Genomic DNA, 133292 nt, shown 5'->3' with positions numbered 1-133292 from the left:
CAAAATTTTGATTTGATGTATTCGGGGGTATGATGGGCATGGGGGGTCTAGTTGCCCTCTAATCTTTTTCGAATATTAAAAAGGGCACTACAACTCTCAATTTCCCATCGAATGAGCCCTTTTTGAAGTTTTTATTACGACCCCTTCCATATGAAGTGCCCTGCTCTAAAGGAAAAAAAATAAATGATACATTGTGCAAACATCGTTCTTATACGCCCTCAGGGCACAACTTAAAACATTTGCCCCGAGGGTGTCCTCCTCAAAAAGATAGTTTCTATGTGGAAATCAACTACGCTGAAAAAAATGGCTATCTCAAAATTTTGATTGGATGTGTTTGGGGGAATTATGGGCGTGGGGCGGGGGACTAGTTGCCCTCAAATCACCTTCGACTATTAAAAAGGGCAGTAGAAATCTCAATTTCCAATCAAATGAGCCCCTTTTCAAGTTTCTACGACGACCCCTTCTATATAAAGTGCTCTGCTCTAAAGGAAAAACATAATACATAGTACATTGTGCCATTTACTATGTATTATGGAGGCTCGAAAGAGCCCTTTTTGAAGTTTCTACGACGACCCCTTCCATATGAAGTGCCCTGCTCTAAAGGAAAAAATAATACATAGTACAATGTGCCCACAACGCTCTTATATGCCCTCAGGGCGTAGCTTAGAACCCTTGCCCCGAGGGTTGTAGGGGAGTGTCCTCCTTAAATATATATTTTCAATCTGGAAATCAACTACGCAAAACAAAATGGCTATCTCAAAATTTTGATTGGATGTGTTTGGGGGAATGATGGGCGTGGGGAGCTAGTTGCCCTCAAATCACTTTCAACTATTAGAAAAGCACTAGCCACTCCAATTTCCAATCGAATGAGCCCTTTTAGAAGTTTCTACGACATTTCCTTCGATACAAAATGCCCGACTGAAGAAGAGGGAGAAAAAAACATTGTGCCCACAACGTTCTTTATTTAGGCAGCGCTAGCGCGCTGCCTATGATGTTAACATTATTATACCAGATTTTATTCGTAATTGGTTTTGTACCCGATGTTTTCTGTACTGTACGGGGCAACTTACGCCCATCCTGAAAAAGGGAGGCCAGCTCCCTTATGCTCCTCGTATCGTAACTTATGCTCCTAGTATCGTAAAATTGATGTGTCGCCAGCCTTATGCAAGATTCTAGAAATACTTATAATATACTGCCAAAAATTTGGTCACATTTCAGCAGCATGCTCTGCTCCCCAGATGTGTCCACGTTGCGATTGGCCACATAGTCATGATTCATTGCTCAACCGGTTAAGACCGTATTGCTTGCTATCGCCCACTCTATGAATCAAGTACTGAAATGAATGACGATGGATTATTGCTAAATTATCTGCTTGCTGTGATATAATGAAAACTTTGTACAATCTGATAAAAGACAATCTGAAAATACAAACCTTTCCCTAAATAGAACTCAACAACGGTAATCATTAGCTATTATTCCTCCAAGTGATTTAAGGCTCAAAGTATTCGTGATATGAGATTAAAGGAATAGTACAGTGGGGAAAAAGGACTGATTTAGGACTGGTGGCTTCTTCTTTTGCCAGTAAGTCAATTTTAGCTATTACTAAGTTAAGATGGAAAAGAAAAAAAAATAAAAGGAGTCGTCCAGATATTGATTCTAGCGAGGATATTGCCACAAGTACCCCAAATACGTCAGGAAATCCGGATATTCGGAAGCCAGTGACAACTCAGGTTTCGTTAATGACCCTATCAGAGGACTTTGCAAAGATGATGGACATTATGCGTGAAACTCATAGCTCAGTCCAATCAATTGAACAGCGATTCATTATAGTAGAAAATAGAATAAAAGCAATTGAATCAGAGCAAATAGCCTTAAGGTCTGAATTCTCCGGGATTAAGTCTTGTACAAATGCTGCAGAAAATGACATTTCTTTGTTGAAAAATGATAATTTTAATCTGCAGTCAGAAGTTAAATATTTTAAAGAAAAGACCCTATGTATGTCTGATAGGCTTGTGGCTGCAGAATATCAATCTAACGAAAACAATGTGGTTGTATGGAATGCAGTCTGTGAGGATGAAGATCAAGCCAAACATATGTTTACCGAGATATGTACGGATGGACTAAATTTACCAGTGATACCCCATTTTTCAGTTGTTGCAATAAAAAAGGATAAGAAATATTTTAAGGTTAATGTAAAAAACCGTGGAAACAAGATTGAAATCCTTAAAAATGGGAAGAAGCTTAAAGGAAGAAATATAGCAAACCAGGAAAAAATTTATGTGAGTGATGATGCCCCATTTTCTGTGAGAGAGGCAAGAAAAAAAACTACATGAAAAAAAATTGTATCTTAAAACGATGGGTATAATTTAATGGGTATCAAACACAGTTCCACCATATCTTCAGTTTGAACGTCCGGGTGGTACGAAAGTGAAGTTTACGTGTGATGAATGGATTGAGAAACTAGCACATAAGCCTCCTCCCTCCACAGCTTCCAGAGGTGTTAAAAAATGAGTGTTTTATTGAATGTGTTTAGTTTACTTATTGGTTAATTATCTTTTCTTTTTCGCTTGGTTTAATCAAATAGATATGGAAAATTTGATAGTGATGAATTTGAAATGTTTGGGTTAATGATAATTTTTACTTGTGAGTAGACAATTTAAAATTTTTGTTAATGTGAAATTATTTTGAGTGGGTGGTAGCGGGCTGATTTCTTTTTGAATGGTTTTGCTTTGTGTCATGAAGCTTTCAATAATGTGCTTTTTTAAATTGTATGTCCGCTATGCCGGAATATATTTTGTGAATTTTTTTGTATTTATCTAGGTCTAGATATATATTTAGTAGACAATGATTTTTTTTCGCCACCGCCACCCTCTACCATCGCATGCATTAACTTTTGTTGATGATGGTTAGAGATATCGTTTTTCCTCCTGGGAACAGCAATGTCATGCAACTTGAAAGTCGAAGGGTTGATTTTTTCAGCCAGTTTGATGAAATGATAAATAGAAATTTAGATATTAATGCCACTGAGGTTTTCACAAATGAACCATCAAGGTATTTTTTTTAAAGAAGGGGCACTACCCTTGTATTGTGATAGGGGCCATTTTGGCCTTAAAATTTTTCATTTGAATTGTCAGGGATTGAATCCTGCGCATAATTTTTTATCGGAATTAATAAATACTAATGTCTTTCAGGTGCTCGCTTTAACTGAAACGTGGTTAAATGATAATAACTCACAATTACTACATATCCCTGGGTATAATTTATATGTAAGGAATCACGAGTATTACCAACATGGAGGCCTAGCAGCTTACATTCAGGCTGATTATAAGGTTTCAATAAGAGAAGATCTTACAATATATAGAGAGAAAGTTTGCGAGTGTTTTGTTTTACATATAACTAGAGAGAATTTGAATTTTTGTATTGTTGTAGCATATAGACCTCCACAGAGCCTGCTCCAAGACTTTATGGACCTATTTGAAGAACAATTAATGAAACTCTTGATTAACTCTCTGCTATTTTTTATAATGGGAGATTATAATATTGGAATTATAGAACAGTCATCTTCTAACTCTGAGTACATGAATAGAAGATTATCTACTGGGTTTAAACTTTTTGTTAACGTCACTACAGGAATCAAAGGAACATCACCTAAGCTTCTGGATAACATCCTTTCTAATGCACCCTTGAGTCTTCCCAGGGTCCTTATCAACGATGTATCTGACCACTTTGGAGTTTCAGCTAGCTTTAGAACTGTCACGAAGGTGGTTAAAGGCAAAAAATCAAGGATTCCAGTTGTGAGAATGTGGAAAGGCCATCATAACCTGACTAAATTGTAAAAATAGCAAAGTATGACTTTTGAGTAATTATAAAGGAAACGAAGTATTAATTTTCTTTGTGTAGGGAAACAAAATTACATTTGAATAAGAATACCGTTGATCCATCAAGGGCCATAAAATGCAAATACCGGACCTCCGTTTCAAACTCAAGGGGTCAATGACAAAAAGCATTAGACAACTTGTATCACATGACAAAAACAGGATTTTTATAGAGAAAGCGGAAACTAATCTTTTGAACAAAGAACTATTATTGGGATGACATCAAACTGGTCGCTGACCAATGACAGGAAAGAAGAACAAAATAAGAGGAAACTTAAAATAGGGATTCAGGTACGAAAACAGGGTAGTCCTTTTTGGATCTAACAAAGAGTAAGTGTTTTACTTTGTAATTACGATAAGCTACAACTGCCTGTCTGAATTTCCCTTTGGGAATAAAAGTTTGAAGATATAAGGTAAAATAAGAAGAAAACATTTAAAACTTTCTGTCCCTTGGAAGTAACCTTAAAACGTATATAAGAGAAATTGATAACAACTAGTGCTGAAATCTAAGTTGATGAATTTGGGCTTATTGTTTCAGTAGTATTCCCACCTAGACAAGGCTTGAGCCATTTGGACAAAACCAAATTTTAAGGTTAGAATAAGCCAAATTAAATTTCTTCCCAGAAATTTAAGCCTTGAATAACTGAGGGTTTAAAGAGGAAAGGAAACCTTAACCAAGAAGAGAAAGTAAGGAGAGCCATTTGTGCTGCCCCTTGTCAGCCTAGAGTCCCTTGACGCTTAGCTTGACTTTATAAATACCTTATATCCAAAAATTGGAATTATCGGACAATAACATGAATTAACCCCCCCCCCTTTTGTGAAATCTTCAGACGTTTATACGAAGAGGAACATCGTTCCCTTTTTAATCATTCTTTCATTTCGTTAACCCGTTCTGCATGTTTGTACAAAGGTAACCTTAATGTTTATACAGGTAGGTTAGGGGAAAGGGGAACAATACTATAAGTGTAAGGATTTCAAAGCCTTTATATTCAGATTTTTTCAATTAAAATTTTCCTACTCAAACTGAAGGTTAATAAAGGTCCAAGAAATAAACGGCCCCTTTCAGGATATAATAAGAGAATACCTTGATGGCGTTTATTGAAAATTTGAATTGAAAGCAAGTACGGTTATTCTTATCTTAGCTCAAAAATATTTTGAACAAAAAGATTTTAATAACCCAGAAATCAAGCCTTGACTAGCTGTTCAAGTGTAACCCTTTTAAGTAGAAACAATCGTTGACCTAAGATTAACTTAATCTTTTCTTTTCGGTAAACATTGGTGGATTGAACAAGTAGATCATTAGATCTTAGACCTAGAAGAGGTTGGGAAGTATTCAACATAAACAGAATTAGAATATTTTTCTTTTTATCTTCTTTTGTAAATAAAATCAGTTGTCACTGATTTCTGAGTACCGATTTCTTACCTAACGCCTCAGTTTGTTTCACGCTACCAAATTTATTAGCCCTGTTAGTAGGGGCAACCTTACAACTGGTCGCAGCGGTACTCAAGTTCGGTGCAACTTTCGTTTAAGTAGGGAAGGATTCATTAAATTTATAAAATTTAGTACAATTTAGTCCTGTTCCTCACAAGAAAGTGTGTGTTCAGTTTTCCAAAGCTATCCAAGACAGAAAAGTTTGGAAAAATGTTCATTAAACGAAAATTTTAACCTAAAAGGGAAGCTCAGACAGACTTTTATCTTTTGTCTTCCTAAGATTCTTTCTGTCTTTTCCTTTTCTTTCTCTTTGCTACAAGTTCTAGTATCCACGTCTGTAATTTACCTAAATAGGGTCATAGGTTAATCATCCTCAAGAGTGTGTAACTATAATACTAAATTTGAGGGTAAATTTAAATCAAAGTACTGAGAAAATTCTCATACAATTTATAAATAGACCCAGATATACCTAATAAGTGTGTCAAACAATTCCCTTTACCATTGTTAATGACAGAATGCTTACAAAACACATAAACGAAATGGTGAGAGTTGGAATAATTGAAATAAGACGTTCTGAATATACAGCTCGTATATTTTACATAGGAAGACCAGGAAAGGATGGGAAAATTCCTCCAAAAAACTTGCTTGATGAAAGTAATAGCCGGTTCCTCATAAATTTAAGAGCAATAAATAAGGTGATAAAAGGCTCACAGGGGGGTATTCGAAGAATTTCAGAGGTCATCTCTGATCCATCTAATAAAACCAAATTCATTTCAACTATTGATATTAGAAATGAATTTAATCACTGTAACTTAGCTGAAGAAAGCCAAAAATATTTTAGTTTCTCAAATAAAGGGATTTCTTATGTATTTAAGCGCGTGCCACAAGGGTCAGTTTTCTCACCCCACGCTTTTGTTGAATTTTTAAATCAGGTTTATGGACCCGAACTTTCTTCATTTTTATCAAGTTATGTAGATGACTTGACAATACATACGTCAGGAAACTTTTAAGAACATTTGAAACATATTGAACTAACTTTAAAACAGGCTATAAAATTTAATCTAAGGCTTAATATTGATAGATCTCAATTTTTCTCGGAAGAATGTGACTTGTTAGGGTTTCGAGTCTCCACAAAAGGGGTTAAACCACAAGCACAAAAATTAGAAGCTATAAAGGAATTAGAACCACTAAGTGACGTCACAGGAATTAGGTCATTTCTAGGCTTAACAGGTTATTAGAGGGGATTCTATCATAATTACGCAAAATTAGCCGAACCTTTAATTCGACTAACCAGAAAAAACGTTCCTTTTATATTTGGCCCAGAACAAAGCGTAGTCTTTGAAAAATTAAAACCAGAATTAATAAATCCAAATAGTATTTTCTTAGAGTTTCCTGATAAAGAAAAAGAATTTTACCTTGTCACGGATGCCTCGAAAAAAAGTATTGCTTCGATTTTAATGCAACAATGCGAAACAACAGATAGATTTCGTATAGTGGCAACCTATTCAAAGGTTCTTAGTGGTGCAGCCTCAAGGTTTGATAACCAAAACAGGGAACTTTTTGCCTTAGTACAAAGTTTAAATCACTTCCAAAAAGGATATTTGTGGGCCGCGAGAACTCACATATTTGTAGACTGTGCTGCACTAACATATCTTAAAAGATCAAAGGATCTTCACTCAAAATTATATAGAATTGCGGTTCTATTAGACAACGATTTGTATACATATCACCACATTAGTACCAGTAGGAACCCTGCAGACTATTTGAGTCACCCTAGTTCACAATTTGTTAAGGAGAATAAGTCAATTAATCTTGATGAGTTAGAAGTAGAATATTTAGCCCTATTAGGAGACGAGGAACCGATTGATTTTTTTGGGATTGATAAAGAAGAGATGAGGGGATTTTCAATTAGAAGACCCTGAAATTAAGGAGGCAATTGATGAAATAATAAAATTAGGAAATACACTCTTAGGCTTAAAATCTCCCCAGGATATAGATAAAATAATGAAAAGTCTAAAGAGGGTAGAAATGAACAGTCGAGCCAGACTGGTTTGACCAGGCCCTGTGAGGGATGTGAGTCAAATACGGGTAGCTCAAACATTTCCGGAGCTATCAAACCATCGAAAGGGGATGAATTCAGTAGTAATACTGAAAGGGAGTTTCCTTTTATAAGAAGGAACAAGCCTGGGTACAGGGATAGATGCCTAACCTCTGGGACTATCCACGGCGTACTGAAAGAGGTAAAAGTAAAGGGCAGTACGCATGCGTGTGTTACTGACAGCAGGTCAATTTTAGAGGGGAGTGAAATTGAACCCTGTAAAGGACAAGTTCTGACGGCGGAATTTGCAAAGACCAGAACTACTGTAGAAGTTACTGGCACTAAGGATAATCGGGCCGAATCCCAAACGTCCAGGGAATCAGACTCGGAGAGGGACGAGCCTTTATGGATATGACAAGCTCGGGCGGTGGAGTTTGCAAAGACTAGGACTATAGAAAGGGTCACTAGCAGGGATAATTGGGCTGGGTCTGGGATACCCACAGACCTAGGCACCAAGAGGGGTAAGCCGCAGGAAGAATTTCCAAAATTTGACGTTTCGGGCAGAGCTCAAATAAAAAACAGACCAGAAACTTCAAATTTAGGGGAAGGGAATCATTTTTCTGTGAAATGGTTAAGAGATCTTCAGTTGATCCTAGTCGAAGGAATATTGTATGCAATAGACGACTCAGAAAAAAGGAAATAGATGCATCAATTTAAAATCATCCTACCAAAAAAACTAATTAGAGGAATCATTAATCTTATGCATATAAGCCTTTTCCTAGGAGCACACATGGGGACTGTAAAAACTTTGAATAAGTTAAAACAAAGTTGTGTTTTTGAAAATATGTACTGCCAAGTTGAGAAGGCAGTAAAGAATTGTGATCTATGTTTAAGGAGAAATAAAGTTAGCAATATATATCCTAAATTGAGAGAAAGTATTTTCCCTGACCACCCATTTCACATCTGGTCAATGGATACCACGGTAAAACTACAACTTTGCGCTAACGGTGCCCAATATATAATTATTGCGGTAGAGCATTTTACTAAGTACACAGTGATAGCACCAGCCAAAGACCTTAGGTCAAAATCAGTGATGGAATTTATAATAAAGAAAATCATATCCCATTTTGTAAATATGGATTTCTTACTGTCTGATAATGCCACATGCTTTACAAGTAAAACCTTTAATGAAATGGCCAAAGAAGTAGGATTCAAAATAATACATTCATCACCAAGAAACCCCCAATCTAATGGATTAGCAGAAAATAGAGTAAAATGTCTAAAAAGAATGCTAATTCACACCATGATTAGATAGATAGAGGAAATTGGAGTGAATTCTTACCATTCATACAATTAGCATTAAACACTAGTATAGGTGCTAGCAGAAAATATACAACCTTTTTTCTACTACATGGTTTCGAAGCGAAATCAGTATTTGACAACTTTGTTTCTAATCCGAGGGAGGGGTTCTGTTCAGAAGATGAATGGGTACCTAATCTCGTTCAAGAGGTATTTGTCAGCCAACAAATATGTGTGAATGAATTAAAAAGGGCCCGAAAAGGTCAAGCGGCACAATACAAAAAAAAAATATTGGAAATCAAAATCTTCCCTAATAATTTAGTGTATGTCATCCAAGAAAGTTCATCAAAAGATTATTCATACAGGGGACCTTATCTAGTGTTATCGGAATTATATAAAAACGTTTTTTGCTACAGGAGTTAAAAACTTGTAAGCGCAGGTTAGTAAATATAAGACAACTTAAAAAGATAAACGACCACAAAAGGTTTTTAGCCATGAACCCCAAGATAGCAAAACAAAGGTCAAAGGTAGATGACAAGCCCTTAGATCCTATACCAGACGAAATTGAAGGGGAGCAAATAAATAAAACACAGATGGAGGAAGACATCCCCCATAATATTTGGCAATGTAACTTAAAGGGAAGTTTATTAAACCAAATAAATGAAAACAATTTGGAAAGTGTAAACCAGCCTTACATTACGACTTCAAGTGAGGAGAATGGTCCTGGTAACGCAGGAACAGACACAGAATTGAGATTACCAGAGCCTCAATTACAACCCATGGACGAAATAACCAGTGAGGAAATGAATGACAATTCGGAAGGAAACACTTCGGTGCAAACAGTTGATAATTACGAACAAGGAAGATTTATTCATGAAAGAAAGGCTAAATCAAAACCACTAAATTATAAAGATCCTAGTTTAAAGGATTTTCTCGGCGGAAAAATATGAAACCTTAATAAATAACAAACATACCTTATTATAAATTTAAACTTTCAAAGGGCTGCTCCAAACCAGTATCCTCTGGAGAAATACAAAACCCTTCAAAATCTGCGACCTGAACAGAGTATAATTTAGTTTATATTCTTGCTAGATCGGTATGAAAGTGTTCAAGGGTAACTAATTAAATTCCAACGAAGACCAAAACCATACACCGATGATTAATAGGGCTTTGTCCACAGGATAAAATGTTCCAAATTCTTAAATTGTCGGTTAAATCCAAGGTAACACTATGGTGTGTATGTAGAATAATCTTTCCGTCACTTGTAAATAAGACAATACACTTTAGACTAGACATAACAAAAGAAAAATACTGTAAAATGAGAGGGGGGAAGCCTGGATATAAGCAAAGATCTCCTAAATCAAGATCTGCAACACTAAGAACAGAATGTCTTATTATATTTGAATTAAATTCGTTATGAAAATGCAAGCGTCTATCAAAGAATAAAAGCCTCATACCAACAGGGATATAATCTGGGAAGGGCTTTATAACCATATCAAAACACCGAGAGTAGGGAGGACAAAGTTCACAAGTATGGGAGTACCATAAAGTAAGACATTCAACTTTCTCACTGCAAATAGTGTCATGAGTATGTAAGATTATCGAACCTTCCAAAGTTTTAAATAAAATACACTTGTAGCCTGCTATATTAAAAGGTAACTCAAGGACATAAAACCATGTCAGCAAAATGGTTGGAACCCTGTTTGTTTGGCTGACCCTGTTTACAAGAGGGATATTGCTTAAGGAAACAGAAATACATAGCCAAAGAGTTTTCAAGGAGATTGGTCAGATCTTCCCAGTTAACGGAATACATCAGGTAACATGCTATGTTAATACGGAAAGCCTCAGATCTGATTTAGACGACCTGAATTTGATTATTTCAAATATCGAAAATATTAAAATTATGGAACAAATAGTCAATAAAGACTTAGAAAAGGGAAAAAAGAATTTCACAGAACTAAGAGAAATACATGACCTAAAGGAATATGTAATAGATAAGTGCAAACTATTACATTTAGAATTAAGTGAAGGAAATGGAATTCTCAAAATATTAGAATCATTAATAACGGATAATACAAATCGAAACAAACAAAGTCTATTACCACTTTTGGGACAAAATAGGGTGGGTCGCAGGACTAGCAACGGAAGAAAATGTAGAAAACATTCTTCATCAGGTAGATTACTTAACTGAAAAAAATGAAAGGTTACTACACATGTCGGACAGATCTATATTGTTAGTAAGTGACCTCGACAGAGAATTGAGAATGGAAAGGAACAAAAGCTTAGAAATTTTGGGAAGGACCTCCAAGAGAATTATCGAGTATATATCAAAGGAAATTAATGAGATAAATTTCCTAGAATTACAGATAAACAAAGAAATGACAAAAGGTTCAATCCAAATAAAAAAGCTAGTAAAGAAAATAGAAACAGTAATCTTTTCTACTCCTCAAGCACAAAATAAAAGTTTCCCATTCATTGTCACAGATCTGGCAGACATGCTTAGGACAATTTTCGAAATTGAAAATTCACTATCAATAGGTTATAGAATATCGGTAAATAACAGGCGTTACGGCTTACTGGAACTTTATAAATCGACTAGCTGCAATGTGGCGACACAACAATTGAAATTGTTGGTTATTTGTGATTTCTCTATATCAAATAAACAAGATGGGTTCATAATGTTCGAAATTTTCACCATTCCATTCCCAGTGTCAAACACTTCGTATTTCTTTCAAATAGAAAATGAGTTCAAATTTTTTGGGTTAAGTAAAGATCAAAAGAGATATTTCTTAGAAGATGACAATATAGAAAAAGGATGTAATTTAAAGAGTATACCACTATTGTGCAACGACCAATTTATTATTAGAAGCACACAAATGAACTCATGCAGTTTAGCAAACTATATGGAAAATAATGCATTAATTAATAAAGAGTGTCAAACCAAAATTATAAAAGAAAATAAAATCTTAATCCAAAGAATTGGAAGGGAAAAGTATATAATCACATCTCCTTTCAAAGAAGAAATAAGAATACATTTCGAATGTAAAACAGAAAAAAACAGTAAACTCACATATATAAAAGGCAGTTAGATAGTGAAATTGCCTGAAGAATGTTGTCTAACTGCAGAAAGATTAAAGATAAACAGTATGTATAGGGGACAGATTACAAGGGAAATGGCACCTTTAAATATATCGATAATTAGTCTAGAAGGAAACCTCTCCATAGCCGGTATAAAAAACGAATGGAGCAAAGAATTTGAGGATTTAATCTATATGTATTTCCAGAACAACTCCAAGACGCAGATTGGCATAGCTGAGCTAAGAAAAATGCACATTTCCTTAAAGGACGAAAAAGGAAGGAAAACGGCTAGCTATTGGACATTTTTTTTCAATACCTTTAGACCTTATATCCAAAAATTGGAATTTTCGTACAATAACGTTAATTACCCCCCCCCCCCCTTTTGTGCAATCTTCAGACGTTTATACGAAGAGGAACACCGTTCCCTTTTTAATCATTCTTTCATTTCGTTAACCCCGTACTGCATGTTTATACAAAGGTGACCTTAATGTTTATACAGGTAGGTTAGGGGAAAGGGGACAATATTATCAGAGTAAGAATTTCCAAACCTTTATGTCCAGATATTTTCAATTAAGCTTTCCCTGCTAAAGTTAAAGCTTGATAAAGGTCCAAACAATACACAACCCTTTCAAGAAATAATAAGAGAATCTCTTGGTTTGGGTTAATGAAATTTGAATTAAAAGCAAGTACGGTTATTCTTACCTTAGCTCAAAAATAGCTTGAACTAAAGGATTTAAATAACCCAGAACTCAAGCCTTGACTAGCTGTTCAAGTGTAATCTTTCAAGTAGAAACAATCGTTGGCTTAAGATTAACTTAATCTTTTCTTTTCGGTAAACATTGGTGGATTGAACAACTAGATCATTAGATCTTAGACCTAGATGAGGTTTGGAAGTATTCAACATAAACAGAATTAGAATATTTTTTTTTATCTTCTTTTGTAAATAAAATCAGTTGTCACTGAATTCTGAGTACCGATTTCTTACCTAACGCCTCAGTTTGTATCACGCTACCAAATTTATTAGCCCTGGTAGTAGGGGCAACCTTACACAGTGATCAGTAAAAGTGCAATGGTAATACTTAAAAATGATATAGAAAAGGTGGATTGGTACGATGTTCTAGGCGATGTTCAGGACGCAAATTCGAGGTTTGTTTTATTTTATGAAAAGTTGCAGAGTTTGATAAGTCAAGTAGTCATATTGAAATCGTTTAATAGAAAGCACTCAAGTAAAAAACCTTGGATTAGTCCTGTGATTTTGAAGCAAACAAATGTAAGAGATAAATTGTTTAGAGCTCAAATAATGAACCCGACACAAGAAAATAAGCAGTTATATAAAATTTATCGAAATAGGTTGAAAACAATTTTAAGAAATGAAAAAAAGAAATATTTTGAGAAAAAGTCTAAGGAGGTCAAAGGATGCCCTAAGAAAACCTGGGGACTAATAAAAGAAGTGATTGGATTAAAAATAAATAGTGTACCTGATGAATTAGTTAGTGTAAGGGGAAAGACTTTGAATTCTGAAAAGGACATATGCAATAAATTTCAGAGTTATTTTTCGAATAATGGTCTGAATTTAGCTATGTCAGTTGTACCTGATAGTGGTGATCCAACGTGTGAGTCCTTACTGAGGGACCCCATTGATGTTTATCTTCACCTTAGACTTCTAACAGTTGATGAAATTAAAAAAAATATTTATGGGTTGCGTAGTAATTCATCTGGTAGCGATCATATTACTCTAAAAACACTTAAATGTATTTTTCCTGTTATAGCTGAAGTTCTATGTGGGTTAATTAATGAGTGTTTTCGTCAAGAAAAATTCCCAGACTGTTTTAAAGTTGCCCGTATAACCCCAATTCATAAGGGTGGTATTCAAAATGACCCAGGAAACTATAGACCGATATCTGTTTTACCCATTATTTCCCGTGTTTTAGAGAAGTGTTTTAGTATTAGAATGAAGAGTTTTTTGGAGGATCATAAGTTACTGGTAGAGACACAATTTGGGTTCCGTAGAAAAAGGACAACGGAACAGGCGATGATTTATATGACAACTATTATTAATGATGTATTAGATAAAGGTTTCAAAATAGGTGCTATATTTTTAGATCTGATGAAAGCTTTCGACACTCTGGATCATAAACTTCTACTTAAGAAGCGTGAAGTGTATGGTTTGAGGGGTAAATCATTAAATTTTTTAAGAAGTTTTGTTAGTAATCGTTATCAGTATGTCCAACTAAATGATTCTTCTTCCGAAAAAAAGCGTATCGAAATAGGTGTTCCGCAAGGATCAGTTCTCGGTCCTATATTATTCTTGATATTTATTAATGATTTACCAAATTGTCTAAATAATTTTTGCTATAGAATAAATGAACTAACGGTAAACCCGACTAATGAAACAGTTTCACTTTTTGCTGATGAGACAACAGCCATTAGCACAGCTAAGACAGCGGAGCTGCTGCAGATTTCCATGAAATAGTCAGTTAATAGAATTACAGCATGGCTGAGGGTAAATAAATTAAGGATTAATATGGCTAAGTCTAACTTTATTATTTTTTTGCGATCATCAAACTTTTACCCATGGATCAAGGAATTAGATTTTCCCAATGGCGTTATAAAACGGACTGCGTCTTTTAAATACCTTGGGATTGCGATAGATGAAACTCTATCTTTTAAGGAACATGTTACGTTAACTAGCAAAATTCTGGCAAGAAATCTCGGTATAATGAAGAAACTCCAACATTGTTTTCCCAAGTCTGTCCTTCGCCATCTTTATTTCTCTTTAATACACCCGTATATACTTTATTGTTCAAGTATTTGGCTCTCTACTTTTTCTTCTACCCTAAAATCAATAAGAGTTCAACAAAATCATGCAGTAAGAATTTTAACCGGTATATCTCCGTGTATGTCTGTTCGAGAAATTTACCCAACTTTAAAAATTTTGCCGGCTGCAGGCCTTCGTGAATTCTATGTGGTGTGGTTTATTTTTGGACTGCAGCAGGATGTTCAGCCTCGTTGTTTTGGTGATTTATTGTCCATTAAGTCTACTGTTCATTCTCATGATACAAGGGGTAGCGCGGACTTTTGTGTACCTAGAAGTATATCTTCCTGTTCATGTTTTTCTGTTTTTTATAGAGGTACGCGGAAATGGAATAGTTTGAGTAGTGATATCAAGACTATTGGTGACCCCAATATTTTTAGAAAAATCATTAAGGAACTGCTTTTTGCTGAATATGAGTTTTGACTGATTAATTGATTTATTTATTGTGGGGGTTTTGTTGATATGATGTTCCCAGAGGAAGTATAATATATGATATTATTTTGTATTTATTGTTTAGTGTGATGGTATTAGTGGTGTCGGTGGCCAAATGTTCTTTGTTTTAAGGATTTTGTTATCTCTACCTCCCCCACGGACAAGCTTTGCTTTTTAGGGGAGGCAGAAACAATTTTTTGTTCATATGTTTTTTTTTCAATAAATCCTTCTTCTTCATTAAATGCTAGTAACCCATGCTCGGAACCAAATGGATGCGCAACTTGTAAGTAGACAAAACATCCATGTCAGTCATTCCAATAAGTCCATGCCTGGTGATCCGAAAGACTGGCGAGCTTACTTCACGATCTAATTTAGTGCCCCGAATCCCAGTGTAGCTAGACCTTACACCGAAGAACATGAATCTTTTCTATCAAACTCGAGTTTTCCGGAATTTACCGTATCTGTTTCGGATGTAACTGCAAATGCCTATAGGCTGAAAAAGAAAAAAATCACGTGGAGTTGACGGTTTGTGTGCACTTCACCTTGTGAATGGTACTCGTCTTTTGTATGGAATTAATTAAAAAAAGTTTTTCCACAAAATAAGTTTTTCAAAGAAAAGTAAAGAACTCCATTAAACAAAAAATGAGCAAAAATAAAATCAAATAATCTACCAAGCCTGGAACTACCACAAATCAGAATCGATAAATAAATGCAACCCAAAACGAACAGAAATTACAATAAATAACCGAGCCAAACTTAAAACGAGCAGAAATTAACATAAGTTGGGCGCAAAACCCCTATGCCTTCCCAAGGTCAGAACAAAATTTGCACTTTACTGAAAAAAAATTTAAATTTGTTTACTTTTATAACTTTAATAAATCAAATAACTTTAACATTTTGAGGGTTGTGGGGGAGTGTCCTCCTCAAAAATATATTTTTATTTGGAAATCAACTACGCTGAACAAAATAGCTATTTCAAAATTTTTATTGGATGTGTTTGGGAGAATGATCGGCGTGTAGGGTCTAGTTGCCCTCCAATCAATTTTGACTATTAACAAGGGCAATAGCCCTTTGAATTTCCAATCGAATGAGCTTTTTTTGAAGTTTCTATGGCGACGCCTTCTTTAGAACCTTATATGCCTCCAGAGCATAACTTAAAACCCTTGCCCTGAGGGCTGTCGGCGAGTGTCCTCCTCAAAAACATTTACTATCTGGGAATCAGCTACGCTGAACAAAATGGCTATCTCAAAATTTTGATTGGATGTGTTCGGGGAAATGATGGGCGTGGGGGGGGGCTAGTTGTCCTCCAAAAAATTTTGAAAATTAAAAAGGGCACTAGCCCTTTGAATTTCCATTCAAATGAGCCTTTTTTGAAGTTTTTACGACAATGCCTTCTATAAAAACCTTATATGCCCCCAGGGCATAACTTGTAACCCTTGCCCTGAGGATTGTGGGGGATTGTCCTCCTCAAAAACGTATTTTCTACCTGGAAATCAACTACGCTGAAAAAATGGCTATTTCAAAATTTTGATTGGATGTATTCGGGGGTATGATGGGCGTGGGGGGGGGGGTTTAGGTGCCCTCTAATCACTTTCAAATATAAAAAAGGACACTAGAACTCTCAATTTCCCATTGAATGAGCCCTTTTTGAAGTTTCTATGACGACCCCTTCCATATGAAGTGCCTTGCTCTACAGGAAAAATAATACATAGTATATTGTGCCAAAATCGTTCTTATATGCCCTCAGGGCATAGCTTAAAACCCTTGCACCAAGGATTATAGGGGAGTGTACTCCTCAAATATATATTTTCCATCTGGAAATCAACTACGCTAAACAAAATGGCTATCTCAAAATTTTGATTGAATGTGTTTGGGGGAATGATGGGAGTGGGGGAGCTAGTTGCCCTCAAATCACTTTCAACTATTATAAAGGGCACTAGCCACTCCAATTTCCAATCGAATGAGCCCTTTTCGAAGTTTCGACGACATTTCCTTCGATACAAAGTGCCCGACTGAAGAAGAAGGAGAAAAAAAACGTTGTGCCCACATCGTTCTTTATTTAGGAAGTGCTAGCGCGCTGCATATGATGTTAAAACTATTGTACCAGAAAATATTCGTAGTTGGTTTTGTACCCGGTGTTTTTTGTACTGTACACGGCAACTTACGCCCATCCTGAAAAAGGGAAGCCAGCTAACGTATGCTCCTCGTTTCGTCAAATTGATGTGTCGCCAGTCCTATGCAAGCTTCTAGAAATACTTATATTCTCAAATTTTAAACACTGTTGCCAAATTCCAAACCACCAGATTGGTTTTACGATGGGGCTCGGTTGTGCTGATTCTCTGTTCACCCAAGCTGCTCTTATGTCTGATTCTGAGGCAACGGGTGATCCACAAGTTATTGGCTCTTTTGATGTGAGCCGGGCTTTTGACTCGTAAGTGCACGCGCAGATCTTCTTAGAAACGGATAAACAAGGGCTAAATTTGTGCATTGTTAGTGTGTTATATTGTATGTACAGTAAACTTAAACTGCAAATCAAAATGCCCTCAAATATGGTCGAATGCGCTGTTGTACCAGTCCGTAAAGGAGTCAGACAAGGTTTGGTTGTATCTCCGAGTTTGTACAACAATAAAGTTCTGCCGGCACAAGGCCAAGTAGCTACTTCTTGTGTTTCAAAAAGAATAGATGTTTCATTGATGACGAATGCTGACCACTTGCTTAATTTGAATAGGTCCGCTGATCGACTATCGAAGAACTTTGATGTGTTGAATAGGGAATACACTAAAGTAGGTTTGTCATTTAATATGTCACAATCTGCCATCTTGTTTTTCAATGTGAAGCAGTGCGAAGAAGAAAAACATTTGGGTGATTCAGTAATGAAACCATTTGAAAGTATTACTTACCTTTGTTTACCAATCGGTGTAAGCCTCCAATCCACCGGGACGCTGCCTGTACGCCACGTAGACGGGAAAATCCGGATTGTGTACGGGTCAATTATTGGTAACATACATCGGTTCTGCCATAAATATCTTGGTCGCCGTATAATGCCATTGCCCTTCCACATGTGCTGTATATAGCACTTTTTTGGAAATACCTGTCGTCCGCCCAGTGTGCAAAAGTAAGAGTTCTGGTTTTTCGATTCGCGAACTTCCTTCTGTGACTTCCATCATGAACAAGTAACTCCTATATCATGCGTAATTATTGTGTATCCGATCCAACAGTCTGTGTTAACCGGGTCGCAGAGATTTTTTTGAAAAACCCTAAGGGAAGAGTAAACCCGTTGCTAGCCATCCTGTGCCAGTAGTTTTGCTAATGTACATCAAATATCCTTGGTGATGTTCCCTAGTTTGACTTTTCTTTTCTTTACGTTTTCCATTTTATGCTCCGTTTTAATTCCATGTGAATTCTCGGTAAATAAATTTACTTACTTACTTACTTACTAATTTTTTTTTTTTAGACAAGGGCAAATCGTATCGAAGGAGCTGTCGTAGAAACTTCGGGAAGGGCTCATTCGATAGAAAATTGGATTGGCTAGTGCCCTTTTTAATTGTCAAAAGTTATTGGAAAGCAACTAACACCCCTTCCACAATAACTATTTCCCCAAGCGCATCCAATCAAAATATTAAGATAGCCATTTTGTTCATCCTAGTTGATTTCCACATATAAATTATGTTTTTGAGGAGGATACTCCCCCTACAGACCTCAGGGTGGGTTGTAAGTTAAGCCCAGGGGCTATATAAGGATTTTATTGAAAGCTTTGCCGTAGTAAGTTAAATAGGGGCTCATTCGATTGGAAATTCAAAGAGCTAGAGCCCTTTTTAATAGTCGAAAGTGATTGGGGGGCAACTAACCCCCATGCTCACGCCCAAATTTTTCCCCAATTACATCCATTCAAAATTTTGAGATAATTATTTTGTTCAACGCAGTTGAGACTTCTGGAAACTAGGTCTTTAAGGATGAACCCCCCCCCCCAAAAAAAAAACCACAAGGCAAGGGTTATAAGTTATGCCCTGGGGGCATATAAGGTTTTTATAAAAATCGTTCTCGTAGAAACTTCAAAAAGGGCTCATTTGATTGGAAATTGAAATGGATAGTGCCCTTTTTAATAGTCAAAAGTGATTGGAAGACAACTAACACCCCTTCCAAACCCACCATTTCCCCAGACACATCCAATAAAAATTTGTGTTTAGCCATTTTGTTCAAACCAGTTTAAAGTTCTGAAAAATTACATATTTGAGCAGGACAATCCACGAACAGTCTTCAGGGCAAGGATTATAAGTTACGCCCTGGGAGTATATAAGGTTTTTACCCCCGCCCCCCCCCCCAAAAAAAAAAAAACCACAAGGCAAGGGTTATAAGTTATGCCCTGGGGGCATATAAGGTTTTTATAGAAAGCGTTGTCATAAAAACTTCAAAAAGTGCTCATTCGATTGGAAATTGAAAGGGATAGTGCCCTTTTTAATAGTCAAAAGTGATTGGAAGGCAACTAACACCCCTTCCATACCCACCATTTTCCCAGACACATCCAATCAAAATTTGTGTTTAGCCATTTTGTTCAAACCAGTTTAAAGTTCTAAAAAATTATATATTTGAGCAGGACAATCCACGAACAGTCTTCAGGGCAAGGTTTATAAGTTACGCCCTGGGAGTATATAAGGTTTTTAATTGCAAGATTTGTCGTAGAAACTTGAAAACGGCTCATAGGATTGGAAATTCAAAGGGCTAGTGCCCATTTTAATTGTCGAAAGTAATTGGAGGCCAACTAACCCCCCTCTCACGCCCACTATTTCCCCTAACACGTACAATCAAAGTTTTAAGATAGTCATATTGTTCAACGTAGTTGAAAGTTCTGGTAATTAAGTATTTGAGGATGAAAACCACCCCAAACCCCTCAGGGCAAGGGTTGCAAGTTATGCCCTGGGGGCATATAAGGATTTTATAGAAAGTGTTTTCACAGAAACTTAAAAAAGGACTTATTTAATCGGAAATTCAAAGGCCTAGTGGACTTTTTAATAGTCGAAAGTGATTGGGAGGGAAATAGCCCCCCTCCAACATCTACAATTTTCCCAAACAAAGCCAATCAAAATTTTGAGATAAACACTTTGTTCAACGTAGTTGAAAGTTCTGGAAGCTAGGTCTTTGAGGATGATAACCCCACCTCCATTCCCACAGCTCTCAAGACAAGGGCTGTATGTTATGCCCTGGGGGCATATAAGGCTTTTATAAAAAGTGTTGTCATAGAAACTTCAAAAAGGGCTCATTCGATTGGAAATTGAAATGGCTGGTGTCCTTTTTAATAGTCGAAAGGATTTGGAAGGCAACTAACACCCCTTTCAAGCCCACCATTTCCCCAAACACATCCAATTAAAATTTTGATATAGCCATTTTGTTCAAACCACTTCAAAGTTCTGGAAATTATATCTTTGAGCAGAACAATTCCCCTACAGTCTTCAGGGCAAGGGTTATAAGTTATCCCCTGGGGGCATATAATGTTTTTATTGAAAGCTTTGTCGTAGAAACTTGAAAAAGGGCTCATTCGATTGGAAATTGAAAGGGCTAGTGCCCATTTTAATAGTCGAAAGTGATTGGAGGGCACCTAACCCCCCTCTCACTTCCACCATGTCCTCTAACACATACAATCAAAATTTTGAGATAGCCATTTTGTTCAACGTAGTTGAAAGTTTTGGTAATTAGGCATTTGAGGATGAAAACCACCCCAAACCCCTCAGTGCAAGGGATGTAAGTTATGCCCTGGGGGCATATAAGGATTTTTTAGAAAGTGTTTTCACAGAAACTTCAAAAAGGACCTATTCGATTGGAAATTCAAAGGCTAGTGGCCTGTTTAATATTAGAAAGTGATAGGGAGGGAAATATCCCTCCTCTCACACCCCCTATTTTCCCAAACACATCCAATCAAAATTTTGAGATAGACATTTTATTCAACGTAGTTGAAGGTCTGAAAATTATGTCTTGAGGATAAACTCCCCCTAAAGCCCTCAAGGCACGGTTTGTAAGTTAGGTCTTGGGGACATATAAGGTTTATATAGAAAGTGCTGTCGAAAAACTTCAAAAAGGGATGATTCGATTGAAAGTTGAAAAGACTAGTGCCTTTTTCAATAGTTGAGGGCTGCCTTGACCCTTTTGGAATACATTCAAGACCGGGGACGCTGCGGTCAACTCTATTCCCACTTGAGGACTGACGCCCCTTGAGGAAATTATAGTCTAGTATACGACACAACTTTCTCACGGGATTATGACTAATGGAAAATTCTTCTGGGATTGGTACGTTTTTACGTTAGTTTTCAAGCTGAAAAACCTCTCCCTAACTAATTTATCTATTATTGGCTGTCTCCCGGTAGTAGCATAATATTTGTAGCCATGAATATATAATGAGTCGGAGGTAATAGGCTTGAGATTTTCTGTGCAGAATTTCGTCTCTTGTTGATAGAAGAGCATCGCCAAGTGCTGAAAACCATGTTGTGACCAAGATGGGCCCAGGATTGCACAAAGCTTCCATTCATGGAAGTCCCAGGGACTTCTTGCTGTCCGGTTCTAAGCCGCCTTAAGCATTTCGGTGTGGACTTGAGAGAAATGTGATCCCCGTCGTGCACTGGTATCGGGGATAATTGTTTTTCCTGAGGTGAAAATAATTTCAATGATTTAAAGAGCATGAAAATTGGAACTTGGAATGTTATGACGTAAGAAAATAACTATCGTATCGACATTTTGACTGATGAATTCAGATGATTCAAACTGGACTTATTAGGAGTTTCAGAAACTGATATCCTAGGGGTAGGAAGCATGAAATTAGGAGATATAGAATTTGTTTACTCAGGCGGGAATAATGGGGTACCTAGACAAGGAGTAGGGCTCATGATGAATAAAGAAGGTGTTATGACCTGTTTAGGCTGGGAAGGTATTAATAATAAAATACTAATTGCTCATTTTATAACTAAAAGTTCAGGGTATCAGTTATAGTAGTATACACCCCTGTACACAGTATATAAATTATAGGCAGTATGATTTTCCCTATCTCACCCATTATAAAAACCCAGACTGAGGTGCGAGGGCTCCAGAGAACCTAGAAACATAAGCGACATTAGATCTTTTCACGGGTAGACAAGTCAGATTTCTCTTGAACGCGAAACTTGGCTTCAACGTTGGAACACTAAATTTTGAAGAAACTAATTTTAAATTAATTCATTCCAATAGAATGGGTCCCAGGCAGAAATATGATGTTATTACTGGGAGATTTCAACACCTAAGTCGGTAGAAATAGAGATAGAAGGTATCCTAGCCTACGTAAATTGGGCGTAGGAAAAGAAAACTGTAACGGATACAGACTTTTGCAATTTTGTAGGTATAACAATCTAGTTATAACCAATACCGTGTTCGGTCACAAAATGGCTCATAAGTTAACATAATATTCCCGTTACGGTAAGACAGCAAACCTCATTGATTATGTTATAGTAAAGCGAAGACTGGCAGGATTAATACAAGATACTAGGGTACTTAGGAGCACCGTTATTGAAGTTAAAAGTAAAGATCACCCTCAAGTAGTATCAAGGGTAACTACCTTCCGGGAAGTTATGATGTTGGTAAACTCCAGGATGAGAATTTGAGAGAAACTTTCCAGGAACAGTTGAATACTAAACATGAGAATTTAAAATTCCAAAATGTGGAAGATGGTTGGAACAGTTTTAGAAAACTAATTTGTGAAGTTGCTGAAGGTGTCTCAGGGAAGAAAGCTTGAACCGCAGCTAAGAATAATAGTGAAAAAGCTTTATGTTTAATAGAAAGGTAAAAGAACTTGTACAATAATTATCTCAGTGATAGATCATATGAAAACAAAAGGAATTTAAAGAAAGTGGAAAGCATTAAAATATGAACTAAGGAGGTGTTAAAAGGAGGCCATGGATAAAATTGCCGAGGATCTGAAAGATGCAGCTAGACGGCATATTAGTGAAATATTGTACTTGCTAGTTAACCAATTGAGAGGGACTAGTCAATACAGACTAGGCCGAGTTAAAGATAGGAATGGAACGTAATTAGTGATAAGGAAAAAACTAAAGAGAGATGTGCTGAACATTTGAGAATTTGCTTAACCATGATAGTGTTGCATGAACAAATATAGAGGAAAATCAAAATTTTTTAGATACCTTGGATGTGAAGAAAGATTTGTTTTGTGAGGAGGAATGAAAACTATCTCATAAATGATGCTTACCGTGGAAGTTACAGGTAGCTCGGTATAAACTAATCGAGGTGCGAAATGGATCACACTTCTCCTCGCCATATTCATGCTTCTGATTGTGTCCGTGTCAATGGTGCCAGTCTCGCCATCGAGCTTTGTTTGCTTTTGACTTGATGTTTGAATATCAGAGTCCTGGAAATAAAAGTCAATTTCAGTCTTTTCTAGTCAAATGTTTACCGGGGTATTAAATAAGTACCGGTTTACACCTCCCTCAAAACTTAATTGCCCCTCCTAGCATTATTTTAACTAAATAATTTGCCCCCCAGTCCCTCACCAAACACAATTTTAAATACGATACATGAAAAAAAAATACAATTCAACTATTATCTACGTTTTAAATTTATTAATAATATTAATTTTGGGAATTGAACCCCACCCACCACCCCAAAGCCCACACCAAATACATTAACGATATTGTTTGTTTTTAAAGGAGGCTTATTGTTCAATTATAGTCTTGAAAACGTGATATTTCTGTAAGGTACATAAGAAACATTTAGAGCCAAATAGCCTATACCTGTATGGAATGCCAGTGCTCCAATGTGCAAAGGTTTTACACAGCCAACCCTGTCCACCCCCTAGCATCGAACCCAACCCCTTTATCCTCCCACTAACAGCGCATGTAAATATGTGTCTGTGAGTCTAATAGCTCCAAAGACTTCTTTTCCGTGGTTATCACCTATATAAATTATCAAATTAATTATGATATGAGGATATGGTTATCTCTTGTTTAAAGTTATTTTAGTTTATTTCAGTAGAAAATAGGGCATGTTTGATCCTACATCTTCTGGATGCACAGCTTTTTGTGTATAAATGCACTGAGATTCGTGAAAACAGTGCTCCAATGTAATGGTTTTACACATCCAACCCTGTTCACCCCCTAGCATTAAACCCGACCCCTTAATATCCTCCCACTAACAGCGCATGTAAATGTGTCTGTGAGTCTTATAGCTCTATAGACTTCTTGTCCATGGTTATCACTTAAATAAATTATCAAATTAATTATGATATCCTCCCATTTGCAGCGCAAATGGGAGGATATCGACCACTATCAAAGAGGTAATCGTATGAACTTTGAAAAAAGCCTCATTCGATTTAAATTGAAAGTTCTAGATCCGTTTTTTAAAGTCAAGAATCATTGGAGAGTAAGCAACCCCTCCCCCCCCCCCCCCATGGCATACAAAATTGAAACTTTTTGAAATCAAAAACGAACAAAAATTAATTAAAAAGACTTTCCAAAAAATAATTTCTTTCAAAGAAAAGTAAAGGCCATTTTAAACTTAAGCTCAGGAGATACAAATACCTGTTAAAATTCAAACTCGACCAGAAATTACTATTAAAGAATAAATGAAACCCAAAACGAACAGAAATTAATAAACAATCATAGCAAAAAACATACAAAAAGTAATAATATAAATGAATAAATAGATCTTAAAGCGAGTAATGCTTAGATTGAATATGAAAATCAAGCTTAAAACGAAAAAAACAGTTTGCTATTAAAGTATAAATGAAACTTAAAACGAACAGAAATTAAATAAACAATCAATGCGAACAAACATACAATATATATTAATGTAAACAAATAAATAAATCTTAAAACAAGTGAAACTTAAATTGAATATGTAAATCAAGATTGAATAGAATAAAAATAACTACAAACTAGAGTTTTGGTATCGCCTCACTGCAGAAGCCTAAAACCTACTGCGTCATTGGCGCTTTACTGAAAACGAATTATATTACAAAGTTTTTCTTTTGTACTTAATATTGAAAATAAATATTAAAATTGCAGTAAAATTTTGAACTGATGAGCCTTCAGCAATTAATATCATTATACATAAAATATTCAGTTTAACTTATTAGTTCTTTCCAAGTATGGTCAAGACAGATATAGTTTCACTACAAAAGAAATTGGATACTGCCCCTTTCTTTAACTGTAAAAACCTTAAGCCTTCTGCGTCATTGGCGCTTCACTGAAAACGAATTACTCGTATATTACAAATTTATTCTTTTCCAGTTCTTACAGCATTGAAAATGAAAGAAAAATTATAGCAAAAAAAAATCTTGAACTGATGGATCTTTCAACAATTAATATCATTATATATCTAATATTCAATTTGATTTTGTTTATACTTTCCAACACTGTTCAAGACTCGTATAGTTTTGAGTAAGGCGTCAATGACGCAGTAGGTTTTAGGCTTCTGCAGTGAGGCGATACCCAAACTCTTGTTTATAGTCATTTTTATTCGATTCAAACTTGATTTACATATTCAATTTAAGTTTCACTTGTTTTAAGATTTATTTATTCGTTTACATTAATATGTATTCTATGTTTGTTTGCATTGATTGTTTATTTAATTTCTGTTCATTTTAAGTTTCATTTATACTTTAATAGCAAACTATTTTTGTTGTTTTAAGCTTGATTTTCATATTCAATCTAAGCATTACTCGCTTTAAGATTTATTTATTCAATTATATTATTACTTTTTGTATGTTTTTTGCTGTGATTATTTATTTAATTTCTGTTCGTTTTGAGTTTCATTTATCCTTTAATAGTAATTTTTGGTCGTTTAGAGTTTGAATTTTAACAGGTATTCATATCTCCTGAGATTAAGTTTAAAAATGGCCTTTACTTTTCTTTGAAAAAATTATTTTTAGGAAAGTTTTTTTAATTAATTATTAGTAAAGATGGTGGGAGCAGTGAAGATGTTAAAAGTAGAATAGCCAAGGCTCAGTGTGTTTTTTCACAATTAAAAAAAAAATTGGAAGAATAAGTAGATAAGTCTGCAAACCAAGACTAGAATATTAGAAACTACAGTGATGACAGTGGTACAATATGGCTCTGAAGCATGGACGCTCCGAAAAGCGGATGAGGATTCACTAGATATTTTCCAGAGAAATTGCTCAAGAATAGTTCTGGGTACCTGGCTGACTGGCTGTATTTCAAACAATAGGCTATATGAAAAATGTGGTTCAATACCACTCTCTAAGGCTATAATGAAAGAAAGGCTAAGGTGGCTAGGGCACGTTGTACAGATAAAGGATGACAGATTGCCGAAGATTGTGCTTTTCGGCGAACCTTCTAGGGCTAAAAGGAAAGCAGGTTGTCCTCGTCTGGAATGAGAAGACGTCATAAAGAAAGCTTTAAAGAAAATTGGAACTTCATGGGCAGGTGTAAAAATGGAGGCTTTGAAGATTGGCGCGGAGGAAGAGCGTGCGTAGCTGTGTTGGGCTCACGCGGCTTGGTGCTACGGTGATTGGTTAGTAGTAGTAGTAGTAATTGGAGGGCAACTAGCCCCAATTTCACGCCCACCATTTCCCCAAATACACGCAATCAAAATTTTGAGATATTTATTTTGTTCAACGTAGTTAAAAGTTCTGGAAATTAGGTCTTTTATGAGGATAACCCCCTCAGACCTTTCAGGGCAAGGTTTGTAAGTTATACCGTAAAGGTTTTTATAGAAAGTGTTGTCGTAGAAACTTCAAAAAAGGTCATTTGATTGGAAATTGAAAGAGCCAGTGCCCTTTTTAATAGTTGAAAGTGATTGGAGAGCAACAAACCCCCCTCTCATGTCCACCATTTCCCAAGCACATCCAATTAAAATTTAGAGATAGGTATTTTCTTCAACATAGTTGAAAGTTCTGAGAATTATGATTTTGAGGATAATAGACCCACCAAACCCCTCAGGGCAAAGATTGTAAGTTATGCCCTGGGGGCATATAAGGCTTTTATAGAAAGTGTTGTCATTGAAACTTCAAAAACTTCGAAACTTTGAAGGGCTAGTGCCCTTTTTAATAGTAAAAATCGATAGACAGTGTTTTCTTAGAGACTTTAAAAAGGGTTCCTTCATTTGGAAATAAAAGAGCTAGTACCCTTTTTAATAGTCGAAAGTGATTGGAGGGTAGCTAACCCCCTCTCACGCCCATCGTTTCCCCAAACAAATACAATTAAAATTTTGAGATAGGTATTTTCTTCAACATAGTTGAAAGTTCTGAAAATTATGATTTTGAGGATGATAAACCCCCCAAACCCCTCAGGGCAAAGATTGTAAGTTATGCCCTGGGGGCATATAAGGCTTTTATAGAAAGTGTTGTCATTGAAACTTCAAAAACTTCGAAACTTTGAAGGGCTAGTGCCCTTTTTAATAGTAAAAATTGATAGAAAGTGTTTTCTTAGAGACTTTAAAAAGGACTCCTTCAATTGGAAATAAAAGGGCTAGTGCCCTTTTTAATAGTCGAAAGTGATTAGAGGGTAACTACTCCCCTCTCACGCCCATTTTTTCCACAAATACATCCAATAAAAATTTTGAGATGGCCATTTTGTTCAACGTAGTTGCATGTTTTGGAAAATAGGTCTTTGAGAATGACAACCCCCCCCCCCTACACAACCCTAAACGCAACGGTTGTAAGTTATACCCTGGGGGCATATAAGGTTCTTATAGAAAGCGTTGTCGTAGAAACTTCAAAAAGGGTTCATTCGATTTTCAAGTATTTTGCGAGAGAGGCCTTTTTCAAGTATTTACGACAAAGCTTTCAATAAAATCTTATATGCCCCCAGGGCATAACTTATAACCCTGGCCCTGAAGACTGTTGGGGAATTGTTCTGCTCAAAGATATAATTTCCAGAACTTTGAACTGGTTTGAAAAAATGGCTATATCAAAATTTGAATTGGATGTGTTTGGGGAAATGGTGGGCTTGAAAGGGGTGTTAGTTGCCTTCCAATTAATTTCGACTATTAAAAAGGGCACCAACCATTTCAATTTCCATTCGAATGAGCCATTTTTGAAGTTTCTACGACAATACTTTTTTATAAAAACCTTATATGCCCCCAGGGCATAACTTACAACCCTTGTCTTTAGGGGTGTGAGGATGGAGTGGGGGGGGGGTTGTCATCCTCAAAGACCTAGCTTCCGGAACTTTCAACTACGTTGAACAAAGTGTTTATATCAAAATTTTGATTGGCTTTGTTTGGGAAAATTGTGGGTGTGAGAGGGGGGCTATTCCCCTCCCAATAACTTTCGATAATTAAAAAGGCCACTAGCCCTTTGAATTTCCAATTGAATGAGTCCTTTTTGAAGTTTCTGTGAAAACACTTTCTATAAAATTCTTATATGCCCCCAGGGCATAACTTACAACCCTTGCACTGAGGGGTTTGGGGTGGTTTTCATCCTCTAATACCTAATTACCAGAACTTTCAACTACGTTGAATAAAATGACTATCTCAAAATTTTGATTGTATGTGTTAGGGGAAATGGTGGGCATGAGTGGGCGGTTAGTTGCCCTCCAATTACTTTCGACAATTAAAATGGGTACTAGCCCTTTGAATTTCCAATCCAATGAGCCCTTTTCAAGTTTTTATGACAAATCTTTCAATTAAAAACCTTATATACCCCAGGCCGGAACTTATAACCCTTGCCCTGAAGTTTGTTGGTGGATTGTCCTGCTCAAATATATAACTTTTCAGAACTTTGAACTGGTTTGAACAAAATGGCTAAATAAAAATGTTGATTGGATGTGTCTGGGGAAATGGTGGGCATGGAAGGGGTGTTAGTTGCCTTCCAATCACTTTTGACTATTGAAAAGGGCACTAGCCATTTCCATTTCCAATCAAATGAGCCCTTTTTAAAGTTTGTATGACAACCTTTTTCTATATAAACCTTTAATGAACCCAGGACAAAACTTATAACCCTTGCCTTGTGGGTTGGGGGTCATCCTCAAAGGCCTAGTTTCCAGAAGTTTCAAATGTGTGGAACAAAATAATTATCTCAAAATTTTGATTGGATGTAATTAGGGAAAATTTGGGCGTGAGCAGTAGGGGGTAGTTGCCCCCCAATCACTTTCGACTATTCGGCTCTTTGAATTTCCAATCGAATGAGCCCCTATTTAAGTTACTACGACAAATTTTTCTATAAAAACCTTATATAGCCACAGGGCTTAACTTACAACCCACCCTGAGGGCTGTGGAGGGAGTATCCTCCTCAAAACATAATTTCTATATGGAAATCAACTACGATGAACAAAATGGCTATCTAAATTTTTGATTGGATGCGCTTGGGGAAATAGTTATTGTAGAAGGGGTGTTAGTTGCTTTCCAATAACTTTTGATAATTAAAAAGGGCACTAGCTATCCAATTTTTAATCGAATAAGCCCTTTCCGTAGTTTCTACGACAGCTCCTTCGATACGATTTGCCCTTGTCTGGAAAAAAAAACAATAAGTAAGTAAGTAAGTAAGTAAATTTATTTCCCAAAAATTCATATGCAATTAAAACATAGTATAAAAAGGAAAAAGAAAAGAAAAGAAAATAAAAGTCACACTAGGGAATATCGCCAAAGACCTTTTAGGTGAATTATAAAAACTCCGCGACCATGAGGGCTCTCACCGACTGCACTCTTCACTTAGGTTGTTTAAAAAAATTCTCTACAACACGGTTAATACAGACTGTTGGATCGGATACGCCATAATTACGCATGATATAGGAGTTACTTGTCCATGGTGGAAGTCACAGAAGGAACTTCGTGAATCGAAAAAACAGAGCTCTTACTTTTCCACACTGGGCGGACGACAGGTATTTCCGAAAAGGTTTTATATACAGTACATGTGGAAGGAAAAAGGCATTATAAGGCGACACAAGATATTTATGGCAGAACCGATGTAAAGTACCAATAATTGACCCGTACACAATCCAGATTTTCCCGTCTACGTGGCGTAGAGGCAGCGTCCCGGTGGAGTGGAGGCTTACACCGACTCGTAAACCAAGGTAAGTAATACTTTCAGATGGTTTCACTACTGAATCACCCAAATGGGTTTCTTCTTCGCACTGCTCTACATTGAAAAACAAGATGGCAGATTTTGACCCATTAAATGACAAACCTACTTTAATGTATTCCCTATTCAACACATCAAAGTTCTTCTATAGTCGATCAGCGGACCTATTCAAATTAAGCAAGTGGTCAGCATGCGTCATCAATGAAACATCTATCCTTTTTGAAACACAAGAAGTAGCTACTTGGGCGTGCGCCGGCAGAACACTATTGTTGTAAAAACTCGGAGATACAATCGAACCTTGTCTGACTCCTTTACGGACTGGTACAACAGCGAACTCGACCATATTTGAGGGTATTTTAATTTGCGGTCTAAGGTTACTGTGCATACAATATAATACACTAACAATGCACAAATTTAGCCCTTTATCTTTTTCATCATAGACAGCGCAATAGCGCTACCTAAGCATGAACGATGCTGGCACAATGTATTGTGCCAACATCACCCAGTCTTTAACTTGCATTCAAAGTGTCAACATCAATATTGTATATTATGTGGACAGTAATAATTCAGTAAGTTGTAGTGAACAAAATAAAAAATTCGCAATAGGGATTAGTGACGTATAATTCTGACATATTTGTAACCTTTATTTGTGTCTACTGATCTACTGACCTAATTTCTGAACATTTATATATATATAGTGTGCCAGGCTGTTTTTTCTGTGACCCTAATTGACAAGCAGAAGAGGGGCAGTAAATCCGTGGCCAGTGCCGTTGTACCTGCCGGGAGAGTCTCGCTTAAATTGCGGGAATCAGGTTAAACGGGGGAGGGCACTTCCCTTGTTTTTTGGGGTTAAACCGGTTTCAAGCATGGGAGAGAGTATAATGATAAATGCTGTGTTGAACAATATATCTCGATCATTGGCTGTCCGAATAAAAAACTGTTTATAAAACGAGCTGTGAAATTTTTTGATAGAGACTCGATTTTAAAGGCAAAAGAACTGTTAACCAAGGAAGTAAAAACTGGTGATCGATTTACGAAATGCGTGCAAGGTGAGGATAATTTTGTGGATATTGCTAAGCTGCTTGCACGATGCGCTAAAGAAAGAATAAAACTTCCCAAGTTCGTTATAATTGATCCCCAAGAAGTACCGGCCAGTTGAGCAGAAGTAGGTGCATGTGATCTATCGTCGGTGAACGAAATGCAACGGCAGTTCTCGGGTTTTCTCGAGAGTTATAACCAAGTTCCACTCCCATGGCCACCCGGTAATTCTGTAAGTAACGGAAGCCAACCTAATCCCACCCCAGATAGACACTCTCTACTACCTTATTCCGTAGTTCTGAAGAATCCACCCCCCACTAACAAGCCAGAAGAACGAAAACAATTTCTTACGAAGATGTTCAGAGAAGATTTATCGGTCGATGATGTTGAATTGAAAAGAAACTGATCTGACTGGCGGCTTGTTGTTAAAACGAAGGACAAGGCAGACAGCATTGCTTATTCCATCAACCAGAAATCAAAAAGTGTAAAAGCTAAGTTGAAATCCCCAATTTTTATTGGCGTGATAAAAAACATCCCAACCACATATGATGCTGACACAGTGAAAAGGGCAGAGCCTTTGTTTCAGGTTGCGAAAGAGCAGAGCGGTGTTAAGCTAGTCCAATCTTTAAGCTGTACTTTTCCTCCCGTTATCAGCTAGATATGGCTATGAAAAGCCCAACAAAAATAGATTTTGAACGTTTTCCGATTAAAAAATTTGTGTACCTCCCAAAGTGGTGCTATAATTGCCAGAAATTTGGTCACGTTTGAGCGGCGTGCTCCGCTCCCCAGATTTGTCCACGTTGTGGTGTCCAAGGCCATAAGTCGAATGCTAGTAAACTATGCACAGAACCAATTGGATGCGCAACTTGTAAGTAGACAAAACATATATGACAGTCATTCCAATGCCCTGAGATGAAAAAGCAAATTGGAAAACAAAAAAGCTCCGATGATTGAACAGAATATTAGGATTGTGTCTTGGAGTATGAATGTAGGCGTGTCTCACAGAATCCCTGTAATTAAAGAACCATGTCAGCTTAGCGATATTCTGTGCATCCAAGAACGTTTACTGACAAATGATAGCCACAGCCTTCTCAAGTTTTCGGACAATCATGCATTTTATTTTGTACCAGTCCAGTCTCGTCAACGTGGGAGGGCCTCTGGTGGACTAGCGATCGTATGTGGTTCTACCGTTGATTCCGAGAGTCTTTAACCAGCTATGGCTATAAGGGTCGGGAACCTGGTGATTGTCAATGTTTACCTTCCTACAAACTACAGCGATGAATAATCGGATGATCAATTCTCGAAAGCAGTGCGAGCTCTTGCAAAGTGTCTCAAGTCTACTTTGTTGTCTAAAGTGGAATGCGTTTTAATCGGAGACTACAACTGTAATCTAGTCGACGAGTCGACTCCTTGGTCCCAGCTGATCCTAAGTGCACTTGAAAGTCGGTATCGTGTCCTCCCAAAAGACAAAGATTTCACATTTGTACATACTCGTGGTTCAGTCTCAAATATACACCATGTGGCATGCTCACCCCACCGAACGTGAGTGGCACAGTGAGAGTACTAATGGGAAGTAACTCCGCCGACCACATCCCAATTGAAGCATGTGTTAATGTGTGTATCCCAAAGGTCAGAAGTACTGCACAGTGGTATGAAATAAAAGATTGATCAAAGGACGACTTCCCGCTTTATCATACAGTGCTGGACACGACGCTTCAGAAGATCAGTGTGCTATTTAGTCTACTACAAGCCAACGTGCATAGGAATACCTAGGAAACTATAATACAGGTTAATACTTTATGTGCTGAAATCACATACGCACTACTAACCGCAGAAAATGCTGCATTTATTCCCATTAGAAAAATTCGTAAAGGAACTGAAATCCCGGGATTCACAAAGAAACAAGAGCTAGTGAAAGCAAGTCAGGATGCTCAGTTCTGGTTCTCAGTTTGGAAGGAAATGGCCGTCCTAAATGTGATGATCTGAATTCTCTTCGTGTACACACATAACGTAAATTCAAGAAAAACCTCAAGCAGCACCGCGTGAATGTGAAAATGATTATGCTGATAGTAATTAATGATCCAAGTCGTTTATGGAAAGACCTGATGAAAGATCACCCAAACAAGCCTAAGTCCATGCCTAGTGATCCAAAAGACTAGCGAGCTTACTTCACGAGCGAATTTAGTGCCCCGAATCCCAGTGTAGCTAAACCGTAAACCGAAGAACTTGAATCTGTGCTATCACACTCGAGTATTCCGGACTTTACCATATCTGTTTCAGATGGGACTGCAAATGCCTATAGGTTGAAAAAGAAAAATCAAGTGGAGTTGACGATTTGTGTGCACTTCACCTTGTGAATGGTACTCGTCTTTTGTATGAAATTAATTAAAAATACTTTTTCCACAAAATAAGTTTTTAAAATAAAATTAAAGAACTCCAATAAACAAAAAATGAGCAAAAATAAAATCCAATAATCTACCAAGCCTGAAACTACCACAAATCAGCATCAATAAATAAATGAAACCCAAAACAAACAGAAATTACAATAAATAACCGAGTCAAACTGAAAACGAGCAGAAATTAACATAAGTTGGGCGCAAAACCCCCTATGCCTTCCCAAGGCCAGAACAAAATTTGCACTTTACTGAAAAAAAATATAAATTTGTTTACTTTTATAACTTTAATAAATCAAATAACTTTAACATTTTGATTACTAAATATCAGTATATGTATATAAAACTGACCATGCACATTCATTTGTGATTTTTTAGTTAAGTGTAAATTTTTTTCTGGACTTGGGAAGGCATAGGGGTTAAAGAAAATATGTCAATAAAAACCTTGTATGCCCCCAGGGCATAACTTATTATCTTCACCCTAAGGGTTGTGGGGGAGTGTCCTCCTCAAAAAAATATTTTCTATCTGGAAATCAACTAGGTTGAACAAAATAGCTATTTCAAAATTTTTATTGGATGTGTTCGGGGGAATGATGGGCGTGAAGGGTATAGTTGCCCTCCAATCAATTTCGACTATTAAAAAGGGCAATAGCCCTTTGAATTTCCAATCTAATGAGCTTTTTTGAAGTTTCTACGTCAACACCTTCTTTAGAACCTTATATGCCCCCAGGGCATAACTTAAAACCCTTGCCCTGAGGGCTGTGGGGGAGTGTCCTCCTCAAAAACATTTACTATTTGGGAATCAGCTACGCTGAACAATCTCAAAATTTTGATTGGATGTGTTCGGGGAAATGATGGGCGTGGGGGGGCTAGTTGTCCTCCAATCAATTTCGACTATTAAAAAGGGCACTAGCCCTTTGAATTTCCATTCGAATGAGCCTTTTTGAAGTTTTTGCGACAAAGCCTTCTATATAAACCTTATATGCCCCCACGGCATAACTTAAAACACTTGCCCTGAGGATTGTGTGGGAATATCCTCCTCAAAAACGTATTTTCTATCTGGGAATCAACTACGCTGAAAAAAGATATCTCAAAATTTTGATTGAATGTATTCGGGGGTATGATGGGCGTGGGGGGGGTCTAGTTGCCCTCTAATCACTTTCGAATATTAAAAAGGGCACTACAACTCTCAATTTCCCATCGAATGAGCCCTTTTTGAAGTTTCTATGACGACCCCTTCCATATGAAGTGCCCTGCTCTAAAGGAAAAAAATAAATGATACATTGTGCAAACATCGCTCTTATACGCCCTCAGGGCACAATTTAAAACACTTGCCCTGAGGGTGTCCTCCTCAAAAATATATTTTCTAGGTGGAAAACAACTACGCTGAACAAAATGGCTATCTCAAAATTTTTATTGGATGTGTTTGGGGGAATTATGGGCGTGGGGCGGGGGACTAGTTGCCCTCAAATCACTTTCAACTATTAAAAAGGGCACTAGAAATCTCAATTTCCAATCAAATGAGCCCATTTTCAAGTTTCTACGACGATCCCTTCTATATAAAGTGCTCTGCTCTAAAGGAAAAACATAATACATAGTACATTGTGCCAGGTACTATGTATTATAGAGGCTCGAAAGAGCCCTTTTTGAAGTTTCTACGACGACCCCTTCCATGAAGTACCCTGCTCTAAAGGAAAAAATAATACATAGCACATTGTGCCCACAAAGCTCTTATATACCCTCAGGGCATAGCTTAGAACCCTTGCCCCGAGGGTTGTAGGGAAGTGTCCTCCTTAAATATATATTTTCAATCTGGAAATCAACTACGCTAACCAAAATGGCTATCTTAAAATTTTGATTGGATGTGTTTGGGGGAATGATGGGCGTGGGGAACTAGTTGCCCCCAAATCACTTTCAACTATTAAAAGGGCACTAGCCATTCCAATTTCCAATCGAATGAGCCCTTTTCGAAGTTTCTACGACATTTCCTTCGATACAAAGTGCTTGACTGAAGAAGAGGGAGAAAAAAAACATTGTCCCCACATCGTTCTTTATTTAGGCAGCGCTAGCGCGCTGCCTATGATGTTAACATTATTGTACCAGATAATATTCGTAGTCGGTTTTGTACCCGATGTTTTCTGTACTGTACAGGGCAACTTACGCCCATCCTGAAAAAGGAAAGCCAGCTAACCTATGCTCCTCGTATTGTCAAATTGATGTGTCGCCAGTTTTATGCAAACTTCTAGAAATACTTATATTCTCAAATTTTAAACACTGTTGCCAAATGCCAAACCTCCAGTTTGGTTTTACGGTGGGGCTCGGTTGTGCTGATTCTCTGTTCACCCTTGCTGCTCTTATGTCTTATTCTGAGGCAACGGGTGATCCACTAGTTATTGGCTCTTTTGATGTGAGCCGGGCTTTTGACTCGTCGGTGCACGCGCAGATCCTCTTAGAAACGGATAAAAAAGAATTAATTTGTGCATTGTTAGTGTATTATATTGTGTGTATAACCTTAGACCGCAAATCAAAATACCATCAAATATGGTCGAATGCGCTGTTGTACCAGTCCGTAAAGGAGTCAGACAAGGTTCAATTGTATCTCCGAGTTTGTACAACAATAGAGTTCTGCCGGCACAAGGCCAAGAAGCTACTTCTTGTGTTTCAAAAAGGATAGATGTTGCATTGATGACGCATGCTGACCACTTGCTTAATTTGAATAGGTCCGCTGATCGACTATCGAAGAACTTTGATGTGTTGAATAGGGATACATTAAAGTAGGTTTGTCATTTAATATATCAAAATCTGCCATCTTGTTTTTCAATGTGGAGCAGTGCGAAGAAGAAACCCATTTGGGTGATTCAGTAGTGAAACCATCTGAAGGTATTACTTACTTTGGTTTACCAATCTGTGTAAGCCTCTACTCCACCGGGACGCTGCCTGTACGCCACGTAGACGGGAAAATCCGGATTGTGTACGGGTCAAATATTGGTAATATACATCGGTTCTGCCATAAATATCTTGCGTCGCTGTATAATGCCATTGCCCTTCCACATGTATTGTATATAGCACCTTTTTGGAAATACCTGTCGTCCGCCCAGTGTGCAAAAGTAAGAGTTCTGTTTTTTTTATTCGCAAAATTCCTTCTGAGACTTCCACCATGAACAAGTAACTCCTATATCATGCGTAATTATTGTATTTAAGCTAAACAGGCTTTGACAGGTTTCTTACCATTCGAGCTGATCTATGGGCATCACGTCAGAGGACCACTAGATGTGCTGCGAGAGGAGTGGGAGGAGAAAAACAAAGGTGCGTCGGAATCGGTGGTAAGGTACCTGGTTAATATGCGGGAACGACTTAGCAAATGGACCGAGACCGCACATCAAAACTTATTGGAAAGTCAAGAACGACAGCACACCTGGTATGATCACAACCGGACACCCAGAGAGTTTGAAGTGGGAGAGGAAGTACTTGTCCTCTTACCGTGTAAAAATAGCAAACTTGAGGTACGGTGGCACGGCCCATACAAGATCATGAAGAAATACGGACGGGTGGATTACCTAGTGGAATTTCCCGAGGAGAAAAAGAAGTCAAAGCTTCTTCATGCTAACCTTCTTAGAAAGTACCACAGGGTAAATCCGAATGAAATCTTATTTATTCAAGTAAACAACTATGCGGACACAAGTCTGGAAGAGATGACGGACTACAAGGGTACAAGAAATGACGGAAACTATGAAGAAACCCTCCAGCCATCCATAGATGGAATTTTGAGTCATGGTCAGAGATAAAAATGCACCCTAATAGCATACACAAGACAGCATTTGTGACGCCAAATGGTCTATATGAGTTTCTGGTAATGCCATTCGGGATTCAAGGAGCAAGTGGAAGATTCCAAAAGCTCATGGATCGTGTTCTCAGAGATTTGAAATTCTGTCGCTGCTACATCGACAATATTGTGATCTTCAGTGACACTTTCCAGGACCACCTGCGACATATCGAAATTGTGCTACAGAGATTGCAGTCGGCAGTACTGACAGTCAATCCAAGGAAGTGCAGGTTTGGGGATACAGATGCGGAGGTTTTGGTACATATAGTAGGAGGTGGAATCGTTAATCTATCGACGAACAAGGTCCAGGGGTTTGTCAATTATCCAAGGCCCCTTTTGAAAAAGGATGTTCGATCAGTTATGGAACTAGTTGGATACTATGGTCGCTTTATCCCGAATTTCGTAGCTTTGGCCAACCGCTCAGCCAGATGACGACCAAAAAGGCCCCTGAGGTAGTCGAGTGCAAAACTGGCATTTGAGTCTCGAAGGAGGCGTTGTGTTCAGCTCTCGTTTTGAGAAATCCGAACTATAAGGAGTCCTTCATACTACAAAAAGACATGAGAGGCAAAGGACTGAGGGAAATCTTGACCCAGCAGACTGACGGGGAGGAACATCCTTTTGGCTTCATTAGCAGGAAACTGACATCCGCTGAGAGTCGATACTCCACCATCGAGAATGAGGCGCTAGCAATAAAATTGGCTATATCCAAGTTTCACCACTTCCTGGCAGGTCGGCATTTCTTCGTCGAAACTGACCATGATCCGTTATGGTGGTTTCATGTGATGTCAAATCTGAACGAAAAATTAGCTCAGTGGATTCTCGCCCTACAAGCATATGATTTCACCATTAGTAGCCATCCAGGGGTTGCGAACGCTAATGCTGCCGCCCTGTCAAGATATCAGGAATAGGCGACCCTTCCTCGTTTTTTAAATACTGTACATACATTTTTCGTTGCAAGATCTAAAACCAATCGTCGTCGCTGAGGATATAGATATACCGGAGCACCTGTATGGATTCACCTACGGCGAGGTAAGCCGGTTGCAAGTGGCAGCCCGCACACTACAGTATTACGTAGAACTGGCGGCGTTTGAAATGACGGATCCAAGTGACGCGAAATACGCATGGGATGAGCAAGGAATCTTAAGAAGGTTCTTCAACGATCAACTTCCCCAAATCGTCGTGCCCATGGGATTTTTCCGTGAGTGCCTAATCATGGAGTGGCACATCAGACAAAATGGTTTTCACAGGTCCGACAAAGAGGTGGCTGATCGTATTTTGCCAGAATATTTTTTGCCTGGGTTATTTACAGATATCAAAAATTAAAGAAAGAATTGTGACCATTGTCAGGCAGTCCAGTTGAAACAGGGTCAGTCTTTAGTCACACGTATGTCATAGGGTTAAGCCAAGGTGGCGCCTCTCTTGTAAATAGTGCTCAAAGTAGCCCCTCTACTAATACATAATGACTGGATCTTTCAACAATTCTCAATTCTGAACAAAACAGTTCTCTTAAAATTTTGATCAGATGTATTCAGGGGAATGATAAGCTTGGGGGAGGGGTGGTTGCCCTGTATTTACCCCTGACTTTTAAAAAGAGTACTAGAATGTAGTTCCTAGAACTTTTGATTTCCAATCAAATAAGCTCTCTCAGATCCTCGGTGTATATGACATCCCGTTCCGAAAAATCCTTATATACCCCGGATTATAACTTACTACCCTTGCCCCTGGGCTCTGTGTGAACCCTGAAGACAATGTTATATGGTCTATAGACTATTGTAAACAAAATGGTTATCTCATAATTTCGATCAAATGTGCTTGGTGAAAAGGTTGTCAATGAGGGGTGGGGGCTAGTTGACTTCCATCACTTTTGACTTTTAAAAGTGAAGTGAACTATGTATTTCCAATTAAATAAGCCTCTTCTAAAATTCACATGACCACTCCTTCCATAATAATTTTATATGCCTCAGGGGCATAACTTACGACCCTTGCCCCAAGACTCTGGGAGGTTGTGCAAACCCCACAGGTCTTGTCAAGTGATCTTCTGACTATATTTTAAACCAATGGCTATCTCAAAATTTCTATCACATGCCTTGAGGAAAATACAACGCTTGTTGGGGGGGCGGGGGGGTATATGCCCTCTGCTCACTTTGACTCTTAGGACTGGGGGGTTTATCCTCAAAGACATAATTTTTGGACCTTTCAACTACACTGAAAAAAACGGCCATCTAAAAAACGGCAAAAAACGGCACCTCAGACAAGATGGTTTTCACAGGTCCGACAAGGAGGTGGCTGATCGTATTTTGTCGGAATACTTTTTGCCTGGGTTATTTACATATACCAAAAATTACAGAAAGAGTTGTAACCATTGTCAGGCAGTCCAGTTGAAACGGGGTCAGTCTGTAGTCACACGTGTGTCATAGGGTTAAGCCAAAGTAGCGCCTCTCTTGTAAATAGTGCTCAAAGTAGTCCCTCCCCTTTTCTCGTCATAAATGAGGCCTCGAAGGGAGAACTCATGAAACCGTGCCTAAGGGGGAAGGGATGTGATGGTTTATCATTTTTCTTTTCTTATTTTCACATCGTGATATTTACTTCCTGAGATTGTAGTTCGTAATTGTGAGTGAATTGAAAAAGGCTAATTACCTGTTTTGGCGGAGAGCCGAGATATAAGCTAGTTTCATTTTGAATGAATTTTTGTTCATATGAAATGGTCAGACCTTTCCTGAACTTTGTAGGATAAAGACCTCTGTTTGAAAATTTTTACACTTTGTGAATCTAGACAGCGATAAGGGCTCCTGATTAAGACCAATTCTAGGAGTCAGGTTCTTTTATTGGTTGCTGTGGCAAAAGTTGCCACACTAACATCCCCAAATACATAATGACTGGATCTTTCAACAATTCTCAATTCTGAACAAAACACAGTTCTCTTACAATTTTGATCAGATGTATTCAGGGGAATGATAAGCTAGGGGGAGGGGTGGTTGCCCTTTATTTACCCCTGACTTTTAAAAATAGCACTAGAATGTAGTTCCTAGAACTTTTGACTTCCAATCAAATAAGCTCTCTCAGATCCGCAGTTTATATGACCACCCGTTCCGAAAAATCCTTATATACCCCGGAGTATAACTTACTACCCTTGCCCCTGGGCTTTGCGTGAACCCTGAAGACAATGTTATATGGTCTATGGACTATTGTAAACAAAATGGTTATCTCATAATTTCGATCGAATGTGCTAGGTGAAAAGAGGTTGTCACTGAGGGGGGGGGGGGGCTAGAGGACTTCCATCACTTTTGACTTTTAAAAGTGAACTGAACTATGTATTTCCAATTAAATAAGCCTCTTCTAAAGATCACATGACCACTCTTTCTATAATAATTTTATATACGCCCGGGGCATAACTTACGACCCTTGCCCCAAGTCTCTGGGAGGTTCTGCAAACCCCACAGGCCTCGTCAAGTGATCTTCTGACTATATATTAAACAAACGGCTATCTCAAAATTTCTATCACATGCGTTAAGGAAAATACAACACTTGTCGGAGGGGGGGTTAGATGCCCTCTGATCACTTTGACTCTTAGGGCTGGGGGATGTTATCCTCAAAGACATTATTTTTGGACCTTTCAACTACACTGAACAAAATGGCTATCTCAAAATTTTGATAGTTTGAGTGTTTGGGGAAAGGATGAGCGTGGGAGAGGGGGCTGGTTGCCCTCCAGTCACTTTTAATTATTATAAAGGGCACTATCCGGGAGAACACCAATTTCTGATTGTTAATATTATAAGGAATATTTAGAAATGAAAATAAGTGAATCTACACATCTACATGGTAAATTAAGATGCACAGAGAAGAGACTGCTTTTTTCATGGTTGCAATGTGAGGCGCCTAGAGGTTTTTTTTTACTACCTTTTCATAGTTCGCTCTCTAGATAGGGCATTGCAGCAGTCCCCTTTATATGGTTTCTTCATTTTCAATAATTTGCCCTTCTTTACTTTCAATTGAAAAAAAAAATTACTTTTATTTTAATCCGTAAGAGAATCTGATCAGACACAGCTGATGAGACTTTTGGAATTCAAAGGCTTTAAGGTTTGACGAATCCTTTGTTTTACCAGTCCATCCTAGGATAGACCAAAATATACGTCCGTTATATCCCAGGGCATAATTTCATTTGAAACTATATTTCTGACACCAATAAGTTATGTAAAAGACCAAATCGGTAGGAAAAAGTTTTTTCACTAAAATAAACTTTGTTTTATTATCTTATATTACTGAAACATTTTTTGTAAATTCTAAATTCAGGTTAAATTTAAAAGATAAACGAAATTGTCATTTGTATTTCATGTACAGCAAAAAAATAAAACCTGGAGACATTAAAAATAAGCAACGTTAGAAAAACCTTCTTTCGTATGTTAACCCCTCTCCAAGAACAATCCTCTAACCCTATAAATTCTCGAAAACCGGTAAATCCTTATTTTTACTGGTTACTTCTAGGATTGAACGAAATCTGAGATTTCATTCCTGACTGTCAAAAATTGTCTCAGAGGCCATATTTTTTTCAGATCTTGAGAAAGAAATTTATAAAAATGCAAAAATCAAACACAAAATTAGAGTAGATTAAACATACTTGTGAACGGGTTCCGAAGTACTTTTTTAACTCTTTGTCTACATTTAAGTTTATATTGATAGAGTTTCCAAATTTGGCACTCCAAAAATTAAAATATATGCTCGTGAGTGGCAGAGCGCCTCTGACCTAATATGGTTTTATTATACGACTTGTAACCAATGGACTCGATCACATCCATAGGAGGGAGCCGCAGGGCCTAGTCTCCAAATTTTCATAATTTTTGCGAGTTTTCCTGTGGTTCCAACACTTTTTTTAATTTATCGATAATCTAAGTAAAACATTTATTTAACTCAAGTAAAACATTTAAGTATATTAAATTATATTTAGTGCAGTAAATTATAGGATTTACTTTGTACACGTTTTTATAGACTTTTTGCAAGACGCCTTTGAAACAATTCACCCGCTGACGTAAATTTGAGTTAATGAAGAATTGTCGGATACTTTTGACTATGTAACTGCTTAAAATTTTGACTTACTTTTATTTGAAATTTATATCACTTATTATTTAAGGTTAGTTATCAATTATTTGTATTCAAAAAAAATTATTTTCTCAAATTGACTGACTGAATGATTAAAATAGCGATTAAAATTGAATAAAAAAGTAATCACAATTCTATAAAGTAATTAGCACACCCGTTCGTTTAAGAATTACTAACAGGTTTAATTAGATGTGTTTCATCAACTATAAGAGGCTGTCTCCTAAGAAAATCCAGCATAGGAAAAAGAAAGTACTTTTTGCCAAATTTCGATTCCCCCGCTCCCCCATGACCCTGACCTGTGTGGAATTACGTCTTCGCTTCACTTGTGAGATATAATCTTTGATTTCCTGTATGAGCCCGAATTCGTTTAAAAACCATTCAAATCCATTAAAGTTACTCATGTATTAATCTACATTTACGATATACAAAGCATCAAACACTTATTGGTTCTGAGGTGTAAAAACAGACCAGACAAAAACTTGGTTATTTTCGTCTTTCACCACATATGGGTTTGAATCATCGCCAACAATCATCTCCATTTCACCATTAGCATTTCCTGCTTCTGGGTTCCCTATTGCTAGCAGCAAATCCTCATTTTCATTATTTGTCAAAGAGGCGATTGCTTGGTCCTCCTGAAATGGAATAAGATTCTGAGAGAAAACTTAACTTGAATAAGTCAACATAACTTTACAGCATGCCCCTAAACCAGCGTTTCCACTTGACTCAAATTTGAAGTTTTAGCAAAACCTTCTGAATCTTCCAGAGGAATAATTTAGTACCAAAATAATAAGTAGTCCATAAAAGTACCATGGACAGTGAAAATAAAATTCTGAATTCGTTAAGTAGAAACTAACACAACCATAATGTTTGAAAACATTATAAAACGTCAGAAATTTAATTTTTAATGAAACAAGGCCTCCTCCCCCTGAAGCTATGCACTTTCTGGTAGAAATAGGCGACAAATTTAAAAAAAGAAATGAACCACTGGGGTGATTTCTTTAAAAGAGCAATAAATAAAATGGGTTACAAATCAGTAGAAGCCAAAGCAAATGCCACAGAACAGCTTAAGCGGGCGTAACTTTCCTCTGAAGATGTCAACACACAATTAATTTTTGAATTTTACGGAATAGTGCTGTCAAATTGAACTAATTAGTTTTGTTTATTTGATTCTACGTGGCAACACCGACGAAAATGTGATTATGCCCTAACGACTGTATAATTTTGAAAAAACACAAAGAAAAATCTTATGAAATAGCGTTTATCAGGTCTGGATAAGCCTAAGGTGAGTCCAGTGAGTATTCTTTTCTATTTTGATGCCCAAAAAGAGGATTTAAAAGGTATAGCTACCCTTTGACGGGGTAGTTGTCTTTGGGAATCAACAGATTGCCACTGTTTGAATTTCTGAAGAGGAGTAGGGTCATTATATCGCACTAATTATTTTTGCTTATTTATTTTAACGGTTCAGCGTGGAATGGAACACCGAGGAAAGTTTTTTACCCTAAAAATTTCATAACTTTGATAAATCTTAGAAAATTGTAGTTTTAAGGTATGAATAGACCTAGGATTTGTCCTGTTGTCTATGTCGTTGCGTATTTTTTATGTCGATATCATTTGTACTTTAAAATTATTATTATTACCCAAAAACAGAAAAACAAGAAAAAAAGCAATTTCATTTACACAATAAGTTTCAAAGCGAAAAAGCCTTGTAGTCTGGGACCCAACCGAAGGAATGTGCTCTATTTCAGTTTGTGAGTGGTCAGTGAAATGACCAAGATTTTTCTGTACCAAAGGACAGAGCATGACCTGATGATCCCGAGAAGGCCCGCTATACCTGTGTCAGACGCTGGCATCAGCAGCTATATCAGTTCAAAGTTGCCTTTTCGCTTCTTTTTTTCTCGGCTAGCAACGCCATCTTGAGAGTACAAGATACATGCCCTAAGTAGGAAACGTTATTGTCGAGGGAAAGTATCTGGATAGAATGATCCCACAAAAGCCAACAAGCTAATTTCATTATCTCATACATCCAGCATTTATCAGTATTTGCCAGCGTGTTTCAGGCTTCATCAGTGATTTATAAAGTGTAGTGTATATAGCAAGCATAGCCTAGTATTAGTAGGCTATAGCATAGTAGTAAGCTATAGCATAGTAGCCTAGTATTTCAGGGGTTGACAACCTTTTGCATCAGCTTCCTGTTCAGTTCCGAGCACAGTTTATAGAATTAGCAGTATGATCATTCCCTATCTCACCCGTTATAAAATTAGTGACTTACAAATAAAGTAAACATACTACTTGATGCCCTTTTTATGCTCTTAACCAATATAATAATCATTTTTGTCAAAACGAATTTTCTCCCCCCCCTAGGCTATATATACCAATTCAGGGTATATATTTGCACATTAGAGGGAGGGGGTAAGTTTTAAACCTACCTCTCATTTGTATCAGAAATAAACTTTACCCCCACTGCCCTAATGTGCAAATATATACCCTGAATTAGTATTAATAGGAGTGGGGGTAAAATTCCTTTCTGATAAAGAGGGGTAGAATATAGAAAATAGAGGGGTATTGTCTGGGTGACAACTATCATGATGAGAAAGTATAAATTCAGGAATCTAAAAGTTTCAGTTGCATTGACATGCTTCAGGATTTAGTTGTAATAGCACTATTTCTTACATTTAGAAACAGTAGGCTAACAAAGGGGGAATAATTGATAATTTTTTTTTTTTTTTAACCTTGTTTCCATCAGGGGCATAGCTCCAGTATTGATAATATTCTACTTAAGCTACTTTTGGCTATCTTGGATAGGGGATAAGTTAGGAAAATGAAACTTTCAGGGATGGGTCTACAGGCTAAAGTATGTCCTGGGAAGGTATTCTGAAGTACCCACCTCCACTCCTCCCTCTAGAGGGTCCTGGCCTTTGATTTTGAGTGAAACCTTGCAAAAAAGATCTTCTGCTTGAATTAATTAAAACAACAAAATTTTCAGCTTCACAACTTTGCTCAATCCCAAGCATTAAGGTTTTAAAGATATGCAAATACATTTCATATATTAAAAAAAAAATTAATATGGCTCAAAATTCTACTCAAATAACAGGAATTATATTTTCAGAACTAAAGCCAGAGAATAAGAAACCAGTAACTGAAAATTAAGGTAAAGAGTTGTTTTGTCAAATTTCAATAGGTTCTACCTGTCATGTAGGCAAATTTCAGGACCCTTTAGGGGGAGAAAGAGTGGAGGTAGGTACTTCAAAATACCATCCCAAGACAAACCTTAGCCTGTAGATCCATCTGTCTTTTTGGTAAAATTCTACTTTCGCTACTTTTGGCTATCTTGGATAGGGGTTAGGTTAGGAAAATGAAACTTTGAGGGATGGGTCTACAGGCTCAAATGTGTTATGGGACGGTATTCTGAAGTACCTACTTCCACTCCTCCTTCTAGAGGGCCCTGACCTTTGATAACTTTTAAACATCTGTGTGTTCTGAAAGTGAAACCTAATGTAAGTCTATCGGATCCAGCTATTTTGCGCCCCCCCCCCCTAAAAAATCCTGGATTCGCCCCTGAAACCATCCCACCTATTCCACCAGTTATTAGAAAAAAAAAATCCTTATTTTCACAAATTTCATCAACCACCCGCTCCCTTTTTTATAAAATCCTACATAGGCCAGTTGAGTCCACTGTATGTAAATAATAGATTAAGTCATAATTTGTATATAAATAGCCATCCCCCTAGTGATTTCGAAACAGTGGAAACGTACTCCCGAAGAATGTTGAAACAGTGGACGTATACTTTTTTGGATGTTCGAGAAATTCACGTTGTAGATGACAGATATGATGGTTTATTTGGGTATCGAGATGCCGCTGGAAATCATGTCAGCTTGAAAGACAGCAGCGGTTGCCACGAGCACAGAGGTGCGAACGCTAGAGCACAAATATTGCTGGGAAGGAATACAAAGCTGTTCAACTGGACCTCCATCTTGGCAAGTTCGAAGACAAAAAGTCAGCTCCTTGAGGTTCTCTTTGAGATTTGTGAAGGGTCTGTGGATCTCGTCAAGCAAGGTGTGACACTCTATCTCTCGGGAGGCTTTTCAGATCGGATGAAAGTTGCGAAATTGCCAGCAAATGTGAGTGCAGAAGATTACAAAGAGCGTCTCAGCTCAGACCACGAAGAAGCGGACACAAGGATAATTTTACATGTCCTTGATGCTCTAGGGAGAAACTTCAAGGAGATTGCTGTGCTAGCAAATGACACTGACATGGTTGTTGGACTTCTGTATCACTGCTGTCAGCTATATGAAAAGAAGGAGCTGGTTGATCATGCCATATATGTGAATTTTCAGAAGTATTCTGTGCCAATTCACCAGCTTTGTGAAGTCCTGCCGAACAGTCTGCTCAGTTGCCTGCCAGTGGTCCACTGTGTGACTGGGTGTGATGCCGTCAGCTATTTTTATGGCAAGGGCAAAAAGTCAGCTATGAAAGCAGTTGAAAGATGGAACCTCTATGAGGATGTACGGAACGTGATTGTGAGGCTAAGGTGCGACGATGCCCAAGCTGGCTTGGAAGAATTTATATCTGCCTGCTGAAGGGTAGTCGTAGCAATGTACGGCAAAGACCCTGTTGATTTCAGGTCTTTGAACGATTTGCGCATTCACCTGTACCCGAGAAAACGGTAACTGAAATACTTGCCTCCGACAGATGACGCTTTTTCTTTTCACACTATGCGTTCTTTGCTACAGGTCAAATTCCTTTTGGAAGCGAACTTGCCAAGGCCTTCGCCAGTTGACCCTACTCGATTCGGCTGGACTTTTTCGAAAGGCAAAATTTGTCCAGTTCCAATGGGGGGAGATCCTTTCCCACAAGGTACCAGTCCTGAATACTGCCTTTGTCGAACTTGCTCTAGAGCCTGCCCATGTGTTGACAAGAACAGAGTCTGTGATTTGTTGTGCCAGTGTGCGGGAAAATGTAACGAATCAGCAGATGAGTCCTCAGAAGACGAGTTTTGAAATTTGGACAATTCGTTCTTATATGTAATAGCCATTTGTTCTTTTAGTTGTTTCATTTTGAGTTAAAAGTTTCTTAGCTGTTCAGTTTCTCCTCTTCTCTGCTGCGAGGTGAATTTGCAACGTTTCCTGTATTAGGTTTCTAGAATAGATGCATTTCTGGCTTTACTTTGACACTTACACATTTTATTCGTAGCTAAAAGCTGAAGAAACCTAAAACTTTGATCTTACAACGACACGCCAACATTTCTCAACAATATAGCGGTCGTTTCCGTAATCAGCATGGTCAGTTACGTTGGGTCCAACCTCCGTTTCGCGGTCATCTCGCAGACCACACCGGTGTCAGTTTTCAGAGGCTGGGTCCTAGACTATTGTAAATACAAATAATCTAACCACATACTTTATGCTTTATATATTAATATAAAACATCGACTATTTAAAATATCTTAAAACAACAGAACTGTTTACCAAATCCAGAAGCTTCTAAGGTATCTCACAATGTAAATATAAACTATTGCTTTATACAGTAGATGTTGCTGTAAAACACAGATGTTAGCAAGTCTCAAGTTTGACCGGCTACTCCTATGACTCGCCAAAGTAAAGGGCTCACAGGTCGAAAAGTATGATTAATAGATAAAAACTTGAGACCTTGTCAAACTCACTCTTGTTTTTGTAAGCATTGTATTGAGACCCGGTAGAACTAGATCAGGGAAGAGCACAATTTTACCAGAAATATAACCTATCGCATTATGAGTTATCATTTCCTTATCAATAGACTAAAAAAAGCGAGCAACAACTCACTTCAACCCCTAACCACTCAGCGTTTCTACTTGCGCGGCGTTTTTAACTGCAATTTTCCTAACTTTTTGAGTCACTAGCCACAAATTTCAAAAAGGATTTCTGAGTCACTAATCGCAAATATTTACGATATAACCCTACTTAAATCTTGGTTAAACACCAAATCTGCAATTAACTTACTTCCTACCTTAACCGCTGCAATATTGTTCTCGTAAATAGTTCTAATCACTTTCACATGCTTATCTATAATACCCTAATAGGGTATAATAGGTTTATTATACCCAATGTGCAATCAAATTGTTGTTAACCTTCCAATATTCATGACATGACACGGCTAAAGATTTCTGAGCCAGTTGATTGAAGAGCGAATAACAAGATACGTACTAATGAGTGGTATGCCTTTAAATTAATTAGGTTTGACCATACGACTTGTAACCACAAGGCGGTCTCCAGAATTTCAAGATCACCAAGAGTTCCACCTTGGATTCTATGTTTTCTGGGGGATGAATTTATTGAACATTCCAGCAAGACAGACACAGCATATGTTTACAGCAGCCCAAGACAAGCAATGAGCAGTTGGTAAGTCACTTTTTGCAAGTCAAGGATCCGAAATATCAAAAATACGTTTATAAAGGTACTGATCACAAACAAGAACTTAAAATTGCAATACATGCCTCCTAAAACCGAATTATATAATCTAGCCTTGCTTTTTTTTCTTTTTAGTAAGGCTTTTAATTTCCATGCCATTGTATATGGAGTTTCTTGATTTTGCTCATTACAAGACGAATGTAAAAGATTTACTCATCACTCTCACAAGATTAAGCTTGGCTTTATGGAACTTTTGGACTAGCCCGTACGTACATGGAGGCCTTGGGACCCGATCTCCCAAATTATAAGATTCCCTAGAAATTTTGTAGACGAACTTATCACAGCAAATTATCGAATTTATCAAATTCATGGAATCCACAAGTAAAACACGCAACAAGCTATGAGCCGTATGTATACCTGGCCACTCAACATGTCTACTTACTTAAACTGTACCTTTCCAATTATTTGGACATCGCAAATATCACTGAGAGTTTTTGAAGACACTTATTATAAATTGCAATATGGGCACACTAAAAAAACGAGCATAGAGCCTACAAGGTAATTACTACTACTAACAACTCACCGCAGCACCAAGCCGCCTGAGGCCAAAACAGCTACGCACACTCCTCCTCCATCCCAATCTATTCAAAGCATCTCTCTTTACACCCTCCCAGGAAGTTCTCATTTTCCTTAAATCTTTCTTTATGACATCCTCCCACCCAAACCGCAGACGACCTGCTTTCCGTTCAGCCCTTGGCGGTTTTCGAGTCAAACTAAGCATAATTAGAGTTACAAATTGAGTGTCAAATATTTATACGATTTATGGTCATCACTGCTATGTACAACCTTTAAATAGCAGGGAAGAATGCTTATAAAATCATTAGTCGGTTGTCAAAATGTTATATCTCCACTCCGAAATTATAACTTATATGCTAAGTATTTTTTTTTAAACAACTCGGTCTTATTAAAAAGACTTTCCTCCAATATTGTTGGTTTTATGGCACATGAATTACAAAGGGCCAATTGGCAAAAGCGACAGATTATAAACACATACATTGATACACACTGAACCAACTCTTGGGCGAGGTCGAAGTTTCTTCTAGGAACAGTGGGTCAAAACACACAGAAGGTGTACTTTTGGCTACAATTATCTCTGGTCCTTTGGACTAATCTGTAGGGTTTCTTCTTAATATCCCTGCTGTGTACTGGTATGCAATCATTTCGTTTTTCTTTTTTTTTCTTTTTTTATTTTGAACAAAAAACAGTTACATATTTGAAATACTGGCTTCAAAAGTAAGCACGGTAAACAGCTTTTTTTCTTTTTTGACTTTGATAGGCTGTTATTTTAGTAAACATATTTTATGCCCAATTGCGTTAGTTCGGGGAGACTGGAGAATCCCCTTTGAATCATCTGAAGGAATTTCATGGATACTTCTTGATATACTCCATCGCCCAGAAGTTTCTTAAGCTAAAAAAAACCCTTCATTTAAAATTCATTTATTATTAGCCTGTACTTTTTTTGTTTGATCATGATTTTCTTGCAACTAAAAAATTTTAACATCGGGAATCAGTCTGTTGGTATTGTTTCCGAAACTGACCTGTGAAAGGAGTAAAATAATTAATAAATTTAATATAAGTAATATCGATTAATGATTAATAAATTTATTACCCGCACATACAGTCGCATAAAGGTAAAGGTAAAAGCTATAAGAAAAAACTTTAAAACATATACACAAATGACCAATACATTATCAACACAAAAAATTGGATAAGACAGTGGTAAAAGTACCAAGGACATCAAAATGAAAACAAAAAAAAACTCTCCATGGTTAACACAACCAAATCGTGAAAGAGGCAAGCGGAGTCTTGTTTACAAATAAGCTCAACCGACGTTTATACCAACTAAATCGTCTGGAGCTGATCGTCAAATAATACAATAGCCTGTAGAATGATACATCCATTGTGTTCAGTTTGGCTATTGAGAAAATATAGGCTAGTGGGAATGTGTAAAATTAAATAATAAAAGAAACAATTTCAAACATAAGAAAATAAGGATTCTATTTGTATGCCCATAGGCAGCTAAAGGGATATCTATAACAGAGTCGAACATCATAAATGGTCTTTCTGAAAAGATGTTTTTGCAGTTGAATCAAATTATTTGAAATTTTGATTGATGCTTAAAGAGATGAGAGCTGAATCCATGACCCACCTGTCCATGTCCATGTCCTGTCCATGACCCACCAAAGTATTGCCATGCCTCATGGCCTACGTTGAGAATCCCGGCTCTAGATGACGGGGCTTACTGCCATCTTGAACAGTGGCTGAGTCAAGAGAATCAGACGCTCAGGACTGGATTCAGAAGCTAAATTACTTAATAGTTGGGACATAAAACGAGAGAGAGAGAGAGAGGAGAGAGAGAGAGAGATAGAGAGAGATTCAAATTTTTTTTTAATAATTTATGAAGATTCTTTTTAAACTAACATTCTGAAGAATAATGAAAAACACGTAGAATAATGAACGTAATAAATGAGCGTCAATTCACGAAAATGCAGGGGGGGGGGGAGGGCGGAAGGGACAAAATTTTTTCTTTTTAAATTCCTTTAAGTTATCAAAAATTGTAATTTTTGGATCAAGAGGGTGGGGTATTTTTTTTTTTCAATGAAAATATTAAAAACGGTTGTTGTTTTTTCAAAACCTAGGGGGCAGGAATTTGACTTTTTTTTTATTTATTTTTCTTCAAGAACACTAATAAAGGTGTCTTAAAATCCCGAGGAGGGGAAGGGCTATTTCCTACCAACCCCCTCCTTCTAATTGGGATCCCTGACAGTGGTCACAAGGCGAAGTAAACTTTGGCAGGAATACATCTGGACTTTGGGAATTAGTTTCTCTTACTTAGCCTATTTACTTACTTCTGTATTCATGCTATCAATTTTCAGCTCTCCAATCTTTCCATTTTTTCCACCCCGGCTAAGAACAATATGAGTTTGTTTGGGGCCACGCTTTCTACCAGGGTTGCTCAGTTCATTATCAGTCACTGCAGCTAGAAGAACATTCCGATCAGCACCATCTCTTTCGTGCATGAGTAAGTGGCGTTTCATGTCTGAGCGCATTCGAAACGTCTTGAAACAGATGGCGCACATATGAGGGCGTTCACCTAAAATTATCATCAATAGAAAGAGATTGCTTTGGATCGTTTTGTGTTACAGCTAAAATTCAGGAATTTATTCGAGATTTGTTTAAATAAACACTAATGATGTCCTGACTAAGCATCGACACTGTTTCTGTATAACCTGATTCTGTTTTTCGAAAAAACAAAACAGAAACAGGTCATCTGTTTTTGTCAGGATGTTTCTGTTCTGATTTTATTAACCTGCTTTTCAGTTTCTGTTTCTTTACCTGTTTAAGTGTGGTCTAGTGAAGGAATAACAACGAATAAGGGTCCAGAGAGGTAAAAGGCTGAGCGTAACGTTAAAGGTTGAGCTAACTGATCTTTTCGACTTTTGGAGTCAGAATCACATCCCGGAGTTCACTGCATGTTTTTTCAATCATCTTGTCGTCCCTACCCCTACCTACCAAAAACTCAGCGCAGCACCAAGCCGCCTGAGGCCAACACAACTAAACACGCCCCTCCTTAATTCCAATCTATTCAAAGCCTCCCTCTATACATCCTCCCATGAAGTTCCCATTCCCCTTGAATCTTTCTTCATGACATCCTTCCATCCCAACGTCGGACGACCTGCTCTCCATTTAGCCCTAGAGGAATAGCATCCCTCTAGGAAATTATAGGCTAATAAACGACACACCATCCGCATTCTTGTAATCCCTGGTGCGAGTGTACCCAGTGAGCAGCCATTTAGCGTTGCTGGCTAATTTTTTTGCAAGCAATATGCGAGGGAACTGACTCAACCCTCAAAAATAGAATGCTTCTAAGTGAAAAGTTCAAACTTTGTAACGAATGAGCTAGTGGAACAGCAACTGTATAGTTTTCTTGGATACTTCTATCGTAGTAAAAAGACGTCAATATCCCTTTTTCTATGGAAGACAAGACAAGAACGGAAATATAACGTTAAAATTGTCGCTTTCTGCTTTTCAACTGACTAAACCCGAGGGTCGGTATGTCGCAAACTGGTTGAATAAATTATGAATTTCTAGTTTTTATCCATTTTATTCGGAGCTGTTGTGCTTTTGCATTCGAAAGAAAAGTTTGTTCCTTTTATTTCATACTCTGTTGTTCAACATCTTGGAGTTGCAAAAACGAAATTGTGCTGTGTCAAGGTTCTTTAATAGGTTTCAGAATCAGCGGTAAAGTCTAGGTCATATAGTATGTGCAGGAGGTTGATTAAAAAAGAGATGCATTAGTGGATGCGGGATTTTTTCAATGCGGTTTCTTTATACTAGCTTTGGAACGGCAGGGTATAATATCACCCAGTATAGATGACACGATGGGACGTCCTGAAAAAGAGAAAGATAAGCGAAAACATGTCACCTATTTTTGATGGGCCTGTTTCTATTCCGTTCTGTTTTTTTTTTGCCGAATTTAATTCTGAAATTATGAAAATGTTCTATTTCTCTTCTTCGATTATCCCTTCTCCATATTATGCAGTGGTATTTGAAGGGGATGCAGTTATGTTAAGTAATTTGTTAATAATTGGTAAATAAATAAAGTAAATAAATAAGAACATCATTTTTCGCAAAAATATAACCAAGTCTAATCATACTGTCTAAAGACAGTATCCCCTTATCCACGGATAAAGGTTATTTAATTATTATATTTTCTTTATTACTGTTATGTTAATTCCTTAATATTTAAATCTTCTATTTTGGCCGCAATGTTAGTCCATTTTATGCATTATTAGCATTTTGAGGGCTGAAGTTGTTTGTATCTGCCATCTTCAGCCCTACTGCCACCTTCAGCCTATAGTTGTGAACCTACTTTCAGGAGGTAAATTTCAGAAATTTTCACATATTGGGTCTGTCTTCACTTATAAGGTGAGTTTCAATTAAGTTTTACGGTTTATCGTAATTTTCGAAATCTAGGATGCACAGATTTATCATTTTTTCAATGAAAATTCCTCCCCGCCCCCAAACAATAAAGCTGTATTTATGGTTATTCATTTTTAAACAATAATGGGCTTCAGATGAAGCCTTTCAGTTAGCAGTTTCCTATACCCACAGTACTCAAGCCCGTAATTAACGGAACAATGACACTAGGGTTCCGTTTTGGGGAAAAAAAAAAACACGAAAAAATCAAGATATTGATCATTTTTAACTGGAAACACTAATTGGAAGATCAGGATTACGAATATAATGACCCCTCGATCGTTGGACGAATGCCAAAAAGCAGAACGCATTTCAGAGAAGAATGAGAATGAGTCTGAAGATTAGGAGAAGAATTTTCCTCTATTTTCGACCGCACAAACAAACCAGTAAATAACTCTATTACTGAAACCATGCAAAACTCAAATTACACTGGGGTAAGAAAGAACAATTTTCTGAAGAAACAAAGTTGAAAAAGGCAAGGATAAGTTTTGTCACCATTACACCATCTCCAAAGTAGAGATACACGCTTGCGATCAGACTTCAGGCATAGAAAAACCGTATATAGACTCCCCCTCCCCCATATGATTATCGAAAAGCCTCTTGAGAGTTAGACTTTCTAACTTGATCAATCACAGGCTAGTCTCTTCAGAGACACTAACAACCCATTGTATAACATCACATGATTGTTTCAAATTAGTGAGTGGCTGGAAGTTACCGATACTAACTATTATATAAAGTAAGATTACTATTCTATAGCAATGAAACTTACCTGTGTGAATCCGTCTGTGATTGGTCAAGTAGGTGGCGGCCCTGAATCTTTTGTGACAAAATTCACATTCATAATTCCTTTCTCCAGTGTGACATCTGATATGAACAACCAGGGAATATTTCCTTGCAAAGTCCTTGCCACAGTACTCACATTTGTAGTTTTTCTCGTTAGTATGAATTGAAGTGATGTGATAGTTGAGGTCACCCCATTGTCTGAAGCATCGATCGCAGTGAGGGCACTTATAGGGTTTTTCGCCCGTGTGTATCCTCATGTGAACCTGCAATAGCAAATTATTTTTGCAATTATATAATAATTACTTTACATCTTACTTTACAGTAAGATATTGTCTTAATATTACTCTTCTTATTTTACCCGAATACAAATATGTAAACAAAAAAGGGAAAAAATACATAGATAATATAAATAGAATATAAATATAAATAGAAAAAGACTGCTACCATCAGATTTTTTTTTTGAATTCAGATTTTATTTTGATTAAAAGGCAATCAATAATGAGAACTCGAATAAATCTAGCTATTTGTTTCACCCTTTAGTATCTCTATTTAGATCTACTTTGAAGGTTTTGTTTCACATTTCCCACTTATTTTATAGAAATTTGTAGAATCTTTGTTTAGCGCCCTAGTCCTTTTTTCTCCATGAGGACCAAATCTATCTGAGGATTCCTTCAACAGTTGCTTCAACAGACACGTAAAACTTAGAAACCCACTTAAACATCTTTAAAGAGGGATTTCATTCCTTTTATACGATAGGAGTGGAGTCAATATGATGACTGCTAAGACTAGTAGCACATCAGCAATTGCTGCCACGAAATATTGTAAAAAGAGAAAAGCCCTATCTTGACCTTAACCAACCAACTAATATCTTAAAAACTCGAAACAATTATTAGGGGTATTTTTAAGTTATATATTGAAATATTTATCAAATATTTCAAAGGACGGCAGTTGTTTTCTTCTTTTTTTTGTTTTTCTCTATAGGTTTTTTTTTCTTTAACCAAATAATTACCATTAGCACATTATATAGACCTTCATCTAGCAATCAGCAGCAACGTGGAAAAGATTTAATATAAGTAATCCCTAGAAAGCCATATCTGAAAATAGGTACCAAGGACATTAAAGTAAGCACATTTTTTACTTCAGCGACCCTCCTATACATGAAAACACTGGTTTTCTAAGATCTTCCCTTTTTCAAAATTATGAAGTTTACTGGGCAGTAAGACATTATATAGAGCGCTACCATGTTTGAGCTACGAAATAAATAAGCAAGGCTAATTACTTAAATTTGACTAAACTTTTTGTCAACAAAATATTCAAACTTTAAGAATTTGTTGATTCCTAAAGACATAATACACATACGAAGGAACGCTACAGCTTCTTATGTCCTACCATATGTCTCTTAGCCTATTTGGGCTGACTTTTCACCCGCGTCTTTAGTTTTAAATTTGACACCACTATTACCAACAACGGCATAACTACACACGGAAGCCTATTTGAAAATAGGCTCTTATTTAAAGCCTGTTTAAAAACAAAAACAAATGAAAAGCGAATTTTCCAATTTTTTTAAAAATAAATACGGTTGTGTAAACTTCCAGCTAATAAACTCAAACAATCAGATTCCATTTTCATCGTCCTTGGTACGTTGAGGTGTTTCGACCGTTTTATAGGGTTTAATTTACTACAGTCAAATCTCGATACCTCGAACCTCGAATTATTTTCAGTCCGCTACGAAAAGCTTGACCAAGTCCAAAAAAAAAGTATGCATAACTCGAAATAATTTTGTGGTTATGTTTTACCTCTGTAAGTCAAAGTGACCCAAAAATATCTCTAACTCGAAACTCAGTAGATCTGTCGTCACTTAATTTTCACTTTACCTCCAAAAATAAAAGTTTACCTCTGTATCTCGAAGTTTTTTTCAACGGACCTCTGTTAGTCGAAATCCCGGTATGCAGCCTACAACGTGTAAATTTTGATATGCATTAATTTTATTTAACATATTTTTGTATCAGATTCGGTTCATATTCAGGTATCGATTTCCTAAGTCAAGTTTTAATATTTGAAAGTCAAGTCTTGATATGTCAAGTCTATATACACTAATAAAGATATTATTAACTTTGTAGTGGCTGTAGGGATTAAATTTAGCAATTTTGTGCCTTTGTAGCTCAAATTTTCATTTGGCTTTCCTCTATAGGTCGTTACTTTTATAAGTCGAATTTTATTTAGAATAACCTCTGAAACTCGAACTATGCGTGACTCGAAGAAAAATCATGGTCCTGTGAATTGCGAGTTAGCTAGAGTCGACTGTATTATTCAACTATATACAGTACTTACAAATTACTGTTATTTTCATTCGGCAAGCAAATAGGAAAATAAAATTACCTTGAGGGCCCCAGTTGAGAAAAACTTCTTTCCACAAACTTCACAAACATGAGGTCTCTCGCCAGTATGGGTCCTCATGTGATAGTTAAAAGTTGTCTTATAGTCGAAATTACGATCACAAATCTGGCAGTAGTAATATTGCTTCGGCTTCTTCACTGAATGATTTCGACGCTTATGCGCATTAAGAGCCTCACGAGACTTGGCAACAATGCCACAGAGCTCACAAACTGCTTCTGTTTCGCTTACAATATCTCCTTCTTGAGTAGATATGGTTGTTCTAAATGCTGATGCTGAGGTAGATGGCAATAGGTGATCCATTTCCATATGCAGCCTCAAAGAAGCCAACTCTTCAAATTTCGCCTCACAACTTCCTACAAAATATAGTTGAAATAAACATAACATTGATTTTACCTCCCAAATAGAAAATAGCTGTAAATGGTGAAACCACAACAACAACAAAACAACAATAGATGACAATAATAGAAAAAAATAATAGTAAAAAGAAATAAAAAAATAGTAAACCACATTCCGAATAAGAATAAGATATTTTTCATAAGAATAAGAATAGTAAAAAGAAATAAAAAATAGTAAACCACATTCCGAATAATAGAATAAGATAATTTGAAACCTCCGAATCTAGACTCAAAAGTAAAAAAAAAAAAATATTCTTAAAATTCTGAACCTATGGACATCCGAGCTTATGACAAATAGCCTTGTTTCTTCATCAAATTTAGTAGCATATGGACACTAGTAGTAGAGAATAGAAAAACTATTCTAGTCCTCAGAATTTAGATTTGAAAGTAAAAAACAAGAAAACTTTCATTTTAAAATGTCATATTTAGAAAAAAATTGCTATCAAACTATTTTTCTAATCTGTTTCCAATCTTTTTCTAATTCATTTTTCTAAACTGTTTATTCGTAATTTGCAATATAATTCACCTTATTAGCGTAATTCGCAATATTCATAATTCACCTTAATTTCACAATTATAATACAAGCTAAATAAGGAATTAACTTATCAATATGAAGACACGCTTGAATCAGGTTTCAATTTAACTATATGGGCAATAGGGTCTGAAATACTTTATCTCTAATACCAATCCCAGTAGAATTTCTCATTTGAACATTTTCAACTCTAATAAGAATTATCTCTGCTTTATTTACTTATCTTTATTTAATCGAATAGTTTTTGTTTGGCGCGGGGAGAAGGGGGGGGGGTACGCGTGTCTCTTATTGTAGGTCATTGATTAATTTGTGCTATGCCAACAATTGTTTATATTTATTGATAGTTCTCCTTATCTAGAAGCTTTTATTATTTAAGAAATTGTTGTTAGCCCTGTGATAAACTTTGTGAATTATACCTTTTTGGCATAAGCACTCACTTAGTTTTGTATTTATATTTGATTTTTCACATACTAACTAATGTTACAAATGACATGCCACAAAAAGCGAGCTCCCCCTCACTTTCCATGTCCTTAGTTGCCACAAAAAAAAACCCTAAGATGAGTTTGGTATCTCACCCAAAGTATGCCAAGAACACCAGGCATTTCATAGTCCAAGAACAAGTTTCATAGTCCAGTCCAAGAACAATTTAAAAATTTGAAAGATCGCAAAAAAAAATAAAAAACTTAAATCAATAGATTAAGTATCGATAACGATTTAAAAATCGATAAAAATTAAAAAAATCGATAATATTTTCACGAAAATAGTTCAACCCCTAGCTATTTATAATTCAAAATTATATTTATAGATTTCTAATCGGAACAGTAGAACGGGGAAAGTATTCAGGGTTCTGATGACAATTTTGATTATTTAAATAAGGTGAATCGAATAGCAGACCTTAGATAAAAGAACCGCCTCAATAGGCTCTTATAGTACTACTATGATGAGACCCAAACGATATAGGAAAATGAAAAATCCCCCTTCACACGTGTGCTTTGGTAGACATTGATTTTTGGCTATTATAACTTTGGAGCAACTAGCCTTCCTTATAAAAGAAGAAGTAGATTATGATTTATAGGTAATGATTATTTCAAGACAAGTATAGCTACGCATGCATGCAGATTGGACTTACGAGAAATCTTTGCCACGGGGCTTGGTAGGAATTAAAGGATGAAGTCAGTCAACTGGGCGATTCAGAACTGGTTTATACAAGTCTAATGCTCAAACAATAACTATCCTTAACTATACACTTACGGTGCTATTATTGTACAAAAATTAAAGCTGAAAAAAAACATTAGACTTTAAAAGCTTGCAACTTTATCGGCTAGCACCTTTTGAGAAAGGCTCTAACAGGAAGATTTCTAATTTATCCTGATAAGATAAAATTTATTTTCAAATGTCTATCACAAGTTCTAATTGAGCCGAATTCCCTCCATATATCCATTAAGAGAGAAAAAAAATGAACAACCAATATAGCAAGACAAAAGTAAAAAGCATAAAAATGGTCAATAAAATTTTAACACATTAAGAAAAAAAAGCATCCACGTCCAAGAACTAAATTGAACTATATGCCGTTAATGGTAAAACAGAACAAAGGAGAAGGGGAGATAAAACGATAATAAATTATTACAAACAACTATCATAGGTTAAAAAAATAGCCGAATTTGTATTCCAAATAAAAAACAATCGAAATCAAAATTTCAATTAACTGTCAAAATGAAATATTTACAATTAAATAAAGGACTATGTAAACGACCACGTTAAAAAAGATATAGAGCTCAAATAAGTATAATAAATACACAAAATAAAAGTGGCCATAGAAAAAAGAGTGAGCATTATTACTGCAATCATCAACTAAAATAAGGGACGAGGGAGTTAATTTGGGTTCAGGACACACATCAGGAATTATTAAATTGTTCCAGAATAAAGTGGATAAAACTTTTCCGGAGCCTCTCAGTAACACCATGGATCGGAGAATAAGTTCGGATTGCTATGGGGGCTAAGCAGGGGAGTTGGGGTCTAAGAAGTTTTGAAAATCGGGGACCATATCCTCAGTACACGAATTAGAAATGGCGGATTTAGCAAAACTTGAAACAATTTTTTCCCTCCCTTCTTCTAATACGACAATGCGTGCGGCTTTAAGGAGGAATAAGCATGGGATTTTGCTCTCTTTGTAAATGATCCTGAGCGAACGCTTTTGGACCGACTCAACTTTGTCGCTGCACTTTAAGGTTACGCACGCTCGACCGGACATATTCCAATAACAACCTGACGAAGAATAAGTAGTCGACTTCGACCCCACCCTACACGGATGGAAGCGACCCAGAGGACGTCCCCCCACTAGGTGGAAAGACAAAGCCGATAATTCCTCACCCACGCCCACATCCCGGTGGAAGAAGCTGCGAGCCTGGAAAGCGATAGGTCAACCTGGAGGCGCCTAGTCTCATCGTTCTCTACGCCGAACCCTCGGTAGGAGCCTTAAGTCAAGTAAGTCAAGAAGGATAAGTAGACACAAAGAGAATGCATCTTAGGGCAATTAAATTTGTTTAACAGTTTAAACATAGATAGTGATACATTTGCTTGCTTAACTGTAACGCTTGTTTTATCTGTAATATGTGTCTCCAGCATAATGTTATTAGAAATTGTGACATCAAGGAGTTTAACATGTTTCAACATTTACTTTCATATTTAGATTCACAGCTTCATCCGAAATATGGATTAGGATTTCGAGGGGGTTACTATTAATATTCTTATGAAATACTTCAAGGATCGACCAGTCATCCACATATTTCCACCTCTGGGGGAATTCCATAACAATTTCATGAATCATAATTAGAAATAAGAGAGATCCCAATAAGGTTCCTTGAGGAATTCCTAAGTAAACAGGGAGGGGAAGATGGAGAAAATATTTTTGTATTTTACAACCTATGATCTATTAGAAAGGAACGATATCGTGGGCGCCCATAAAGGGGGGGGGGCAGGGGGCCCCCCTGGCTGAACGATGTTGCCTTATTTTTATATTTTTGTTCTGAGATTTCTATTATATATCATGAAAATTGCCAATTAGACGAGGTTTGCCCCCCCCCCCCTGGAATTCAGCTTACAGTTGCCCATGAACGATGTAACAATATTCATTAAGGGAGGATCAGGACCAAAGTTATCCAGTGATAATAGATAAACACACCAAGAATTTTCTATTTAGAAAAGAATAAATTGCAGCTTATTGACAATTAATTTTACCAGGTTTTAATAAGCGCTACTGATCGTAAGTAAATAATTGTAATTGCCCATGAACGCCAAAAATTAATTGCAATACACTTATTGAAGGCGGGGGAAAACTCATTCCGTTGATTCCCTATTAAGAGGTTGGGTTGAGAGCTCACAACTGATAAAAATATTTACGCTTATACACAAAAAAAGCTTTCATTTATTAATTGATAGATTGAAATAAAATATACACATAAATGGAAGAAGGAAGCCACGAAAAATATCAACCTATCCCTTTGTAATATTATAGATAAATAAAATATAGATCTATAGACAATAAAATACAAATCTGGGACAGAAACATCTATCAATAAACAACTGATGACGAGATTCTACTGATAAACGCACAATTAAAGTAAAATTGTTACTTATAAGTCATCGATAAAAGATAATAGGCTAGTTAAACAAGCATTTTTAATTGTGTCAGGATAGGAGGGATTCGTGGCAAAATTAGGTGAACAATATATTAGACCGAGCAGGGCTCGGTAAATGTTAGAGTGAAGGAAGGGGGATAGGAGGAATGGTAGGAACTGTATCTATGTTGGTTGCTACTAGGTTCCAGTGTCGAGAAGTTCAGGTTTGGCAAGCTGAGAAGGCCACCTCGCCGTCCCTGTGGCTATATGCGGAGGTCAAAAAGAACTGGGACGAAGAAATTTATCTAAAAATGGGATTAAGTCCAGAAGATATAAAATGGGTAATATCTGGAAGGGGAATTTTGTACCTATTGGAGAATGAAGGAAATATTTTGGGAGGGCTAGATTGAGGGATCGTTCTTACAGTTGCCCTTTGTGTGGAGAGATGGATGAGTCTGCATGATTTTTTAGGGGAATGTGAGGAATTAAGGGAATTACGGCTGGAAATATCTGGTAGGGAGGGGAGGGCGGTAGGGAGGGAGGCGTGAGGGATTTGATTTTGAAAAGTAGGTGTTATTTATATATAAATAATGCTGAAAGGTTCGTCTAGGTAGGCATGAGGCATCGTGACATTTTTCTTTGAATAATCAGTTTTAGTGTTTTGTCAGTTTACATTTTATATACTTTTTTTTATTTTTTCTTGCGTGTCACCATGGCCCAATAGGGCTTTCATGTGAATAAATCTATCGATCTATAAAAGGATCATGAGGCCAAAGAATTCAAAATTTGAGAAAAGATGAAGATCGATTCTTGACACAAGTTTGGGGACACACTACTAAGCTACAGCTTACACTAGCCTAATGGGCAAACAAGGCTTCGAAGAGAACAAGTTTTTAGCATTCAGAAAAAAACGTCAACTTCAGATATATCGGTGTCTACATTTTTGAATGCACTTACCGCATTGGTATTGAACCTGCTTATCTTGTTGCTGATTGTGCACTCGAACCATATGTGCCATACGTGATTTATTCGATCCAAACGACCTGGGGCAATTACTGCACCAGAATGCATTTGTCTCCCCATGTTCTTTCATCTCGACCTCCACTGGGGCTTCTTCATCACTCCATCCTGCAGAAGTTCCTTGTAGGGTGACAAAATCTCTACCAAATCAAAAGAATTCCGAATTAAATGCATTTAGAGCAGGGACGATTAATCAGAGCAAAAACTGGAAGAAACATCTATATTTTTTCGAAACTCGACAGCAGCATCAGAGTCATGATTAACTTATCGATCCCACAGTCAAAGATGTTCCTTGTGGGACAATTAAATAAAAAAAACAAGTTTTTTTAACTGAAAGTAAGGAGCAACATTAAAACTTAAAACGAACAGAAAATATTCTGTATATGAAAGGGACTGTCCTCTCCTCAACGCCTCGCTCTTTACGCTAAAGTTTTTAATTGTTTAAAAAAATAGAGTTGTGAGAAAGTCAAACTTTAGCGTAAAGAGCAAGGCGTTGAGGAGGGGACAGCCCCTTTCATATACGGAATAATTTCTGTTTGTTTTAAGTTTTAATGTCGCTCCTTACTTTCAGTTAAAAAAAACTTGTTTTTTTTATTTAATTTTTGAACGTTTTTGAAAAAATTCAGGTTTTGATTTTGGCTCACCGTACATGAATAATTAAAACAAAATTTTCACATTAATTTACTTTTATTTGGCTAAATGACTTTCTCAAAAGTTATTTAATTTTATTTATGAACGCTTTTATTAGAAATAAATATAGCCTATATAAATTATGAACTATCTTCTGTTATGAATTTCTATATTCATAGATTTTTAGTACGTATATTAGGGGGGTTCATCCCCCAGTCAATACCTTGCTGTTTAATAGAAAGTTAGAATTTTGTTCCAATTCTTTAAAAATGACCGCTTAAACACAAAGGCCGTCAATTAGAATAAATAGCTCTTATGAAAGTACTAAAAAATCTTTGGCTTAAAGAGCGAGGTATTGACTAGGGGGTGAACCCAATCATGTATGTAATATATTTTGTTCGTTTAAAGTTTTGATGTTGCAGTTGAAAAACTTGTTTTTTTATATTTAATTTCTGATATTTTTTAAAATAATGCTGGGAAGTCCGGCGTCCCCTTCATAGCAATGTCCCTTCACCCATGAAAACTCCTTCATGGAAAGATCCTCCCACATAACCCCCGACCCCCCCACTACCAGGAAAAATCTCCCCTGAAAACGTCTGTATACTTCCCAATAACCAATACTATATGTTAACATTGGGTAAAGTTCATAACTTTCAGCCCTCCCTCCGGGAACTTCGGAGGATTAAGTCATCCTAAAAGACATACTCAATATTTTTGAACATGATTAAGTCATCTCAAAACTTTGATCAGGTGACTTTGGGACAAAAATGAGCGTGGGAGGGGGCCTAGTTGCCCTCCATTTTTTGGTCACTTAAAAAGGGCACTAGAACTTTTAATTTCCATTCAAATGAGCCCTCCTACGATATTCTAGGACCACTGGGTCGATACGATCACCCCTGGGAAAAAAAACAACAACAAACAAATAAATAAACACGCACCCGTGATCTTTCTTCTGGCAAAAAATGCAAATTTCCACATTTTTGTAGATGGGAGCTTTAAACCTCTACAGTAGGGTTCTCTGATACATAGAATTTGATGTTGTGATTTTCCTGAAGGTTCTACAATTTTGACTAGGTGTTTTCTTTCTATACCGAAAATCAGCCAAATTTCCTCAGGCACGTAACTTTTGGTGAGAAAAATTGAACTTGATGTAATTTATATATTTGAAATCAGTATCAAAATCGGATTCTTTGATGTATCTATTTGTATCAAAATACCGTTTTCTAGAGTTTCGGTTACCATTGAGCCGGGTCGCTCCTTACTTACAGCTTGTTACCACGAACTGTTTGAAAAAATATCTATTGCATTAAAAGAATTTCAAATTAAATGTATTTAGTGCAGGGACGATTAATCAGAGCAAAGAATCGGGAAAAAACATGGTCATTTTTCGAAACTCCACATCAGCATCGAGAACATGAGAAACTTTCCAAGCCCAGAGTCAAAGATATTTCTTGTCGGGTGACAAAATCACTATCGCATTAAAAACATTCCAAGTTCCATCCTATTTGGAAAACCTGAAAAATATTAGTCGAAATCCCTTATTTCCGATTATGACCCTCCCCCTTCCTATTTAAAATTACTCTTATATGTTATATAGATTGTAAAATATTGCACAAACTAAGACCCATACCAATGCCACGGTCAAAAATATTCCTTGTCGGGTTGAAATCTATACCGAACCAAAAATATTTCATGTTTGTTATATTTAGGGATTGAACAATTAATTAAAAAAAAGAACAAGAAAAAATGGTGATGTTCTATGAATCACAATCGGTATCAAAATCGTGAAAAATTATATAATTCCCAAAACGATTCCACCATAAAAAATAATCTCATAGGGTGAACAAATCTAAAAAAAAAATCAAAGTAATTATAGCGTTGGGACGACTAAACAGAACCAAGAATCGGAGGAAATATTTTTTTTCAGCGCTTGCAATTGAGAATTGTACAAGCCTTTCCCAATTTCAACAAACTTAAACTAAATTGCATCCCTGTTTAACTACTATAAAGTTAAATAATGTGTAGTAACTGAGGCATGACTGGTCCTGATAGGGAATTGAAACTATTTGCATTAGAATTTAAAAGTTGCCACTGTCGCAATAAAAAGTCGTAAGTGACATTTTAACACTTATGAGATAAATGCCAAAAACCGTTTGCTATGGTGTCCTCAAGGAATGTCAATTTGATCTCAGAGGGAATATTAACACAGCAATATAAGAGGAGAATCGAAGCGTGATCCAACACACATTGACCTGTTGATACTCCTTTGAGAACAGCTTACCAAACTCCAACTGAATATTACCTCGAGAAGTAGAACATATCTGATATGACCTTGTCATGGCAACTGCGATAAGCAGGGTTTTACCAAAGGTAAAACGTATAAGATACGACCTTTTGTCAGCAACAACGGTAAGATGGGTTTTACCACAGGTAGAACGTACCAGATACGACCTTTAGTCATGATAACAATGATAAGCTGAGCTTTACTGAAGGAAATGCCGAAGAAAATATCAGATACGACCTTTAGCCATGGCAACACCGATAGACTGGATTTTACCTAATGTAGAACATATCAGATACAACCTATAGTCATGGCAACAGCGATAAGCTGGGTTTTACCAAAGGTAGGTACGATCTTTAGTCATGGCAACAACGATATGCTGGGTTTTATCAAAGGTTGAACATATTAGATACGACCTTTAGTCATGGCAACAACGATAAGCAGGGTATTACCAAAGGTAGGACATATCATAGACGACCTTTAGTCATAGAAACAATAATAAGCTGGGTTTATTTAGCAGCATTTTACTATGGAATCGGTCAAATTAAGTTTCGTGCCAGAATTTTATGTTTTTTTACTGCACGTTCATGTAATTTAACCACTTATGTTGAAATATTTTTACTGAGCCATCAAAAAACAATAGATTCTAAGAAATATTTTTTCAGTCATAAAAAAAAATATATTGGCTGATGATGAAAAAGCAGAAAGAAAATTTGATTTTTAAGAAGCTATCCTGTTTTCTATTGCAAAAAACATAATTGACTTTTTTAGAGGCTTTCTGAGGATCAATGAAAATTAAGTTTAGCAAAGTATTTAACTTTTCCAGCCTTTTTATTTGGATTAATCCAGCATCTTCCCCTTGATTTATCCTTTTTTTTTTTTTGTTTTTTTTTTTTATTGCTGATTCATCCAGACGTTTTCCATGGATTTCCAAACCCTATTTGAAAAGCAAAAAAGAGAAAGAAGAATAAGCCCAGAGTAATACTCACATCTCAGTGTTTTCTTGTTTAGTATATTCCATCTTTGGTTCATAGTGTTTCTTTAGATGTTCAAAGAATTCGGATTGATGATCTGAATCCATGTAGCAAATTTGACACTGATATTTCTTTGATATGACGTGCTGGGACTTGTGAGCTTTGAACTCTTTCTCATTTTCAAAGGCTGTATTACAAGGAAAACAATGGAAGTTGGGTGTTTCAAATTCCTAAAAAAGTAAAAGAAATTGCTTAGCCAAGTTCTAATTATAGCTATCAAGACCAGATTATAAGAAAATAAGGAGCATTTTGTAAAATTCAAACGATTTTGGGCTAAAGAAATTTGGGTTATAAATGCTTAGGCCCACGAGTACTTATGTACGAATGATACTTGACCAGATACATATGTATTTGTAGAAGATACATTATAAGAACTCTCTTCACAATACTTTTCTTATAGCCCTATAAATGTTTACATCACAGAAGTTTAACACCAGGGTTGCAAAAGACTCTTCACTTGACTTTTGCATCTGTAAGTATAGTGTGGATGATTCCTGCAAAAATTCCACAGATTTCTAAAAATCAACTTTTCGAAAAAAGATTAAATACGTTTACAGTATAATAAAATTACTGATATTTATTTTTCTACAAAAAGAAATGGCATACTTATTTTCAAGGCAAAAAAGGAGTGGTTACCTTAAATCGCACTTGCCAGTGAGTTAAGGTAGCTATAGCCTCCTGTAGTTCTTGCTGGGTTGGAAATAATCTTATCCGAATATCACAAGAGCATTACCGTGATATTTCCACTCGACACTTGCCCACTCACAATCAACAGGTTTTAAAAGAATTTATAGAGCAAGTTGAAACAGTAGAACCAGAAGGATTGTTCCAGGTTGACACTGCACGAATGGAAAAAATTTCCGTCTCTCTCGTCTTTTTATATGTTTCCTTTCCAACTTTAATCAATGACCCCTTGTTGAAGAATATAATGTAGAGCTGAATAACGGATCTATCATATTATAGTGAAAAACATTCTTAAATGCAATTACATCCTCCCTTTGGTGTCAGTAAACTAATGAGGGTAGATTAAGTTTCTTGAAGAGGTCAGGGTATGTCATATCTTTATGTGGAGCTGATAATTTAGTAAATCTCCTTTGAACTCCTTCTAATAATGCAGTGTCACTTTTATATGAAGAGTTGCTGACTGGGTAACCAAACTTCAGATGAGGGCAAACAAGAGCTGTGTACAATCTTTTAACTACCAATGGATGGCGAGAATAAATTACTCGTTTGATCAGACCAAGAGCTCGATTAGCCTTAGAGACCTGTGCTTTTGTGTGACAGTGGAATTTAAGCTGTTTATCAACAACTACATCCAGGTCTCTCTCATTATCTACTGAGTCCAAATTGATAACTTGACCTGAGGCATTTTGCATGTAATATGTCTGCATGGGATTATTTGGTCCCATATGGATAAAATTGCCACTTCAGTGGGTTATAGTCCAGTAGCTATGTATGAGCCCAGTGAGCAAGGTGATTAAGGTCTGCCTGAAGCCCGTCTCCCACTGGTCCAATGAGTTTGCAATCATCAGCATATAATATAATATTGCTTTGGACTGTACTGGAACAATCATTGATAAAAATATTAAGCAGAATTGGACCAAGTACACTTCCTTGAGGTGCTCCACTAATGACTGATGTCGGAGTCGAATACACTTGATTCCCATTTTCATCAGTTACAAAGACTCTCTGCAACCTTCCACTCAAAAAGGCGCCAATCCAATCTATTACATGGCTACGTATTTATGCAATAAGCCCGAAATTTAATCAACAAGTAATTATGGTCAACTTTATCGAATGCTTTTGCCATATCCAGCTGTACAACATCTATTGGGAGATCTTGATCTATGAGTTTAGTGGCAATATCGAATGATTGGAATAAGCTTGTCTGGATGAAGAAATTACGTCTGAAGCCATGCTGATTACTGGTAATTAGATCATTATCATCAAGATGTTTGACAACAGAGTCACTCAATATCCCCTCGATTATCTTGGCCAACACAGAAGTAAGGCTAATAGGACGGTAGTTTTTAGGCCTGGATTTATCTCCTTTTTTGAAAATGGGTATAACATTTGCCATACGCCAATCATCAGGTGTTATTTTTAATTTCAGTGATATATTGAAAATATCCCCTTGAGGCAAGGCAATGAAAGGGGCTATTTCTTTGAGAAGCCTAGGGTGAATACCACCAGGTCCTCTTGATTTGTTAGGATTTAGTTTAATCAGCTTATTTAGCACCAGTTGCTGATCTATTTCAATTTTGGTCATCTCTTTAGTAATAGATCTGGTCGGTAGGGAAGGGTGGCTCAAGGACGTGGCACTAGAGAAGTTATTTGCAAAAGTAGAATTGAAAGAATTAGCAATGTCTAGAGGGTTATTCAACATTAACCCGTTATCAGAAACGAGTTGATGGATTATGCGACTTCAAGGGTTTGATGACGACACATACCTCAAGAAAATCTTAGGATTCTTTTTTACTCCCACAGCCAATTTCTTTTCATGATCAGCTAGTAGCTGTCGAGTAATATTTCTAAGCTTATTACGAAATATTTTGAATGCTGTTGGATGACTCTCTTCCAGTGTCCTTTTATAAAGGTCCCATTTTTTTCCACTGCACCACTTAACCTGTCTTGTCATTACTGGTAAAGTTCTTGGCCTATACCTATAAGTGAATGTCGTACATTTTTTCTCAACTCTATGAGTTTCATCTTGAAATTTAACCATGATTATACGGGATCATTATTCTTTATTAAAGTTTTCCAGCACACTATTGACAACTCTTCTCTAATCATTGCATAATCAGTGAAGGTTCTTTTGATTTTATCATTTAGTATAGGAGGCACTGATAATGAAATATGCAAGGTTAAATGATCTGACAACTCAACAGCCGGTAAGTACTCAGTTGACTGGTAAAATAAAAATCCGATCTAAAAGTGTGGGGACTTGACCCTCTCTAAAACGACTAGGCTGAACAACCAGTTGAAACAGGTTAAGATCTGCTAAGGCATTTACTGTAGTTAGTGCCGGGTTATTATTACCAATAAAGCTGTATCCGTCAATCCAATTGACATCAGGCACATTGAAGTGGCCCATTAAAATAACTGAATTAGGTTGTTTATTACACACCATAAATAGTAAATCAGCAAGAATTCTATGCGAATCAATCTGATTGGGAGCCGAGGGACTCCGATATATGGATCCAATAATGAGCTTTCCGGTTGTTAAATGGCACTCAACGAAAACCCTCTCGACCCAAACATAGTCACTAAAAAACGAGGGAAATTTTATTTGTTGTACCTTGATAGCTTCTCTAATGTAAATGGCAACTCCACTTTTGCATCCATGAGGTTAGATATAACATTTTAGCCAAGGATTTGAATATGAGAAATATCCAAAGGGATGACATAATTTATGGGGCTAATCTTGGTAATACAGAAAATACCAATTTCATGGCTATCAAGGAGAATTTTATTTCAGGTAGTTTGCTAGCAATGCAGTCTACATTCGTGCTCGCTAGACTTAACGATTTATCCTTGCTTAAGTTGTGTTGTTAATTATTTAAGCTGCAAAAAACATGGATTGAATTCGATAGATTATTGGGATAAACAATAGACGAAGACAGGGAACAGTTAGTTGGGCTGACAGCCCCCTGTCTGTGGCCAGTATTTGGGATCTGAGCTGAACAGGATGGCTGGTACTTATTCATAATTTGGGTGAAGCGAGCTTCAGCCTGGGCAAGTATTTCTTTTGAGAGATAGGTTGAGGCTATCTCAATGGCAATATCTGACTTCTGTTGGGACGGCAGGGTGACTTTTTTCAGGGCTAACATGTTGAGCATAAATAGGTACATATCAGATAGGAGGTTTTCACTATTTGAGGATTGAGTTGATGCTCGTTGCCTATATTATTTTCTGGATGGGGGGTATTAATTAGGGATAATCCTTCTCATTGATGCAAAGGGGAGATATACCCTTTGTTTGGGTTTAGATTTTTCGTATTTTTGTTTTCCTCAAGGCTTGGTGAATGGGACGATGGAAAGTGTTGGCTGTTCGAAGGGTACTCGATTGATTGACACAAATGGAAATAGGTACTGGAGGTTGTGGACTATTTGGCATGTTTGAGACTTGACTATGTATTGCTCTAGCCTCCATAGCAGCAAAAGCATAAGGTAACCTTTCTTTGGTGATTTTTAGAGCAGCAGCTCTTTGTTTGTACAATGGACATTTAGACTTGTTATCCAATCTATGAGGGCCTTTGCAGTTAATACATTTGGGGCAGGTAGTATCCTCATTATATTGGTTATCCCACTTCACACAGGTTATAGTATTTGAAGAGCAAAATTTAGCTATATCCCCTAGCTTTGAATATTTTTGGCATTGGATTGATTTCAACTGGTAGGCTTTGAAGATTTCTCTTTGGCCAAGCAACAGCAGAGGTTGATTCAGATTTACCTCCTCCTTCAAACCAAATAGGAATGATTTGCTGATTATTTGGCCTGTAGTATCAGGTTTACCCAATCTAGAGACACTTGACACTCATATAGGTTACCCTTGGCTATTTGTTAGGCCAGTGGCCAGCTACTATAGCTCTATGTCTGTTGGGACATTGTAAATAACAATTTCGGACTCCTTTTTGGAAGGAGATCAATATATATATATATATATATATATATATATATATATATATATATATATATATATATATATATATATATATATATATATATATATATATATATATATATATATATATATATATATATATATATATATATATATATATATATATATATATATATACAGTGGCGTATCCAGGATTTTGTTTCGAGGGGGGGCGTCAGTCTACCTTTTTATAGCAGTCATGTGAGCAAGAAAATTATCTATCGTAGGGGGGGGGGTAGCTAGGTAAAGTCAGAATTAAAAAAAAGTTAGAAGCAGTGAGAGTTTCTATTTTGGGCGACTAGTTGTTTTGGAACTGCCACGAAGCGGCAGAATTTAGAAAATATAAAATAAAGAGTGCATTATTCCTTATATTTGTCTATGGGACCCTTGTTTTAGAGAACCAAATAAATAAAAAATAATATTATATCAAAGACAATTGCCCAGAATTTGGTTTCGGAGGGGTGTGGCCTCAGTCTACCTATTATAACAGCCATGAAAGCAAGAAATGTATTGATATTAACATTGTTTACAGAGGATAAAGCACAATTAAAATTTAAAAAAAAACAGAATCAACTGCACTTAGAGAAACGAGCAACGAAAGACGACCCAACCTCTCACAGTAATAGCCGCCGGTCTTTTTTGGCTGCAAATCGATCAAAAATTTGGTCAGCATCGACCCGGATATCGTGGTTCAAGGTCATGTGAGCTAGTCCGTTCAGACGCTCCTCGCCCGTGGAGCTCTGCAGACAGGTTTTTAATCACTTAAGACAGCTAAAGCTCCTCTCAGCAGAAGCGGTAGTCACTGGTAAAGTCTGAAAAATCGTCAAAAGCCTTCGAATGCATGGGAAAAATCTTGTATCGCATGACACAAGAATCAAAGCAACAGTTGATGGTTTCTCAGACTTTCCGAGCCACTTCTGTTTCCAAAGGACTAACTCACATTCGAGCGCACGTCTACCCCTGTGAAATCCCTCGTAAACAGCAAAAGCATTCACAAATTCATTAATATTTATTGACTCGCTTTTAGCTGGCAAAAGCCTTCCGATTTTGAAAGATGCCTCCTGATGGCGCAAAAATCTTTGATGAAGTCTTTCTTCAATAAGTGAAGCAAAGTAAGGTTCGAACAATGACTCGCGATAAAAAACCTTGATGGACTCATTATCGTTGATGGACGTTGGGCGGATAGACCTTGGAACAGCCGGAGCCACATTTACCTCTTGTGCAAGCTCAAAGGCTTTCTGAAAAATTATTTCAAAATCATTTTGTTTTGCCTGCAGTAAAGTATCAGAACATATTTTAATATGCCGACAGCCCTCAACTAAGTCTAAGTCTTCGGCTTGCAGTGCCTTAGAGACAGAGAGCATTATGGCACTAACAAACTCTAGCATAGCCAAGATGAACATAAAACTAAATTCGGTTGCTGCTGAAATCAACGCATTCGCTTTTGAAATAACTTCCGTATCGCACCGTATGCTACCAACTATTTCCTCAAGTACAGAAATAATCGCACAATACAAAGACATAAAAACTGAAGCCGCAAAGAAAGCCACAACAGCGTGGATCTTTTTATTGGTGTTATGGAGCCGTCAGAAGTCTTGACAAGACAAAACCTAGAATTCTTCATGTTCGTCACAGGCTCACTAACCCAATTTTTCTCAACTTGGTGTTTCACACAGTGAGCAATCACTGGCAAATCTTCAAAGATGCCATCACTTTCCGAGCCTGATTCAGTGTCAGTCGCGGAAGCCTTTTCCTGCTTATCGGACAGAGTATTTTCCTCTGGGTCATCGTCTGAGTCACTGTCGTGAAGTACAGAAAGACGAACATTCGGTACTTGGTGACCGAAAGCAGAAAGTACGTCGTCGTGTATCAAGGCTTTCATTATTTGCTGGATTTCAATACGAGCTCGCCCTAGCTCGAGCTTGATTTCATCGTCCCCGGGCAAAGAAAAATTGGAACTGACAGACACAACACCAGCGGATCTAAGTCGCATGGCCTGGGGCAAGGAAAACTGTTCATTAGAAGATTAAGCTTCAAAATCCGTTATACTTTCATTCCGACGAATTCGATGTAGAAGTTGGAGGAACGAAAAGTTTATTACAGTACTGTAAGTGCTGGTTTGAGACCACATCTTACTATAAAAATCTTCACATGGTTGGCTATTCATGTTGGAGAGTTTGAAAAGACATTCGAACCCAAGCCGTTTGAATCCACGAATGAGAAGCACTAGGGAATGCATACTTATCTCTAGGCAATGGTAAAGGTTTGTGGTAATAAAATTCTCGTTCAAAGCATAATGTCTACTTTTTAGGACCCAGGATCTCCAATGTCGAACGCAGTAAACAACACGACCAAGTAAAGATAACCTCTCAAGAGGAGAAAGTTTGCCGTCGTAAAAAACGCGCCTTACGCTTTCCATAAGCCAAAGATAAAACCGTGTTCCTTCGCTTCCAGTAACACGCTGTTTCAGGTGTGCTGGAGGCACGGAGGCACAGCCGGAGGCACGAAGGAAGGGACACCTGCGACGGTCAGTTATTAGCCCCTCGGTTGGAGTATCATGTAGTGTGACCTTAACAGTAAAGTACCAAGAAAATGCTCTCTACCCGACTGTTCCAAGGCTTCAAAGATTGCCCTTGAATCGTTAAATTACTCATTTTATTACTTATCTCGCTGTTACTGGACAAACATCAATTTTGGCAATTAAATCATAATCGGAACATTTTTTCTCCCGATTTTACTAATGGTCGCAAAAACTCGTTTTCCTCGTAAAACTCGTAAAAACTGAAAACAATTAGCTTTTGTTAATTAAATTCTTTGCGTACATGACTTGTTTGGTAGGTCAAAGTTTGCTTACCCCCCCCCCCCTCAAAAGTATTGAATTTTAGAGACACGGCTAAAAATTCTGAAACGGCTCTAAATGATCAATTCACACGGTAAAATTACCATTTTTGCGGGATTCTACTTTTTGTTTCTGGAAATACAGGAATATGAAGGTATTCCAACATCAACCATGCTCAGTTACACAAAAAATAGAATATAAAATGAATGAACTATTAATAGTCCCATTTTGGGCTCTAGAAAAAGATTAATTTTCAAAAAAGTTTGATCCCACCCAAATAATGATAATTTTTACTGTTTCCTTTAATTGGTCATAGCTAAGAAAAATTCTTACGAGAAGATCTCCAAACTTAGATTTGGTCGTCTTCAATTTAAATTGGGAATTGCATTTAATTACAAGTAACACATGCGTGCTTCAAAACCCATTAAATACAAACTATTGTCAGAAGATTAGTAAACTCCTGACCGTTATTGCTGGTTTTTGCAAGCTTTAAGAAATGCTTAATGCTGGGCTGGCGTCGCTTCATTTTATTTGTTTCCTCTCACGCGACCGTTCCGTTTCAATGCTTAGCTTACACTGGAATTATACCACCGTTTGAATGAACTATCACCTCCTAGTCTGATTCCTTATCGCAATTCCTTCATCGCAGAGAAGCTAGTGCTTATAGCTGCGAGGGTTAAATAGTGAGAAAAATTTCTTGACATCTTGTTTGATTACAGGAGGCGATTGCACGTTTTATGATAAAATAATTATATAAGTTTGCCAGAGAAATGGATAGCCATTTAACAAGAAATGAAAAAAAGAACGGGTGTTGCAAATAACTTAAAAGCGTGAATATTTCGGAACTTACTATATTAGCACTTTAAAAAAAGAACAAAAGAAATTTCGGGGGGAGGGGGGCCTCTGCCCCCCCTGGATACGCTACTGTATATATATATATATATATATATATATATATATATATATATATATATATATATATATATATATATATATATATATATATATATATACACAGATAGCTTCTTTTCCTTGACAGAATTTTGCAGACTGAGAAAATTCACTCTGTCTGATCAGCTAGTTTAGCTTTGATAACATTCAAAATCCGAAGTGTTCATTATAACATCATTTGTTTTGAACTTTTCATTCTCAGTTAGTAAGAATTCACACATATCTGACTTGGGAGCTGGAAGTGAATTCTTGCGAAAAAGATGCTAAGGTAAGATGTAAGATATGAATGAATAAAATCAATTATAGAAGAAAGAATTCAAACCTGCAAAGAATCTTGAAGATGTATGCTGAAAATTTGCAGAATTTTCATGTGGTTGGTTTCCTGTGGGGAATATAGGGGGTTAGAGACCCCTAAAAAATATCGGTTTTGATAATACGTTTCAACATTCCATATCGATATTTGGTCCGACATATCAGTATATCAATATGGATATCAAATATCGCCCAACACTATGAAAAACCTCAATATGCAGTTTTTGGTGGTAGGAGACACCAAATTAGAAAAAAAAACATAGGTAAAAAAAGAGCAAAAATGTGACACTAAACAGGTTAAGAAAGTCTATCTTTCTTTTGAAGGTGTATATGTCTTGAGGAATAAACATACACCAATATTGCTTGATTTCACAGAGAAAAAGCATTGTTAAATATACTGAATTAGTTCTACTTCTTTATTTTTGGTTCAAGATTGCAACACTGACAAAAATGTGTTTCTTCCATAAAAAACCCTTGTATTTTTCTGATACAAGGATCTGAGCAGTCAAAAAAATCTTAAAAAATTATGGTTTTCATTCAAAGCTAGACCTGTGATGGGTTCAAGAGGCACGAGATATTTTGATACCCTTTTAAAATGATTAATCTTCAAAAATTTGAATTGAAGAACCATTAAGACTGGTCACCCCCTCTCCCCCTTCCCCCTGTGTTCATGTCTGATTCATTTCATCAAATATACTGATAAACATCTTTTAACTCGATATAGATACAGAACAAAACAGCAACATAAATTTTCAATATTACCTCTTGGAAAATATGTTCCTCTTTTGGTTTTGAAAGTTGTTTTAGATTTGTTTTAGACCCTGTTTTTCTTGATGTTTGTGAACTAGCTGACAACTTCTCAATGACAATATTTCCAATAGTCCTGGTTTTAAGCTGGTTTTTTCCAGAGACATTTACTGATTGTTTTGCCTGTTTTGAAGCCACCAAAGTTAATAGCTTATCCTTCTCTGAGTAGGTGCTGGCATCTGAGTCCTCATTTCCTTCTGAGTCATTAGTTTTAATAAGAACCATGGTTTCCTCTTCATCATCATCACTGTTAGAATTATCTAAGGCAGCAATATTGTAATCTTCACTGTCAATCAAACTGTTTCCAAAAGCTGGAGATGAAGCCATGAAAAGTTAATTTTAATGATGGTCAAACAACCTGTAAGTAAATTCACATTTTAGATTTAAGTACACACATATCAAATCCTTGGGGGTAGGAGATCAAAGTTATGTTTAGGGATAAATTAAGCAAGAAAAACGGGTTTTAGTTTTAATAAAGCAGTGAATAAATACAATAAAATAAAAATTTAATCAAACAAACACACTCCAAATTCGGCCCCACGTCCAGGAGCCTTTCTCAACAGAAAAAAAGAGAAAAAATGAAACAAAAAATGTTCTTTTTTATTTTGTTTTATTTATCCACTGCTTTATTAAAACTAAAACCCGTTTTTCTTGCTCAATTTTTCGTAAATGGAAAAGCAGTGTGGTCTAAGAAATTATTTATGTCTAGGGATAGGGGATCAAAAATCCATAGAGTGAATCTTAGACCACTATTTTTCTGTGAAGCAGAGGAGGGGCGAACTGGTACATGTATAAGGCTGTTATGAATGAATGAATGATTTTTATTACCAATCTTTAGCAATCCAAAACATTAAAAATGGATTAAATAGAAAATTAAAAGAAAAAAACAAAACAAATCTAACAAACAAACAACTTAATTTAATGCTAAAATAACTAAAAAAAAAAACAAACAACAAAACCAATGGCGAGACTATTTACAAAAAAAGACAACCATTAAAAATTGCTGAATATAGCTTCAAACATACTATGCGTTGGGTCTAAAGATTTCAGGAACTTTCCTCTCCTGGTCGCGATCACGACGAAGGGGTCATCGAGTCCGTAACGTGCTGATATTGGCGGTTTCTTCGCCAGAGGGGAAGGCTAAGCAGATATTTTACAAACTTATAGAACACTGTACGGATTGTTTTTTTATCATCAAAAGTAAACAAAGACCAGAAAGGTGACAAAGCTAAGATATGAGGGATGGCAAAGGAATTGAGAATCCGTACTAGAATGCGGCGGTTATATAGGCGTTTGCATGACAATATCATCCCATACGCTTTTCGGACTTTCTGTTTGAGATCATTTATTAGACAGGACCAGGTAGCTTTAAGATTAGACCCAATTAGCAAACCAAGGCAATTCATTGATGCTGCTGCAGTAACAGTATTATTACCTAGTCCAAATATGACAGGCACAATCTCTTTCTTACAACAATTAAAGACGACCACCTTGCTTTAGCTGGAGTTGAATTTTAGGCCTTTGTTAGCATAATCGTTAGACTAAACTCTGAAATTACTCTCTATGCCACTGACGGATCTACTCAGATTTAAAATGTCGTTGGCTTAATTAACGAGAAACAAATCAATTCTACGAAAAATAAAACACGTTTTCACCGTCTTCTGAGCCTCGATGATACTGTTATTATAAAGAGGCGGTGATGATAAAGCCCCTTGGCGAATGCCTTTTTGTACTGGTATGAGGAAATCTGATAAAGTCGGGCTCTGGTTTTTTAGTACCCTTACTCTAACCTTCAACTTAAAAAATACATGTTCCTATAAGTAGCAATTATAGATCTGTCAAGACCTCTCTTAAATGCAGAGACAAGCAGTTGTGCATGGATTCCCGAATCAAAAGCCCCGCGGACGTCATGGCCTGCAAGTACCACGGTTCCTCCTTTAGCATCTGCATCCAACAAAACATTAGACAATAGGCTATGCACGTGCTCGCGGCTAATATTTCCCTTGAAACTGAACTTTGAATTTGGTGTACTACAAACAAACTTCTTCTTCTTAATAACTAACAACTTCATCAATTTACAAAACAACGGGAGCAATGATAATCGCTCGATAGTAGAAATAGTCAATTGGGTCTTTATCTTTCTCGATGACAGGGGTTATTTCCCTAGTACAAAAAATATCTGGCAATATACCGCAACTAAAAATCATTTGGAACATAAGTGCTAGATGTACTGTTAACAGTTCACTACCAAGAATCAGAAGCATACCACAGATATTATCTACTCCTTTAGAGTACTTCTTTTTTAGTTTAAGGAAAGCCGAACATTCATACGACACACTCACTACATGGCCAAGATCTGGTTCCAAAGATTCTAAACAGAGATCAAGATCTCTCTCAAACTTGCACTCCAATTCAGGATCAGGTGCAGCAAACTCGCTCATGAAATAACTATTCCATTCACTTTCACTAGGGACGGATTCGTTACTGGGCGCTTTTGCAGATCGATTTTTCATGATGAATTTCCAAATTTTATTTGGATCGACTCGTAGCGACTCACTGTTTTCATCAATCACACGAGAGCGATGCAAGGCAAGACATTTGGAGAACTGCCGCTTTGTATACACTCGAACACTGTTTACAAGGCCTTGTTTAGGACGGCCCGAATCAATCCACACACTATACCACATTTTAGCTTGTTGACACACATTAACGAAAGCTGGATTTTCCAACCATCCTGGAACTTCTGAGCCAATTCTCACTTTACGAAGAGGAACCGCGGTTTTTTCTGCACAGCGCAAGGCGTGAGTTATTTCACTACAGTAGATATTTATAAGTATTTGTTTCTCATCGCATACAATCGGCGAGATTTTGAGTAGTATCTGGAACGAGAATTAAATCGTTTCAAGGATTCCGTCACACACAGACCTGAACACGGCTAAATTAGCTTTTTGCCTTTCAGTCTTCTGGAACCACTTTTTCTCCTTTGGAGCATCATTTGGGGCATTATTCAGGAGGTCATTAATAATGAAGGCATTAGCCACTGGAAGGTGATCAAAAAACACAGCAGCCGATATCAACCTCACAGTCACCGTGAGTCCTCAAGTTGGGAGAGCAGAGCAGAAATTCGAGCGAGGATGTGGAACTGGAATTATGCACATACGTGAAGTCTACTCTGTTTCTCAGTACCTGCAGACTTGGGCAGGCATCGAGCAGGATTTGACCTCTCGGATCATTAGCATCAGAGAGGTTTGAGTTCATATCTCTGGCAATAATACATGAAAGTTTTTCTGCCGCACATAATGCAGCAACAGCGGCTACTTTTCCACAAGCAATTTTAAACTTATTGTCAGATTGGACATTCCTGTAGTTCGTTGGCATATAGACTGAGAGCACAACAATATTTTCAATTTTCACAGCAATATAAAAGTCCAATTCTTTAAACGTCAAGACAAAAGGCAAGGCACGGACAATGATAGCAACATCACCAGAGGGACGACCTCTTCCCGACCTCCTAGAAGGAATGCCAAACACATTTACGTTTTTGTTCAGTTGTAAGAGCTGGAGTCCCTCAGCCAATAGGAAATGTTCCTGCACACAACGTCAAATTTGTTAGCAAGGTTTTCTAAAAGTGGTAATTTAGATAGTACTCCTCCATTTATGTTCCACATCACTATTTTCAGAGTGCTGGAGCAAGTCATCGCTTAGATAGGGCCTTTTTGGCTTCTGGACAACTGAAACTGTAGCAGGGGTGCTTATCGGAGCCTCAAAGAGCGCACTTCATCTGGTTCTAGCACGGGGTGTCTTAAGAATTAGTGTGGCCTTCTCTGCAGTTTGAGCATCTTACTTTATTAGAGCATTCCTTTGCAATATGCCCATAAGTCTGACACTTATAGAAACGCATTGGGAGAAAATGAAAGTCATTGACTGGAATTTGTTTGTAGCTTATAATAAGCAGAGATTTCATCACGGAGGCTAGATGCTGCTTGGTCACAAATTTCAGTCTTAACGATCTTGTTTTACCGATCTGAGAGGCCTCAGCACAATTATTCACAAGACCACAAAGATCCTCCTCACTAACGCTGGTGGTTACATGCCTGATTATTCCAAAGAACGCAGGACTGGACACTTTTGCTTTAATACTTGAGTCAGACTTAGCAATAGCCTGTGCAACTGATTTTGCAGCCTCTTGATCATTCAGAACAACTTTCCAGTCGGTTTTGCGAGTTTTCAGTTCCACAATATTTCCATGGTTGCTTCCACATAGTTTATTGAGATAATCCTTTTGTGAAACGGGATCATCCAGTCCTTTTGGGGGATTCGTTAGCATGACTGCATAAGTCGACACTGTCGCAATTTGCAGTGGAACAGAGGAGGCTGCCGGTAGGGACTGACTTGCAGATCTCACAAAACTGTCAAACTTAGCACTAAGCTCATTCACTTTCCTGGTCAGTGTCACTGAGATTATACAAAATGGAAAAAAAAACTACATGAATAGCAACACTGATTCTGCAAAGATTAGTGTTGCAAGAACACGCACAAAATTTTACTTTATATTTTGGACTATACAAACTGAGATGGATCAGTTGTTCGTGAATAGTGTATCATAGATCCCTATGAACTTCAAACATTGCAAGCATAGCTTCAATAGTTATAATAAGGTCTAGCCCAGTCTGTTAGTCTTATGGCTTAATTCATAAACATATTCATTTGATTCACTTGTCAAGTCAAATAGTAGCAAGCAAAATCTTAAAGCAATTAATTGTTTAAAAAAAGAAAAAAAAAGATTCTTATGATCTCAACAAAATTTTAATTTATAGCAAGGTTTTACTTCTCAAATTTAACAAAACAATTTTGCAATTCTCAAAAAATGAAGAAGAATCCTAAAGAACATTAGAAATTGGAATTGAGCACAGGTATGATGGTCAAAACAGTTTATTTTTGCCTCATTTGAGCAGCAGATTTACTTCAGAAAATTTTGCTTTTGTAACACAATGATTGTTTGAGATCATGCAATGTCAGAGCCCTTAGAAGGGAAAGAGGTGAGGGTATATACTTCAAACAGGAAATATTTAGTGATTTATCACTTATAAAGGGAATATGCTCATAAAATAAAAAAAAAGTACCATTATATTTCTTGTTTTCTGTTTTATAAAATATCAAAGTCACTTTCTGACAATGCATCCATCCCTCTAATGGTCCAATACATAACCCTAATAATATATTTCTCAGATAACCAAATCTCATGCTACATGAAATATTCTTTGTTAAAACAGGTTCCTAGTGTCTTGACTCAATGAAATCTAATTGTATCTGTGATTGATTACAATATTGGATAAAAATACTATTTGAAATGATTTTAAAAGTTAGAGAATAATGAAAGGAAGCATAAAAATTCGAATAACGGAAACATCCTGTATATTATAGAGTAAAGATTTTTAGTGTTTTCTTTGAATTTTTATATATTCCACAGCCATATCTGGGACCATCAGGTGGAGGAGGATATGGGGTGCATTGTTAGAAAATTAACTATTATATTTGCAAAGAGTACAAAATAAGGAATCTAATGGTACCACTTTCATTTTATTAGCATATTTCTTTCAGAAGTGGTCGTCCACTAAATATTTACCCTTTAAAATACCTTTATATGGCATCAAAGATGCTCTAGACCCATCCCTGAGTTTTATTCAGCTAACTTAATTACTTTCCAAGACAGCAAAAAGCCTCTAATCTAGGTTTTTATCCTGTCTTATTTCAGCCCTATACTAAACTTTAACATAAAAATCCATCAGAAAGGCACAAAGGTAAATATTTAGCCCCTCAACTCTCAAGAAGAAAATATTATAAACAAATTAAATAGCACTATTAGATTTTTTATTTCATGTTATTTCCAAATATAAGGGTTGCCTTCCTGACAATGCGTCCTCTTCCTCTGATGTTCCCAGGTATAGCCCTAAGATATATAACAAGCTTAAAGAAAACATGATGATTCATACTTGATAATATACAAAATGTCTCTATCAATCAAGTTATTATTTTACCTTCCACTGTTATTCATTTTAAAAAATGAATTCAAATAATGAAACAAGACCCCCGTATTCAGACAGTGCCATATCTTGGACATATATCCTGATTAAAATGTATCTTTCAAAACATGGTTAATAGGCTTGTAATTTTAGACATGTTGTATACAGGTTTAGATGGTAAAAACATATGAGGTAGGTATTTTTAAGACAACACTGTCTTTCCATGATGTACAAATAACAGTTCAAACAGGGATATATCCTTTTGTTAGACAGTGAAAATAATGATACACATTCTGGACATTTGGATCACATACACAGCAGCAATCATCAGCACATAAACTAAAGTAATACAATACAAACCAACAATATCGATACAAAACAATTACATATTATTTAGTCCTCTTTTTTCAAAACAATTCCAGAAGCAACTCTCTTTGACTTCCCAGTTCATTAGCTTTATTTGAATTATCAAGTGGGCAGAAGTCAAAAGTATTGGGAGAAATGAACTTTATTTGACCATAGTAGATTATCATAAATTAAATTTAAGCCAAATTCACTTGCATCTCTCTTCAAAGCCAGGTTCTTGAATAATGTTTTCTTATTTTCAATTGTTTCCCCAAAAATTTGTTTTAAACCCTGGTCCCTAGACATCAAAGGAATTATTCTCAAACATAATAAAAACCAAAACTGGAAAATGGGAAGTCAAGGAGAATTGCTTCCAGAATTGCACTGAACCAAATAAGAGCACTGAATTCTATGTAATTATTTTGTTTTGTATAGATATGATTTGATTTTACTGAATTACTTTAGTTTATATGCTGATGATAGTTGCTGTGTTTGTGATCAAAATATCCAGAATGTATATCATTGTTTTTCACTGCCTATTAAAGGATTTATCCCTATTTGAACTGTTATTTGTAATACATAAGAGATTCCAAAACTGAAATAGGGACAAGGTCAACATATTGCTTAATTCTTTTTTTTTGTGCTCTTTCCAAATATGCTAATCAATCCACTTGTAAATGCACCCAGCTCCCAATGTATTTCTTCATTACATCAATGCAGTTATAAGTTAAAACTCCAATACTAAAACAGATTGAAAGTGTGTAGAATAGGGCCATTAACTGTATATCTGGACTTGGTGAAAAACCATATACAGAAAGGCTCTCTACCCTAAAGCTACCATATCTGCCTTTCCAATGCAGGTGCAGTGACATGCCAATGACACACAAATATATTAACCAACCCCAAAACAAGCTCATTAAAATAGGCCCAAAACACATAAAAATGGGTACAAATAACTAACACATCCTTTAATATTAGTTCATTATGGCTTCTGAAAAAAATGTTTTAACACTAAGAGGTCCTATTGCACAAGGCTAAGATAAAAACACATTGCCTAAAATCACATTGTCCAGCAAAATTAAGGAAAAAATCCAGCAGAGTTGATGGTTAGTGATGATAGGGAGCCATTAACTCAATTGCATCCCACTCTGTCTTCCATGGCTTAAAGGATCAACTCTTGTTGACAGCAATCTTAAAGGTGTCAACAGAGAGAGCAGCTACAGCAGTATCAGGGAGATTCTTCCAATGGGTGATCACTCTATTGGAGTAGTGGTTGCAGACTCTGGTATCAGCCCTCTTCTGGGACAACTTCTTATTATGCCCCTTGTCCTGGAGGAACATCATACTGAAATAGATTTTGACAGAAGGAGTCAGCATTTAAAAGCTTAGAAGTCATTATGACATCCCCTCTTTGATGCCTGTACACAAGTGTTGGAAGCTTCAGTTTATTCAATGGAGATGGATAGTCAAGATTCTTGCATCCAGCAACAACTTTTGTTGCCTGTCTTTGGACATATTCTATTTTTTTTTTTGCTGACCACCCTTGCTCATGTGTGTTGCAACACACATTCCAAATTCTAGCAATGGATGCACAAGACCCTTATACAGTTTGGTCATAACATTGGATGATCTGCTGTGTACAGTACACTTGATTATGCTGAGGGTCTGGGATGCTTTGGCAACTGCTGTTTGAGCATGCTTGTTAGATTTTAGTTCCTCATCAACAACAATTCTCAAATCTCTCTCCTCTGCCAAAGAGTCAATCAATTGCTTTGAACCATCCTCTCCTGTCATATGGTACTGCCTCCTTATGTTCTTTCTCTAAAAGTGCATTGACTTGCACTTCTGAATATTTAATTCAAGTTACCACTCATGGGCCCATAGTGAAATACAATTCAGGTCTTCTTGTACAGAAGCTCTTGTAACTGACAACTCTGCAGAGCCAATAAGCTTTGAATCATCAGCACAAAGGCTCATCTTATTTTGTAAAGCTTCTGGAGCATCATTCAACATTGGAACTAGGATTGTTCCCTGAGGCACACCACTTTCAACTTCTGAGAAGAATTCTGGCCCATTGTCTCCAAATACCTAGACTCTTTGCTTTCTTTCTGAAAGAAAATACATCACCAATTCTACAGCCTCTGGATAGATACCAATAACTATTAGTTTTATCTTCAGCTAGCAATGACAGACTTTATCAAATGCTTTGGCAAAATCTTAAAAGACCATGTCAACTGGAGTATTAAGATCTAGCAACTTAGTCATATAATCATAAGCATCTATAAGATTTGTCTCAACTGAGTGCCTTCAATTGTTCAGGTAATGCTAATGGAACAGTAATTGATGATATTAATCATACTTCCACCCTTTTGGACAGGCATAATATTTTTATTAAAGGAGGGGCAAGCTCCAAAGGGGTCTCTTTTAAGGTCTGGGGATGAACTCCACCAGGGCCAATAGTATGTTTTGGATTTAATCTTTTGCACCTCTGTTCTACATCCAAAGGTTTGATAGTCATAACTTGCATAGGCTTCTCAATATTGTAATCCAGCATTTCTAGCCAGGGAGCATTACCTGGAGATCTGAAAACTGACCTGAACTGCTTATTCAGGACTTCAGCAATATCTCCAGGATTGCTTATACTATTCTTATTAGCTGAGAGTTGTGTTACTGAAAGTCTACCTGGCTTTTGAATTGAGGCATATTTCCAAAACTTCTTTGAATTAGTTTTTGAAGCTGATGCTAAGGAATCCTCATACTTGCTAGTAAGTTCTTTTGTAAGGTGCTGGACTTTATTTTGCATCAGTTTAAAATTGTCATAATTTGCCTGTGTTAGAATGTCCTTGTACTTTCTCTAGAGTTTTTTTCTTTTGGATTGCTGGCCTAATTTCTCATGTCATGTAAGGGAGCATTCTTGGTCTTTGTTTCCAAGCACTTTTTGTATATTTTGCAGTTGTCTGCTATAAAAACATTATGATCACAGCCTAAAACCACTACATCCATCATAACCAAATTATTCAAAAACATGCAGTGTAGAGATGGCAAGAACCAATGAAATAAAAACACAAAATTACACTAAGAAGCCACATAAAGTTATTCTGTTATTGCTAAAAACACTTTACTTTTTCTTACCAGCCTTAATTTACAAATATATAGCCCAAATTAGCCTACTTATTCTTAATCAATTTTCTGATTGCTTATGTCAGTGATGCAGCTTGTTTGGGATATCCACTCTTTGACTATTGGAAAAAATTAATTTATAAGCTTATATAAAATGGTACTATCTAATCTTCTTATAATTAAAATTATTTTTGCCATCTAGTTGGAAAATTTTGCCCATCCCTATAGGAGAAATCTATATTTGCCAACTAGTTGATGAGAAACGTTTCCCCAGCAAAACTTTTATTTTCCAACCATTTGACTAATAGCTTCTCCCCAGCAACCCTTAATTTTGCCAACTAGCTGGAAAGAAACATTGTCCCAGAAAACAATTCATTTTCCAACTTGTTCACTAATAACTTATCCTCAGCAATACTTAATTTTTCCAGCTAGCTGGAAACAAACATTGCCCCAGAAAACAATTCATTTTTCAACTAGTTGACTAGTAGCTTCTCCCCAACAAAACTTTATTTTGTCAATGGGCTTTCACCCTGGCCTATTTATTATAGGCTGGGCTACTTGAAACTGTGAGTGCAAACATCACTAAGAATAGAAGGGTACATTAGTCAAATTTCCAAATATGGTAAAATTTTTGCAGCACATCTCAAAAAACATGGTAGACTAATAAAATAAAAATAACAATGTTCTTATTTCCTGCTCTTTTTCAATATACTAGTTGTTATCCTGACAAAAAAGCAACCCTCCCTCCCTGATGATCCCATCAAGATATACAAAACTAAAAGAAAATTCCAAAAAGTGGATGACAATTTGCTAGATGTTTTTCATAGAAATTGCCTACAGATTATTCTGGGCTGACAGATTTTATTTCAAATAATAGGCTGTATAAAAAATGTGGTTCAATCCTGCTAGGGCATATTCTGCAGATGAAGGATGACAAATAGCCAAAAAAAAAAAAAAAAAATCCTTTTTGACCAACTGTCTAGGGCTAAAAGCAAAGCAGGTTGTCCTTGTCTGGGATGAGAGTATGTCATAAAGAAAGGTTTAAAGGAAATGGGAAATTCCTAGGAAGGGAGAAGTTACTAGTTGGAAAATGAATTGTTTTCTGGGACAATGTTTGTTTCCAGCTAGTTGGCAAAATTATGTTTTGCTGGGAAGAAGTTATTAGTCAACCAGTTAAAAAATGAAAGTTTTGCTAGGGCAAAATTTATTGTCAACTAGTAGGCAAATTTAAGTGTTGATGGGGAGAAGTTATTAGTCAACTAGTTGGAAATATTAAGTTTTATTGGGGAGAAGTTATTATTCAACCAGTTTGAAAATGAAAGTTTTCCTAAGGCAAAATTTATTGTCAACTAGTATGAAAGTTTAAGTTTTTCTTAGAAGAAGCTTTTAGTCAACTAGTTCGAAAATTAAGATTTGTTACTGAGAGGTTGTTATTGTATTAGTTCGGAAATGAATCTATTCCTAAAGTAAAATTTATTATCAACTAGTAGGCAAATTGAAGTGTTGCTGGGGAGAATTTATTAGTCAACTAGTTGGAAAAATTAAGTTTTGCTGGGGAGAAGTTATTAGTAAACTAGTTGGAAAAAAAAACCTTTGCTGGGGCAATATATATTGTCAACTAGTTAGCAAATTTAAGTGCTACTGGGGAGAAGTTATTAGTCAGCTAGTTGGAGAAATTCAGTTTTGCCTACAGATTGCTCTGAGTACCTGGCTGACAGACCTTATTTCAAACAGTAGGCTGTACAAAAAATGTGGTTCAATCCTGCTTTCTAGGAATATAATGAAAGAAAGGTTAAGAAGGCTAGGGTACATTCTGCAGATGAAGGATGACAAATTGCCAAAAAATTTCCTTTTTGACCACCTGTCTAGGGCTAAAAGGAAAGCAGGTTGTCCTTGTCTGGGATGAGAGTATGTCATTAAGAAAGATTTAAAGGAAATGGGAACTTCATGGGAGAGGAGGAGTTACTAGTTGGAAAATGAATTGTTTTGTGTGACAAAGTTTGCTTCCAGCTAGTTGGCAAAATTAAGTTTTGCTGGGGAGGAGTTATTAGTCAACTAGTTAAAAAATGAAAGTTTTGCTGAGGCAAAATTTATTGTCAACTAGTTGGCAAATTTAAGTGTTTATGGGGAGAAGTTATTAGTCAACTAGTTGGAAAATGACTGAGTCCATTGATTTTGAATTGCAGTTATCAAGTATTTTGCAGGTTGCAGCAAGACATGGCTAATTGTAGACAGAGAAAAACCAAGACAGATAGTCTAAGCAATTGAGAGGCAAATGTTTAAATGGCTTGGGCACAGGTAAATAGCAGGAGTATGCATGACTCTCTTAGTGGACACATACTTGTTTGTTAGTTTTTGGAAAGGCATGCCTGCCTAGAGTCTCAGGCAATGTTTGTTTCCAGCTAGTTGGCAGAACTAAGTATTGCTGATTAGTGAACAAGTTGGAAAATGAACTGTTTTCTGGAATAATGTTTCTTTCCAGCTAGTTGGCAAAATTAAGTGTTGCTAGGGAGAAGTTATTAGTCAACTGGTTGTAAAATCAAAGTTTTGCTGGGGAAATGTGTCTTGTAAAATAGTTGGCAAATATAGATTCCTCCTATTGGGATGGGCAAAATTTTCTAACTAGATGGCAAAAATATTTTTTAATTATAAGGAGATTGGATAGTACCATTTTATATAAGCTTATAAACTAATTTTTTCTAATAGTCAAAAAGTGGATATCTGGTTGTTTGCCATTAACTTTACTTTCAACATCACACAATGAAAAAATTGATGGAGAATAGGGCCTAGGGTAAATATTTACCAGATCATATTATTGAGTTACAACTAAAGTGAATATACAGCTTGATGCCCTTTTTTATGCTCTTTATAAACATAATAATCATTTTTGTTGGGAATGAATTTTAGCCCCACCCCTATACATACCAATTCAGGGTAGCCTATATATTTGCACATTAGAGGGGTGGGGGCAATTTTATTTCTGATGTAAATAAGAGGTAAGTTTAAACTTTCCCCCCACCCCCCTAATGTGCAAAAATATACCCTGAATTGGTATATATAGGGGTGGGGGCTAAAATTCATTTCTGACAAAAATGATTATTATATTTGTAGAGAATAAAAAAAGGCATCAGTAAAATTATATTTTGACTATCTTGGAAAGGAGTTAGATTAAGAAAATGAAACTTTCAGGAATGGGTCTACAGGCTAAACTATGTCCTGGGAAGGTATTTTGAAGCACCTACCTCTACTGCTTCTCCCTCCAGAGGGTCCTGAAATTTGCCTATATGACAGGTCTATCTATACCTATTGAAGATTTGACAAAACAACATTGGACCTTAACATTCAGCTATCAGTTTCTTTTTCTCTGGCTTTAGTGCTGAAAATCCAATCCTGTTATTTGAGTAGAATTTTCCGCAATATCAATGTTTTTTTCTTCAAAATTTAGGGGATGCATTTACAGATCTTTAAAACCCTATAAATTGGGATTGAGCAAAGTTGTGAAGCTAAAAACAATTTAGTTATACTTTATTTAAGCAGAAGATTTATTTTGCAAGGTTTCATTTTTATAACACATTCTAAATGGTCATCAAAGGTCAGGACCCTCTAGAGGGAGAAGGAGGGGATACCACCAGATGGCTAATTTGACAGTATATATATATATACAAATCTTTAAATTAGCCAACCAGTATTTTAAACCTAAGAGTCCAACTGGACATAACAAAACATAATAAGAAAACAATTCTTACTCCATAATATGCAGAATAATCCTAGTTAACACATTTTTCAGGGGGAGAGCCTTTATCTTCACTTCTTTCCTTGTTTTTCCAGTTTTTCTAAGAAATTCATGAACTTCTTAGGACCTCTATATTCATAAAATATATACTCCCACCCCCCTAATGTGCAAATATATACCTAGAATTGCATTCTCAATCCAAATATAACATCTATTTGCATCACAAATGAACTTTATTCCCATATTAGCCATGTGGTTGATGTCCAAGGAGTGGAGGTAGGTACTTCAAAATACTTTCCCAGGACATACTTTAGCCTGTAGACCCCTCCCTGAAAGTTTTGTTTTCCCAACCTAACCCCTTTCCAAGATAGCCAAAAGTAGCTAAAGTAGAATTTTACCTAGAAGCATATAATTTGCACATTAGAGGGGGATGGTGGTAAAGTATACTGAAGTAATTTAGAAATAATAGCCTATAAGCATGTAGGCCAGGTTATTTTAATATCTTTTAAGGTGGCTTTAGGAATTATATAGTGTTTTCTTCTAAGCAAACCAATGGATATTTACAGGGATTGGTCAATATATACCAAATCATAGGCTATTATTGAGTTAGGACTAAAGTGAATACACCATTTGATGTCTTTTTTTATGCTGATTACAAATATAATAAGCATTTCTATCGGAAATGTATTTCAGCCCCCCCCCCCCCTATAAATGCCAATTCAGGGTTAGGTATAGCCTATACAGGGGGGGGGCTGAAATTCATTTCCGATAGAAATGCTTATTATATTTGTAATCAGCATAGAAAAAGGCATCGAATGGCGTATTCACTTTAGTCCTAACTCAATAATATGATTTGGTATATATTGACCCAGGGATTAATCTTTCTAAATTAAACCATTGCTTCCTAACCTGGGCTAAATTGGACTTCAGGCTTGGCCAAGCCTTGATCATTTTTGGAAATTTTATTCATCAATCTTTCAATATAAAAGTCCAAAGCTGCAATTGAAGAAGCCTAGGCTATTACCAAAAAAGGTAAAGCAATTCATCCTAAATTGTTTTAATCAAGTTTTTAAACTTTTTTCAGCAAAAAAGTTGCCAAGTGAAATAAATTTAACATACAGATTTGGCAAGCAAAAGATGATGAAAGTGAAATGTTGTCTAAGGTATTTTGAAATCATGAAGTTTGGATATTTCACTCATAAAGATAATTTAAGGCTGAATAGAAATGAAATACTGGAAAAAAATAATAATTTCCAGAATATAAGAGCTATGTCTAATTTGATGAATTTTAAAATACTTTCAAACTTTTTAATCAACAGGGTTTTGATTATTTCTGACAAATGTCTCATTAACGCTTACCAGTTTTTGAAGAAGTCAAAGAAAACAGTTGCCAAACAAAACGGTGCAATAAGTTAAAAAAAAAAAAATTTTAACTTGAAGTATCATACTCATACATAGTAAGTATATAGTTGATATATCCTAAATTGATCCTTGTCTATATAAGGATCAATGCTTAAATTAGCCTATTTGTAGGTTAATGTTAGGGCTGGTCAATAGGCTACAAGGTTCCATAACTGGTATAGGACAAGGTAAATATACAAATCACTTTGTTTTGTGTGCTTTTTCTAAATAGACTATTCTATTCACTAAATACCAAATATTCTAAATAAGTCACTTGTGCATGCCCTTCATGCCTTCCTAAACTGCAGTAAACTTGAAATAGGCCTAGCCAGAAGCTTAATTTATAATGAAATAACATATTATCCAAAGAGAGAACCTTTATCCTCAAATCTTTTCTTTTTTTCTTTGTTTTTCCAACTTAAAAGAAACAAATTTTTATTTTTGCTATGCTTTGAACACAATGTGTAAATCTTTTGAATTTATTTTATATAGATATTGTTCATCCCAGTTGTTGTTAATTAATTTTTGTGGTAAAATTCTACTTTAGCTATTTTTGACTATCATGGAAAAGGGTTAGGTTAGGAAAATGAAACTTTCAGGGATGGGTCTACATGCTAAAGTATGTCCTGGGAAGGTATTTTGAAGTACCCACCTCCACTCCTTCTCCCTCTAGAGGGTCCTGACCTTTGATGACCTTTAAAAGTATGTGAGTTATAAAAGTGAAACCTTGCAAAATAGATCTTCTGCTTAAATGAAGTACAACAAAATTGTTTTCAGCTTCACAACTTTGCTCAATCCCAATTTATAAGGTTTTAAAGATATGCAAATACATTTCCTAAATTTTGAAAATAAACTATTTATATGTCTTAAAATTCTGCTCAGATAACTGAAATTGCATTTTCAGAGCTAAAGCCAGAGAAAAAGAAACTGATAACTGAAAATTAAGGTCAAATGTTGTTTTGTAAAAATTTCAATGGGTCAAAGCTTCAACCTGTCATGTTGGCAAATTTCATGACCCTCTAGAGCAAGAAGGAGTGGAGGTAGGTACTTCAAAATACCTTCCCAGGACATACTTTAGCCTGTAGACCCATCCCTGAAAGTCTCATTGTCCTAACCTAACCCCTTCCCAAGATAGCCAAAAGTAGCTAAAGTATAATTTTACCTTTTTTTTTTAAATGATAGATAAAGCAGTGGCAAAATACAAAATATTGCTATAAACATGCATATACATAGGCTAGGCCTACATTTTTTTTTTTTAATTCATGAATTTCTTCAAACCTAGGCCTATATATTAACAGTGTATACACCTTCACCACCCTGATTTGCAAATATATAGCCAAAATTGCATTCTGAACCTAAATATAACCAAATGAACTGTGCCCCAAACCCTAAACATATCCAAATCAGGGTATATATTTGCACATCAGGGGGGTGGGGGAATATATTCTGTTAACATATAGTTTTAAGAAATTCATTATTTAAAAAAAACTGTATGTATGTGTATGTTTATAGCAATATTTTATATTTTTGCCACTCCTTTATCCATCATTTTAAAAAATTGGCATTAACAACAACCAGGATAAACATCATCTATAAAAAAAAAAAAAATTATAGCAACAATTTCAAAAGATTTACATATTGTGTTCAAAGCATGGCAAAAAAAAGATTCTTTCTTTTAAGTTGGAAAAACAAGGAAAAAAGGAAACATTTTGAGGATTAAGGTTCTCCCCTTAGATAATATGTTAGCCTAACTAGGATCATTATACATATTTTAAAGTAAGAATTGTTATCTTAACATGTCTCCTTATTAATAGGCAGAATTGTAAATTTATACCAAATTGGAAATATAATTTGATGTCTTTTTTTATGTTATTTTGTTATTCAATGATTGCTTCTGTTGCAATTGCATCTTGAGCCCTTAAATGGCCCCAAAGGTATTTCATTTCTGTAACCACACAAAGAAGGTATCAACAGTAGGGTAAAGTAACCAAACATTTGTCCCATTTTTGGAAAATAAACAGTTTTTTCTCATAGCACTTCTCATTTTAAGGACATGATTTTCATACTTATCCTGGTTAATGCAAGGGTAAGGTTCTGCAGGTTTATGCAGCAAATTCTCCCAAATAAGGAGTCTGAGCAATTTTATTCACACTTTTAGCCAAGAAATGCAAAAATGACCTTTCTATTGGTCCCCTGCCTTTAATTAACTGGATTTTTGACCCCTAGGTAACTGTGTTCATCCCAGGACAAAATGGATTGAAATGTAGCCTCCCAGGACAAATTGATGGGAATGTTGATTCTGTCCCAGAAACTTAAAAAAAATACTCAAATTTATTTTTGAATGTTTTTTTTTCTTCAGTTAAATATAAAATATGTAAAAAAAAACTTTTCTTATCAATTTAAACTAGATAAAAACACATGATAAAAATGCACATTAAAAAATCATCTTTAAAAGTCTGCAGGCTAGGCCCATCAGCAAGCATGAAAGAACCAGTGCCAGATAATTGCAGAGGTCCTGCAAAAATCCTGCTCTCTGGAATGTTGGATACATCATCTTTGTTTGTCCACTTCATTGTGCATTGTGGGAAGGAACACCATTTCCAAAATTTTAGCTGGCATATATTCTTATCTGGAAAGTCCAAGACTCAGCCAACAAACCATGAGACACCTTTTTTATTTGCACTGAAAAAGACAGCATAGTAACAATCCAGAATACTCCTTCTTCTCCTGTCTCTGTGTCCTTGCTAGGTCCAGCTGACATTGACAGTTCAGTTACTTTTGAGGAATATTTTTTCTTTGACTTGACAGTTTGCTTTTTTGTATCCTTCTTTGTGCCTGTGCTCTTTTCTTGCCTATACAACTCATTTGACAGATGTTGAAAGAACTTTCTTTGGACAGTCTTTGGGGCTCTGTAGCATTTGGTACCCAACTAGGAGGTGAGGTGAGTGAAAATCTTACTCCTGGGTCAATTTTTGTTGGAATGTGCCAATGCACAGCATTGTTGTCTCCAGGGTACCTCAGAGACCTCCAATAAGCATAAAAACCCTTTGATGCTTCCTCTTCTGTTTTAAGCAAGCCAGGATAGGCAGAATAAAAGCATTGCAAGGTTTCAGCATTGGTGAAATTTTGTCAGTGATTTGGGTACCACATCTGAATGGCTGTCTTAAGATGCTGGACTGTCTTCTTTGTCATTTTGTTGTTTGACAAGCTTTTCATAGTACATGTTATCAGCATTCCATGGGAACAGTACACAGGCTTCAAATGACTTTCAGTAATTCTTTCATCATTTTTGGGTCAATGAATTTACCAAAAAGGCTGGCAAAATTCCTTTTCATTACTTTAAATTCCTGGCCATCCAGCTTTGCTTGATTTCTTTTCTTACAAAAGAATTCCTGCCATCCTGACTTCAGAGGTTTAAACACAACAACATCAAGAGGTTGAAGAATGAAGGTGCTGTTTGGTGGCAAGCATTCCTTTTTCTTCACAAAGTTGGCTCAGGCTAAGTGACAGATGAGAAGCATGACCATCCAAAAAGAGGAAAACTGGAGAAGGTACAGACAACTCCTCTACCTTTTCCAGCAGCACCTGCTTGACAAATTCATACATGTTTTCAGCCCTCATCTATCCCAACTTGGATGTGGACTGATAGACGTTTTTGGGGCAGTCTCTTTCAACATCAGGATGAACTCTTCCAGATTTGTATAAATAAACAACAAACGGTTTGCAACTGTCCCCTGCAGCATTCACACACATCCTGACATTCATGCAGGTTTTTCCATCATCTCCCATGTTTTGTACTACTTGCTTGCTCCCTCTCTCAGCAAGAGCAACCTTCCCCCTAGGGAGGAAAAGGAAATGCATCTTGTTGCAGTTCGAAATTTGTCTTGGATCTAGCTGATCCATCTTTGGGTACCCGTTTTCTTCAAGATATTTTTTGTGGTTCTGGAACCATCCCTGAATCTTGGCTTCAGTGACCTTGGACTGTCTGCCATGTATGGTTTCTGGGACATGGGTTGCCACCTTAGGGTTTCTTTTCAGGAATTTTTAACCAAGAAAATGTCAGTTTTGTCCCATGTATCTTTCTCCCTGCATGATTCAAACATAGCTTGGCTGTTTCAATTAGGTCCTGGGGTACTAGTGGAAATCTTTTCTTCTGACAGTCAAATACAAATTTGAAAATAGCTTTCTCTTCAGCAGCACTGAAATTTGATGGCCCTGAACCAGAACTCTTTGGGGTATTATCAGTTCCTTTGTTTGACTTATGTTGTTTTTACACATAAAGAAGTGTCATACATGGTATCCCATATTTTTTGCCGATTCAAGCCACAAGGGGGAAAAAATTTTTACTGCAATTTGTCCCTGGTAAACTGAAAAGCTGTAGTTTTCCTGATAATTTCTGTGATAATTGGGTACCAACACAGTTGAAATTTCTTCAGTCCGGGCACAAGAAACTAAATAGAAGCCATCAAACAATTTGTCCCCTAGTAACCTGTTCTGATCCCTTGCTAATCTAGGTAAAAAATTGAAGTAAGGAAACACATGTAGCCTGTTCTGTGTATGCCAACAAGATAAGGAATTAATTTAGAACAGACCAAATGTAACAATTTGTGTGTTCAAAAGTAAAAAAAAAAAATATTTATATTTGTCAGTTACTCACTTCAAAATCCTAAACTTTAGTTGGCACCTTTAACACACAATACTCATGTGTCCCCAGAAACTGAAGGATTCTTTCTTCTTGAAGTTTCACAGCATATTTACCCACAGACAAGGGTGGGGACAAATACCAACTATCCTCAGTCTAATGCACAACCATTTCCAATCAACAGTTTTGAAGCCTACTCAAGTAACCTGGATTTTTTTGCCCCTGGTTATAGATTTTGGGGGGCAAAAAGTTTGGTTACTTTACCCTAGTTAAGTTATTGAAAAGTTGTTAAAAACATCACTAGTTTATAAATAAGTTGTTCAAGAGTAATATATTCCAAAAATACTTATTTATAACAATTCAAACCTCATTTATTGGACAACACAAATATATACTGTTTTCCTAACATTTCAAGTTTTCAAATGCCATTGACAAAAGTAGTGCTGGATTTTGCTATTTAAAACTTTGCCATTGACAATTTAGGGTGTATTCCAATTTGGGGAATATATTTGCACAATAGAGGGTAGGGGTGGGTAAATTTCATGGTAACTTTGCAGTGGACCATATAATTTAACTAGGATGAAAGTGAAAACATCATTTGATTTTTTTTATACTTTATCCATTGAGACCTCAAAGGTATTCAAAATACCTTTGTGGCCTCTTTAAGGGCTCAAGATGCAATTTGCAATATAAGTTATTATGTAATTATGAAAGAGCATAAAAAAGGCATCAAATGATGGATTCACTTTCATCCTAGCTAAATTATAGTACCACCAGCAAAGTTAGCCCACCAGCTAAAGTATGGGTACTCTTCTAAAATCCAGGAGACATGAAAGAAATACCACATCAAGTCAAAGCTGTTAATGGTAAACAGGTTTCTGTTGCATAGTGAGATATTGCTCTCTCCATGACAAAGATTTAAACTATAGTTTTTGGGAGGTAAATTTCTAGGTGGTACTATAATTTAGCTAGGATGAAAGTGAAAACGTCATTTGATGCCTTTTTTATGATCTTTCATAATACAATAGGGCTGTTCTTTTGCACTAAAATCTTACATTTAAGATCTCACATCTTTCTACAAAGATTTCCATTCTTTTAATTCATCTTTGTTCTAAGATGTTACATCTCACTGATGTTAGCAAAAAGTGTGAACGACGCCATCTTTCTACCATATAGAACAATGATGAGAGAACTTTGATGACATGCTCATCATTGTTCTTAGACTGCTGATCAGAGCAGAATTATGAAAGACGTTTGCAAAAGAATGCTATAAGATGTAAGATCTTAGTGCTAAGATTTTACTTTTAATTGTTCTTTGTCAAAAGATGTAAGATCTTAGCGCAAAGATGAGTAAAAGAACAAATCTAATAATTGCTTCAGTTGCAGATTGCATCTTGTGCCCTTAAATGGGCCCCAAAGGTATTTCTTTTTTGCAACCATATTAAGAAGTTATCAACACTAGTTAATTTATTGAAAATTATTTATTGAAATATATCACACAGCAGCAACATTTAAAGAAATTTAAACTAAATTTCTTGCAAATTATTATCTCAATTAATCAGTAGTTCTACCGAACGAATCGTGCTCAAATCCTCCTCAGGGCCATACTGTGGCGTTTCTTTTGATCCTGAAACTCTCCCCATAGTAGAGTGCAGACGCTTTGTTATTATTGTATTACCCTTTCTTGTTTTAGTTTAAAGCTTTTTCCAATAGGCAATGATTAGAAGTCCTCCAAAAAAAAAGTCCCCCCAGAGCTAGATCTGTAGCCCACAGAGCAAAGCAAAAGGAAAAGGGCTAAATAGTACTACTGAAAAGCCTGCCTGCTGTTAAATAGAAGAAGAAGAAGTTCATATTATAAATAAAATGAACATTTTATTCATTATTCAACATTTTATTCAACAGCAACAGCAACCTTATAAGAAAATCGAAATATATTTTCTTGTGATTATTATCTCTTCTAATCAGCAGTTGTACTAAACCAATTCTGCTCAAGTCATCCTCAGGGCTATACTGTGGTGTTTATCCTCCCCATAGTATAGTGCAGACGGTTTGATATCATCTATTTTCCCTTCTTGTTTTGGTTTTATTTTTGTGTTTAAAGCTTTTTCCAATAGGCAATGATTAGAAGTCCTCCAAAAAAAAAAGTCCCCCCAGATCCCAAATCAAATTCCAGTGAAAGTGTCATAGTGAAAGATACCCATCCTGGCTAGTCAAGCACCCTATCTCAAAGTTCTAATGATAGCTCCAATTCGGAGAATAGGACAATGATAAGTGTAGGGGCTAATGTAACCATAAATGATGATAATGGGTTTCAAGAGGTCCTCTCTAGAAGTTCTAAAAAAGGGAAAAAATATCCCCAGTCAAAAATATTTCCCATCTCTCTGCCCAACATCCTCCCTTCAAACACTTAGGAATTTACCTTAAAATTAATCCCACTACCCTCTTTGAAATAAAAATGATCACTGCAATAAGAGTTACAATTTTTAAATTTATAAAATCAATGTTTTCTTTTAACATTAACCGTGATGGATCTCTGCTAATAGCTGTAGAAGATCAGAAATCAGCAGATACAATAATTAACCTTAAATCCCTTCTGAATATCCCAATTATTGCATCTAATTGGAACCCAAAACAATCACCAACAAAAATAGTAGTTTACAATGTTCCCCCAGAGATATCTACTCAGGAGTTAAAAGAAGGCCTTTCAGATAGGGCTGGAAACACAATCCCAGTTGAGGATGTTACCCAACTTGGAAAACCCAACTCTAATGGCCTAAAAACTAGTAGATCCTTCTTATTCACACTGAAGGATAAAATTGATATCCCAGAAAAATTATTCCTATTTGGACAAATCAAACCACACAAGGAATACAAACCTAAGCCTATTCAGTGTCAGAAGTGTTTCAAACTGGGACACACAACAAACAAATGCAATGAAATTCTCCAAGAGTGTAGTAATTGTAAATCTTTCCATCCTAAAGAGCTGACAACTTGCAACAACACCCAGCCTACATGCATCAATTGCAAAGGCCCACATGAATCTACAAATAAATCATTATGCCCTGCATACAAAAAAAGAGCTCTAACACTCCAAATATCAACAGAGAAGGCCATCCCATACCCCTTTGCAGCAATGGAAGCAAATGCTGCCCAACAATACCAAATAAAGCCTGTAATGAAACCAACCAAAACCCCCAAGTCAAATGCCTCCAATGCATCAAGCACTGTATATAAAACACCATCTTCTAAGCCCCCTAGCTCAAATCCCTATCAGAAGGAATCACCAAGCCAACAAGCCTCCTTGTCCGGTGAGATGAGGCCAGCCTGGCCCTCCCTCCCAAGAAGAAACGAACCAGAATCACTACCAGGAATCAATCCCTTAACCAACAAACAGGATGCACTACCAAAAATGCAATCCCCAAATATATGCTTATTCATTCTAAACTGTAATGCAGTTCAGGCCATGAACATACATCAACCACAGAAAATAAAAATTATTGCAGAATTGGCAAAAATATACATCTCAGATGATATGCTCATTCAAGCAAAAAAAGATCTTGCTTTACTTTTATCAAAGCTGAACATTGATACACAGTCATATAAAGAATAAATCAACAACACAACATTTATCAATACTACAATGGAATGTAAGATCACTCACAGAAAATAATCTAAATGAACTAATATCATTTATGAATAATAATTCCATTAATATTGATTGCCTCCAGGAAACTCATTTAACCCAAAATCAACAAATTAAGTCTCTGGGATATACTATCCTGAGAAAGGATAGATCTTCAGAGAGAAAAGGAGGTGGTGTAGCTTTATTAGTTAATAATAATATAAAATTTTGTGGCATCAAATTTCCAGATTTTGAAAATGATGTTGATGTAATTGGTATAAGTGTTTGGCTGAATAATTTAAAAACCTACATAATAAGCTTTTATAACCCTAATGGCCAAACTACAGATGCCAAGGATTTCTTTAATTATATAAATAATTCTAATATGTTAAAAAATATCATTATTTGTGGTGATTTCAATGCCCACAGCCTTTTGTGGGGGAATAAACCAGCAAATAAAGCTGGTAAATTTATTGAGCATATGACTTCAAATAATAATGAATTAGTTGTTGCTACCCCTCCAAACCTGAATACTTATTTCAACCCCAAAAGTGGCAATTTCTCCACAATTGACCTACAAATTGTGTCTTTAAATTTTTGAACAAAATTTACATTAATAAAATTGATAGTCTATGTACAGACCACTTTGCTATAGTTAGCTCCCTAAATGAACCTGCTGAAACTTTGTCTCATACATCCAAATATATCAACACTAAAGCAAATTGGTCTATTTTCCAAAATAAGCTAAATGATGAAATTACAAGTTTCACCCAAAGTTCATGCATTTCTAACACAACAGTTGACACACATGCTGAAGCGTTGACATCTTTACTAATAAATACAGCTAATCATGCTATCCCCAGGACAACACCTAAGAAAACATTCCCTAAACAAATTCCTAAAGCATGGTGGACAAATGAGTGCCTAAATAAATGTAGGATAAAAAAGGCAGCTATGACAGAATTCATAAAAAAACCAACAACTACTACATATTTAAAAAAAGTACAAGCAGAATCTAATCTAAAAAGGACTATAATAGATGCTAAATATAAATACTGGAATAATTTTGCAAATAATCTCTCCAGAGAAACAAATGAGCCAATTATACATAAAGTCATAAGCCACATATGTGGGAAAAAGACTTCCCCCAACCCACTCCTGTATGAGCTTATAAATAATAATACCCATTATGACAATGATAATGAAAAGGCTAACCTATTTGCAACTCTTTTTGTTAATAAGCTAACATCAAATAATCAAAGCAAACTGTCCACAATTCTTATGAACCCAAGCTACCAACCACGCCCAGGATCCGAGTACATAACTAACCCATTTTCAATCCAGGAATTGAATAATGCAATACATCATATTAGGACCAAAACTAGCAGCAGCTATGACAATATACACCCCATATGGATAATGAGTCTCACATTTTCATACAAACCAGAGTTGCTAAATTGTTGTAATCATGCTTGGGTATCTTTTAGGTTTAGCTATATATGGAAGTATTTATCCCTCCAACCAATCCTATAGAGATAAAAACATAAAGATAACCCTGTGTCTTAGAGGCCCATAATGATTACACATGTGATAGGGAAGATAATGGAGAAAATGATTTATCACAGACTCCTCTGGTTTGTTGAGAAAAATAACATGATCCCACACACTCAAACTGGATTCAGGAAATACCACTCCTAAACAGATGCTTTCATTTTGCTAACAAATGCAATAAATGAATCTTTCTCAAAAAATAATATCCTAGTGGCAGCTTTCCTAGATTTTGAAGGAGCTTATGACAATGTGAACCACCAAATCCTTTTAAATAAACTCGCAAACCTTTGAGTACCTCCTAAGCTAGTATCCTTTATTAAATCCTTCATAGAAGTGCAAAGTTTCATTGTTTGTGTTGGTTCAGCCTCTTCACCCCAAAAGACAATATCCAAAGGCCTACCTCAGGGAGCAGTCCTCAGTTGCCTCCTTTTTGCCCTATATCTCTGGGACATGAACCTACCCCACACGAATCTACAATATGCTGATGATCTGGTGCTATGGTCATTTGGCAACACCTTTCAGATAGCACAGTCAAATCTGCAAAAGTCACTTTTCCAGTTTGAAAAATTCTCTCAACATTCAGATTTACCCATTGCACCCACCAAGTCAAAAATAATCCAATTTCACCGGAAGCGAAACCATGTTAATGCAAAACTAACTCTAAATAAAACAACTATTCCAGAAGATAATAATATTAATTACCTAGGTCTCATGCTTGACCAAAAACTTAATTTCCACCTCCACATTTCAAACACAATAAAAAAATGTTATAGAAAAGCAAATATACTAAAAAGACTTCTTTCCACACCCTGGGGTTGTAAGGAGAAAACCTTACTCCAGTTTTATAAATCACATATAAGACCCCATATTGACTATGGGCTCATTGTCTATGGTGCATGTGCAAAGACCCAGATGCAAAAAATTGAAACAACACAAAATGATATAATACGTCTCATATTTGGTCTTAGGAAACCCACAAGCACCAAGTTTCTGCTTATGGAGAGTGGATTAACAACAATAAGGGAGAGACGTAGCTTTCTCTTGATAAAACATCTTACAAAAATTTAATCAAATATCTCACACACATTACATAATTGGTTAAGAAATCCAGCCATGTATAGAGGTATTGCAGTTGAGTATGCCAATATTCAAAAGAAGTTCCCTGTACCAGCAAAATCTATTGCACATACTTTCCCCCAATCCCCTCTATGAAATTGGTCATCTCCCATAATAAATACTGAATTTTCAAAATGGAATAAAGATTTAACCCCCATTGCTTTTGTCCAGAAAAAATTTGCAGAACTTAATACAATTACCTATAAAAATCACTTCCAAATGTTTGTTGATGGGTAAAAAATGGATGAGAAAGTTGCAAGTGGTGTTTTCCTTCCTCACCTGACAATTGCAATGGGAGAGAGATTATTTAATAATTTATCTATAATGTCTGCTGAGTTAAATGCCATAATCATGGCATTAGAACACCTTAAGCAAAACCAACCTTTGATTGAAAATTCGAATAATATTATCATCTATTCCGACTCTTTATCAAGCCTTGAGTTGCTGGCCTCAGCTCCTCAATATACGTTGGACATTGACACTTATCATTGTCTCAGTATTATTGATAATCTTGCTTCAAGTGGCATAAAGACTTACTTTCAGTACATTCCTAGCCACTCTGGCATAAGTGGTAATCATCAGGTTGATGAAATAGCAAAAAATGCTATAAATATTGACCAGCCAAGTGGGAGACCAATCCCAATTAGAGATATTTACCGATGGAGGCTATCAGATATTAATTTTAATAAGATTAATCCTATCCTTTCCCCCTTTCCCAATAAGTATCTTTCTAAAATTTATCATAGAATTCGTTCTGGAACAAATGGACTAAATTTCCTTGCATTCTCATATAAGCTTTCTAATTCAAGTGGTTCAATTCCCCTGTCCCCTCTTTGCAGGCATTGTAATATGAATAATGAAACAATTGACCATTGCCTATTTGAATGTAATATGCTGACGTCTGCACAACATACCTTGCTTTGTAAACTGTTAAAATATTTCAAACACCACAAAATCCCACTGTCAGCCAAGAGCCTAGCCAACTATACCTGCACACAGAGCATAGAAATTGACATCTATCATCCTATATTTGAACTCCTAGGGTCGAAAGATCTGCTGAAAGATATATGAATATATCTAATAAATATTAGGCAATCAAGCCAGTAGCTCTGTAGCCCACAGAGTGAAGCAAAAGGAAAAGGGCTAAATAGTTATACTGAAAAGCCCGCCTGCTGTTAAATAGAAGAAGAAGAAGAACATTTTCTTAGAAATTTCTGGAAAAATTTGAATATATCAGCAACCTTATAAGAAAATCGAAATATTTTTTCTTGTGATTATTATCTCTTCTAATCAGCAGTTGTACTAAACCAATTCTGCTCAAGTCATCCTCAGGGCTATACTGTGGTGTTTATCCTCCCCATAGTATAGTGTAGACGGTGTGATATCATCTATTTTCCCTTCTTTTTTTAGTTTTATTTTTGTGTTTAAAGCTTTTTCCAATAGGCAATGATTAGAAGTCCTCCAAAAAAAAAGTCCCCCCAGATCCCAAACCAAATTCCAGTGAAAGTGTCACAGTGAAAGATACCCATCCTGGCTGGTCAAGCACCCTATCTCAAAGTTCTAATGATAGCTCCAATTCGGAGAATAGGACAATGATAAGTGTAGGGGCTAATGTAACCATAAATGATGATAATGGGTTTCAAGAGGTCCTCTCTAGAAGCTCTAAAAAAAGGAAAAAAATCTCCCCAATTAAAAGCATTTCCCCTCCTCTGCCCAAGATCCTCCCTCCAAAAACTTAGGAATTTACCTTAAAATTACTCCCACTACCCCCTTTGAAATAAAAATGATCACTGCAATAAGAGTTGCAATTTTTAAATTGCTAAAATCAATGTTTTCTCTTAATATTAACCGTGATGGATCTCTGCTAATAGCTGTAGAAGATCAGAAATCAGCAGATACAATAATTAACCTTAAATCCCTTCTGAATAACCCAATTATTGCATCTAATTGGAACCCAAAACAATCACCAACAAAAATAGTAGTTTACAATGTTCCCCCAGAGATATCTACTCAGGAGTTAAAAGAAGGCCTTTCAGATAGGGCTGGAAACACAATCCCAGTTGAGGATGTTACCCAACTTGGAAAACCCAACTCTAATGGCCTAAAAACTAGTAGATCCTTCTTATTCACACTGAAGGATAAAATTGATATCCCAGAAAAATAATTCCTATTTGGGCAAATCAAACCACACAAGGAATACAAACCTAAGCCTATTCAGTGTCAGAAGTGTTTCAAACTGGGACACACAACAAACAAATGCAATGAAATTCTCCAAGAGTGTAGTAATTGTAAAGCTTTCCATCCTAAAGAGCTGACAACTTGCAACAACACTCAGCCAACATGCATCAATTGCAAAGGCCCACATGAATCTACAAATAAATCATTATGCCCTGCATACAAGAAAAGAGCTCTAAAACTCCAAATATCAACAGAGAAGGCCATCCCATACCCCTTTGCAGCAATGGAAGCAAATGCTGCCCAACAATACCAAATAAAGCCTGTAATGAAACCAACCAAAACCCCCAAGTCAAATGCCCCCAATGCATCAAGCACCCCATATAAAACACCATCTTCTAAGCCCCCTAGCTCAAATCCCTATCAGAAGGAATCACCAAGCCAAAAAGCCTCCTTGTCCGGTGAGATGAGGCCAGCCTGGCCCTCCCTCCCAAGAAGAAACAAACCAGAAACACTACCAGGAATCAATCCCTTAACCAACAAACAGGATGCACAACCAAAAATGCAATCCCCAAATATATGCTTATTCATTCTAAACTGTAATGCAGTTCAGGCCATGAACATACATCAACTACAGAAAACAAAAATTATTGCAGAATTGGCAAAAATCTACATCCCAGATGATATGCTCATTCAAGCAAAAAAAGATCTTGCTTTACTTTTAACAAAGCTGAACATTGATACACAGTTATATGAAGAATAAATCAACAACACAACATTTATCAATACTCCAATGGAATGTAAGATCACTCACAGAAAATAAGCTAAATGAACTAATATCATTTATGAATAATAATTCAATTAATATTGCTTGCCCCCAGGAAACTCATTTAACCCAAAATCAACAAATTAAGTCTCTGGGATATACTATGCTAAGAAAGGATAGATCTTCAGAGAGAAAAGGAGGTGGTGTAGCTTTATTAGTTAATAATAATATAAAATTTTGTGGCATCAATTTTCCAGATTTTGAAAATGATGTTGATGTAATTGGTATAAGTGTTTTGCTGAATATTTTAAAAACCTACATAATAAGCTTTAATAACCCTAATGGCCAAACTACAGATGCCAAGGATTTCTTTAATTATATAAATAATTCTAATATGTTAAAAAATATCATTATTTGTGGTGATTTCAATGCCCACAGCCTTTTGTGGGGGAATAAACCAGCAAATAAAGCTGGTAAATTTATTGAGCATATGACTTCAAATAATAATGAATTAGTTGTTGCTACCCCTCCAAACCTGGATACTTATCTCAACCCCAAAAGTGGCAATTTCTCCACAATTGACCTACAAATTGTGTCTTTAAATTTTTTGAACAAAATTTACATAAATAAAATTGATAGTCTATGTACAGACCACTTTGCTATAGTTTGCTCCCTAAATGAACCTGCTGAAACTTTATCTCATACATCCAAATATATCAACACTAAAGTAAATTGGTCTATTTTCCAAAATAAGCTAAATGATGAAATTACAAGTTTCACCCAAAGTTCATGCATTTCTAACACAACAGTTGACACACATGCTGAAGCGTTGATATCTTTACTAATAAATACAGCTAATCATGCTATCCCCAGGACAACACCTAAGAAAACATTCCCTAAACAAATTCCTAAAGCATGGTGGAAAAATGAGTGCCTAAATAAATGGAGGATAAAAAAGGCAGCTAGGACAGAATTCATAAAAAAACCAACACCTACTACATATTATAAAAAATTACAAGCAGAATCTAATCTAAAAAGGACTATGATAGATGCTAAATATAAATACTGGAATAATTTTGCAAATAATCTCTCCAGAGAAACAAATGAGACAATTATACATAAAGTCATAAGCCACATATGTGGGAAAAAGACTTCTCCCAACCCACTCCTGTATGAGCTTATACATAATAATACCCATTATGACAATGATAATGAAAAGGCTAACCTATTTGCAACTCTTTTTGTTAATAAGCAAACATCAAATAATCAAAGCAAACTGTCCACAATTCCTATGAACCCTAGTTACCAACCACGCCCAGGATCCGAGTACATAACTAATCCATTTTCAATCCAGGAATTGAATAATACAATACATCATATTAGGTCCAAAACTAGCAGTAGCTATGACAATATACACCCTACATGGATAAAGAATCTCACACCTTCATACAAACAAGAACTGCTAAATAGTTATAATCACGCTTGGGCATCTTCTATGTTCCCCAATATATGGAAATGTTCGTCCCTCCTACCAATCCTAAAGAAAAATAAACCAAAAGATAACCCTGAGTCTTATAGGCCCATAATGATTACACCTGTGATGGGGCAAATAATGGAGAAAATGATTTATCACAGACTCCTCTGGTTTGTCGAGAAAAATAACATGATCCCACACACTCAAACTGGATTCAGGAAATACCACTCCTCAACAGATGCTTTCATTTTGCTAACAAATGCAATAAATGAATCTTTCTCAAAAAATAATATCCTAGTGGCAGCTTTCCTAGATTTTGAAGGAGCATATGACAATGTGAACCACCAAATCCTTTTAAATAAACTTGCAAACCTTGGAGTACTCATAAGCTAGTATCCTTTATTAAATCCTTCATAGAATTGCGAAGTTTCATTGTTTGTGTTGGTTCAGCCTCTTCACCCCAAATGACAATATCCAAAGGCCTACCTCAGGGAGCAGTCCTCAGTTGCCTCCTATTTGCCCTATATCTATGGGACATGAACCTACCCCACACGAATCTACAATATGCTGATGATCTGGTGCTATGGTCATCTGGCAAAACCTTTCAGATAGCACAGTCAAATCTGCAAAAGTCACTTTTCCAGTTTGAAAAATTCTCTCAACATTCAGATTTACCCATTGCACCCACCAAGTCAAAAATAATCCAATTTCACCGGAAGTGAAACCATGTTAATGCAAAACTAACTCTAAATAAAACAACTATTCCAGAAGATAATAATATTAATTACCTAGGTCTCATGCTTGACCAAAAACTTAATTTCCACCTCCACATTTCAAACACAATAAAAAAATGTTATAGAAAAGCAAATATACTAAAAAGACTTCTTTCCACACCCTGGGGTTGTAAGGAGAAAACCTTACTCCAGTTTTATAAATCACATATAAGACCCCATATTGACTATGGGCTAATTGTCTATGGTGCATGTGCAAAGACCCAGATGCAAAAAATTGAAACAACACAAAATGATATAATACGTCTCATATTTGGTCTTAGGAAACCCACAAGCACCGAGTTTCTGCTTATGGAGAGTGGATTAACAACAATAAGGGAGAGACGTAGCTTTCTCTTGATAAAACATCTTACAAAAATTGAATCAAATAGCTCACACACATTACATAATTGGTTAAGAAATCCAGCCATGTATAGAGGTATTGCAGATGAGTATGCCAATATTCAAAAGAAGTTCCCTGTACCAGCAAAGTCTATTGCACCTACTTTCCCCCAATCCCCTCCATGGAATTGGTCATTTCCCATAATAAATACTGAATTTTCTAAATGGAATAAAGATTTAACCCCCATTGCTTTTGTCCAGAAAAAATTTGCAGAACTTAATACAATTACCTATAAAAATCACTTCCAAATATTTGTTGATGGGTCAAAAATGGATGAGAAGGTTGCAAGTGGTGTTTTTCTTCCTCACCTGAAAATTGCAATGGGAGAGAGATTATTTAATAATTTATCTATAATATCTGCTGAGTTAAATGCCATAATCATGGCATTAGAACACCTTAAGCAAAACCAACCTTTGATTGAAAATTCGAATAATATTATCATCTATTCCGACTCTTTATCAAGCCTTGAGTTGCTGGCCTCAGCTCCTCAATATAAGTTGAACATTGACACTTATCATTGTCTCAGTATTATTGATAATCTTGCTTCAAGTGGCATACAAACTTACTTTCAGTACATTCCTAGCCACTCTGGCATAAGTGGTAATCATCAGGTTGATTAAATAGCAAAAAATGCTATAAATATTGACCAGCCAAGTGGGAGACCAATCCCAATTAGAGATATTTACCGATGGAGGCTATCAGATATTAATTTTAATAAGATTAATCCTATCCTTTCCCCCTTTCCCAATAAGTATCTTTCTAAAATTTATCATAGAATTCGTTCTGGAACAAATGGACTAAATTTCCTTGCATTCTCATATAAGCTTTCTAATTCAAGTGGTTCAATTCCCCTGTCCTCTCTTTGCAGGCATTGTAATATGAATAATGAAACAATTGACCATTGCCTATTTGAATGTAATATGCTGACGTCTGCACAACATACCTTGCTTTGTAAACTGTTAAAATACTTCAAACACCACAAAATCCCACTATCAGCCAAGAGCCTAGCCAACTATACCTGCACACAGAGCATAGAAATCGGCATCTATCATCTTATATTTGAACACCTAGAGTCGAAAGATCTGCTGAAAGATATCTGAATGTATATAATAAATATGAGGCAATCAAGCCAGTAGCTCTGTAGCCCACAGAGTGAAGCAAAAGGAAAAGGGCTAAATAGTTTTACTGAAAAGCCCGCCTGCTGTTAAATAGAAGAAGAAGACATGCTATAATTTCAGATATTAATTTCAATAAGATTAATCCTATCCTTTCCCCCTTTCCCAATAAGTACCTTTCTAAAATTTATCATAGAATTCGTTCTGGAACAAATGGACTAAATTTTCTTGCATTCTCATATAAGTTTTCTAATTCAAGTGGTTCAATTCCCCTGTCCCCTCTTTGCAGGCATTGTAATATGAATAATGAAACAATTGACCATTGCCTATTTTAATGTAATATGCTGACGTCTGCACAACATAACTTGCTTGTAAACTGTTAAAATACTTCAAACACCACAAAATCTCACTATCAGCCAAGAGCCTGGCCAACTATACCTGCACACAGAGCACAGAAATCGATATCTATAATCTTATATTTTAACTCCTTGAGTCAAAAGATCTACTGAAAGATATCTGAGAATATCTAATAAATAAGAGACAACCAAGCTAGTAGCTCTGTAGCCCACAGAGTGAAGCAATAAGAAAAGGGCTAAATAGTATTAACTGAATAGCCCGCCTGCTGTGAATTAGAAGAAGAAGAAGAAGACATGCCACTCAATGCATTTTTTTATGCTCTTTTCAAATATAATAATTTTTTATTTGAGTTGCCTAATAAATGAGGTTTGAATTGTTTTAAATAAGTATTTTTTGAATATGTTAATCTTGAACAACTTATTTATAAATTTGTGATATATTTTTAACCACTTTTCAATAACTTAACTACTGTTGATAACTTCTTTGTGTGGCTAAAATTCAGGGTATATATTAGCACATTAGAGGGGTGGGAGGTGGGTAAATTTGGATTTGCAATAGAAGCAATTATTATACTTGTAACAAGCATAAAAAAGGCATTGAGTGGCATGTTCACTTTATTTGTAACTCAATAGCATGAACTGCAACAAATTTACCATCCCTAGTTTATTAATAAGTTGTTCAAGAGTAATATATTCAAAAAATAGTTATTTATAACAATTCAAACCTCCTTTAATAGGCAATGCAAATATAAACCATTTCCCTAACGTCTCAAGTTTTTCAAATGCCATTGACAAAAATAGTGCTAAATTTTGTTATTTGAAACTTTGTTGTTCACAATTCAGGTATATATTTGCACATTAGGGGGAGGGGGAGGGGGTAAATTTCATGGTAACTATGCAGTGGGCCATATAATTTAGATAGGATGAAAGTGAAAACATAAGTTGATGCTTTTTTATGCTCTTTTATACTGCATATAAAATACCTTTAGGGCCCCTTTAAGGGCTCAAGATGCGATTTGCAACAGAAACAATTAATGAATTATTAAAGAACACAAAAAAAGCCATCAAATGACATTTTCATTTTCATCTTAGGTGAATTATAGTGCCACCTAGAAATTTACCTTTTGGGGTTTAGGGGGACTAAAAGGTAGCTATTTTAAGTTAGATTAGGTTATTTATTTAATATATGCTATGCTTTACCTCCCCCCCCTCCCCACCCCTAATGTGCTAATATATAGCCCAAACTTGTTCATAAACTATTATATTTTCATCCTATATTGTTTTATTTCATTAGCATTAACCAAACTTCCCTTCTTGCATGTGTCCTGGATTTTAGAAGAGTACCAGAGTATGTCCCGGGACATACCTCCACTTCTCTCTCTAGAGGGTCCTGAAATTTGCCCACCTGACATCTGTTGAAATTTTGACAAAACAACATTTTACCTTAATTTTCAGTTATCATTCTCTTTGTCTCTGGCTTTAGTTCTTAAAATGCAATTCCTGTAATTTGAGTAGAATTTTAAGCCATGTAAATCTTTTTTTCAAAATTTAGGAAATGTATTTGAATATCTTTTAAACCTCATAAATTGGGATTGAGCAAAGTTGTGAAGTTGAAAACAATTTGTTATACTTCATGTAATCAGAACATCTATTTTGCAAGGTTTCGCTTTTATAACACGGATTTTTAAAGGTCATCAAGGGTTAGATTTTTAAAGGTCATCGAAGGTCAGGACTCTCAGTAAATTTCTAGTGGGCCTAATTTAGCTAATATGAGAGTAAAAACTTCATTTGATGCCTTTTTTATGCTCCTTCATAATTCAGGGGTAATATATTCCAAAAATACTTACTTATTACAATTAAAACCACATTTATTAGGCAACTTAAATATAAACAGTTTTCCTACTGTTTCAAGTTTTTCAAATGCCAAGAACAAAAATAGCACATATTTCGCAATTCAAAACTTTGCCATCAACAATTCAAGGTATATTCCAAATTAGTATATATACATATGTATATTTGCACATTAGGGGGTTGGGGATAGGTAAATTTGTAGTGGGCCATATAATTTAGCTTGGATGAAAAGGAAAACATCATTTGATGCTTTTTTATGCTCTTTCATTATTCATATAAAATATCTTTGGGGCCCTTTTAAGGGCTCAAGATGCAATTAGCCCCAGAAGCCATTATTGAGCATTACTTGCTTTAAGATCTATTTATTCATTTATATTATTACTTGTTGTATGTTTTTTGCTATGATTGTTTATTTAATTTCTGTTTGTTTTGGGTTTCATTTATTCTTTAATAGTAATTTCTGGTTGTTTGAGTTTACATTTTAACAGGTATTTGTATCTCCTGAGCTTAAGTTTAAAATGGCCTTTACCTTTCTTTTAAAAACATATTTTTCGATATTTTTTTTTTAATTAATTTTTGTTCGTTTTTGATTGCAAAAAGTTTCAAGTTTTTATGGCATGGGGGAGGGGTGCTTACTGTCCGATTATTCTTTACTTTGAAAAACGGATCTAGAACTTTTTATTTAAATTGAATGAGGCTTTTTCCAAAGTCTATACAATTACTTCTTTGATAAAAACCTTATATATGAACAATAGACAGCTTGCATAACTTTTGGACAGTGATTGACAACAATGAATGGATTGAAAAAGCAGCTTCAATAAGGGTGTTTAGACCATTTCAATTGCTGACAAAGAGAGATAATGACTGTTTGGAATTGACCTTAATAGGTTTTTGTTTGCCAAAGCAATTTTGTATCTATTGCGGAGTATGTATTTTAACCTTGTAATTGGATAATTATAATAGATTTACTGTGTGTTCTTCCCATACAAAACTTTACCTTATTAAAGTCTTTGGGTTGGGGGCAGCATAGTTGGCATAAAGAAGAACACTTTAGCGTAGACAGTAGGAGAGGGGGAGGGGGAGGTTCGAGACTCATCCAATACAGGGTGGAACTTCACTTATCTCCTCTGTTGCCAATTTAGGAGATTAGACAGACTCATTGGGCTGTAGAATGTTGGACCATTTGAGTTGTGGAAGACGTTAAAATACTCAAAAATACTTTATATGTTTAGTTATTGCAGGATTGATTTCATAGATTGTGCAATAGTGAGCCTCCTGGCCCATGATTTGGGTGAGCCTCAACTCATAATATGCAATTTTGATTAATTGTTCTGTGTTATGTGCATATATTATTCTATATATGATATTTTGAGTTATACTTTTATTGCATTGTGTTCATTTTTAAGGGGTATAAAAATGGTATCAAAGGGGTATAAAATAGGGTTTTTTTTGGGGGGGGGGAGCTGGTTACCCTCCAATATCTTTTGACGCTTAAAAAGTGAAATAGAACTTTCAATTTCCAATCAAATGAGCCCTCTGAAGGTAATACAACAATGTTGTCTATACAAAACCTTATATGCCCCCAGGGCATAACTTACAACCCTTGCCCTGAGGGCTGTGGGGGAGTTGTCATCCTAAAAGATCTAATTTCTAGAACTTAAAATTACTTTTAATAAAATGGATGTCTCAAAATTTTGATTGGATGTGTTTGGGGAAATGGTGGGCCTGAGAGGGGGTTAGTTGCCCTCAAATCACTTTCGACTGTTATACAGGACACTAGCCCTTTGAATTTCCAATTAAATGAACCTTTTTTGAAGTTTCTACGACAACGCTTTCTATAAAAACCTTATATGCCCCCAGAGTATAACTCAAAACCCTTGCCTTGAGGGTTGTGGGTGAGTGTCCTCCTCAGAAACATATTTTCTATCTGAAAATCAACTCTGCTGAACAAAATAGCTATCTCAAAATTTTGCTTGGATGTGTTTGGGGGAATGATGGGCGTGGGGGGTGAGTTGCCCTCTAATCACTTTTGACTATTAAAAAGGGTACTAGCCCTTTGAATTTCCAACCGAATGAGCCTTTTTTGTAAGTTTCTATGACAATGGCTTTTATGAAAAACCTTATATGCCACCAGGGTATAACTTAAAACCCTTGCCTTGAGGGTTGTGGGGGACTGTCCTCCTCAAAAACATATTTTCTATCCGTAAATCAACTATGCTTACCAAAATGGCTATCTCAAAATTTTGATTGGATGTGTTTGGGAAAATGATGGGCGTGAGGGGGACGCTAGTTGCCCTCCAATCATTTTCGACTATTAATAAGGGCACTAGCCTTTTGAATTTTCAATCAAATGCGCCTGTTTTGAAGTTTCTATGACAACATGCCCCAAAGACATAACTTAAAACCCTTGCCCTGAGGGTTGTGGGGGAGTGTCCTCCTCAAAAATATATTTTCTATCTGGAAATCAACTATGCTGAACAAAATGGCTATCTCAAAATTTTAATTGGATGTGTTTGGGGGAATTTTGGGCGTGGGGGGCCTAGTTGCCCTCCAATCACTTTCGAGTATTAAAAAGGGCACTAGCCCTTTGAATTTCGGATCAAATGAGCCTGTTTTGAAGTTTCTACAACAATGCCTTCTATAAAAACCTTATATGCCCCCAGAGCATAACTTAAGACCCTTGCCCTGAGGGTTGTGGGGGCCTGTCCTCCTCAAATATATATTTTCTATCTGGAAATCAACTACGCTGAACAAAATGGCTATCTCAAAATTTTGATTGGATGTGTTTGGGGGAATGATTGGCATGTGGGGGGGAGGCTAGTTGCCCTCCAATCATTTTCGACTATTAAAAAGGGCACTAGAACTCTCGATTTCCAATCAAATGAGCCCTCTTTGAAGTTTCTACAACAACCCCTTCCATATGAAGTGCCTCTGGGAAAAAAAATAATAATAATAATAAATAAATAATAAAACATTGGAGCAATATGGCCTTTACTATAGGCAATGCTACAGCGTTGCCTCTGATTTTTCCTATTTACCTCAAAGTTTTTAATTTGAAACTCTTCCCTCATTATTACAGCTGCAGCATGTAGTGTAGAAGAATTAATTCTTAAAGCATCTTAATAATTATTTATAAAATATGTTGCATCATCCATGTCTAGTTTTAGGAAGGCATCCATGGTATTTGTCAAAGGAATGTTCTTGAACTGCTATTTCAAGTTGACTACAATATTGTACATCACCTGGGTATGAATGTTTATTCTCCAGTAAGTCCCCAGGCTGGGTGCTGGTTGGCAAATCTATTGCATCGCTTTTCCCAACTGTTGTCTCTGTGTAAAACTTTTTGTTGACACAGCCTTTTTGACACTCTATTAGTCTCCAAGGAAATTATATGTTTTTCTGCAAATTGCTTGATATATTTCCAAATCCCACTCATTTCTATCTATTTTAAATGTTTGAATTATGTTTAATTTCAAATGCTTGGATTGTACTTATTAACACTGGCCTGGGACAGTTTTACTGTATCTAGGACAGAATAAATATATGTAATGATATAATAAACTCTGGTTTCATCAGTCATAGGATTTCAGCTGCATGTTTATTGCAATTTTCTGTGATCTTTTCATCCAAAGCTAATTTTATGGCTTGATAATCATTTAATATAGCTTTGCAGTTTTCAAAACAGCAGCTCAATATTGTTGTACACAGACTTCCCATTTCACAACTAGTTATATTTTTGTGTTCCTTTGAGATTTACATGAAGAACAGGTTGAGAAAAATGAATACAAAGATTTTATTCTATTGAAAAAAGTCTTTACTATGGGGACAGTTGCATAAGAATGAAGAACAACTAGGTATGCTAAACAATAGAGATATATTGCATGAGAGTGTCTCCTTTGAAATTTATTACAAACCTCTATTTTTACCAGACCTGATACTGGTGCCATCATACAATTGGGAAATAATTAGAATGTTGCCAAATTAGTTTTTGTTGAGTGTTTCCAAATTAGTATTGCTAGTCCTTGTGCATCTCTAGATGGTAAACATATGATAAAGCCAAAAAATTGTTCTACCCTGTTAAAGTCTACAACATATCTAATAGCAATAGACAGTTGCTCCAAATTGTAGCATCTTGCCTTTTCTACAATCAAGGAAAAAATCTACACACATGTTCCTCCTTTGCAGTTCCCTCTTTAGTTAGGCATGCTATCATATTGATGATATCATTTTGAACATTTGAACTTCAACAATTCAAATGATTTTCAAAGTACATGCCAAAATCCTTTTTATACTTCTAGAAAAGATTATTTATTTCCCAGAAATGGCCCCTATTCTTGGATGAGGAGTCCTCTTAAAGGTAAACCCTTATGCATATGAGGACCAATATTATAAGTTTTAATAAAAATCTCTGTTGTTGATAATATCCTTCTCTTGTTGTTTTAGAACTTGCTGGCAGACATCCTTAGATTTTACAGGCTTTTGATACAAAACATGTTTTCTCTTTTTTTGTATATTCAAGATGGAGTGAGGATTCTGGATGTATTCTTTAGCCCTTCACCTAGTTTTCCCCAGTGGTTATAATCAATTTCCACAATTTTTTGTATTGCAATTTTGTGTCATGAATTCCTTCTTTAATGAAGTGCCTGCACACAAATCATTGGATCTTGTCTTTTCCATGTTCCAAAATCCCAGTCACTGACGCTCTGTCACGCCTCCATCTTAGCGATACAGATCCATAACTGGAAGAAGATCTGGATATCTATGTACACCACGTAGTACGGAACCTTCCAGCCAGTGACTGGAAGCTTGAGCAGATACGGACGGAAACAATGCAGGATGAAACCTTGAGCACCCTAGTCAAAACTATTCAAGAGGGCAGGCCGAGTACTAGAAAAGAGTGCCCAACCAACATCCTAACCTACTGGAACGTCCAACACGAGCTGTCTTTCACAAAAGGCATTCTTCTCAAGGGAGACAGATTGATCGTTCCCTAGAACCTGCAGTTAGCCACACTCCAGCAGCTACATGCAGCCCACCTTGGAACCAAGAAAACCAAACAGCGAGCAAGGATGTTAATGTACTGGCCAGGCCTCAGCGCAGACGTTGAACAGTACAAAATGCCAAACATGCTCCAAGCACATGCTGAACAACTCGAAGGAGCCGATGATCCACAGCATAGAAACGCTCCCTTGGCAAGCGATAGCTACAGATCTGTTTGAATGGAAAGGTTCCAGCTTCCTAGCAACTTTTGATTATCACAGCAGTTTCCTTGAAGTCAACAGACTTGCGACGACATCGTCTAACATGGTCAGAAAGTGACTGAATGCCCACATTACCCGGCATGGCATACCGTCGCAGCTAATATCTGACAATGGCCCTTAGTTCACTTCCGGGGAAGCCTGGGGTATTTCACTGAGCACATCTAGCCCTGGGTATCCCAAATCCAATGGACTTGCCGAGAAAGCTGTGCAGATTATAAAAAACATCATGAACAAGGCAACGGAAAGCGGAGGAGACTCCTTTCTGGGTCTATTAGAATACCGGAATACACCAGTTAATGGGTTTGTATCTCCTGCTCAACTCCTTATGTCTTGCCAACTAAGATCCATCCTACCATGCACAACACATACCCAAAGAAGAACGTCGTCCTGACCGAACAGTTCACTCAGCAAAGAACTGAAATGCAGAAACGCCAGAAATTTACCACGACAAATCAGCCAAGGCTTTAAATCAGCTCAACCCCGGCGATGCGATCCACATTCAGAAAATGCCCGGTGGACCGTGGAAACAGGCCGTTGTGGTTTCTCTTGCAAAACAGCCACGATCGTACCGGGTGCAGACAAACAAAGGTACGATTCTGCGGAGGAACCGCAAGCACCTATCAGCCCGCCCACATCAGAGTCCGAAAGGAACGAGTTTGGTTCACGAAGGACTTGACGATGCCATAGTGCCAGACGCGACTGCTAAGCCACCACCCTCGCTGTTACAGGCATACCAATTCATTTCCCCGTCGCCGATCCAGGATCGGAATCAAATCCCTAGCCCCTGCCAGAGCGCTACCGCGGTGCCACCCCTGGAATCAAGCGTGACACCAATGACAGCATGCACGAGATACGGCCGACTTGTAAGAAAACCTCTGAAACTGAACCTGTAAAGAGGGGCTTTAAAAGTAGACCTGTAAATAGAGACAGTATGAGAGGAAGAAGAAGTGAACTAGTTAGTAAATATGTAAGAAACGAGTCTAGCGCCTTCTTACACATATCTTTCCAAAGGTACTTATTACAGAGTGTAAGCCTGCTCACAGTGGATGAGCGGTAGCGAGTGTGGAGTGTTGGTGCAAGAGGAAATGCAGGCAGCTTAAATGACAAAAGAAGGAAGATGTAGCATTCTGCTTAATTCCCGCTTAATGCTTGTGCTTAATTCCCTGTTTGTGCTTATACCATGCTTGCGCTTACTTAATGCTTGTGCTGCGCTTAGATGTTGCTTTTCTTTGTAGGTAGCCTGGGTCAATAAACCTTTATGCTAGAAAAGTATTACAAACAGTCTAACCAGCTAAATTGGTGATATTATTTAGACAAAAAAATATCTTGAGCTACTGCAAAAGTTTGCTTTTGGAAAATTTATATAGGGCTCAGAGGGTCCAGATGGCAGAGTGCCCAAGCTGCTTCTTTTTTGGTTATCAACAGTTTCTGATGAATCAAATATAACTAGTTCCAATATTTCTCCTAAATCAGCTGTTTGCCCTGTGGTAGTTGGATTGAGACATTTTTCTTGTACCCCTGTTGCTTTTATTTCACTTCTTTATATCCTTTTGATGTACTTGGTGTTGCTCCAAGCAATGCTAGGACTTGCATTTGCCACCTTTTCAGTAGATGTTGTTGAGGTACAGGTTTTTTGAAAAATAACCTGATATCTTTGAATTTCTTCATGTTTAAGTAAGAAAAAGAATGGTGTGTCAAAACCCGACCCAATCAAAACTAAATATCACTGGTGTAAGATTGTTGGTGCAACTACTGCTATTGGTCATGACTTTCAAAATAGACAGGCAACTGAATATAATAAAGGTTAGTGGTGGGAACCACAAAGGTATATAATAAGAAAAGCTTTTGACCACAGAGTGGAAACATTCTCAGAACAATATAAAATAAAGTAACAAAGTGTATGAGTAAACTAAGTGGACATTGTTTGTTGAGAGATGCAAAATAAAATGATAGATAAAAAAATTTTTCAGTTCATCCTTTGCTTCCAAACATTATTAACAAAATTGAAATATTACCCCCTGTCCCATATACCTAGGTGGTCCTATATTTATAATAAAAAGTTTAAGATCATTTTCTACCATCTTTCTACTTGCACAAAATGAAGCAAATTGCTCAAAATAAAGAAAATAGTGCACTTTTCCTAGAATAAGCTACCATTTTTTTTTGTTTCTAGGGGGAAAATTATTAACAGTTCCTTAGATATTTTTTTTATTTTGTATTACATATGAATATATTATCTATCGTGCTCATGTATATGTAGAGGGTCATTTTTGTATTCTCCATCCAAAGCTGTTCCTGGGGTTAGTAGTGTCTGGTGAAAAATTAATTACATTACCCCCTTCCTAACTCAAATATAAGCAAGAAAGTGAAAAATTTGATCAAAGTGGGCAATCCCCCTACTGTGGTGCCCAGGGCAGCTGACTTGTTTGCCCCCCCCGCAGGAATGATTTGCTCCTACCTCCTAAAAAAAAAAAATTGGTGTCATGTAGAGAAAAGGTTTAAATACAACAGCTTTAAAAGTAGCTGTCAGAGAAAATGTCTGTACACAGTGTTTTTAAAAGTGTGGTGAACAAAAATATGTGTTTCTTAAATGAAAGACCCTGCACATTGATGAGTTTTGGGATTTTAGAGAAAATTCTATACATTGTTTATATGTAATGTCCTATAATTGTCTTCAACTGATCATAAAGTATCTAGTATTAGGTATATTTTGATATCATAAGATATCAAGTTGGCCATTTTGACTCTTTAACACACTATAAAATCTCAACCATGAAAAATTAAAGGAAACACTTTGCATGTTTCTATCTTAGTTATGCATAAGCTATCTGAAATTGTCTGCTGGTGGTACCAAACAAGGTTCCAACAAAGTACCAATTTTGGAACATCAATTGGTACAACCAGTAATTGATAAAGTTGATTTATGTGTTTGTTGAAGTGAGTGTCAGTACGTTTAAGGAAGCACGATGAATTAGAGAGTATGAACGTGGGATTCCTTTAAGTTCCCTATAAATATAATATTTTTAGTTGAGGGGGGGGGGGGAGTCAGAGTTTGTTGTTTGTTTTGTTTTATTTCTCCAAGGAAGTGTATTAGTACGAGTAGTTGAAGCGTCTTTTTTTGGGTTCTCCCAAACACTAATATCCATTGGGACCTGTTTTGATAGTAAGAGGTAATGTTTAGCTTTATTCTGTTAGTATTATATGGAAAGATGTCAATGTTGGTTTTTTTGTGTAACCCATTTATATAAAAAAAAATAATAATCTTACATAACTTATGGAAAACAAAGATAGGAATTTGCAAACCATTTTCCTTGGTTTTTCACAATTCAAGTTTTGTTAACTGCCAAAGTGTCAAAATGGCTGACTTCCAATTATAAATATCTTGTAAACAGTCAAAGATAGTTATAGAACATTACACATGAAAAATAACTATAATTTTTTTAGAATCCAGAATTCAATAATATACATGGTGTTCCATTTAAAATATATATTTTTTTTCTCCACAATTTTTGCAACACCCTGTATAAGATGAAAACGTTTTTCTAATAACTACTTTTTCAGTGCTACAATTTCCTTGTTAACAAGTTATCTCTATATTATGTCAAAAAAAGTTGTTGGGTGAAAAAATGCAAAAAAAAAAAAAAACGATCCAAAAAAATATTTATCAATCTGTAGTGTAAAATCTTGTAATGACAAATCTGTTGTAAGTGTTGTTAGTAAGCAAAAGGGCAGGTATTGAAAGATAGGAAACCTAACACCAACAAAGTGTTTTAATGTTATATACAAAATTCCAAGAAAGTAAGACCAGATTTTCTTTTAAAAAAAATAAAGATATAAGCAGTCTCAGCCTCTGGAATTCACAAAGTTTTTTATATAGTTCTTTTTAGCAAAAAAAAATATTTTAGTTTATGCATAGAATTTTTTTTTTAAATTGAGAGATCAAAAATTTGTTTTTTTTTCTTTTTGTTCAAACTTTGATCACCTTTATTGTGACTTATACTTGCATATTTGGCTTTCAATAAAACGGTTTAGATTGTATACAAACAAAACAGGGAACACATTTCCTTTTCACCCAAAGAAAAAATTGCATGTTTCATTAGTGGTATCAAGAGCTGTGCACAATGTCTCAAGAATTATTAGAAAGCTTATAAACTGGAGAATTTTACTTAGATAAAAATACCTTCAAGATAATATTTACACCTATTAAAAAAGTCAAGACTTATTTGTATGTCTAAGATAATGGTATACAAATGAAAGATTATTCAGACACCTAGTAGTAGCAGTACACACATTGTCATGCTGACAGTCCCTTGGTAGCCATACATCTACACATAATTTACTGAACTCAGGTAAAAAAAAATCTTATCTCCAATTTTTGCGAAATTGGAGTTAATATGATACTTTTCAACTTTTGTTAAATTACTCCATATCAAACAGTTCATGGTAAAAAACTAAGTAAGTAAGGAGCAACCCAGCTCAATAGTAACCGAAACTCTAAAAAACAGAATTTTGATACCAATAGATGCATCAAAAGAATCATATTTTTATAATGATTTCAAATATATAAGTTTCATCAAGTTTAGTCTTAGGCCTACCAATCAAAAGTTACGCACCTGGGAAAATTTGCTTTATTTCGGAAAAAACGGGGGAAACACCCCCTAAAAGTCATGGAACTTAATTGAAAATCACACCATCAGATTCAGCATATCAGAGAACCCTACTAAAGAAGTTTCAAGCTCCTATCTGCAAAAATGTGGAAAATGTGCAAAAATGCGTGTTTATTTATTTATTTATTTTTTTTTTCTAGGGGTGATCCTATCGGCTCAGTGGTCCTAGAATATCGCGGGAGGCCACATTAGAACGGAAATTAAAAGTTATAGTGCCCTTTTTAGTGACCAAAAAAATGGAGGGCAACTAGGCCTCCCAAAGTCATCGAATCCAAACTTTGCCAAAGTCATCCAATCCAAACTTTGAGATAGCCATTTTATTCAGCACGGTCTAAAAATACAATAACTATGTCTTCGAGGGTGACTTAATCCCCCACAGCCCGCAGGGGAAGGTCTGCAAGCTATGAACTTGCCCAATATTTACATATAGTATAGGTTATTGGGAAGTACACAGAAGTTTTCAGGGGGATTTTTTTTGGTAGTTGGGAGGTGGGGGTTGGTCGGGTTTTACGTGGGAGGATCTTTTCATGGGGGAAGGGACATTGCTATGAAGGAGGCGCTGGATTTCCCAGCATTATTTTAAAAAAAGATCAGAAATTAAATAATAAAAAAAAAGAATTTTTTTTCAACTGAAAGTAAGGAGCAACATGAAATTTAAAACGAACTGAAATTAATACGTATATGATTGGGTTCACCCCCTACTCATTACGCTAAAGTTTGACTCTGTCTCACAACTTTGTTTTTTACAACAATAAAAAACTTTAGCGTAAAGAGCGAGGGGTTGAGGAGGGGGCAGCCCCTTTCGTATACAGAATAATTTCTGTTTGTTTTAAGTTTTAATGTTGCTCCTCGCTTCCAGTTAAAAAAAAACTTGTTTTTTATTTATTTCATTGTTGTGTCTGAAATCAACCCTTACCCGTATACTGGCTTCATGAAATTACTAGGCTAACTTTTATAAAAGTAGCCTATAGTTGAAACATAACTAAGTCATCAATCTTTATACTGAAAAATATTTGCAATAGTATTGTATAGTATTATAGTGGCACATATAATACTATACAATAGTATTTAGTATTTATAAATACTGTTTTAATAATAGTATTTACAAAAATATACAATTGCTCCTATCCCTGTTTACACCTGTAGTGTAGAGATAAAGTTGTCATGATAGAGGCAATAACAGACTAATTGTAGATTGCAGGATAATATTTGTTCTGTTGTCATTGACTCAATCTATGCAGTAATACAAACTGTTTTTATTATGTTGGTACTATGTATGTACTTTCCATGATTTACTAAACACTGAAAAATGACAACATACCTTATTTCATTGAAATCTTCTATTTATTAGCTTTTAACAAACCCTTTAATAAATAAAAAAAAAAAAAAAATAGTGGCGCGTTTAATTGCCAAAAAATATCACTTGATTCAAAATCAATTGTCAATCAACAGTTGAACCATCAAATAAAACCTAATTTTCCAAGTACACTCCACCCTGCAGCAGGTTTGCTTGAGGTGGGGTGAAGTAGAGTATATATGAATTTAGAATAAGGTACCTGATCTAGATTCAAATTGTATATAGTCTAATTGCCATGATAGTTCATGTAATGAAGAGTTTTTGGAAAATCCTGTGATAATTGAGGTAATATTTGGTAAACTGCTGGGCTTCAGGGATGATAAATTGATTTAACAAGAAGCGGAATTAAATCTTCATCTCCAGATTTTTTTTGTCAATGTTGGTGATTTTTCTAAGGTAGGCAAAAGGTTTTGTATGGTGGGAATTATCCACCTGGGCTACAGCCATGGTGTCACTCTTGTTTCAAAAATACTTATAAATTGAACCAATGCTGATAAAATCAAGAAATGGAAAAACTCATGGGAAATATATAATTTGGGCTTTAAGATGTTTCCTTCCCAATTGTGCATTAATGCTGACTGATTATCTTTTAAATTTGCAATTTATCTCTTTGTGTGATTGAGCACATAGTAGCCAAGTGGTTACCATGCTGGGCTTGAAATCCTTTGTCTGTGAGGATGGGGTTTAAATCCTGGTATTGCTGGTTATTTGGTTTGGAATGGGGGTCAGTGGTGTGACTCAGAAAGGTCAGCAAAAAGTTGACCCAGTTCCAAATGAGTAATTGGAGAAATTTGGATAAAACATGGGACGCCTCACTAGACTTGTCCCAAATCACTCATTGCACTCTGGCCAAAGGCAGAGAGTCAGGAGATTGGTACCTGTTCTATGCAGACCATTGTTCAGTGTGCAAAAAAGGTTCAGTTTTTCCAACTGTAAGAGGTGGATATTTCCTGATTCTTGATATGGCCAATATATGCTTTGATTGAAGGTATATAGAGGAGGGCCACTGGATGTGTCTCTGGACTTAGTGAGAAGCCATATTTTGATAGTCTGTATACCCTAAAGGGGACTTGAAAAATAATTAGATGCTAAGCCTTTAAGATATAATTAGGATTGTCCCCACTAATTTCATATATCAGGATTAATATGTGTATATATAAAGGAAAGCCTGTCACTCGTTGCAAACATAGTGATATTATTTTTTCATTTATGTATTGCATATAAACAACTGCCAATATAAATGATGGAGTCAAACAGATCCAACTTTGGACCTTATTTACTCAGCTTCATAAACTTGTTTGTTAACAACAAGTATTTTATACAATTGAGGGCCCTTGCTCCTGAGTCTGTGGCGAGCATGTCAACCACAGAGGTATACTTATTTAATTTGTCATCATTTCTGAACAGAATGATCATCTCAAATTGTTTATCTGATACCATAAGGGCTACAGGGATGCCCAGGGGCGAAAGGGCAATGTTTGACTTCTGTTCACTTTTGGCCCTTAAAATGGCACTAGAACTTTCAGTTTCCAATCGAATGGACTTCCTCTAAAGCCTTCAACCGTCCCCACTCCTTGAAACCACTTCTGTTTGAATGTTTTGGCGTGGAGCTATTCATTAATTCAATTCAATTCAATTTATTCGAATAAAAACATAACACAAACATCAATAACAATAAAGATCCTAGAAGAGAACTTGTTAAGGACCAAAAAAAGAAAAAAATTAAAGTAGCACTGAAAAAAAAATAGAAGAATAAAATATGGGGAATTAAAGCAAATTGGTTAAAAATTGAAAGGTTAAATTGTATAAGTTTTATTACATTTTTGTACAGCCTGCAGAAACTTGTGGCTAGTTCAACACTGGAGGGTATTTTGTTCCATTGAATAATAGATTTGTAAATGGGAGATTGCTGGGCAGCACTAGAAACGTATTTAGGAATTATAAAGGCTCTATTGGATGAACGGAGACAGTTGGCTTCCGAATTATTAATATTATAATAGGTTAGTAGTTGAGGAGGAATATTATTGTGGAAAGCAGAGTAAGCAAGCGATAAGTTTAGTTTTTGTATGATTTGATCTAATGGAGCTATGCCAAAATCTGAGTACAAATCACGAGTTGGATATAGACGGGGAAGCCGAAAAACTGCTTTAATGGCATGGCTTTGGCCAAATTTGTGTTTTTTAATGAAGGACCGGTTTGTATTTCCCCAAACTGATCCGCAATAAGAAAAGTAAGGAAAAATAAAGGAATAATAGAGAACTAGGATGTCAGGAGGAAGAAAATAATTCACACGGTTAATCATAGCTACTTGTCTCAAAATTATTGCTGTGATGTAAGAAATACGATAGAATGACAAGTATGAGTCAATAAACACACCAAGAAACTTGGCAACCTCCACTTGTGGGAGGATGTCGGAGGAGTACTTGAGACCAAGAGCAGGTTGAATTACGTCTTTGTTGTAGGGGGTTCTAAATAATACTATTTGACTTTTTTTGCTATTAATGGTCATGTTATTTGTAAGCCACCACACCTGGACTCTGTTCAGAAGGACTTGGGCAGAGGTTATTGCTGATGGTAAATTGGTGCCAGTGATGAAGAGGTTGCTGTCATCAGCAAATAGTACAGGATACACTGAAGGGCCCAGGTCCATAAACAGATCATTGATATAAAGGAGAAATAAAATAGGGCCTTGAACGAAGCCTTGCAGGACACTCCTCCGAACAGGTAAGGGCTGAGAGGATACTCCACCTAAGCTCACAATCTGTGCCCTTCCAGATTGATAAGAATTAAACCAAGAGAGGGGAACACCACGAATACCGTAACTATTTAATTTACTTACTAAAATACTATGATTGATCGTGTCAAAGTCCTTAGAAAAATCCAAAAATAATCCCAATACAGTTTTTTTAAGGTCGAGTTGTGAACTGTGTGGCGCCAATTAGAGCATGAGAAGTTGAAAATTTCGGCCAAAAGCCATATTGGTGAGGAGAAATCAAGGAAATGGAGTGCTGACTGTCAAACAAAAAGGGAGACAGACGTCTGAAGATAATTCTCTTGAGCACTTTGTATATAACAGGAAGAATTGAGATTGGACGATAATTACCTATCTCAGTTGGATCGCCCTTTTTAAGAATTGGAATAATAATGGCTGACGGATCGCCCTTTTTAAGAACTGGAATAACAATGGCTGACTTTAGTAAATCAGGGAAAACTCCGTGGGTTAAAGATAGGTTGGCAATATGCTTGATGGGCTCGTAAACAAAAGGAGACATGGTCTTCTTGAGCTTATTACTTAATCCAAGACAGTCAGGAGTAAAACTAATAGGGAGAGAACCAAAGATTTGAAGTACCTCATTGCTATCAGTTGGGCAGAAAACATGGATTTAGAATTGAAGCAAAGGCTTACAGCCTGTAAGGAGGAGCAGGAGTCAGTATGAGCAACATTAGAAAAATAATTGTTAAACGCGTCAGGTGCATGTAAAGGGTCAATTAATCTACCATTTGTGTATTTAAGGCAAATAGGTATAGACTTTGATTTTCTATTTTCTTTGCTTCACGGATGAGTTTAGTGTATAAGTTTTTATAATTTTTATAATTTGATAGGTCAATATCACTACTGGTCTTACAGGCTAACTTATATAATTTGTTTTTACGATATGAGGAGACAATGAGGCTACTTGACATCCAGGGGCACATAGGGATAGTTTTCCGGTTAGGTTTACAAATAGGAAAAGTTGAATTACCAAGAACAATTTGAAGCTCTTTGTTACTTGATATTGTATCTTTAATAGATTAAGGGACTTCTTTTTGATATATGGCTCTTATGGACGGAATGTTCATATAAACTTCAGAGAGGGTTCATTTGATTGGAAATTGAAAGTTCTAGCTCACTTTAAGAGTTAAAAGAGATCGGAGGGTAACCCCCTCCTACGCCCTTTTTTTCCCAAATGCATCTGATAAAAATTTTGAGATAGCCATTTTGTTAAAAAAAAAAAAGTTCAAAGATCATAAAACAAAAACTTCAGTGTCAACACAAATACCCAGGGCCCGGGGGCAGGTGTTGTAAGTTGTGCTCTAGTGGCATATATGGTTCTTATGGAAGGGATGCTTGTATAAACTTCAAAGAGGGCTCTTTTGATTCGAAATTGAAAGTTCTAGTTCAATTTCTAAGTGTCAAAAGAGGCCGAAGGGCAACTAGCCCCCCCCTCCATCCTCTTTTTTCCTCAAACCAATCCGATAAGGACTGAGGTAGCCATTTTTTTTAAATAGTTCAAAGATCATATAATGAAAATCTCAGGTTGACACAAACCCCCAGGGTCCAAGGGCAGCCGTTGTAAGTTATGCCCTGGTGGAATATATGATTCTTATGGAAAGGATGCTTGTACAAACTCCAGAGAGGGCTCATTTGATTGGAAATTGAAAGCTCTAGTTCAGGTTTTGAGAGTCAAAACAGATAGGTGGGCAACTAGCCCCCCCCACGCCCCTTTTCCCCCCAATGTATCCGTTAAAAATTTTGAAATAGCCATTTTGTTAAAAATAGTTCGAAAGTCAGATAACAAAAAATTAGGTGTTGAAACAACCCCCAGGGCACAGGACAGGCGTTGTAAGTTATTCCCCAGGGGCATCTATGGTTCTTTTGAAAGGGATGCTCGTATAAACTTCAGAGAGGGCTCATTTGATTGGAAATTGAGCGTATGAGTTTACTTTTTAAGAGTCAAAAGAGATCCGAGGGCAAGTAGCCCCCCCCCCCACGCCTTTTTTTTTCAAACCCACCAGATGAAAATTTTTTATATCCATTTTGTTAAAAATAGTTCAAAGGTTGGATAGAAAAACTTTGGTGTCGATGCAACCTTCCAGGGCCCGTGGGCAGGCGTTCTAAGTTATGCCCTGAGGGTATGCATGGTTCTTATGAAACGGATGCTTGTGTAAACCTCATAGAGGGCTCATCTGATTGGAAATTGAAAGTTCTAGCTCAGTTTTTAAGAGATCAGAGGTCAACTATCCCCCCCCCCCAAGCCCCTGTTCGTCAAATGCATCCAATAAAAATTTTGAGATAGCCATTTTGCTAAAAATAGTTCAAAGGTCAGATAAAAAAACTGGTGTCAATACAACCCCCCATGTCCCGGGGGCTAGCATTGAAAGTTATGATTGGAAATTGAAAGTTCTAGTTGAGAGTCAAAAGAGATTGGAGGGTAACTAGCCCCTCCCCTCACGCCCCCTTTTCCCCAAATACATCCGATAACAATTTTTACATAGCCATTTTGTTAAAATAGTTCAAAAATCAGATAACAAAAACTCAGGTGTTGACAGTCGACACAACCCCCCAGGGCCCAGGGGCAGGCGTAGTAAGTTGTGCCCTGGGGGCATATATGGTTCTTGTAAAAGGGATGCTCATATAAACTTCAGAGAGGGATCATTTGATTGGACATGGAAAGTTCGAGTTCACTTTCTCAGATTCAAAAGAGATTGGAGGTCCCCTAGCCCCCCCCCCCATGCCCTTTTTTCCAAACCCATCCGATGAAAATTTTGAGATAGCCATTTTTTAAAAATATTTCAAAGGTCAGATAACAAAAAATCCGGTGTCGACACAACCCCCCAGGGCCCAGGGGTAGGCATTGTAAGTTATGTCCTGGGGTCATAAAGGGATGCTCGTAGAAACTTCAGAGGGCTTATTTGATTGGAAATTAAAAGTTCTAGTTCACTTTCTCAAAGTCAAAAGAGATCGGAGGGCAACTAGCCCCTCCCCCCTCCACGCCTTTTCTTCCCCTAACCCATCCGATAAAAATTTTTAGGTGACCATTTTGTTAAAATAGTTCAAACATCAGATATTCAAACTCCGTAGTCGCCACACAACCCCCATGGCCCGAGGACCCCAGGGATGCTCGGATATGAGCATCTCCAGTGCTCATTTGATTGAAAACGGAAAGTTCTAGTTCACTTTTAAAGAGTTAAAAGAGATCGAAGGGCAATTTTGAGATAGCCATTTTGTTCAAAATAGTTCAAACATCAGATAATAAAAACTCTGAGGTTGACACAAACCCATTTTTTTACTTTGATATTTTTACTTGATATCAGTTTTGATACTTTGATGAACATTTGATTTTGAATAAGGAATTTTTAAATATTAAATAAACAATCAATGCAAACAAACATACAATATATATTAATGTAAATGAATAAATAAATCTTAAAACGAGTGAAAACTTAAATGGAATATGCAAATTAAGCTTGAAACGAACAAAAATCACTACAAACAAGAGTTTGGGCATCGCCTCCTTCTCTCACTGTAAAAGTCTAAAACCTACTGCGTCATTGGCGCTTTACTGAAAACTATATGTATCTTGAACAATCTTGGAAAGTATAAACAAAATCAAATTAAATATTTGATATATAATGATATTAATTGTTGAAAGATCCATCAGTTCAAGATTTGTTTCATTGTAATTTTATTTTCATTTTGAATGCTGTAAGAACTTAAAAAGAAAATTTTTGTAATATAATTCGTTATCAGTGAAGTGCCAATGACACAGTAGGCTTTTGGTTTTTACAGTTAGGGAAGGGGTCAGTATCCAAACTCTTGTTTGTATTGAAACTACTCGTCTTGAATAATTTTAGAAAGAACTAATAAATTAGACTGAATATTTGGTGTACAATGATATTAATGGCTGAAAGCTCATTAGTTCAAAATTTTAAAGTTTATGTTCAATATTAAGTACAAAAGAAAATATTTTTAATAAAATTCCTTTTCAGTAAAGCGCCAGTGACGGAGTAGGTTTTAGACTTTTATAGTTAGAGAAGGAGGCGATACCCAAACTCTTGTTAGTGGTGATTTTTTTTTGTTTCAAGCTTGATTTTCATATTCAATTTAAGCTTCAGTCGTTTTAAGATTTATTTATTCATTTACATTAATATCTATTGTATGTTTGTTTGCATTGATTGCTTTTTTAATTTCTGTTCGTTTTAAGTTTCATTTATACTTCAATAGCAAAATATTTTTTTGTGGTTTTAAGCTTGATTTGCATATTCAATTTAAGCATTACTCGCTTTATGATCTACTTATTCATCTATATTATTACTTGTTATGTTTTTGCTATGATTATTTACTTAATTACTGTTCGTTTTGGGTTTCATTTATTCTTTAATAGTAATTTCTGGCCGTTTTGAGTTTGAGTTTTAACAGGTATTTGTATCTGATGATCTTAAGTTTAAAATGGCCTTTACTTTTCTTTGAAAAACTTCTTTTTGGGGAATTTTTTTTTTTAATTAATGAGTTGAAATGAGCTACTGTAATGATGTTTCTGGTGATGTACAGTTATAAATATATTGTTCTTCCTCTAGAACGTGGACGTCAAATCAGAAATAATCGTATCCAAAGAAACCTAAAAAATATATGCCACCATACTAATTTTTTAGCCAATATATTGGCCTTTTCTTTTATTAATAAGGATCTAAAATTCAAGATATCCTTGAAACCTTTTGACAAAGGTTTCTATTTACTCACTTACCATTGTCCTGAATGGCCTTGTATTCCTTACTATGTAAGATCATATTCTTATTAAAAAGAAAACAAAAACTTCACCATGGTTGTATAGTTCTGTTCAAGTTGCTTTAGGGGCCCCGGTGTTATGTTTTAGTTTTGAACAATTCTGTTTCTGTTGAAGTGTATTTAAAAAAAAGTATTACCTGTCATCTTGATTACAGATACCAAATTAGAATCAGTGCAATTCAACTTAAAACACACATATATACTTTAGTTTTCAAGCCAGATTTGATTGGATATTTTAAAGTTTGGACTTAATTTTCCAAATTTGCAAATAGTAAAGGATTATAAGTTGAAGTCTTTGAGTGTTGGATAAGGGGGGGGGAGTACTACAAACTGCTTATAATTTTGGCCATAGCTGTGTCATTTGTATGGTTCTGCTTTGGTAGACAATCTAAAACACAAAGTGCAAGTAAAGTCTCTACTTTTAGTGGTATAATTTTCACTTTGAGTGCAGGAAGCATAATTAGGCCTACAAAAAGCCATGAACACATTGTATTTTGTTTCTTTGGGATGAAATTATAATTGTGTATTATGTGTGGTGTATCTTAAATTTTGTAAGTAATTTTTTTTTCATGTTAGCTTTAATTTTTATTCATTTTTGATTGGGCACTGAAAACAGACAGATATTGACCAAACCCTCTCAGTATTTTTTGATATTTCTACCCTGTTTTTGAAAAAAAAACTTTCCTTCAATTGTTCTGGCAATAGAACATTTTTGTTATTTTTTTCAAAATAAAACTTGAGATTCAAGTCCAAAAATCTGTATGAGATTTGAGTCCAAAAAGCTGTCTTTTACAGTCTGTCTGCTGGCCCAAAAAACTTCCCGACATGACAAAAAGATATAGGGGGATGCCCCTCCCCCTCCTGTTTTTGGGCTTGGAACATATCGAATATTAAAATATAATTCAATAATTTAAAATTAAATGCTGTAAGGAGACTGATTCGTCATTCTATGCAAGTGATGTAATGCAGTTTATTAAAATTGTGATTTTCCTACCGTTTTTTACTTTGATTTTTATTCCAGGAATTCTCAGGTGGATAGTTTGGCTCAATTCCACTTAAAATGCCTCCTGCAGTAGAGACTCAAATTCAACCTGTCGCTGATGACGAGAAGAAACTTAGTAATATCATTTATCCCCCACCTGAAGTTAGGAATATTGTTGACAAGACTGCCGGATTCGTTGCAAAAAATGGTCCCGACTTCGAAAGTACGATTCGTCAGAAAGAGTCGAACAACCCGAAGTTTAATTTTCTCAATTCCAATGATCCATACCATGCTTACTATCGAATGAAAGTTCGGGATATTTCAGAGAATAAAGTTATTGAACCAGTTAAAGGCCCAGTTCCTCCACCGGGAGCTGTACAGGCGGCTACACAAGCAAGGCAAGCGGAAATTGTGTCAAAACTCGTAGCTGAACCTCCACAAGTCCCAAAAGAGCCCCCACTAGCATACGAATTTATTGCTGATCCACCATCAATATCTGCTCTTGAGCTTGACATTGTGAAGCTTACTGCACAGTTTGTTGCCAGAAACGGACGGCAATTCCTGACAAATCTTATGAACCGAGAACAGAAAAATTACCATTTTGATTTCTTAAAACCCCAACATTCACTTTTCAACTATTTTACAAAGCTTTTAGAACAGTATACAAAGATTATGATCCCTCCCAAAGATTTGCTTAAGAAATTGGATGAAGAAAGCAATGAAAGAACTGTTATTTTAAAGCAAGTAAATAACCGTGTTGAATGGATTAAGCATGAAGAATCTGTTAAGAAAAAAATAGAAGATGAAGAGGAAAGGGAAAGAGTTGCTTATACTCAAATCGACTGGCATGATTTTGTTGTTGTAGAGACTGTTGATTACCAACCTGGAGAATCCGGAAATTTTCCTGCCCCAACAACTCCAGAAGAAGTAGGAGCCAGAGTACTACTCCAGCAAAGAATAGAACAGGGCGAAGAAGTGGAAATGCAGCTTGAAAGTGATGAGGAAGTTGAAGAAGAACCAGCTCCTGCTACCCCTCCTGAAACTACTGAAGATATGGAAGAATCAAGTGAATCTGAGGAAGAAGAAGAAGAGGAAGAAAACGAAAAAACTGCTCCACCTCCTGTTCCTCCTCCACCACCAAAACCAACTTCAAAAGCTCCAGCTCCAGCACCTCTTCCTCCTATTCCTGAAAAAGTCATTGTCAAAAAAGATTATGATCCAAAGCAGAAAATTATTATGCCTAAAACTGCTCCAGCGCCAGATGAATATCTTATTTCTCCAATTACTGGCGAAAAAATTCCTGCTTCTCAAGTCCAGCAACATATGAAAGTTGGTCTGCTTGATCCACGGTGGGTAGAACAGAGAGATAGACAAATTGCAGAAAAGATGAATCAAGAGTCAGTTTATGCTCCTGGAATGGCAATTGAAAGTAGCTTGAAACAGCTTGCAGAGCGTCGTACTGATATTTTTGGTGTTGGTGTTGAAGAAACTGCAATTGGTAAAAAGGTTGGTGAAGAAGAAGTTAAGAAAGACGAAAAGGTTACCTGGGATGGTCACACTAGTTCAGCTGAGGCTGTGGCTCGTGCAGCAAGAATGACGGTATCTCTCGATGACCAGATAGCACAGATTCATAAAGTTAAGGGACTAGTTGCTGATGAATCCAAAGAAAAAATAGGACCTAAGATATCTGAGACTCCTGTACCCATACCAGCTGCAGTTCCAAAACCTGCTCCTCCTGCGCCAGTACCCGTACCAAGGCCACCTCAAGTTCAGACTAGTTTAGGCTTTCCAATGATGGGTGCAATGCCAGTTATGCAACAGCCAGTCGTTGTTATGAATGTAGTTCGTCCTGGATTAATGGGAATCGCCCAGCCAACACTCCAGACGCCTCTGCAAAGTTTTATGGCTGCAGCAGCCCAGCAACAACAGATGCAACAGCAAGCAGCCGCTGCTGCCTCTCGTGAACAAGAAGAAGAACCTCCCAGTAAAAAACAAAAGACGGAAGAAAATCTAATACCAGAGCACATTTTCTTGCAACGCAGTCGTGGAACTGTCAACATTATTGTTGTTGTCCCAACATCTTCAGAAAAGAATGAATGGAAGCTGAATGGACAAACCATTCCATTAACTCTTCCTCTTAATGACAGTGCTGCAGTAATTAAAGCTAAAGTCCATGAAGCGACTAACATGCCACCTGGAAAACAGAAACTTGTTTGGGATGGTCTATTCTTTAAGGATCAAAATAGTTTGGCATATTACAACGTAACGGATGGGGCTGTAATTCAGGTGCAAGTCAAAGAACGTGGTGGAAAGAAGAAATGAGATGTTCTATTTGTCGTTTCTCTTTTTTTTGGAATATACTTACGATCCCCAATTCTGAGGGAAAAAACATGTTGCTCTTAACAATTAAAAACTTTACCCATTGAAGTTTTATTATTATGAAAACCTAGCAGTAAAGAATGTTTGATTTCTTTGTGAGTGTTTTCACCTATAGTAGAATAATAGTAACCGATTAAGGTAAAATAATTTTAGAGAGACTGTGTTTTGTTTATTTTTCATAAAGTTCTGCTTTGCTATTTAATATTTTGTTTGTGTGGGTTATTCACAGGCCTAAAATCCAGAATTAAAATGCATGCTTTAATATACACTCAAAAACAAGCTAAACTAATAAAGCTAAAGAAAAAACGGAAATTTATGCAAATTGGTTTCTGAACCATGAAAATGTAAATAGGTTGTAAATAAAGAAAATATGGACAAAAAAACGAAAACGTTGTTTTCAAGCCTAACAAGCTTTTCAAGGGCAAAGACCCAAGCAGCTGACTACTGTGTAGAAGGAGGAGCATCAGGCTGTGAGTGCAAGTGCAAAAGGCCCAAGCAAGCAGAGAAAGGTAAGAAAAGGCCTGTCCATTTGCTATTAGCTTATATATAAATAATCAGATTATTCTACTACTACTAACTGCTCATTGTAGCCCCAAATTGCTTGCACATGCTCCTCGTCCACTCCAGTA

The 133292-nt window shown here is 36.3% G+C and overlaps 2 protein-coding genes and 1 pseudogene across 3 annotated transcripts; 2 read left to right on the top strand and 1 right to left on the bottom strand.

Moving 5' to 3' along the window:
• Positions 1-31963: 31963 nt before the first annotated feature.
• Positions 31964-33003, top strand: LOC148945000 (uncharacterized; annotated as a pseudogene).
• Positions 33004-42710: 9707 nt separating this feature from the next.
• LOC148944999 (uncharacterized) lies at positions 42711-90316 on the bottom strand. Of its 2 annotated transcripts, none has more exons than XM_089098827.1 (8): positions 90254-90316; positions 75964-76366; positions 66393-66607; positions 62430-62632; positions 56911-57281; positions 54518-54794; positions 51618-51862; positions 42711-42959 (listed from the first exon to the last, which is right to left on the bottom strand). In XM_089098827.1, the coding sequence occupies exons 2-8, from the start codon at positions 76333-76335 to the stop codon at positions 42768-42770; spliced, it is 1875 nt and encodes a 624-aa protein (XP_088954953.1). In that variant the 5' UTR covers positions 76336-76366; positions 90254-90316; the 3' UTR covers positions 42711-42767. The 2 variants fall into 2 exon arrangements, with proteins under 2 accessions (XP_088954953.1, XP_088954952.1); XM_089098826.1 differs by having other exon boundaries at positions 90139-90298.
• Positions 90317-90563: 247 nt separating this feature from the next.
• Sf3a1 (splicing factor 3a subunit 1) lies at positions 90564-132711 on the top strand. Its single transcript, XM_089098786.1, has 2 exons — positions 90564-90686; positions 130324-132711. The coding sequence occupies exon 2, from the start codon at positions 130363-130365 to the stop codon at positions 132604-132606; it is 2244 nt and encodes a 747-aa protein (XP_088954912.1). The 5' UTR covers positions 90564-90686; positions 130324-130362; the 3' UTR covers positions 132607-132711.
• The last annotated feature ends 581 nt before the right edge of the window (positions 132712-133292 follow it).

The sequence above is a fragment of the Artemia sp. Qi Xiang Cuo genome, chromosome 13, assembly GCF_049724085.1.
Source record: "Artemia sp. Qi Xiang Cuo chromosome 13, ASM4972408v1, whole genome shotgun sequence".
Classification (NCBI taxonomy): domain Eukaryota; kingdom Metazoa; phylum Arthropoda; class Branchiopoda; order Anostraca; family Artemiidae; genus Artemia; species Artemia sp. Qi Xiang Cuo.
This window is presented reverse-complemented; position numbering and strand designations above follow the sequence as displayed.

Excerpts from the sequence above, each read along its gene's own strand:
- LOC148944999 (XM_089098827.1), bottom strand. The coding sequence starts at position 76,335 with ATGGCTTCATCTCCAGCTTTTGGAAACAGTTTGATTGACAGTGAAGAT. Across the intron at positions 62,633-66,392 it reads AAACAAGAAAACACTGAGAT|AGATTTTGTCACCCTACAAG; the intron begins GTGAGTATTACT and ends TTGATTTGGTAG. Across the intron at positions 57,282-62,429 it reads GCAGGTTCAATACCAATGCG|GAAGTTGTGAGGCGAAATTT; the intron begins GTAAGTGCATTC and ends TATATTTTGTAG.
- Sf3a1 (XM_089098786.1), top strand. The coding sequence starts at position 130,363 with ATGCCTCCTGCAGTAGAGACTCAAATTCAACCTGTCGCTGATGACGAG.